This window comes from Pteronotus mesoamericanus, unplaced genomic scaffold (assembly GCF_021234165.1).
Source record: "Pteronotus mesoamericanus isolate MK-2021 breed Mesoamerican mustached bat unplaced genomic scaffold, CSHL_Meso_final contig_27, whole genome shotgun sequence".
In the NCBI taxonomy this organism is placed as follows: domain Eukaryota; kingdom Metazoa; phylum Chordata; class Mammalia; order Chiroptera; family Mormoopidae; genus Pteronotus; species Pteronotus mesoamericanus.
Genome location: NW_026555115.1, coordinates 4,531,192 through 4,675,370, shown reverse-complemented (window position 1 = coordinate 4,675,370; position 144,179 = coordinate 4,531,192).

Genomic DNA, 144,179 nt, shown 5'->3' with positions numbered 1-144,179 from the left:
GAATTAAACAAGAGGTATAACCTATATAATACCCATACAGGATTCTAGAATTTAATATACACAAATAACAGAAATTAAGAACTCAAGATCCAGGTTTACAACATATAAGAAACAATTAAAGAGAAGATTTAAAAGTAGAAAATGTTTAGTAAAAACTATCCTGGCTAAAATTCAATGTGAATAAAAATTTTAAAAGAAGAAGGAGAAGCACAAAATTTAGAAGGAGGAGAAGAAAGAAGATTAAGAAGAAAGCATTAAAGACATATGGGAAATGGTAGGACAATTCCACAGATGTCTAATAAGAATCCTGAAAGAAAAGCTCAAGAAAATAGTGCAGAAACATTATTTAAAGGAATAATTTGAGAATTTAAAAAAATAAACAATAAAAATAAAGACATCATACATTTTAAGTGTTCTACATGCAACACAAAAGTAAAACACAACACCTAAGTATATCATAGTTAAATTATTAAATCCAAGCAAAGTAGGTTAGGAATCCATAATGTAAGGAAGTGTAAGGATAAAGGATAATATATCAGGATACTTACCAAGTAATTAAAATCATAACATATAGAGTTTGATTTATAAAAATAGATATTTTACAGTGGTAAAAATCTTTCCACTAGGAAAACATAACTATTCTAAATTTTAATGCATCTAATAGATGATCTCAAAATAAGTAACACAATATGGATTACTATAAAGAAGAAAAAAAGTGATATATAATGAAAGGATGGGTAATAATGGAAATTAAATAAATCCATTTTATTGCATAAGTTAAAATTAAAAACTAAAATCCTCAGAGGCAAAAACAAAATACAATTTGATATTCATCACATTGACAAGATATTAATAGAAAATAACTTCCTTATTCTAATAAAGATTATACCAAAAAAAAACTTAATGCAAATATTATTCTTTTTTAAAAATTTATTTATTTTTTCAAATGTATTTGAGTCTGCCTTCCCCCACCACTTTCCCTTGCCCCCTCCTCCCCTCCCTCCTTCAATCCTTCCCCTTTGGATTTGTCCATGATCCTTGCTATATGTTCCTTGACTTTCCACTTCCCTTCCTTTTCCCCACCCACCCCTCCTTCCTTCCCTCTTGTCTCTGTTGGTTTCTTTTCCTTTCAGTTGTGCTGGTCTTATTTCCCTTGCATCTTTGTATTGTTGGTTAGGTTCCACTTATAGGTGAGATCATATGGTATTTGTCTTTCTCCCCCTGGCTTATTTCGCTTAGCATAATGCTCTCTAGTTCAATCCATGCCGTCGCGAAATGTAGTAATTCTTTTTTTCTTTCTGTTGCATAGTATTCCACTGTGTAAATGTAGCATAATTTTTTGATCCAGTCATCTACAGATGAGCATTTAGGTTGCTTCCAACACTTAGCTATTGTAAATTGTGCTGCTATGAACATGGGGTGCATAGGTTCTTTTGAATTGGCGTTTTGGGATTCTTAGGGTATAGTCCCAGCAGGGGAAATCACTGGATACAAAAGACAGTTCCATTTTCAGCTTTTTGAGGAAATTCCACACTGCTTTCCACAGTGGCTGCACCAGTCTGCATTCCCACCAACAGTGGACTAGTGTTTCCTTTTCTCCACAGCCTCACCAGCACCTGTTGTCTGTTGATCTGTTTATGATGGCCATTCTGACCGGTGTGAGGTGGTACCTCATGGTGGTTTTGATCTGCATTTCTCTGATGGCTAGTGATGCCGAGTATCCTTTCAAATGTCTCTGGGTCCTCGATATCCCTTGGAAAAGCACCTGCCCAGGTCCTTTGCCCATTTTTGGATTGGATCGTTTGTCTTCTTGGAGTGGAGTCGAGTGGGTTCTTTATATATCTTGGGGATCAAACCTCTATCTGATGTATCATTAGCGAATATATTTTCCCATAGGGTTGGCTCCCTTTTCATTTTGCTGATGTTTTCTTTAGCCGTGCAGAAGCTTCTTATTTTGATGAGGTCTTACTTGTTTATTCTTTCCTTTATGTCCCTTGCTTTAAGAGACATATTGGTGAAAAAATTGCTGCATGGGATATCTGAGAGTTTCCTGCCAATGTTCTCCTCTAGGACTTTTATGGTGTTGCAACTTATATTTAAGTGTTTTATCCATCTTGAGTTTATTTTTGTGTATGGTGTCAGGTGATGATCAAATTTCAACTTCTGGCATGTAGCCATCCAACTCTCCCAACACCATTTGTTGAAGAGACTATTAATACTCCACTTTATGCTTCTGGTTCCATTGTCAAATATTAGTTGCTGATATAGACCTGGGCTTATTTCTGGGCTTTCTATTCTGTTCCACTGGTCTACGGGTCTGTTCTACGGGTCTGTTCTCGTGCCAGTACCAGATTGTTTTGAGTATAGTGGCTTTGTAATAGAGTTTGATGTCTGGTATTGGGATCCCTCTTACTTTGTGTTTCTCAAAATTGCTGCAGCTATTCGGGGTCATTTATGGTTCCATATAAATGTTTGAAATGTCTGTTCTATTTCTGTGAAATACATCATTAGTATCTTAATAGGGATTGCGTGATATCTATAAATTGCTTTCAGTTCTTTGGAAATTTTGATGATATTAATTCTTCCAATCCATGAGCACGGTATATACTTCCATTTATTTGTGTCTTCTTTCATTTCTTTCTTCAATGTTGTATAGTTTTCTGCACACAGGTCTTTTACCTCCTTAGTTAAATTTATTCCTAGGTACTTTATTTTTCTTCTTGCTATAATGAATAGTATTTTTTTTCTGATTTCTTCTTCTTCTATTTCATTAATGGTATACAAAAATGCCTTTGATTTCTGAATATTGACTTTGTATCCTGCTGTTTTGCCAAATTCATTTATTAGGTTGAGGAGGTTTTTGGTAGAGTCTACAGGGTTTTCTATGTACACTATCATGTCATCTGCATACAATGATAGCTTTACTTCTGCCTTTCCTGTTTGGACACCTTTTATTTCTTTTTCTTGTCTGACCACTATGACTAGGACTTCCAATACAATGTTGAAAAGAAGTGGTGAAAGAGGACATTCTTGTCTTGTTCCCAATCTTACTTGGAAAGCATGTAGTTTTTGCCCATTAAGTATGATGTTGGTTGTAGGTTTTTCATATATGGCCTTTATTACTTTGAGGAATGCCCCATTTATTCCCATTTTGCTGAGTGTTTTGATCATAAATGGGTGCTGTACCTTAGTGAATGCTTTTTCTGCATCTATCGAGATGATCATGTGGTTTTTGTCTTTTATTTATGTGACGTATTACATTTATTGACTTGGTATATTGAACCATCCCGGCATCCCTGGGATGAATCCCACTTAATCATGGTGGATAATCTTTTGAATGTATTGCTGGATGAAGTGTGCGAATATTTTGTTGAGGATTTTAGAACCTGTATTCATCAGCAAAATTGGCCTGTAGTTTTCTTTCTTTATAGGATCTTTATCTGGTTTTGGAATTAGGGTGATGCTGGCCTCATAAAAAGAGTCTGGGAGTCTTCCCTCCTCTTGGATTTTTTGGAATAGTCTGAGAAGGACAGGGGTTAGCTCTTCCTTAAATGTTTTGTAAAATTCTGTGAAACCATCCGGGCCAGGGCTTTTGTGTGGGGGGAGTTTCTTGATTACTGCTTCAATTTCCCCAGCTGTTACCGGTGTGTTCAAGCTTTCTGTTTCTTCCTCCTTCAGTGTTGGAAGATTATACTTTTCTAGAAATTTGTCCATTTCATCAAGATTTTCAAATTTCTTGGCATATAATTGTTCCTAGTAGTTTCTGAGGATCCTTTGTATTTCTGTGGTATCAGTTGTTATTTCTCCTCTTTCATTTCTGATATTATTACGTTGGGTCCTCTCCCTTTCTTTCTTGAGGAGTCTGCTTAAAGGCTTGTCGATTTTGTTTATGTTTTCAAAGAATCAGCTCCTGAATTTGTTGATCTTTTGAGTTGTTCTTTTTGTTTCTATGTCATTCAGTTCTGCTTTAATATGGACTATTTCCTTCCTTCTACTTGCTCTGGGATTTATTTGCTATTATTTCTCCAGTTTTTGTTGTTGTAGTGTTAGGTTTTTTATTTGAAATGTTTCTATCTTTTTTAGGTAAGCCTGTATTAGTATGAACTTCCCTCTCAGGACTGCCTTTGCTGTGTCCCATAGGATTTGGACTGTTCCTTGTTCATTGACATTTGTTTCCAGAAACTTTTTGATTTCTTCCCTTATCTGATTATTGACCCATTCATTGTTTAATAGTCTACCGTTTAGTCTCCATGAGTTTGCAAGTTTTTGAGGTTTTTCTTTGAGGTTGATTTCCAGTTTCAAGCCCTTGTGGTCCGAGAAAAATTTTGATATTATTTCAATTTTCCTGAATTTGCTGAGGTTTGCTTTGTGTCCTATCATGTGACATATCTTTGAAAAACTTCCATGAACATTTGAAAAGACTGTGCAATTTGCTTCTTTGGGATGTAAGGTTCTATATATGTCAGTTAAGTCCATTTGATTCAGTGTGGCATTCAGCTCCACAATATCCTTTTTGATGTTTTGTATGGAAGATCTCTCCATTTTTGACAGTGGGGTGTTGAAATCCCTTACTATCACTGTGTTGCTGTCTATATCTTTTTGGAAGTCGTCCAAGTTTTTCCTTATATATTTGGGTGCTCCTATGTTGGGTGCATATAAGTTTACAATGTTTATGTCTTCTTGATAGAATCTCCCTTTAAGTATTATAAAGTGCCTCTCTGGGTCTCTTTTTATGGCCTTTGTTTTGCAATCTATTTTGTCTAAAAAAGTATTGCTACCCCTGCTTTCTTTTCTTGCCCATTTGCTTGAAATATTTTTTTCCATCCCTTTACTTTCAAACTGTGTAGGTTTTTTGTTCTGAGGTGGGTCTCTTGTAGGCAGCATATGTGTGGGTTATGTTTTCTTATTCATTCTTTTTTTGATTGGGGCATTTAGTCCATTTACCTTGAGAGTTATTACTGAGAGAAACCTATTCATTTTTTCTCTTTGTATCTGTGTTTCTTTTTCTCACTCTTTCCATTTATCTTCTTAAATTTGTCCCTTTAGCATATCTTGGAGTGCTGGTTTGGTAGAGATGTATTCTTTTAGCCTTCTTTTGTCTGGGAAACTCCTTATTTCTCCTTCCACTTTAATTGAAAGCCTTGCTGGATAGAGCAGCCTTGGTTGTAGGCCCTTGCTTTTCATGACTTGGAATACTTGTTACCATTACCTTGTGGCTAGTAGTGTTTTTGTTGAGAAGTCAGCTCCTAGCCATATCAGGGCTCCCTTGTATGTTACTTTCTCCTTCTCCCTTGCTGCCTTTAGGATTCTCTCTTTGTCTTTGACATTTGCCATTTTAATGATGATGTGTCTTGGAGTGGACCTCCTTGGGTCCCTCTTGAGTGGGGCCCTCTATGCCTCCTGGATCCATGAGACCTTTTCTCTCCTCAAATTGGGAAAATTTTCCATCATTACTTTCTCAAAGAGTTTCTCTATCCCTTGCTCCTCCTCTTTTCCTTCTGGTATCCCTATTATGCAGATATTATTGTGTTTCAGGTTACCCAGCATTTCCCTAAATGTCTTTTCATTCTTTTTGAGTCTTTTTTCCATTTCTTGTTCTTTCTGGGAGCTTTTTTCTACCTTATCCTCCATCTCACTGATTCAATCCTCAGCTTCATCTAGCCTGCTTTTGATTCCTTCTACTCTGTTCCTCAATTCAGAAATGGTATTCTTCATATTTTCTTGTGTCTTTTTGATAGTTTCTATGTCCTTTTCCAGGTTGATATAGTTTGCTGTAAGATCCTGATAGTTTCTCTGCAGTTTCTCATAGTTCTTTTTAAGCTGGCTGAGCTCATTGAGCTTCCTTAGAGCCATTGTTTTGAATTCAATATCTGATAGTTCCCTTGCCTCTATTTCATTTAGCTCTCTCTGTGTGGATTCTTCTTTTCCACTCATTTGGGGGGAACTTCCTTTTCTTCCCATTTTTGTGAGAGTCTCTTATTTATTTATCTCTCTCTCTCTCTCTCTCCCCCTTTATTTATTTTTGCTTCTGCTTCATTTGATCTGTCTAGATTTCCTGACTTTTGGATTAAACTTCTATGGTAGTAGGCAGGTCTTTTATTTATTTATTTATTTATTTATTTATTTATTTATTTTTTCTTTACTTTTCTTTCTGGACCTGCCTCTAATGATGTCAGTTGTCGACTCTCTATGACCTTGGGTCATTTGTTACAGCGTTCTAGGAGTCTACTGTCTGTGTCTGACTCTTGCTTTGGGCAGCTCTGTGACCCCTTCCACCAGGGATCCTCTATTTCTGTGGATTGCTCTGCACTATCACGCTCGCTACTTGAGCGTGCTCCCCGGCCCAGCAAAATCCCCCACCAGCCTTGCCATGGTGCTTGCCCCCACCCCCAGAGGCTTATTCGCTGGCCTTGGCGCACTCACCTGCTGCCCGCGCCTAGTGGGCGCCCTGGCACTGGTCAGTTTAGGGTCTTCAATTGTGTGCTTTCCCCGCCTTTGGCTCTTTGGGGGCATGGCCTGCCCACACGAAATGGAGACTAGGGAAATGGGAAAAAGTCAGCTCTGGGACTTTCCGGTTAATCCTGTCTCCAGTTTCTCCTTCATGGTCTCTGGGCAGCTCTGTGACCCCTTTGGCTAGGGATCCACTATTTCTGCGGACCGTAATTCTGAGCCTTCTGGCTCCCATACCCGCTTCTGCCTCTTTGAGGGTGTGGCTTGACTGCGCAAATGGGGACTATGGAATGGGGAAGGACTCTGCTCCGGGAATCTCAGATAATCCTCCAGTTCTTTCCCTAACACCTCCATCTCCAGTCTCTCCTCAAGGCTCTCTATGCAGCTGTGTGTCCCCTTTGGCCAGGGATCTTCTATTTCTTCCAGCCAGTCTGAAGTCAGCCCCTAGGCTCACATGCCCACCAGCTGTGTGCAGAGCACGCAAAAGGCAAGTTAATTGATTCTATTATGCCTGGACAAGGTGGTAGCTGCAGACTTGGAGGTGAGTTATGACCGGAGCTCCGCTGGCCACCGTCTCAGTTCTCTTCACAAAGTTTTTCTCACCAATCTTTCTTCAGGCACCAGCCCAGTTTGTTGCCACCTCTACCCAGAGATCAAGGAAGGCAGCTGCCACTGCCAATTTTTGCGTTGGCCCTTTAAATGTCTCTTTGCATCTCCAGCCACCTGTCTCTGGCAGAGAGTGCCCCTAAGCTTTTTGGGGTTGTGTTTTGTCTGTGCGTTTTCCTAATTTCAGCTGCTGTAATCTAGGGAACCCTGTTTATGATTCAGACCCTGTTCTTCTCTGGGGGACCCAACTGGCCGTTTCAATGTCCCTCTGGTGCTAGTGCCCGTGGGCACCCAGCCCACCCTCTGGAGCCTCAACCGCACTTCTCACCCATTGGCATGTGTGAGAGTTGAATCCACTGTCCGCGGCTCCAAGGCTCCTCTCCCTCTATCGTTCCATTGTTTTCCAGGTGATTTCTCCACTATTTAGTCACAATTCCAGTTTGGTCTTGGGAGGAGGTCAGCGTTACTCCCATTCACGCCTCCACCATCTTAAAAACTTGCAAATATTATTCTTAATGGTTATGTTCAGAGTGTTTGCTCTGTAATCAAAAGCTACACCAAGAGGCACATTATCATCGTTCTTATTTTACATTACTAAAATTAATAAGAAAGCTTGGCAAAGTAGTTGGAAACAAGGTAAATGTAATTAAAATATATATTTATGTATATATTGGTATGAAACAAATACAAAGTAAAATCTGTAATTAAATATAATATTTAGTATTATATTTAAAATGTGAAATATCCAAGAATAAATATCTATATTAGAAAATAAAAACCAAAAATAATTAAAAATTAAAGAATACTTAAGTGAATATAAAGTTATATCATATTTACTGATCAGAAGACACAATATTATAAAGCTGTCAATGATTCAGTGTTGTCCTAGTCAACCCCATTTGGCAGGGGATATGGATTGGTAATAGCAAGTATTGGTAAGGATGTAGAGTAATTTGGACTCTTCTACATTGCTGGTGGGATGTTAAGCTGGCTTAACTATTTGGGAAAATTGCGTATCATTATCTACTAAAGTAACATATAAACAAACCCCATTACCTAGCATTTCCTCCCAGGTAAAATATGGAAATATATGCAGTGAAATTCATATACAGATTTATTCATAGAAGCACAATTGATATTAAAAACCAGAAATAACCCAAATGTTCATCTATAGTAAAATACACAAACAAATTTTAGTATATTCAATGCAATGTTATATAAAAATAAGGAAGTATAAACTATTGTTAACATAAAAGCATAGGTTAATACTCCATCATACTGAACTAGTGAAGTCTCATATAAAGTTATATACTGTATAATTATATTTATAAATTGTTTAATTTATACATCATGTTTATTCTATTACATTTGTCTCAATTTTCCCCAATTTACTCCCCTCCACCCATCCCATCCCTACACCCCACTCCCACAGTCAATTCCCACTCTGTCGTCCATGTCCATGAGTCATTCATACATGTTCTTTGTCTAGTCCCTTCCCCTTCTTTCCACCATTGTCCTCTTTCCCCAATCCCTCTCATCACTTTCAGTCTGCCTCATGTTTCCATGTCTGTGTTTTAGTTTGTTCGTTAGTTTATTTTGTTGAATAGAATCTGCTTATAGGTGAGATCATATAGTATTTGTCTTTCATCAGCTGGCATATTTCACTTAGCTTAATATTCTCCAGTTCCATCCATGTTATCGTAAAAGATAGGAGATCCATCTCTCTCCCTCTCTTTTTTTCTTTCTAAATGCAAATTGATTTTATTTATTTTTTTAAATGTCAAAGTTAATAATAAAATATTAAAAAATTTAAAACCATTATAAAGTCTCAGCAATTAAACAAACATGACACCAGCACAGAAATAATCAAGTAAATCAATGAAATATAGTGAGAATTCTAAAGACAAACATATATATCTGTCTAATAATGTAATATATGATTAAGCTGATATTTAAAATTAGTGGGGAAAATAAGGTTTATTCAACAAATAAGGTGCATGGACCACTATTACTTGAAATAGAACAAATATAGAACTTTATTTCACACAGTATATAAGAAATACTCAGGTGAGTTAAAAATCAATATGTAAACTCTAAAAAGTTTTAGGAGAAAATGAAAACAAATATTTTTCTTATCCTGAAGTAAAATATTCAAACCCAGAAGCTATAAAGTAAAATATTGACAATATGACTATATTAAGCATTAAAGACTGTACAGTAATATACATATAAAAAAGGTAATAGACAAGTAATAGACTAGAAATGTTTGCAACACATCTAAAAAAGGGTTAATGGTTTTTTGTTGTTTTTTTTTTAGGGCAAAAATTCTACAAACATGTAATCAAAAACTGGATAAAGGATTCCAAAAAGTCATTTAAAGCTTTTTTAAAATAATAGAAACAGGTAAGAAATATTCAAAAACAGGTTTAGTTTCAATAAATAATGAACAATTCAAATAACACATCATTGTCACAATCAGATTAATATGTATTAAAAAATATTGGTAATATCAAGAATTGGCAACTGTGAAAGGAACTGGGTATTCATAGACTTTTTTTCTTCATCTTCTTAAAGCAGTCCCTTTAGCATATTATGTGGCACTGGTTTGGTGGAGATGTATTCTTTTAGCCTTCTTTTGTCTGGGAAACTCCTTATTTTGCCTTCCATTTTAATTGAGAGCCTTGCAGAATAGAGTAGTCTTGGATGCAGGCCTTTGCTGTTCATTACTTGGAACATTTCTTGCCATTCCCTTCTGGGTTGCAGTGTTTCTGTTGAGAAGTCAGTTGCTAGCCATATTGGGCCTCCCTTATATGTTACTACCTGTTTCTCCCTTGATGCCTTTAGGATTCTTTCTTTGTTTTTGATATTTGCCATTTTAATGATTATGTGTCTTGGAGTGGGCCTCATTGGGTTCCTCTTGAATGGGACCCTCTGTGCTTCCTGGACTTGCGTGACTTTTTCTCTCCTCCTATTAGGGAAGTTTTCCATCATTACTTTTTCAAACAAGTTCTCTATCCTTTCCTCATTCTCTTCTCATCCTGGTATCCCTATTATATGGATATTATTATGTTTCCGGTTGTCCTGCATTTCCCTCAATGCCTCTTCATTCTTTTTGAGTGTTTTTTCATTATCTTGCTCTTTCTGGGAGCTTTTTTCTACCTTGTTCTCCAGTTCACTGATTCACTCCTCAAATTCATCTAGCCTGCTTTGGATTCCTTCTATTGTGTTCTTCAATTCAGAAATTATAATCTTCACATACTCTTGGCTCTTATTGATAGTTTCTATGTCCTTTTTCATGGTTATATAGTTTGCAGTAAGTTCCTCATAGTTTCTCTATAATTTTGGTAATGCTCACTGAGCTCACTGAGCTTCCTTAGAACCATTGTTTGGAATTCAGTATTTGATAGTTTACTTGCCTCTATTTCAGTTAGTTTTCTTTCTCAGGATTCCTTCTTTCCCTTCAAGTGGGGGGTATTTTTTTTTGTCTTCCCATTATTGGTGAGACTCTTCTTTTTGCTTCTGCTTCTTAGGTTGATCTGTCTTGATTCCCTGACTTTGTGGTGTGAACTTTTATGGTAGGAGACCACTGTTTTTACGCTCTGGATCTGCCTCTAATGATGTCAGATGCTATCCCTGTCCAACCTTAGGCAGTCTGCTTGAGACTTCCAGGAATCTACTGTCTGTGACTATCTCCTTCAGCTGTTAATCTAGTCAGTCTGCAGTAAGCATGCCAATTTAGACAGGTCAGGGCAGGGCGGAGTTTCTCCTGGGGGCTAGGGTTATTTGGTCCTCTCATGCTGCTGCCATGTGGGGGAGGAGTCAGCACTGGGATGCCACCGGCTACTCTTATGTTCTCTCCCCAAAGCCTTCATCCCCAATCTCTCCTCAAGTGTCTCCAGACCTCTCTGCTCCCCCTTTAGCCAGGGATCTACCATCTGTGGCTGCTACTCTGTGCTCAGCAGGCAGCTTAGACAGCACAGGGCAGGGTGGAATCCCTCCTGGGGGTGGGGCTGTTGGGTTCTCTGTCACTGCTGCTGCTCAGGGGGTGTGGTCTCTGCCTGAGCAAGACGGAAGATGGCTGCTGCCACATGGGAGATGAGTCAGCACTGAGATCCCACTGGCTACTCTCTCACTTCTCTCCCCAAAGCCTCCTTCCCTAGTCTTTCCTCAGGTGTCTCTATCCCACTCTGCCCCCTCCTTGCTGGAGACCAGGGTAAGTGGCTTCAAATAAAAATGTTTGTGTTGGCCCTTTAAAAAGTTCCTTGCGTCTCCAGCTGTGGCAGAGAGCAACCCTGCTGCTTTTCACAGCTTGCTGTTTTCTGTGTACTTTTTAGGCTCTGGTGCTGTAGGCTGGAGATCCCGCTTTTGGTTTAGACCCTGCTCTTCTCAGGAGGATCCAACTGGCCATTTCACTATCCTTCTGGTGCTGCTGGCCATCAGTGCCCTGCCCACCTTCTTGAGTCTGTACCGCACTCCTTATGAGTTGGATTGGCTAAAGCTGATTCTTCTGTCTCCAAGCTTATAAGGCTCCTCTCTCACTATTGTTCAGTTGTTTGTTCCAGGTGATTTCTCCACAATTTAGTTGTAATTCCAAGTTGGTCCTGGGAGGTGGTCAGTGTGACTTCCATTCAGTCCTCCACCATCTTGATTCTCCTATTTATAAAAAAAAATAACAAAGAAACAAAACTAAACCAAAGCTATAAAAGTCAGAAGAGTGTTAAGTTTTGGTGTGGGAGTGAAGTGGGTAAACTAAAGGTTAGTAGAAAAAATGAGGAAGAATTTTGGGAATACTGATAATCTGTATTTGTTCTCAGTGATGGAAATTATATCAATGTGTTTACTTGCAAAATTTCATTGAGATGTATACTTTTTAAATGTGTGTACCTCAAATAAAATATTTACTATAATATAAACAATAAAATTCAATTATATAATTCCTATTAATCTATAATGTTAGTATAATATGGAATTTAGTCTAGAATACTCCAGACCATATAATCAGGTTTTCATTATACATAAGCATTATGTGTTTTTTTAATCATCTTGAAAATAATAATTCCAGATGGATTTCTCTACATTATTAATGCCACTCTTCTTTGCCGCTACATTATTCTGATTTTTTTCATTTGAATTTTGTAACTAACAAACTCAGAAAATAATTTGGAAGCCATAGCATTTTCAGAAAATACTCAGCATATGTCAAAGCATATGTAAAAATTTCAGATTATCAGCCTGTTGGGGTTTTCTATGCTTTCCTCTTACGTTTAGTAACAAAACCAAAATTTGACAATCTCAGAGTATTGTTTCTTTGAGAAATACTATTTCTGAAGGCTTAACTGAAGTATCTACATTCAATCTATTCCTTTAGGTCTTCACAGTCAGATGCCTACAGAGACCAGCTGGAAACAGATACAAGGTAAATGGGCTGCATAAAATGGCAGAAACATCACTAAATACCAAATAAATAGAACCACTGCAAGAATGATAATAACTGACATCTGACACAAGGAATTGATGGGGACCATTTTAAAATAAAGAACACATTCTCTCTAAGGGACAGCCACTCAGCTTCATGCAGGCACAAAGGCATGATATGTCCAAATGTTTTGATTTGTGAAGAGCAATTTAGAGCCCAGAATTTGGTATGTAAGTATCTTGATACTTAAATATCGATAGTTTATTAGAAAGTTTTTAAACTGTGCAACACAAAGCCAATGATATCTGTGTGTGAGACCTAGCTTCTTTCCATTCATTGCTCTAATAGAGAAACAATTCCAAATCTCAACCCTTCAATAACTATATTAATGAACAATATGTGGTTATTTTATGTTATAGATACTGAATAGTGTTATGATAGTTTTCCACTTTGCTCTGGTTGCTAGAATCTAGATATGAATTCATGGTTTGTCTTTACATGGTACACTGGAACTTAACATATGTTCAACTTGTTAAATTTAACCTACAGTTTTATATAGTAATTTGTGCTTGTTTTGACTTTAATTTCTTTGCCTACTTGGCTTTATATTTTAAAGCTTCTTTAAATATTTTTGAAATAAAGATTCTGCATATTTCAATTCAATGAATCATGACTTAATAACACAATATTTAAATATCCAATAAATACAGGAGAAGGTGTTTAATTCACTAATCATCAGGGAAAATCAAAGTATATCATAATAAGGAACCACAATACCATTAGAGTACCACACCTAGAAAAAAAGATTCAATTATATAAACAAATACTTTATAAAGACACAGGAGTAGTTGTAGGAAAATAATATTTGAGATTATCTCTTAGAAAAGTTAATCCAATAAGAAATATCTGAAATATGGCTAGAAAAGGAAAGTCACACAATCCATTTACATACACTTTAGGAAAGAGAACACCCTGGCCCAGGGGTTCAGTGTGAAACCTTGTTTTGAGGAACCCCATCTCAGGTATCACAGGTACTTCATTTGTGTAGAGATGCCTACAACAGATAGTAGAGAATAATATTAAAATATTCAAATCATAGATTTCTGTCCAGTTGCACTTATAAAATCATAACCAAATAATCCACATAAGTACATATCATGGTCTCACACAGAATTTTAGTGGGGAAGACAGTATTGGACAGAAAATCTTTTGTTAGTGTCTGTGCTCTGAAATGACATGCCCCATCCCTGAGTACTTAAGAAGCCCTTGCCTCTGGTCTCTCAAGTTCAGAGGTGGACTCATAAATTTGTGAATGTCTTGTCTTTCTGAAAACCAGATGGCTGGTTTTCATTGTGAAATTATAAATCTTTTATTTCAAATGCTTACCAAAAGTATATCTATACACATACAAATTTATTAAAGAAACAAGAAAAATATCAAATAATAAACATACTGTATGACAATCTATACACAATTTTTATTTCATGTTTTCACTGATAATAAATATGAATATATACATAATTTCCATTTTGTTCATGAAAAAAATGAAAGGAGAAAATAAGTTGCCTAAGACTGTATAATTTGCATGTAGCAGAGACTGAATTTCAATCTAGATATGTTTCACTTTAAAACTTTTATAATTTTAATGTTTATTGAATTTATTTGGATAACATTTGTCAATGAAATTATATAGGTTCAGGTGTATAGCTTTATAATACATCACTTCTATATTATATTGTGTGTTCACCACCCAAAGCCAAGTCTCTTTCCATCTCTATTTATCCCTGATTTATCCTTTTCTACCTCTTCCCCACCTTTCCCTCTTGTAATCATCATAATGTTGTCTGTCTGTGAGTTTTTTCTTTTTCTTTTTTTTTTTTTTAGTTTAATCCTTTCAACTTTTTCACTCAGCCCACCAAATTCCCTGCCCTCTGACAGCTGGCAGTCTGTTCTCTGTATATGTGTGCCTGTTTGTTTTGTTTTGTTTTGTTTGGTTTGGTTTTTTTTTGGTTTGCTGGTTTCTTTTGCTCATTAGCTTGCACATCTTAGTGAAATCATATGGTATTTGTCTTTCCCCGAATAATATATTTCACTAAGCATGATAATCTCCAGGTTCATCCATGCTGTCACAAAAGTTAAGATTTCCTTCTTTTTTTTACAGCCCTATAGTATTCTATATACTGGCAGACATTTGTGATGCTTCCAAATCATGGCTATTGTAAATAAAGCTGCAGTAAACATAAGAGTGCATATAAGCTTTCAAATTAGTGTTTCAGGTTTCTTCAAATAAATTCCCAAAAATGTAATCACTGGATCATAAAGCTGTTTCATTTTTAATTTTTTGAGGAATCTCCATATTGTTTTACACAATGGCTTCATCAATCTGCATTCCCACCAACAGTGCATGAGGATATCCTTTTCTCAATGTCCATGCCAATACTTGTCGTTTGTCAATTTATTGATGGTAGCTATTCTGATAGGTGTACATTGTTATCTCATTGTGGTTTTAATTTGTATTTCTCTGATCATTAATGATATTATGCATCTTTTCATGTCTATTGCCTATCTGTATGTTCTCTTTGGAGTGTGCCTGTTCAGGCCCTTTGCTCATTTTTTTAAGTGGATTGTTTTGTTTTGTTTTTAATTTCTATCTCTTTGTTAGACCTCTTATTTTGCCCATATATTATTTTCCTGATTTCACTGAATTATCTCTCTATGTTATTTTGTAGGTCATTGAGCTTCCTTAAAATAACTCTTTTGAATTTCTTCATTAAGTGTATTTAAAACTTCCATGTCTTTGGGATTGGTTACTGGAAAAATATTTTGATTTTATACTGTTATCAGTTTTCCTTGGTTTCTCATGTTTCTTGAAGTCCTGTGTTGCTGTCTTCACATTTGAAGTACCGGTCACCTCTCACTTTTTGCTAACTGAATTCAGGAGAGAAATACTTTCTTTTAGCCCACTAGGAATTCTGAGGTTTTATCAGACTTTCTAAGGATATGTTTCCTCCATACTTCCTTCCTCCTTTTGTAGCAGAATTCTTAGGCTTATGTCACCTTTCAATCCTGAACACTCAGGCTATGCACTGACAGCCTCTTTTTTTCTTTCACAGGGGAAAGTCTATATATGACCTCTGTCCTCTGCATCTCTGTCTTCTCCTTTTCTTATAAATACACCAGTCATATTGGATTATAGGCCCAGTCTACGTCAATATTACTTCATCTTTACTAATTCCATTTATGATGTAATTAGTAAGGTGCCAAGTAAGGTGCCATTCTGTGGTACCAGGGTTAAGAATTTTAAGATATATATTTTTGAAGAGAAATAATTCAGTTCATAACATGAATGAAAGTTAAAAACAAACAGGGAAAAAAGAGGAAAATAGAAAGAGAGAGAGGTGGGGAGAAGGAAGTAAAGAAAATATAAGTCAGGCAAGCAGACAATAAGAAACAGAAATGGGACAAAGAAAAGAAGAAAGAAATTATCAAAAGAGATGGAAAGATTTGTTCTTCCCCATATGAGGTTGTAGTATTATAGGAGGAAAGATTTCAGACACAGGAGGAAAGAAAAGACACATTTGATATTTACTTAGTTAAGAGATTAAAAAGTGACTCTGGCATGTGGTGTAGGAAGGTGGTCTAGTTTCATTTTTCTTCGTGTATCTGTCCAATTTTTCCAACACCATTTAGTCAACAAACTAATGTTAGCCCATCGTATGTGCATGCTTCCTTTGTCGAATGCTAATTGACTATAAAGGTGTGGGTTTATTTCTGGACTCTCTAGCCTCTTCCATTGATCTATGTGTCTGTTTTTATGCCAGTACCAGCCTGTTTTGATTACTATGGCCTTGTAGTATAGTATGACACTAAGTAGTATGATTCTTCCCACTCTGTTCTTTTTCAGGATCGCTGTCGCTATGTAGTGCTTTTCTTTTCTTTCTTTCTTTTTTTTTTTTGTGGTCCCATGTAAATTTTTGAAGTGTTTGTTTTAACTTGGTCAAACACATCATTGAAATCTTGATAGAAATTGTGTTAAATCTATATATTGCTTTGGGTAGTATGGGCATTTTTCAAAATAGATCAAAGACTTAAATGTTAGAGCCAAAACCATAAAAATCTTAGAAGAAAACACAGGCAGCAAAATCTCTGACATGGCCTATAGAAAATTTTTATCAGATATATCTCCTCAGGCAAGGGAAACAAAAGAAAATATAAACAAATGGGACTTCATCAAATTAAAAAGGTTTTGCACAGCAAAGGAAATCGAAATAAAAAGATAATCCATAAAGTAGGAGAATATATTCACCAATATATTCTGATAAGGGGCTAATATCCAAAATTTATAAAGTACTTACAAAACACCAAAAACAAAGAAACCAAACAACACAATTAAAAAATGGACAAAGTACCTGAATAGACACTTCTCCAAGGATGACATACAGATGGTCAATGGACATATGAAAAGATGCTCAAGATCACCAATAGCCAGAGAAATGTAAATTAAAACCACAATAAGATACCATCTCCCACTGTCAGAATGGCTATCATCAATAAATCAGCAAACAAGTGCTTCTGAAGATGTGGAAAAAGGGGAACCCTTTTGCACTGTTTGTGGGAATGAGGATTGGTGCAGCCACTGTGGAAAATGGTATGGAGATATCTCAAAAAATTAAAAATGGATCTGCCTTTTGACCCAGTGATCCCACTTATGCAATTTATCTGAAAAAACCCAAAACACGAATTCGAAAGAACATAAGCACCCCTATGTTCATTGCAGCATTATTTATAATCGTCAAGATATAGAAGCAGCCCCAGTGTCCATCAATAGATGACTGGATAAAACAACTTTGGGACTTTCACACAATGGAAGAATACTATTCAGCCATAAAAAAGAAGAAAATTTTACCCTTTGCAACAGTATGAATGAACCTGGAGAATATTATGCAAATTTAAATAAGCAAGTCAGAGAAAGACAAATACCATATGATTTCACTCATTTGTGGGATCTAATGAACAAACTGAACTAACAAGCAGAACAGAGACAGTCTCATAGATGGAGAGGATATGATGGTTATTAGGGGAGAAGGAGGTTAGAGGGTGGAAGGATTGAACAAAAAAGAAAAAGGACTCATGAACATAGACAACAATGTGGTGATTGCTGGAGGGAGGGGGGTATAATGGGACTAAATGGCATTGGAAAAGTGCAATTTAAAAATTAAATTAAAAAATAAAAAATAACATATAAAAAAGTGACCCAGAATAGTTCAAAACATGTTAAGTATATAATAGATTTCACACAATTAATACATTTGTATTTACTCATTGTCTTAATGATTATATGGTTGGAATACAAATCCCAGATGGTATAAAAATATGTTTAAGAAATCTTCATAGGGCAAATAGAACTTTAAAATAATATGTAGATTTATAGTAAGTAATCAATCCCAGAAACTTTCTCACGTTTATTTCCTTTGCCTTCCTACTTTCTTTCTCCTTCCTCTTCTTATCTTTCTCCTAATCTTTTTACCCCTTAACCTAGGAACAAAAAATAACATGTGACTCCACTCTGTAAGATAAACTTGTGGATGCATATCCTGTAAAGTTATATAATCCCTATCTCCTTTAAATGTATAGCCCAGTTGTCTGGTTTTCAATAAAAGACAGAACTTCTCCATCTAAACAGCACAGTAAGGCAAGTATAAAGAAGTAACATGTGAAAAATATAGATAATATGGTTTGGGGGGAGTTCAAAAGAGAAAGAGATCACTTTTGAAGTTTTGGATTGAGATTAATAGGCTCAAAAATTTATAATAACATATGGGAAATGTCATGGAAGCTTGATCCAGAAAAACTTCATGATGGAGGTTGAATTTTAAGTGTGTAATATTTGTATAAGTAGATCTGTAGGGTGTCTCAATGGAGTCCCCAAAGGGCCTCAGGTTTGCCTACAACTCCATACACATTAATGAATTTCCAGGCTTGATGTATAATATCTTAGTTTTAAGGGTAAATATTTATGAGTAACCATATATAAATGATGATAGGAGAAGCCCTTACAAACTCTGATGGGATTTTAAGAAGTACATTCCCCAAGTATAAAGTCTGCCAATAAGCATTCTCTCCAGGATGATAAGAAAAAGCACCTTTCATACAATATCTAAAGTTCTGTGGTCTTCGATAAAACAGTCTAGATGCACCATGTGGTGGCCCAGATGCATTATCATGGTACTAAAAGACTGATTGGTTATTGGTCCAACACCACTTGGCTCCAAGTCTGGTTGTGTGAGTTAGGAATCTCTGAAATTGCTCTCTGTCCCTGCTGTCAGGACTCATCTCTTTTTCTGGCATCTACTAAAACCAAGGACACTACAACTCTTCTGCATTTGGTCTCTAGATCCAGCAGCATGTTCATCTAGCATGTTTTTTAGATCCTTGTCATTTGGAAAAATTCCTTATGTATGAACCCTTAGCCTTCATAAGTTCATGAGCCCAAAATGTTTCAGCTATTTGAAAAGCTGTCTGGTCTCTGTGTACTTTCTTTCTAGTCTCCTATTCATTGGATCAGTACAATTTGCAGTTATAAATAAAAAGCTGATTGTTCTTAGTTTTAATTTTGAACTGATTTTTTTTTTGCTTGGTTAGAGTATAAATAACATACTAAATTGCATTTATTTAACATACACATTTCAATGGTTTTGACATACATAGATTTCATAAAACCATCATTGCAATAAAGATATTAAACACATATATTTACTCTTAAAATGTCCTGATGTTCTTTTGGAATCTCTCCCTCCAGTGCATCGCCATCAATCTCTTTTCCATTCTCCAGGCAAAACAGGTGTGTTTTCTCTCACTAGAGATTAGCTTAATTTTCTAGTAATTTATATAAATAGAATCCTATAAGTATGCAGTTTTATGGTAGAATTTATCTTCTTCCACATGATATAATTATTTTAAAATTCATCTCATTGCTATGTGTATCAATACTTGATCCCTTTATATTGTTTAGTATTTTGCAGGCCACCTTCCGTATACCAACATTTGTTGATCCATTTATCTGTTGATGGATATTTGGGTCATTTCTAGTTTTTGGCTACTACAATTAAAGCTGTCAGGAACATTCATGAAGAGTCTTTGCATAGGCATATGTTTTTGTTTTTCTTGGGTAAATACCAGAATGTGAAATAGCTAGGTTTTAAGTAAAATGTATGTTTAATTCTTAAATAAACTTCTTAGCTGTTTTTCCAAAGTGGTTGTACTATTTCACATCTACTAACTATGTATAGGAGTTCAACATGCACTGAAACAATAAGTTCAATTTCTTTAATTTTAGCACTCCACTGGTAATGTTCTGATAAATCATTGTGGTTTTAATTTTGTCTTCATTTTTAACAGATTTTTTTTTTCTTAATGGAAACAGAATTGAAACAATTCTGGGAGAGACTAAACTAAGAGGAGAGAAAGAAAGGTAAGGTATAAATCAACTATGTAAAATAATTAGTAAACTATATATTCAACTTAAAATAATTCTATTAAGTTTAAGTGGCAGTTGGGAAGGTAGAAAATTTAAAATTGAGTATAGACACTTTTCCTACAAAACAGAAAATGATTTTAAGAGTATACATGGGAGAGCAGCATAGTAACAGTAGTGTTTGGATGGACCATCCACAGGTTTTCAGGGCCAAAGAATTGGAGAAAAATAAATTAAAAAGTAATTGCAACATTCTTGGCACCGGTTAATGGAAGAAAGGTTGGTGTGGTAATAATATAAAAAAAAAGTTTTATAATGAAGACTTCCAGTGTTTGGTTATCTGATAAGAAAGACAGTGAGTTATGCTTTTTGGTTTATTTCTTTGCACTTGATGTTTTTGCACATTTCATAGTAAACAAGTATCATTTTTTCCCCAAGTTATGAAACAAAAAAAAAAACATTTACCTTTAAATACCCAATATCAATCTGCAACTGTTTAGGCAATATAGTGCAGTGATGGGCTGGTGGCTATGAAAAAATCATGGGGTTTATGTCTTTCTGCCTTGTTTGAAGCTGAGATGACTCTCTTGGTTCATGTCTCTGAGCCTCCATTTTAGTGTTTCCGTACCCCCTTCTCCTCAGATGTCCTGCCTTTGTGCTTCCTGAGAATTAACAGCCTTGTTCTTGGCATTTAAAAAAAAAATGAATTGTGAATTCTCAATGACTTCATGCCTTCCAGTCTAGCCGCACTTCCCCAGGGTGTAAGTGCTGAGATTTTTAACAGTTTTGCATGTCAAAGATTGGTAACCATATATATCTGAAGTGTTTTGAAAGCCTGTGGCTTCCTGTCTGTCAGCACTGCAGCAAAAAGTTGGAACTGAGCAGAAATTAAACAGAGGCAGGGTTCTCTGTGGGTTTGATGTACAGAAAGAATTTAGCTGAAAATACAATAAAGTTTTGACAATAAAGTTGCTAGCAGTGGCATCTTAATGTTGGCAAGGGCAGACAACAAGACGATGTTAATAGCACAACCCCCAAGGCAGTGTTCCAAGAGCAGCTAATGAATCCCGAAGCCGTCATTTACTCAAGCTGAAGAGCTAAAGTGTAAGAGCCTGTTTTTAATACTGTAGGAGAGGCAGCGTTCGGCATTCACCACTTTTCATGTCAGCAAGAGAGAGAGGAGTGCTGGGGGAAGTTTTTGAACTAGAGGCTCTGTCATACTGCTGCAGGAGATGAAAACACAGCTAGCAGAGAGGCATGTCTACAGGCCTGCTCCTAAAGAATGAACGTATCCAGACACCTGGGCAATTTTCTACAGAAAACTCCAGTAGGGTAATGGCACAAGAAACACTTTGGAAGTATACTGAGGCAATTATTAAGCAATGTGATGTATTTGTGAAATTCTGGTTATCATCTGCATCCAAAAAACTAGCTACAAAGAATAGACAAGTGATTTCAAAGAAGAGTGTGAATGTAACAAGTACATTTTGGGCACCTATTTTTGATGTTTGCATTAAGAGTGGTGACTGTCAGGCGTGAACTGGTGAATATTCAAGCTCATACCTACTGTCTAAAGAAAGTACATGTGGTTTCTGTTGGTTCATAAAGACTTTCTTTCCCAATGTGAAAAATCTTAGAGGAAGTGTCACAGTCTGATATGATGTTAACATACACAAACACCGTAGGTACCAACACTTGATTTAGCCTTTTTAGCCAAATCTGTGAATAAATTTCAACCATTAATAGTGGCATGCTTGCTAAAACTAGTTCATATCATATAAAGTATTTCCATTTCACCATTACAAACATGTCTGCCTCCGCTGATTTTAATTGGGGTCAAGGGACACATATTCAGGTAAAAGAACCAGACTTGGTTGCTTTATGACTGAAGGTGGATCTCATTTTTTTTTTACTTGAGAAGATTATACCATGCGAATTCATACATGAAGCTGTTTTCATTGGTTGAATCTCCATTTTCTAAACTGAAAATAGAGAAATAAAACATTTTAGAGCAATGTCAAATCAGATAATGTAAAATATTTAGCATGTTTGATAAATTTTGGTAATATGGAATAGACCCATTTCAATATAATAAGCATTTTGCTTGAAATGGCTCTTAGCCTTGTTCTGCTTTGAAGAGATATAAAATGGGAGACTTTAGCCAAAGAAGGAGCTTTCCATTCTATATCTCAAGGGAGGGATATAAATGGAGTTAGAGAAATCAAATCTAATTTTACCAACTGCTTGCAGACTGTTGTTTCCAGCTTTCTTAGATGTTTTCTAGATCCTTTTTGTAGATACGCTTCCACAACCATGATTAATTACCTGCATCTTCCTGGATTTTGTGGGTAAGGCAATTTGCTCATAGTGTATGCTTGTGTTCCTCTACCTATGTACCATAAAATACCTTTTTTTAATAGAGTAAATTTTTTATAATTACACTTTTGTTCTGTGTAAGAAAGTACTGATTTCTGCCCCTGTCACAGTGTAGTTACTTCAGTTACACATAAACACAGATCATATAAAGGAGCACATCCCTTAAGACAGTGCAGTTAGGCAAATTTCCTAACCTCTCATAGAGATGGCATGGCTGAGCTATCTTGTAGGGTCTTTATGAGATTCCCACAGGATAAAGTCTATGATAGTGACTTAAAAGATATCAAGTGACAGAAGGATGGAGAGCACTAGTAAAGGACTTTTCTTCATTAGATGTTCAGGCTATGTTTGCTTTTTCTTTACCCGGTAATTAACTGTCCAGGAATATTTTCCTTGGCTCTATAGATTTTATCTTTCTACATCTGTTTATATGGCATAGTTACCCAAAAGCCTTTGTATTTGTGAAAAAGACCCTGAGGACTCTAATGGGGGTGGTCGTGTGCTTTGCACCTCCATGGTGAAGGAACTAGAAATGGGGTACAATCATAAATTATTTAGAGTAAATTGTTTTGGAAACTGATAGATTTCTAATTATCATCACATTTGCACTTGTTGTGGATATGAAATACAAAGGGGAGCCAATTCTCTTTGCAGATTAATGAAGGTGGCAGAGAGATTCTAATTTCTGAAGTGAAATACTTTTTGCACAGTGGTAGCTTTGAAAGACAGGTCTGAACCTCATTAAACTTCCTGTGTTTTATACATAGAAAACCTAATTCAATTCCTGAAAAAACAGGCAAATATGCCATCAATATAAATTAAACCCAAAGGCAAACAAATGTCACTATGGCACTATGTTACATGGGCATTTATCTCATGAATGAAAAAGTGAATTAAACTGTTAATTTCAGTATCAATTTTACAAAAACAAGTCCCACATAGTAGGAGTCAAAAAATAATGTTTTTTCTCACATGAGTTACAATATTCCCCAACCTGCCTCCTTATGAGGTTTACAATCTGATTCCCTGTATTTTCCATTTTGTCTTCATTTAAAATTTTCTAATTTACCTTTGCACCCCCAGGGTATTCTTTTCTGAACCATTCTGTTCACCATGACTAATGATGTGCAAATATGCCAATTATGTCAAAATATGTCAGCCATCTTTCAGTATCCTTCATGATTATTTAAAACCTTCATAATAGTATTATAAATACCTAGGGCATACAAAAACTAGCATGACTGTTAATCAGCTGGATTCTCCTTTTTCCCCTTCTCATGTCTCTTTCTACTCTGTCCCTCCTCATCAAACATTCTGAATTTAAGTCACATTGATATTCAAAATTCTTTGATTTATAATATTGTGTCTTTTTGCCACTGGTAACTATTGTCTGGGATTTTGTTCTTGTTTATATTCTAAAACTAAATTACAATGTTACATCTTTTACGATTTAAATAGTGTATGTTGCCTTGATCATAAACCTTCCTGCTATGGTGAAAGAACACATGAGTGCATGGGACAAGCATGTTACCAGGTGGGCAAGAGAGAGACAGCTTAGTCCTTTTGTGTGTGTTCTTTCACCATAGCCATGTGGCCAGAGCAGTTGCATGGTTGGCAGCGATGTGGACTTTGCCACCAGAGCAGTTGGGAACAAGCTACCTGGATGGGGACTGAGACCACATAGCAGCCACCCATGGGCCACAAAGGACTAAGCTTTAATATGGAGCAGAAAGTCTGGACACTGGTTCTTGTCTTGGCTTTGCTGAGGACACATTTGGACTTTTTCCACAGCAGGGCAGAGGGTGATGGGTCATTGGAAACCCAGGGGGCAGCTTCTATTTCCACATGAATAAACTATCTTGCCACCCCCCAAAAAAATAAATAAATAAACCTTCCTCCTATGGAGTAATTAACTTGCATTGGGGGCCCTCTGTTTCCAATACACTATTTTGTCACAGCATTATTAGAATTTTTTTGAGACCATCTTTCTCATCAATCTTCTTTCTTTATGATAAAAATGTAACACATTGGATGAAGCAAGATGACGGAGGAGTGAATAGAAGTAACAATGACTTCCTCCCAGGACCAATCTGGAGTTACAAGTACATTGTGCAGAAATCACCCAGAACAAACAACTGAACAGCAGCAAGAAAGAAGCCTCATAACCTTGGACAGACAGCAGAATCAGCTTTAGCACAACTTGACTGGTAAAGAGTATGGTAGAGATGCGAGAAGGTTGTCTGGGCGCCCATAGCCAGTAGCAACACAATGATATTTAAGCAGCCAGTTGGATCCCACCGAGGAGAAGGGTATAAACCATTAAGAGGGATCTCCAGCTTATAGTTCCAGAGCCCAAAAAGTACACAGGTAACAGCCAGCTGCAAAAAGTGGCAAGGTTGCTCTCTGCCAGAGATGCAAAGAGCTTTTTAAAGGGCCAATGCATACATTTTTATTTGCAGCCACTTACCCTGGGCTCTGGCAAAGGTACAGGCAGAGTGGGTTAGAGACATCTGAGGAGAGACTGGGGAGAAAGGCTTTGGGGAGAGAACTAAGGGAATAGCTGGCAAGATCCTGGTGCTGAGTTATCCCCAGTATAGCAGCAACCATTTTGCTCAAGTAGACCACTCACTTGAGTGGCAGCAGAGTGAGAGGTAACAATAGCCCCACCCCCAGGAGTGACTCTGCCCTGGCCCTTTGGTGCTTAAGCCTGAATGCTGAGTACAGAGTGGCAGCCACAGATAGTAGATCTCTGGCAAAGGAGTGGGGTGCAGAGTAGACTAGAGACATTTGAAGAAAGATTGGGTACAGAGGCTTTGGGGAGAGAACTGAGGAAGCAGCTGGCAGGATCCTGGTGCTGAGTCATCCCCCATATGCCAGCAGCCACCCCTGCTCAGAAAGACCTCTCTCCTCTGAGCAGCCTGAGGGGAAACAATAGCCCTTACCCAAGAAGGGATTCTGCCCCCCGCCCTTTGGTGCCTAAGCCTGACCGCTGATTGCAGAGTGACTAGATTCACAACTGAAGGAGACAGCCACAGACAGTGGATTCCTGGAAGTCTCAAACAAAATGCCTAATGTCAGACAGGGTCAACATCTGAAATTACCAGAGGCAAATTCAGAAAGAAAAAACAGTGGTAAATATTAGAGACTACCTAAACAAAATCCACTGTGGTCTCCTCAATAATTTGTGATATTCTTTACTACAAAGCTTTTAAAAGATCATTTCATGTCCATCAAGTGTGTGCATATTAAGTCAGTAGATTTTATACTAATAGTTTATTTTTCACCTTTCTTATAACAATCCTAATCAATTTACAGCCTTATTAAAACTGGTTCATTTGCTGTTGATAGTGGGATTGCAGGGGGGTAGTTACTTTTGCGGATGTGGGTTTATATCCTGGGGTTTGCGGTTTTGATCCAGCAGCACCTGCACAATAGCATAAAGATGTGGTGGGCAGAGTGACACTCAGTCAACCAGTTGGAGGGAAGGACCCATCAAAAACTGACCAAACAAAAATCAAAACCCAATTACTTCCAGAGAGCAAACATAAACAGAATAAAAGACATCCAAAGGGCATCAAGTTCAGGAGGTCAGGGAAACTGAACCCTTGAATCTCACAGGTCTCCTACCATAGAAATTCACACAATGAAGTCAGAAAGTCAAAACAGATCAATTTAAGAAGCAGAAGCAAAAGATGAAGAGTCTCACAAATAATGAGAAGACAAAAAAAAAAAAAAACAACAACAACAACTCCTAATCAAAAATAAAAGAGAAATTCCCAAAAAGAGTACTAAATGAAATAGAGGCAAGTAAACTATTAGATATTGAATTCAAAAAAATAGTTCTAAGGAAGCTCAATGAGCTCAGTGAGCTCAGGGAGAATTATACAAAACTACAGGGAAACTACAAGGAACTTACTGAAAACTACATCAGCATGAAAAAGGACATAGAAACTATCAAGAGGCAAGAGGAAATGAAGAATAAAATTTTTGAATTGAAGAACACAGTAGAAGGAATCAAAAGCAGGCTAGATGAAGCAGAGGATTGATCCTTGAGCTGGAAAACAAGGTAGAAAAAAGCTCCCAGAAAGGACAAGAAAATGAAAAAGACTCAAAAAGAATGAAGATGGATTTAAAGAAATACAGGACAACCTGAGATGTAATAATATCCATATAATAGGGATACCAGGAGAAGAGGATGAGGAAGGGATAGAGAAACTCTTTGAAAAAGTAATGATGGAAAACTTCCCTAATTGGAGGGCAGAAAAAGTCACACACTCCAGGAAGTACAGAGGGTCCCGTTCAAGAGGAACTCAATGAGGTCCACTCCAAGACACATCATCATTAAAATGGCAAATATCAAAGACAAACAGAGAATCCTAAAGGCAGAAAGGGAGAAACAGGAAGTAACATACAGAGGAGCCCTCATACAGCTAGCAGCTGACTTCTCAACAGAAATACTACAAGCCAGAAGGGAGTGGCAAGAAATATTCCAAGTCATGAAAAGTAAAGGCCTGCAACCAAGACTACTCTACTCAGCAAGGCTCTCAATTAAAATGGAAGGTGAAATGAGGACTTTCCCAGGCAAAAGGAGGCTAAAAGAATACACCTAAAAAAGATAGAAACATTTCAAGTAAATGACCTAACCCTCAGCTTCAAGAACTAGAGAAACAATAATGAACAAAGTCCAGAGCTAGTAATAGGAAGGAAATAATCAAGATCAGACCAGAACTGAATGACACAGAGACTAAAAGAACAATTCAAAAGATCAATAAATCCAGGAACTGGTTCTTTGAAAAGATAAACAAAATTGACAAGCCTTTAAGTAGACTCATCAAGAGAAAAAAGTAGAGGACCCAAATAAATAATATCAGAAATGAAAGAGGAGAAATTACAGCTGATACTTCAGCAATACAAAGGATTGTAAGAAATTAATATGAACAATTATATGCCAAGAAATTTGAAAACCTGGGTGAAATGGACAAATTTCTAGAAAAGTATAACCTTCCAATACTGAATGAATAAGAAACAGAAAGACTGAAAAGACTGATAACAACTGGTGAAATTGAAGCAGTAATCCAAAAACTCCTGGCACACAAAATCCCTGGACCACAGGGTTTTACAGGATAGTTTTTGAAAACATTTAAAGAAGAAATAACCCCTGTCGTTCTCAGACTATTCCAAAAAATTTTAGAATAGGGAAGAGTCCCAAATTGTTGTGATGAGACTAGCACCATCCTAATCCCAAAACCAGATAAAGACCCTACAAAGAAAAAAAACTACAGACCAATGTTGCTGATGAACATAGACGCTAAAATCCTCAACAAATATTGGCAAATCACATCCAGCAATACATTAAAAAGATCATCCACGGTAATCAAGTAGGATTCATCCCAGGAATGCAAGGATGGTTCAATATTCACAGATGAGAAAACATAATAAATCACATAAACAAAGAGAAAGACAAAAATCACATGATCTTATCAATAGATGCAGAAAAAGCATTGGATAAGGTATAGCACCCATACATGATAAACACTCAGCAAAGAGGGATTACAGGGGGCATACCTCAATATAATAAAGGCCATATGTGAAAAACCCACAGCCAACATCATAATCAAACAGAAAATACTAAAAGCTTTCCCACTAAGATTGGAAACAAGACAAGGATGTCTACTTTCACCAGTTCTATTCAACATAGTATTGAAAGTCCTAGACATAGCAATCAGAAAAGAAAAAGAAATAAAAGGTATCTGAACTAGAAAGGAGGAAGTAAAACTGTCACTGTTTTCAGATGACATGATAGTGTACATGGAAAACCATATAGACTCTGCCAAGAAAGTACTCTACTTCATAAGTGAATTTGACAATACAGCAGTATGAAAGTCAATATTCAGAAAACAAAGGCATTTTTGTGCACCAACAATGAAATTTTAGAATCAGAAATCCAGGCAAAAAAAATCCCATTTGTCACAGCAACAAGAAAAATAAAGTACTGAGGAATAAACTTAACCAAGGAGGTAAAAGACTTTTACTAAGAAAACTACACAACACTGAAGAAAGAAATTAAGGAAGACAAAAATAAATGGAGCATGTACTGTGCTCATGGAAGAATTAAGATCATCAAAATGTCCATACTCCCTAAAGCAATTTATAGATTCAGTGCAATTCTTATTAAAATATCAATGACATATTTCACATATATAGAACTAACATTTCAAAAATTTATATGGAACCATAAATGACTGTGAATAACTTCAGAAATTTTGAGACAGAAGGACAACATAGGAGGGATCACAATACCTGACATCAAACTATATTACAAGGCCACTGTAATAAAAACAGTCCAGTACTGGCATAAAACAGACATATAGATCAATGGCACAGAATAAAGAGCCCAGAAATGAAACCATGTCTCTATGGTCAATTAATATTTGACAAAGGGGGCAGGAGCATAAAATTGAGTAAAATAGCCTCTTCAACAGCTGGTGTTGGGAGAGGTGGACAGCTACATGGAAAAATTAAATTTCAGCCACCAACTTATGCCATACACAAAAATAAACTCAAGATGGATAAAGGACTTAAATATGTCATGGAGGAGAACATAGGCAGAAAACTCTCAGATATTCCATGCAGCAGTATTTTCACCATTATGTCCCCTAGAGCAAGGGACATAAAGGAAAGTATAAGCAAATGGGACTTCATCAAAATAAGAAGCTTCTGCACGGCTAAAGGAAACATCAGCAAAATGAAAAGGGAACCCACCTTATGGGAAAATATATTTACCAATGAAAGCTTGGACAGAGGTTTGATCTCCAAAATGTATGAAGAACTCACATGACTCCACTCCAGGAAGACAAACAATCCAATTAAAAAATGGGTAAAGGACCTGAACATACACTTCTCCAAGAAAGAGATACACAAGGCTCAGGGACATATGAAAGGGTGCTCAGCATCACTAGTCATCAGAGAAATGCAAATTAAAACTACAATGAGATACCACTTCACACCAGTCAGAATGGCCATCATAAACAAATCAACAAATAACCACTGGTGAGGTTGTGGAGAAAAGGGAACCCTAGTCCACTGTTGGTGGGAATGCAGACTGGTGCAGCCACTGTGGAAAACAGTATGGGATTTCCTCAAAAAGCTAAAATGGAAGTGCATTTTGACCCAGTGATTCCACTGCTGGGTTTATACCCTAAGAATCCCAAAACACCAATTCAAAAGAACCTATATACCCCAATATCATAGTAGCACAATTTACAACAGCCAAATGCTGGAAGCAACCTAATTGCCTCTCAATAAATGAGTAGATGAGAAAACTATGGTATATTTACACAATGGAATTCTACACAGCAGAAAGAAAGAAGTAATTCCTACCCTTCGTGATATATGGGTGGAACTGGAAAGTATTATGCTAAGCGAGATAAACCAGGGAGTGAAAAGACAAATACCATGTGATCTCACCTATAAGTGGAACCTCATGAAGAAAACAAACAAGGAAGAAATATATAACCAGCAACACTGAATTAAAAAACAAACCGACAGTAATGAGAGGGAAGGAGGGAGGATGGTAATGGGGAAAAGAAAGGAAGGGTCAAGGAACATGTATAAAGTAGCCATGGGCAAAGCCAAAGTGGGAAGAATTGAGGATGGGAGGTGGGTGTGCATGTGGCAGAGTAACATGGTGGCATGGTGGGAAAATGGAAACAACTATACTTGAACAATAAAAAAATAAATTAAAAGAAATAATCACAAGTGCAATGTAGAGGGAATTTTTTTAAAAAGATGCATACCAATTAATTGAGAACAATATAAATCCTGAGTTATATGCTAAAGGTTACTTGATGGTGTATTCACATATTATTATGTCTGACTATGTGTGAAATACTTCAAATATTTTTGAAAGACATGGGAAATACTTAAAATAACATGTTAAACATGAGCATATAGAACCTGTAACAGAACACAGAAAGAGTAGCAAATAACACACATTTACCTGTAATCCAAATGTTGTAGAAATATTGAATATGCATTTATATGTATGTTTAGTATATATGTGTATATATTTTTGGTACAGTGTTTTATTAATTTTGAATATAAAAGTAGTCAATGATCATGGGGAAAATGTGAGAAGTGCAAGAGAAATACCTATTGAATCTTTGCTTCATATAAAGATCAGCAAGTTTTCCTTAAACAAAGAAAAAGTAGCACATCTTGCTTATCTTTGTTTTTTCAATATCAAGTGTATGTCTGGCTCAGTATATGTTCAATAAATTATTCAATAATTTTGCATTGAATGATTAAAAGATGATTAATATGAAGAAGGTAAGAGAGGTTTACTTTCAGTCTCAATAAGTAAAGTAAGCTATATCACAAACCTGATTTTTGCATGGGAAAAACTGGCCCTCAATGGCCTACTTTGCATGTGCCCTGTAGACAAAGCCTTGAATCACAGCTTTTCTGAGCCTAAGTAGAACACTGTGAGACCCTGTGGATAAGAGAGGATGGTAAGCTGTAAGAAGCTGCCAAGAGGCCATTTCCCACTTACCATCCTAACTTCTCTTGGAGGCTGTTATAAGATTGTTTCTCATTATCTCTGGACTTTTTCCTCCTTCATTCCCCATAAAATGGAGTTACAAAATTAAATGACATTTAGCTACTGTCTAGATTTGATTCCAGTTAATGGATGTATCCCATAACTTGTGTGGTAGTAAACTTTTGTTTCTTGTGGTCTTTTCCAGAGTGTGGGACAAGGACCACAAAACACGTATTTGGCTTCTTCTTCTTTTTGCTAAGTTATACATTGTCCATTGTCTTTCCACATCTGAAAGGAGCTCTTACCTTTACAGGTCAAACAGGGCAGTCTTGTGAACTTGAGAAATATTTCTCAATTGTTTTCTCTTAATTATATTCTTTTAAATTTTTTTTCTCTTTCCCTCTTTTTTTTCTTTACCTTTCCTTTCCTCCCTTCTTACCTTCCCTCTGTTCTTCCTGTTTCTTTTCTCTCTCTGTCTCTTTATCTTCACACCAGTGCTATTTAATTTTGACTATGTATGTTTAGTGCTTCAGAACCATACTTCCCTAGTTTTTTGAAAAAGTCATCATATAAAACCCTTATCCTTATGTGTATAATAGCAATGTTAGAGAAACAAGTCTCAAGAAGCAGGAGTCAAAAAAAGGTGTTTTTTTGTTTTTGTTTTTGTTTTTTTGTGAATAACATAACAAGGAAAAGATTCCAGATAATTTGCTGTTCATAGGAAAACTTTAGATATCTGTTTTACATTTAATATAACTCTTGTTTCTTTACCTTGGCTAAAAGAACCTCGATTCAAGAAAAGGGAAATAAATGTATTATATAATAGTTGTGGAGGCCTAGAAGTAATTCACTGTCCATTGTCACTAACCATTGTCCTAAAAAAGAAGTTTGAGGGGCAGTAGTCACACACAAAAAACAAAGAGCACAGGAAGTCACCAAAGTACCCCATATTCTTTAATAGGCATTTTGATTTTCTTGATCATTAAAGACAGAAACTAGAGCAGAAATGGTAATTGTCACTTGGAAGCCAATTCTTTCTCTAAGCATCAGAAATGTTTCTTAATACCTAGGCTACAGTTTTTCCTTTTATAAAATGAGGATAACAAGATCATATTTACTATTTCTGAAGAAGAGTAATTAAGTCACAATTATAACCAAAAATTAAGTCATTCATGTTTTATGTAATGACATTATTTTCAGTATTTCTTCAATTGGTAGTAAAAAGGAAAGTTAAAGTTCACTGAGAATTCACAGCACTGCTTTTCCCATCTCCCTCTCTGGGATAACTGTCTTAATAGGCTCATGGAAACACCCAAAAGACTATAGAAATTTGTTTGTTTGTTTGTTTTTATGCAGGTGACCACTAGCATCCTGGTGCATCAAATTAAGCTTTATAAGAACTAAAATAACCTGAACAAATATTTAGCACCTGTCCCAGGAAGCCTAGAATATCTTTATTTTAGAGAGTTAATTTGTCTTTGCTATGTAGATGCAATAAAGGTATGTTGATTTTTTTTTGCCTTAGAAGTATGTTTCTAAACTTCTTTTTTGTTTTGTTCTGCTATTGTTTTTAAAAATTGAATATTGTAAAGAAAATGAGAAAAGTCTTTCATAAAACATGTAAACATTCATCTTTATAAAAGTTTGATTAAGGTAGACACATCTTCAGTATAAAGATCATCTTATATTTATTTATTTATTTTTAATTAAATTTATTTTTAATTAAACTTACTGAGGTGACATTCATTAATAAGATCATATAGATTTCAAGTGTATATTTCTAGTGTATGGTTTTAGAGCTGCATATTGTATGGTTTTCCCACCACCATCTTCTGGCACCATGTATTAGGCCTCAATCTGCCCGACACCCTGGACTCCCTTTTCTCTGGCAACCACCACATTGCTGTCTGTGTCCATGAGTTTCAGTTTTATATCCAACATATGAGCGTAATCATATGATTCTTAACTTTTTATAACTGACTTATTTCACTTAGCATAATATCCTCAAGGTCCATCCATAATGTTGTAAGTAACAGTATTTTATCTTTCATATGACTGAGTAGTATTCCATTATGTATGTGTAACACATCTTTATCCAATCTTCTGTGAAGGACAATTTGTTTGTCTCCATGTCTTGGTTACTGTGAATAATGCTGCAATGAACATAGTGGTGCACATACCTTTGCAAAAACATGTTTTTGAACATTTCTGTAGATACCTAGGAGAGGGATTGCTGGGTGATACGGTAACTCTATTCTTAATTTTTTTTAGGAACTTCCAGGCTGTTTTCCATAGTGGCTGTGCAAGTCTACATTCCCTCCAGTGGTGAAGGAGAGTTTCCTTTTCTTGACAACCTCTTCAACATTTGTTACTGCTTGTCTTGTTGATAGTAGCCATTCTAACAGGTGTGAGGTGGTATCTCATGGTATTTTGATTTTCATCTCCCTAATAGCTAGTGAGGTTAAACATCTTTTCATATATCTGCTTGCCATTTGTAGGTCTTATTGGAAGAGATGTCTGTTCAGGTCTCCTGCTGGTTTTTCAGTTGGATTGTTTGTGTGGTGTTGAGTTTTATGTGTTCTTTATATATTTTGGATATTGTTGTTTGCAAATATCATCTCCCATTCAGTCAGCTGCCTCTCTGTTTTGTTGTCATTTTCTTTTGCAGCACAGAAGCATTTTAGTTTAATATAATCCCATTCATTTATTTTTGCCTTTACCTCCCTTGCCTTTGGGTTCAAATTCATAAAATGTTCTTTTTGACCGAGGTCCACATGTTTAGTACTTATGTTTTCTTCTATATAATTTATTGTTTCAGATCTCATATTTAGGTCTTTGATCCATTTTGAACTAATTTTTGTACATGAGGACAAAAAGTAATCTAGTTTCATTCTTTTGCATGTGGTTTTCCAAGTGTCACAGCAGCATTTATTAAAGAGGCTTCCTTTTCTCCACCATGTGTTTTTGGCTCCTTTCTCAAAAATTATTTGCCCGTATACATGTGGTTTTATTTCTAGGCTCTCAATTCTGTTCCATTGGTCTGTGTGTCTGTTTCTCCACCAATACCATGCTTCTTTGATTATCATAGCTTTGTAATAAAATTTAAAGTCAGGCAGTGTGATACTTAGGGCTTTGTTTATCTTTCTCAGGATTGCTTTGGCTATTTGGGTTCTTTTGTGGTTCCACACAAATATGATGATTTTTTACTCAATCTCTAACAAATGAGATTGTGATTTTGATGGAGATTGCATTATATCTGTATATTGCTTTGGGTAAAGTGTACATTTAAACTATGTTGATTCTTCCAATCCAGAACACAAAATATATTTCCATTTCATTGTGTCTTTTTCAATCACTTTTAATAATGCTTTGTAGTTTTCAGTATATAGGCCCTTCACATTCTTTTAAGTTTCTTCCTAGGTATTTATTCTTTTGGTTTCAATTACAAAAAGATTTTTTTTTTCATTTCTTTTTCTAGAGGCTCATTTTTAGTATACAGGAAAGCAGTGGGTTTTGGTACATTGATTTTGTACCCTGCAATTTTACTGTCATTTGTTTATAGTTTCTAATAGTTTTTTAGTGGAGTCTTTAGGGTTTTCTATGTACAGAATTATATCATCTGCAAGAAGTGACACTTTTACTTCCTTCTTCCCAAATTGGATGCCTTTTATTTCTTTACCTGATCTTTTTGCTCCAGCTAGGACTTCCAGATATGTTGAATAAGAGTGGTAAGAGTGGGCATCCTCATCTTGTTCCTGATTTTAGAGGAAAAGCTTCCAGGTTTTTGCCATTGAGTGTGATATAAGCTGAGGGCTTGTCATATATGGTCTTTATTATGTCGAGGTACTTTCCTTCTAAGTGTTTTAATCACAAATGTATCTAGTTTCTTATCAAATGTTTTTTCTGCATCTGTTGATAAGATCATATGATATTTATGCTTTCTTCTATTAGTGTGGTACATTACACTGGTTAATTTGTGTATGTTGAATCATCTTTGTACTCCTAGAATAAGTGTCACCTGATTGTGATGCATTTTTTTAATGTATTGTTGTATTTGGTTTGCTAGTATTTTAAGGATTTTTGTATCTGTACTCATCAGAGATATTGGTCTGTAGTTTTCTTTTTTGTGTGCTATGTTGCTACATTTTGGTATCAGGGTCATGTTGTCCTCATAAAATACGTTAGGAAGTATTGCCTATCTTTAATTTTTTGGAAGAGTTTGAGAAGGATAGGTTTTAAATCATGTTTGAATGTTTGGTAGAATTTACTGGTAAAGTTGTCTGGTCTTGGACTTTTTTTCTTTTTCTGGAAGGGTTTTGATGGGCTGTTTTAATTTTCTCACTTTTGATCAGTCTATTTACATTTTCCAGTTTTTCATGATTTAGACTAGGAAGGTTATATATTTCTGTGAACTTATCCATTTCTTCTAGGTCATGGAATTTGGTGGCATACAATCTTTTATAATATTCTAGTATGACTGTATTTCTATGGTGTCTGTGGTAACTTCTCTTTAATTTTTGATTTCGTTTATATGTTTTTTTTATCTTTTTTCCTTAGTTAGTCAAACCAGGGTTTGTCAATTTTGTTGATCTTTTCAAAGAATCAGCTCTTGGTCGTATTAATTTTTTGTGTAGTCTTTCTGTTCTCTACTTTATTCAATTCTGTTCTAAATTTTATTTCCTTTTTTCTGCTGACTTCAGGTTGCTTTTGTACTTCATTTTATAGTTCTTTAAAGTGTAATGTTAGGTTGTTTACTTGGGGTTTCTTTTGTTTCTTGAGACAAGCCTGTAATGATATAAACTTTCCTCTTACTACTGCTTTTGCCGCATCTTAGTTTTGACACATTGTACTGTCATTATCATTTGTGTCTATACATCTTTTGATCATTCCTTTTATTTCTTCTTTGGACTAGTCACTTTTAGTAGTACATTGTTTAATCTCCATATACTTGTAGGTATCTTTATTTCCTTTATGCAGTTGATTTCTAATTTCAAGGCATTGTGGTCAGAGAATATGGCTTGGTATAATTTCAATCTTCTTAAATTTGTAATGGCTAGTTTTGTGACTCAACATATGGTCTATTCTTGAGATTTTTCCATGTGCACTAGAGAAGAATGTATAATTTGATATTCTGGGATGAAAAACTGTATATGTCAATTATGTCCATTTGGTCTAATGTGTCATTTAAGGCTGATTTTTTAAAATTGATTTTCTGTTTGAATAATTTATCGGAGTATGTCAATAGAATATTAAGGTCCCTGACAATGATTGTGTTTTGCTGTGTATCTCCCTTTAATGCAGTGAGTAATTGCTTTATATATTTTGATGCTCGTTGATTGGGTGAAAATATATTAAGAAGTGCTCTGTCTTCTTGTTGTAGTGCCCTTTTTATTGTTATAAAATGTCCATCTTTGTCTCTTGTTACCTTTGTTATCTTGAAATCTATTTTTTCAGATGTAAGTGTAGCTACATCTGTTTTTCTGAGGGTGTTATTTGCTTGGAGAATTATTTTCCACCCTTTCACTTTCAATCTACTTTTCTCTTTGTAGCTTAGATATGTCTCTTGAAGGCAACATATGGTTGGGTTTTGTTTCAGATCCAGTCTGCTATTCTGTGCCTCTTTATTGATGAACTCAGTCCATTTACATTGAGGGTAATTATTGATGTATGAGGATTTCCTACAGCCATTTTATCTTTTGTTTTCTAGTAGCTCTGTGCTTCCATTTGTTCTTTTCCTTTGTGTTTCTGTCAATTTTTTGGGTGATATTCCATGATTCTTTCTTCTCTTTCCTCTTTTTTTAAGTAGTCTGTCTCAGTTTGCGGGGGAGGGGGCATGGTTTGTGTGTGGTGGTTGTTAGGTTTATGAAAAAGAAAGTTGCATATATGTAATAGTTATTTTTCTTTTGAGTGTATCAGCTCTCAATCTTCCTTTGCTAATTCAAATCTTTGTCTCCTTTCCCTTTATGATTTTTTTGTTATAAATTATCCCTGCTTATTCTATGTTTTTCCTGGTGATCTTACTCATAGTTGTGTGACGTTTTGCTCTTTGTTTTAGGTAGAATAATCACCTTGAGTATCTTCTGCAATTGAGGGCTTCTGGTGATAAATTTCCTCAGCTTCTCTATGTCTGCAAAAGTTTTTTTTTATTTGTCCTTCATATTTAACAGATAACTTTGCTGGTAATATTAATCTTGGCTGATAATTTCTCTTTCATTAGATTGGATAATTGTTTCTATTCTCTTTTGGCTTGCGAGTTTCTGCTAAGAAGTCTGATGATAACCTGATGGGCTTTCCTTTGTAGGTCACTATCTTTTTTTCTCTAGTTGCTTTGATCCTATTTTTATTTATCATTGATTTTTGAAAGTTTTAATATAATGTGCTTTGGAGAGGGCCCCTTTGGAGTTAGGTAATGAGGTTTTCTGTTTGCTTCTTGGATTCCTTAGATCTTTCCATAAGTTTGGGAAGTCCTCACCCATTATTTGTTTGAATAGGTTCTCCATCCCCTTCTCCTTCTCTTCTTCTGGAATACCTGTAATTCTTATATTTTTTTTCTGATGAAGTCAGATAGTTCTTGTAGAACTGTTTCATCAAGTGCTCAGGTCTCTCTTCTTCCTTGTGCATCATTTCTAGACTTCTACTTTGGTTATCACTGATTCTTTCCTCCATCTGGTTAGCTTTGCTTCCTATGCTCAATAATTATTCTTTATCTCCTTTATTGAATGCTTCATTTCCAGGATTTCTGTTTGATTCTTTTTTAAAATTTCAATCTTTTTGGTAAAACACTCATTTTTTTCATTAATTTGTTTTATGAGTACATTGAATTGTTTGTATTTTCTCAAGTCTTGAGTATTTTCAGGATTGCAAGTTTGAATCCTTTGTCATTTATATCACATATTTCCATGTGCTCCAGTTTGCTTCCTGGAGATTTTAAATTTTTCTTTCTGAGCTGCTTCCTACATTGGTTATTCAAGGTATTTGTCGGGCTTCTTTTCTAGGCATCTATTGTATTAATTTGCACTTTACTGGTCAATTTCTATGAAGAGGTCTTTCTAATATACTCCAGCAGATGGCGCTAAATTGCAAGATTTTAAATTCCGTCAAATCCTAACGCTGACCTCTGTGGCTTTTGTCAATAACAGGGGTGTCCAACCTTTTGACGTTTCTGAGCCACACTGGAAGAAGAGTTGTCTTGGGCCATATGTTAAATACATTGCAGCATGTAATCACAAAAACATCTCATAATGTTTTAAGTCAATTTATGACTTTGTGTTGGGCTACATTCACAGCCATCTTGGATTGCATGCATCCTGTGGCCACAGGTTGGACACCGGTGGTAGTAGGTATAGGCCCCATGTTTGGGGGTGGGGTTTTGTTTTGCCCTTTCGGTAATGACGACCACAGACCTCTTCAGGGTCCCGCAGCCACAGGCCACAACTGGGTATCAGTCACAGAGGGAAATAACTATTCTGATGTAAAATTTCTTGGGTTTGGAGATAAAGTGCTCTGAAACTCGATACCAAGGGCCACAGGAGGAAGTTTTGGGAGTCTAAAAGATGTCAGTGCCCTGTGGCTCAGTTTCTTTGTTTGGAATACTGACCACCTGTCAGCCAACAGTAGGGGCAGAAACCCTTCGTTGTGTCCCCGCCCAGGCCTCTAGGCTGACTCAGCCTTGGTTTGCCTCTCTCACTCCTGCAGGAGTGCCCACTGAGACTCTGCTCCTCCCAGCTGGCAAAGGAAGCACTGCTATAGCTCAGCTTCCTCCTCTTTACTTTCCTAGACCACTGCCATCTCTTGGATGCAGGGCTGTAATGGCTGCCTTCTGAGCTGTCCTCCCTCTCTCCTCTGCTGGCTGTTCCCTTTTGCCCACCTTTAGATGCTTCAGTGTGTGGATCTCTCACACATTGTACCTCTATGTTGAACAGGGAATCATTTGTTGACTTATAGTTGATCAACTTATTGAAATTTCAAGGGAAGAGACAAGAAAATCTCACCATTCCTCTAATGTCACTTCCCTTATGTTTAATTTGATCCCTCATCATTAGCTAGGCAACTGAGATCATCCCAGTAGTTCTAACTGCTGTTTCCCATTATGTCAACTCATAAATTATAAAAATTTATATGCAATGCCTCTTTCACCTTATAAACTTCTATAGATTGTATGCCAATTTTATGTTAGTGCTGTTTCCAAGTAGATCATTAACTGAGGGAAATAATTCTGTCCCACAAATTGCTGGCTTTGTATGTGGATCACATAATTGCTACTCAATAAATGCCACTGGGTTTGAGTCCTTTTTGATATTCATGTTATTTAGTTAACACATTCATGCCCACATATGGCAAAAATATGGCATAATAAGATATGACCAAGCGAACTATCTGTCCCTTAAAGAACAATATGCATGGTGATCATTTTAGGCTTTAAGACAATATCGCTGGGAGAGGGCAAATGAGAATTTGGATAAGTAAGCTAACCAGTGCCACTCAAATGATACAATGCAGACAGGCACCTCTTCTGCCTAAGCAGGAGCCAGCTATCAGAACTTTTTTTAAATCATCATACGTGATCATTTATATCCTCATCTGTTTATCCAAAAATAAACTATCTTGTTAACAAGCATATCCAAATAGCACTGTGTTTCCTGATTGGTGGCATGTTTGTGGCAAAAAGTTAATCCCCTCTGCTGATGTCTTGAAATCAGATCTTCTGCCAGCATAGGGATGGGGTCACATAGAAGATATCTCTAAAACTGGTCAAATGACTTAATAAAATGTGAAGTGAGTTTAACAGAAATCCTTGCATTCATGTTGGGGTAAGTAAGTACTGTATTTTGCCATGTATAATGTGCATTTTTTTGCCCAAATTTTTGAGGGAAAAATAAGTGTGTACATTATACATGGGTAGTACCAATTTCATATCCATATAAATGTTTTTAATTCTTTTGTTTATGCTTATGCATTGAAAGTAAAGCTGTAGAGAGCAGGAACAACATCTGTATGCAAAATAATACCCTGGAATACAATAATTGGTTTGTTTCTAAATATTAAATAAAAAATTTAATTAAAAAGTTAAAATGATTTCACTCATATGTAGAGTCCAACAAACAAATTAAACTAACAAGCAAAATAGAGACAGACTCATAGATGGAGAACAGATGACAGCTAATTGGGGGGAGGTTAGGGGGATAGAGGGACTGAGCAAAAAAGAAAAAGAGCTCATGGCCATGGACAACAGGGTGATGATTGCTGGGGGGGATGGAGCATAAGGGAATAAATGATAATGGAAAAAAATATAATAAAGATTATATATTTAAAAAAAGAAGGGAGGGAGGGATGAATAAATAGAGCAGAGACACTTTAGAGAAGGGGAACTATTCTGTACTATACAAAAATGGTAGATGCTTGTTGTTATACATTTGTAAAATCCATAGACTATGCAACACAAAGAGTGAACTCTGCTGTAAACTATGAACTTTGGGTGACAATAATGTGTCAATGTACGTTCATCAGAAATGTACCATTCTGGTGGAGCATGTTGATAGCAAGGAAAGCTATGCATGTGTGGGCATTAGGGAATATATGGGGTAAATGGGAAATCACTGTACTTTTCACTAATTTTGTTAAGAACATAAAATGGCTCTTAAATATAAATTTTTTTTCTAATTTTCTTCTTTGATAAGGACTTTAATGTAGACATTACAAATGTATGTGGAGGGCAAGCTCAACTTAGCTAATGATTTTCTGATTTGTGACTAAATTTTTTGTCATTTTAAGATCTTACATTTTTTTGGCAACTCCCCCCGACAAAATTAAATATATTTTTTCACCTCAGTTAGTCAACCAAACACAGAATGGAGAAAGAGAAGAAGGGAACTCAAACATGGGAAGAAAGAAAAATTGAGTTTATTATAACATCTTTTCTTTCCCACCTGTAATTTTTTCTCATAAAGTATTTATGAGTGAATTTAATACAATAAAATAGTACAGTGGTCCTATTAAAACTAAATAAAAAGAAAATAAAGATTTTTTTTCCTGAAAATGTGAGCCCAAAACGTGGATGCATATTATACATGGCAAAATATGGTAAGTTAATGACTCTAAGATTAACTTCAAGTGCTGGTTTCAATTTGTCGTGCTGCACCTGCCCTGTTGGAAAGACTTGGCATCTTTACACTGGGAGCTGGCTTTGTGCAACCTGCCTGCTGCTTCTACGGTCCATAGTCTGTCTGGTGGAGTGATACATGCTGGGCCTCAAGGGAATCGCACCAGGCAATTTACAGAGAACAATGAAAGAGAGAAATGATTACTGTCTTTTTGGATTTGTCATAGTAAGGGGCACACATTTCAATACACATTATTTTCTGTTCCTTCCCTCCTCTTCTTCATTGGGCCATCTCCCATCAGCCTTTGGCTGCCACCATTCCACAGAATTATCTCATTAAGATCATCAATAACCTGCACATTGCTAAATCCAAAGTTCAATACTAAATCCTCCTCTTAACTTATCAAGTTGTCTATATGTGATAGCTGTTCTTTTCTGCTGCTTTAATCCAGTTTCCAATTAACTTCAAGAATACCATACTCTTTTAGCATCTGTCTAGAATTTCTCTCTTAGCCTCCTTCACATGTACCTCACCATTAAATTCTGGACTGCCCTAGGGCCTCAGATCCTTTTATTGCAGCTGCTTCCTTGAAGATTTCCCCTCATTTAAAATCTGTACCAATCATCTATATTCTGATGACTTCTAAATTTATGTATTTACCTACATGTTTCCCATGAATTACAGTCTTATCTTATCAGCAACTTTACATCCCTACTCAATATCAAATGGGCACTTAAAGTTAACATGTTAAGAACTGAGCTCTGATTACCCATTGCCAAAAATCTGCTGTTCTTGTAGTCTTGTTCATCTCAGAAATTTTGGTAAATGATATCTCTCATCATCCACTTGTGCAGGTCAAAAGTTTTAGTGCAACTCCTCTATGTCCCTCACACCCATCTCTCAACATCTAATCCATTAGCAAATAATTAAGATTCTACCTTCAAAGTATATCTAGAATCCAATCCCTTATTATTATCTTCACTTGTTATCAATCTATTGCTAACCACTATCAATCTCTTACCTGGTGTATTGTAATAATATACAGTCTCTGCGTTTCTTCCTTTGCCCTCTTTCAATCAATTCTGATTACCACACAGTAGCAGCCATTGTCATATTTGTAAAACTTAGTCACTTCATGATACACATTAATTTAAAACCTCTCAATACTTTTCAATCTTAGCATAAAAACCAAATAAAGACCCTAAGAATTTACCCAATTACCCTCTTGCCTCATTACTCTTCTGTACTTATTTAATTCTAAGGTTTTAACTCACTCTTACTCAGTCAGACTGCCATCTTGCAGTTCTGCAAAGGTGTCAGTTGCCCCCATTCTAAGATCTCACTCTTGTTTTTCTCCCTTCCTGAAACACTCTTCCCTAGATAAATCCAGTGACTTTTCTCTTGTCCCCCCCATTAAAGTCTTTATTCAAATGCCACCTTCTAAGTGAGACGTTACTTGTTCACTATATCTAATATTGTAAGACCCTTGCCAGCCCAGATTTTCTATTCCCTCTCCTTTTTTGGTTTCTCTCCATTGAATCTATCTCCATCCATGTATATACTTAAGACCATGTATTATACTTAGTTGCTTTGTTTACATTTTGCCCATTTTTTTTACTGGGATGTGCTCCACCAGGCACAACTTTTCTTTTGTTTGTTTATTGCTGTGTAGGCAGCATCCAGAACTACCTTGGCAGATAGAAGCTGCTCAATGAAAAAACCATAAAATATGAAGCAATGAATACAATAGTTGCCCAGTAAACACTTGTTTGATTAAATTTAAAGGTGCTGCCCAGTAATTAATTACACAGAAGATTAATGGAGGGTTGGTTCCTCCTGAAAATCATTTCAATATGTAAAAGACAGCTGAGTATATGCTATGAATTTTGAGAGATGTAGGCTCTAAGTCCTAGAACCACCATTCATTATCTATTAGCTGTGGGAAACTTATCTTCTCTATGCCTCATACCATCTATAAAGTGTATTTAATGATACCTAAATTGTATTATTGTAGAAAATTAAAAAAAAATACATAAAATATCTGCTTCTGTTTCCAGCACATAGTAAGCTACTCTTTTTAAGTATGGCAATTTTTTTGGACATAAGTGAAGCCAATTTATTAAACAGTAAGATGCCATACATGTGAAAATATAAAACTAAGTCTGTGGAAAATATACACAAAATAAATTAAGATGTTTTTATAATTTATCACCAGAATCCAACTTTTCTGAGCACTCTTTTCCATTTGAGTGGTGATGTTTATTTTTCCCAGAGCATCCTCCTGTGTTTGTTCCATCAAGAACGCTTGAGGAGCAGCCCTTGCCCATAGCATGCGCTCAAATTCCCCCAGGATTTTCTCCACGTTTCTAATGTGTACCTTGCAAATTTCATTGTGCAACACTTGTGCAAGAAAAAATGACAATGGTATCATGACCCCATTTGGATAAAAAAAGATTGTAAACTGCATGCTAATATCAGAGCTGCAAAGATGTGAAATATAAAACTATGAAAAACACAATTTAAAATTAATGAACTATGGTACTAAAGGAATTTGTTTGGGAGTGGTAGAATAAAAACAGAGATAAATTTCACTAGTCTGATATCAAAATAACAACTAAAATTGATTTTTTATTTTTAAAATATTTATTTCCAAAAAATAATTAGGACCTTAGGACTCAAATGTTTTCAAGAAGATGTTCTCTTAGACCTTTATGATCTTAATCTAAATACGTTTTAACAACCATTTTTTAAGGCATTTAGGGTATTTTTTAAGATTTTTTTTATTATTCAAGTACAGTTGTCTCCATTTTCCTGCCACCATTTCCCCCCACCCAGTAATTTCCCCCTGCTCCCCCTGACCACCTGCACATGTAATTACAAGTCTGATAAATAAATAGAAGACAGTCCTGACTATAAAAGCTTTTGGAATTCATTGATAGAAATGATTATCTTTAATTGACCTATCAGCTCTAAGATTAGTCCAATTTCTGGTGATGAAGATTCCCTTCTTAATCAAAATTTATTCAGGCTTCCTTAAACTCTTTCAACTGTGCTCGATTTTTGGAGTTTAGTATTTACTTCTGCATTTTCTAGTTTTAGCAAGAATCCTGTTAAATATTTTTAACTATAATTTCCATCCTCTGTGTATGTTCACTTGATATCTGATCAGGTTCCCTCTCTCCACCGTGCCCACTCCATGCCCTTGGTGATGTCTGATTACCCTGGCCGGCCTTCAGCGAAAATACTGTTACATTGGTCTGGCAAGAATCTCCCTTCACTCTTGATGCTTTCTATCTATAATTTCCATCCCTTGATGCCCACTTTGCTCCTTGGTTCTAAATTGCCATTTGTCCATATTGCTGCATTTGGAATTGAGCCCAGTTCTATACTGAGGTTTCTTTTCTCTATTGCAATAGTTATGAGCAAAATTTGTTTTCACTTCCTTAGCTACTTCTGTTCAGCTATGATTATTCTTTAATACTGGTGAAGACAGAGGTTGGACTTATAAGGATCTTCACAGAAGAACAAAAAGCTGGACATAAGAATCTATTATATGGAAGTTCAAAGGAGGTGGTGAGTTTTCTGAATTTCCACTTTCTTTCCAGTTTGATTTAGGCAATTGTTAAACCCCATAATTGTTGACATGAAGAGGCATATTGCCTCTGTGTTATTATTGGTGTCCACATCATTCATAATTTTTTGAAACTGAAAATGAACTTTAAAAAAAGGTATAACCCCTGCTCTTTACCTGATTAAGGAGAATGAGTAATAGAAGATGTGCTACACTTAGATAAAGGCCAGTTATAAAGAGAATATTCATTGCTCAGAGGCTGCCTTTTTAAATATGTTGTTTCTGTTGTAATTGTGAAGCAGAGTTTGGAAATAATTTCATAAAGTCAATGTCTTCTTACTTTCACTTTGCCTTCACTCATTCCATCAATTAAGAAATAATTATTAAATGATGACTACTACTGCTGTTTTAGGTGCTGAAAAAATGTAAAAACAATTTATAAAACTTTTACTATGTAAAATTTTAATCATCAACACTTCAAAAGCAATACCTTGTCCATTAAATATAAATTATCAAAAATCCCAGGTTGCTTTAATCCATTCAGGCTGCTCTAACAAAAAATACTATAAAATGGGTGGCTTATAAACAACAAATATTTCTTACAATTCTGGAGGCAGGAAAGTTCAAGATCCTGATGCCAGCAGATTCAATGTCTGCTGACAGTTGGCTTCCCCAGAGACAGCTGTCTTTTCATTGTTACCTTATATGGCAGATGGGGACAAGCTAACTCTCTGGGGTTTCTTTTATAAGGGCATTAATCCCAATTATGAAGCTCCACCCTCAAGATCTAAGCATTTCCCAATGATCCCCACCTTTTAATACCATTACCTGGAGGATTGGGGTTTCATCCTATGAATTTGGGCAGGGCACAAATATCCATACAATACCACAGGTCAATAATATCCTAATCAGTAGGTCAATGCACCACTTCTTAGGTCTCCTTAGTGTAACTAAGTTACACTTAATGTAACTTAGGAGTGTTTACTCCTAAGAAAAATAAAGTATTGATGAAAAGTATATTTAAATATAATGTACTTGTTGTTCAGTGGGACCAGTTTTCTTGTTTTCTTTAAGGAAACAAGGCATGCCTCAGGAATCCACTTACAGGTCTTGTTAAGGTAAACTGATATTGACATTTGTTTAAGATATATCAATGATATTCTTTTGTCAGAAAATCCTCTTTCTAAATATAGCCCAAGGCATTACTCCCTCAACTGTAAATGTATTCTCTTCCAAAGCATCTCAGTCTCAAGTTGCATAATCCATATTTGGTGCATAGCAGAAATGTGGCAAAAAACATGCTGTTGCTGTGCAAGAACACATATACAAGTAAGCAAAATTAATTGCAGCCTGTAGATAAAATAAATACACAATACCTAAATTATTTCTAATATTTCCAGCCATGTCAATTATTGAAGATTTGTCTATTGGTACAGGTAGTAGAAAAACATCCCTGCATAGGATAGAGTTTATAATGTTCCCATTACACACTGGGGGTTTTCCAATTAATTTTTACACCTTTAAAAATTTTCACTGACATATGCTATACAATCTTTAAATAATGATGGGGAGAGGGGAATTCTTCCCTTCTTAAATCTTTATGGTTGGAGTAATAATAAAATGGACATAAGACTAGATTAACAGGAAAACAGCCAATGTGACACATGCTCACAGGACATGATAAGTTATGCTCCCCCAAACGAGGAATGAGCCAACTTTTTATACTTTTTAACATAAAATGTAACATAACCAGCCAGCTTTTTATACTCTTAACATAAAACATGTCATAACATTTTTTCTTTAATGAAAATAACTATGTTAAGAAAAAGAAGAAAGAAGACACTTAGGCTTGGGTACTCATTAGGAAGGAATCTAAAGTTTGGACTTGGGTAGTACATTAGTCAAAGAGCAACAAGGTTTTTTGTTTGTTTGTTTTGTTTTTTAATCTAAGCTTTTTGGCCCTGGATTCCTTAACTCTAGTGGTAAAAGTGTCTCTTTCAGGCCTTTTGCAGAAAGGAGGGCACATTTCACCAAGGGAGATTTATTTCTTGTATTCAAGGGGACAAGGGAGAGTCCATATGCCCTTCTTGCACCAGCTGCTTCTTAAAAAACTTTAATTCAAAGTAATTAATATGCTGTTGTAGGCTATTTTGGAAAAGTCTGCCATGGGTCCCAACAGTAAATAGCCATAGTTAGAATAGTAAAACTAAATTTATGTAACATAACTTTAGGATCCAAAATAAATCTGTCAGCCTATACCAAATTCTGAAGTTACTGCTGATGAATTTGGGTCCAAACACCTCATGAAAAATTATTAAAATAGGTTATACAGTAAGGAGAAATTTCATGGGTAATAGCTATTTCTATGGCTAGTGAATGAATTTTAAAAGACATGTATTCTCTCTATTAGAAAATTTCTCTCTTGTATCTAAACACTTTCAACTAACCCCTAGAATAGAGCAATTCTGGGGTTGCATCTAAGCTATGGTTCATGGACAAGGTTGCTATTCCCAATGCAAACAGTTCATGCTCAAGTAATTCTAAGAACTATTTGACATCTGACACTGCATGAAAAGATGGCTTAGAGAGAGGCCAAGGCTGGCCTCTTTGGGAATAAATAATGACTCTGTGGAAGTCAGGGGGTTTTTAGTGATTCTTAGAGAGAACATCTGAACTAAGTCAGAACTGATGTTGGCTAACAGACAGTCACCATATATAGTTGAATCTGATGGCCACACTGGTCCGCGTGTAAATGAGTAGTAAGTAGAGGAAGATTTGAGTAGGTGCTTAAAAAGAAGCAGACAAGGGAGAAATGAAGAGCATGACACAGGTTTCTGACAGTCCAGTTCACATGTGTTTGATTGTAGTTTATTTCTGGCTCTTTGCTATTGTGAGCCAGAAATAATCCTAATCCTAAGAAAAATAAAGTATTTATGCCAACAATTAACTTTTCACTTGCTATTTTAGTTAGTTTGAGTGGGCTGATGTTCAAAACATGAAGAAAAAAAGAATCCTGACTAGAAAAAGATCTGAGATTTGGATAAGTAAAAAAATTGGAGGAAGATTCTGATGTGGAGAGATAAAAATAAAAGAGATACAGAGAGATAGAAATTTGTAAAGCATGTTTACAAATATGAAGGGTATATATCTATAATAGAAATATTTCTATGGGGCAGTTTTTGACAATAAACTTACAAATAGAGTTTAGAGACAGATTGATATCTTTGTACTCAAATTAGTTGTTTATATTGGATTCCCACAAAGTAGAGATGTCTACTGAGGGTTTTGAAGGAGGTGAATAGCATGATTAAATTAGTTGACACTTGAAAAGAAGGGGACAGAATTTTCAGTTGAGCTGCCATATTAATGTTATCCAAAAAGAAGTGCCAAGAAAAAAAATAGCAATAATTTGAAGAAATGAAGCGAGGATACCATATTTTGCCATGTATAATGCACACCCAAGTTTTTGGCCCAAACTTTCAGGAAAAAAAATCTTTTGTTTCTATTTTTTAACTCAGTGGTTTACTTATTTATATTTACAGGCAAAGATGATTATCATATTCCAGGGTATTATTTTGCATATGGATATTGTTACCACTTTCTAGAGTTACTTGTTAATGCATAACATAAATAAAATAATTTAAAACATTTATATAGATATGGAATTAGTACTTCTCATGTATAATGCACATCCTTATTTTTCCCTCAAAAAATATGGGAAAAGTAGTGTTCATTATATACAGCAAAATACATAAATTGCAGTAGGAGACAAGTAGGAGAAAAGAAACAGAGCATGAGAACAGGTGATTTTAATCAACATGCACTCAAAGAATTTAGTTCATATGATTTCTAAAATGTAAAGGATCAAAGAGATGGTCAAATCTTAAGAGACCTTTCAGAACGTGGTAAGTTCTATGTAGGAAGAGAAATGAGAGGACAGGTAAACTCTGAGTCCAGTTTCCTGGATTCAAATAAAGCAATTCTTATTTAATTTTTGTTTATATGTTAGATTGCATGAAGTATTTTTAATAGTTCTATTAATTGAAAAACTTTAAACAGTACAAATTTGTCCATGTTATAGAAAGAAAATGAGGAAAACCAATTTACTCACAATAGAACAGTCTCTTTATAAACTCTCAAGAGTCCTTTGCAAACTCCCCTTCCAGAGCCCTCATTCCTGACTTTAGTTCCTGCTTCCCTAGCATGTCTAGTTACAGGTGGCATCAAAACGACAGTAAATGAATTGAATATTTGGTATTTGTAATTAAAGTAGGGATTTTATGTTTTTTCTCTTTGTCTTAGATATATAAAATACGTTTATTTATAACATTTCATTTGGCTAATTTAAAAAAAAAACTATTGGTGCAGGTAATATTATTTGCTTTTTCTTTGCACATGAGGAAAATAAGTTGGTAATGAAATTTATATAGGGTATTATTGGCCACAGCACATAAGCTTTGTCATCTTTTTAGTGAGGTATAAAGGAGTAGTTCATTTTCAGTTCTCAAAATCTAAGGTTCTTGGAGGTGACAATGAAATAATGATGGAAGATGCCATTTATTAAGGTTTCATAGAAACATATATATGGGAAAATAAGAAAAATCCTTTTTGTAAATGAAATAGCAAAGGATTTTAAATGCTAATTAAAAGGCTCATTTTCTATGTTTCAGTTATGTTGTCATGCATTATGGTCACAGAGTATTTCCATTTGTTTTAAGAAATGAAATGTTGAAGAAAGTGAGGAAGGGCAACAGAGTAAATTGCCTAATTTATTTTTGAAGAGATGAAACATAATAGAGGAACAATAGATGGAAATTCTAGTGTATGTAAAATTATGTTTGTGAGGATTGGTAGTGATTATAATTTCTGTTTGCCGTCCACATGCTCAGAATTGTTATCTCATTCAAGTCTAGCGTTTTTTTTAAACATCTGGAGGTTTACTAACCACTTTTGATTCAATTTTGAAAAATATTTTTTAGCAATTTTGGGTCAAACTGTTTTCATTGCCTTTACCTTTTTTGGTGATTCGAGTTTACAAATTACAACCTTGGACAGCTTGACAAATACTCTCCATCTACAACCTGAATACAACTCTCCTGCATACATCAATCTACAGATTCACACATTCACTCCCAACCCTACTCACAGGGGGTGTGTTCCCACTGAAGAACAAGAAAAAAAAAGTATTGCCACTATGATACCAGCTGTCTAAGGGTTCAGTTTAAGTTCTTAAACTATTCTATATAACAATAAAACAAAAACATTACCATGAATATTGTTTCTCCATCTTTTACTGCATATTCATGACCTCTGCTACTAATTCTGAGAAATTATATAGAGCATTGTATTGTTACTTATTTTTTTGTGTAAAATTTATTCTTAGATGAGGAATCATTCCTCACTGCACATCTTATATTTTTCTCTTATAAAACTTCAGTAGGTAACAATGTGCTTAACTGTAAAAGATGGTCATTGCTTCATGCTGGGTAAATCACGTAGTTCATTGACGCTTATGGCATACTTTTCCTCACACTACTGTTTTATCATCTTTTTTCTTACTTAAATTCTTTTCTTAATCTTTTTATTTAACTTCCAGAATGAGAATATCAACACTATATCTCAAATATAATGAATATGTAATGGGTCATGTGCAATACTTCTAAAGACTAATTATTTGATAATTTACTGGTATTCTTGAGAATGATAAGTGCTTTGTCATAGTTAAAATATAATTAGATGAAGTTAATAATAAATATGGCTATTTATTTTGTATATTATTAGTAAAAACACTCAGCCTCCAAATTCTTGTGATTTACTCAACTTATGTTTTCCCCAAATGTTGTTTGTTGAGTTATAATTTATATAGGGTGAAATTTATAGACCTTAAGTGCTTAATGGTCATTTCTGTTTGTTTTTTTTTGCATAATGTCCACTTAAGCTTTTTATAACCATTTTTGTTGTTTATTTTTGCCTTATTAACTTGTAGAAATTTTTATGTATTCATAGTAAAAGTATTTTGTCAGATATATGTGATACAGATATTAGTTCCTAGTCTGTGTTCTATTTTCTTAATGATATCATTTGATGGGAAGATTTTTTTTAAATCTTGCACAAGTCAACTTACTATTTTTTTATGGTTATAGTAATTTCTGTGTCTACTTTAAAAAATTATGTTCTCCTTTGAGGTCTTGAAAATATTCTCTAGTGTTTTCTTTCAGAAGCTTCATAGTTCTAGTATTTACTGTATGTTTATCATTCATTTCAAATTAAATTTTGTGGATGGTATGAAGCTCAGTTTTTATAACAGATTTCTAGTCATTCTAGCATCATTATTTAAAGAAAGTTTACTTTCCCCATTAAATTGACTTGGTCCCATAATAAAAAAGCGATTTCATTGGTTATCTGTGTATTTTTTCTGGACACTAAGTTCTGTTACCTAGGCAGCTAGGAGTTAACTAAAGAGACGGAAGCTAGAGGAGCTGGAGCTGACTAAGTCTGGAAGTTACAACTTCAGACACCACAGGAGATAGCCAAATCTCCACCATGGGGGATTAATATCTCTACATCCCTCTATGTAGGGAGGAAGGACTGGCTTTTCAATTTCCCCATGTGAGGGCCAGTCCATTTGCCCGAACTGTGGGTGTGGGGAAGTAAGCACAGGTGCAGTAGAAAGCAGATGACCTCAGCAGAACTGTGGGGCATGTGTATTAGAAACGAAGATGATGACATAAAAAGGAGGATGAGGGCATGAAATCCCAGAAGATCTAGGAAAGAAGTTGGATGGGGGAGGATCCAGCACAAGCCTATGAAGAGCCAGGTAAGAGATGGGTTAGTTTGAAAGAAAGCCTACTCTTTCCCTGACCCAGGGCCCCTCTGTGTAGCACGTTTACCGGTTCATTTGCATGTCCTCCCTCCTTTGCAGCAGTGCAAACCTGGCAGCAACACAACTCTAAGCGGGGCTCCTAGTGTGGGCCTGCGTGCGGCAGCACAGCACCAGCTGGAGCACAGCTGGCAACAGAGACTAAGCTAGCTAGAGGTGAACAGAGACTAAATTGACCTACAGAAGCTTTGGATGCCTGCCGATGCTGGGCTAATGGGAAATGATACACAGCTAATTTCTGCATCTCTGCACACTGGCATTCCAGGGGCTGGAGAAGACAAGTGCATTTCCAAGACCTTAGAGGCTGTACTTCCACAGTGGAAAAGAGCTGAACTATCAGGTCATTCATGAGACACCAGGCACTTGAAGACAATCCTCTGTTTTTGCGCAAATAAATCTTACCGCTACTCCTCATCCCCCTATGTGTGGGTCCCAAAATGCTTTCCCTGTGACTCCATGGAAGAGCCCTATTTCCACCAGTGAAAGTTCCAGAATGACATGTAAACCTCAACTTCATGGTGTCTCTTTGGATCTCATTCTTATGACATCCTGAATGTGCATTCATATAATAAATTTTGATATTTTCTCCTGTTAACTGTTTTTGTTCAATTTGATTATTAGCTCTGCTAAAATAGTTTTGAAGTTGGGAGGAAAGAATTTTTTTTATGCCCTATGGTCCTTAGAATGATCTATTATAAAAATTTTGTTATTTTCTCAATAAAGAAACTCAGGGTCAGTAGGAATTTTAAATACCAAAATAATCTTTAAAGAAAGAATCATCATTTTGAACATATGAATTTGTTTTTACTGCTTTGACCCACTTAAACTACATAGGAAAATTTTTTTCTAAAAGCTCACTGACAAAACAAAAAAAAAAAAAGAAGGAAAGAATGAAAAGGAGACAGAATTACCAAAACATAAATTAATACAAAGAACTTATAAGATATAAGTAGCAACTAAATTAGGTCACCTAAGAAAATGGAATCAAGATTGAAATGTTGTAGGATTCTACAAGGCTGTAGAATTGTTGGTCACAAGAGTCTTTGGAAGTGATGTCAAGTGTACGTGTAAAATTAAGAGTGAACAGAACATAGGCCTGTGCTCAGGATAAGAGCTCATAGGGATTGCCACATAATTGAAATTAGTGACGACCTTCAACTCTAGTCCCCCCACATCCATGTACTAAAATGCTAACTCTTATCCCTCAGAATGTTATCGTAGGTGGAGATAAAGTCTTTAAAGAGTGAATAAGTTAAAATGAGGCCCTTAGGCAGGCCTTAATTCAGTCTGAGTAGTGAGGTCTTCAGAAATCCAGACAAGTAACAGTTTTGTCAGAACCCCTGCACTGAGAGTCACCAAACTCCAACATGGTTTCTAGCAGCATAAGTCTACACCCCTTGGATGACACCAGCCCCCCATTTAAAAGCCTGCCTGAGAAACTTAAACTTGCCAGAAGAATTTATTTACTGTTTGTTCTAGCCAACACCTGAACCTAGACCTCTCTTTCTTAGAGCATTTACTCTGTCTCTTTGAGACTTGCATGTATCTCCTACACCTCAGAAGTGTCTTTCTCAGGAACCTGAAAGCCATTCCTTTGAAATGGGATCCCCAGAAAGTCAAGGTCTCAGTCACCCAGCTCCTGTGGGAGGATAGAATCCTAAACTTCCATAATTGCTATAGTGGATACAGCCATCTTAATTTTGTTTACATTGACCAGCCCCTCATAATTTTTTACTTGAGTCCCTGCTCTCTCCCCCTACATCGTTATTCTCCTTTTAAAAAATCCAGTAACCTCTGCACAGACTAGAATGTATCTAAGCTCTTTCTCTTACTATCAGTAGTTACTGAATAAAATCTGTTTTCACTGCTTTAACTAATGTCTGGCTTTATTTATCTGTGACACTTGTGTCCTATTAAGAAGAAGAAATTTGGACACACAAAGAGACACCGAGGATGATGTACATATCTGCCAGCCAAGGAGAGAGTCTTCAGGAGGAACCAAATCTTCTGACACTATGAATTTTGGAGTTTTAGCTTCCAAAACTGTGAGAAATAAATGTCTATTGTTTAAATCACCCAGTCTATGGTATTTTATGTGAATAAACTAAAACAGGTCATGAATCATATTGTAAATATTAAATCAAACAAAAAGACATAAATAATATTTGTTTTCCTTCCTACTTGACACATATGCTTTCATAACAAACTAGAAGACTGGATTTTTAAAAATTTAATCTTTATTTTACTTTTTTCCCCATTACCATTTAGTGCCCTTATACTCCCCTCTCCCCAGTAATCATCACACTGATGGCTGGATTTGAATTTAGCATTATTGGATTCCACAGAATTCTGCCTGGAATGTGGCTATAAGGGAAGATCAAGCCTTTGTCCTAGACCATACTCAGACTGTCTCTTTCTCTTCCCTCATCAATCTTCATCTCACACTTTATATGCAAGCTTTGAGTACAAGATACACAAATAGCCACTGCTTAGTCTACCCTGAGACCTAGGAGCATATCCACTGGCGGCATTGTCTGCCCTCATGGATGGAAATGGGGCTAAAGCTCAATGTGAGGCCTAGATAGACACTACGGCCATTGAAGCAGGGAATTTGGGGTCCTAAGTATCCAAACTGCAATCTAGAAGAGGAGTCATGAACTCCAGACAGACACATCCACTTCACCTTGCTAACTCCTTACTCTGCGCGAAATGGTGCTATCAGAAAAGAACAAGAGCAGAGCCTCTCCAAATGAAGCCCTACAGCAAGAACTTCGCTGGGCAGCACTGCATGAAAGAGTCACAGATTCCTCTTTTTAATTCTTATAAAATGCTTCTCAGAATATTAAAAATTCATTGCAGTATGTGTGATTTCTGGACATGGATACACTAGGAGCATTTTATTGGGGTGATACAATTTTTAAAAATTCAATGATCAAATTAATATTTATATCTGTAGCTCCCTTTTCCTATTCTATTTTCAGGATTCTAGAAGATGGTGGACGAATCTTTTTATGAGAAATTTGATCAGACAAAGAGAAGAAACTAAAGACACAGATATTAGGGTTTTTCTCAAAAACTATTCAAAACTAGATCTCCACACCCCCCCGCCCACCGCAACTCCAGAGTAAGATTCCATGGTAAAAAGCAAGGTTTATAGGTTTAGAGCTTCCAATTAGTTGTTAGTGCCAATTTTAAATATGAGCAGACAATCAAAGGTTACCATCCACCCAAAAAAGCCCTAAAAAATATGGAGGTAAAAATAAAAAGAAAGTCAATAAAAAACATCAAAACTTGGAAGAAACAAGAGACATTAAAAGAGCTAGGAAACAAACAAAAGTAAAAAGTCTATTAATGTTCTTAGATAACATAATTTATTACATTCATGTAACATGCTTAAGAATATATATGTTTTTGTTTTTTTCAAGGTATAGAGTACAAAAGGGAGCTCTGGTAATATAAAAATATAAAAGCAGAAATAAAAGTCTTAATAGGAAAACTGAAGAAATGCTCCAGAAAGTAGATTAAAAGAACAAAACCACAGAAAAAGAAAATATAAGAAAACTATAAGAAAATTCTAAGAGATTCAAAAAGTAAGTAAGAGTTCCAGAAAGATGATAGGAATGAGAGAGAAAGATAGAGAAATTATCAACAACAATGAATGATGAATCTTTCAAAATATGCATATATCTCACTGATCATTTTATTCTGCTTTATTTTACTTAGTGATAATTTAAAATGTTCAATTTTGTGCTTATGTACATATTTATGTATACACAATTGATGTTTTCAATCTCAAATAGAATTTTGTTAGCATAGATACATATAAATGATTTCTGCATATTGATTTTTTTATCATTCTTTTTAAAAATTCACTTATTCGTTTGAATCATTGGCTTAGTTTGATTTTGGAGTGTGTAGTTAATAAATTATGTCATCTGCAAAAAAATAGTTTCACTTCTTTCTTATCTATTTTTTTTACCTTATATCTATTTTGCTTCCTCTATTACATAACACAGCGTATAAGACAAAAAAGTGTTCATAGAAATATACTCATTTTAAGTACAGCTTTAAACATTTTAACATTAAGAAAAATGTTATAGTTTTTCTTGATTTTAGATACCCTTTATAAAATTCAGCAAAGAGTTTAATCACGTATGGCTGTTAAGTGTTGTACACTTTTTCTGTATTTATGTAAAGAGATAGATAGATAATAGATGATAGATGGGTGGTAGACAAACAGTTGGAATAAACCTCATTTGGTCAGATGCATTATCCTTCTCAAAAATCAATGGATTCAATTTTATTTTATTTTGTTTATGAATTTTGTATTTATGTTCATGAGAGATAGGAATTTGTAATTTGCTTTTCTTGTGATACTCTGCAGGCTTTAGCGGCAGGATTATGTTTGCTTCATAAAATAAGTTGAGAAGTGTTTTCTTTCTCTATTTTCTGAAAATTTTGTTGGAAATATGTGTTATTTCTAACTTAAATGTTTGAAAGTATTCAACTGTGCAGCTATCTATGCCTAAAATTTTCTTTGTGAGGACATTTTAAATTATTGATTACATTCATTAAATATATGTATTATTCACTTATTTTTGTTTCTGTTTAGGTCAGTTTGATAGACAAAGTGTATTTAGAAGAAATTTATTCACTTTAGGTTGTTAAACTTATTGGTATTGCTATTCATAATGTCATCTTATTTTTTTAGTCTGCAGGTATTTTGGTGGTACTTGCCTTTATATTTTTCATATTTTGATATTAATAATTAATGTGCTATCTCTCTCTATGTCTCCTCTTGATCAAATTTACTATGGGTATATCTCTTTTATTAATGTGATGTTTTCAGTATCTCAGTCCAGATATCTTACTACATTTTTAAATAGTCTCTCATTGTTAAGATATAAGAATGTGTGAATGTGGAATATTATAATAACCATATTAGGTTACTCAAAATTCCTTCTATGCAGGCATCTAACATGGAAGTATAACATTTAAATTTATCTATATTGAACCAAACACTAAAATTCTCAAGAAGAGCATTGAATGGAACTAAATGTAGTATAGTAATCCCTCCTCCTTATTTGCAGTTTCACTTTTTATGATTTTAGTTACCTGTGGTCAACCATGGTCAGAAAATATTAAATTAAAAATTCCAGAAATAAACAACTGAAAAGTTTTCAATTGAACTCTGCCTTAAGCAGTATAATAAAATCTTTCAGGTGTCCCTTTCATCCTTCCCAGAATGTGAATCATCCCTTTCGTTCAGAATATCCACACTGTAGATGGTACCTACCTATTAGTTTCTTAGTAGCCATCTCTGTTATTATATGCACCGTCATTCATTACAGTGCTTGTGTATAGGCAACCATTATTTTACTTAATAATGGCCCCAAAGCACAAGAGTAGTAATGCTGGCAATTTAGACATGTCAAAGTCATGGCTCAATAATTTAGAATCGCCCAAAGTGAATGACCCTTTTTCTTATATATGGTCAAAGGTCAATAATGGCCAAACACTATATCACATATTTGTATCATTCACCTCACTTCATTTCATCCTATAGGCATTTTATCACCTCATATCGTCACAGGAAAATCAGTGAGTAGAGTAAAATAAGATATTTTGAGAGAGAGACTATATTCACATAACTTTTATTACAGTATATTGTTCTATTGTTCTCTTGTCCAGTTTTATCACTGCCTGTTGTTGTTAATCCTTACTGTGCCCAATGTACAAATTAAACTTCATCATAGGTATGTACAAGAAACAACATAGTGTATGTAGAGCTCACTACTACTTATGGTATTGGGCATCCACTAGTGGTCTTGGAATGTATCCCTGATAGATAAGAAGGGGACCACTGTAAAAGAAAGCCATTTTGACCAATTTCTATAGCCAGGCCAACTACATTCTTAAATTTGAGAGAAAAGAGGAGTGGGCAATAAGTTGATATTGATACACATAGTTGCAAAGTAGAAGTCTTCAGAGCTTTGAAATAATTCCCAACATATTTCTAATCTATAAATTATGTAGTTAAAAGAAAAAAACAAACAAAAAAGCTGTGTTCTTAATATCTGCAGATTACTCATTTGTTTCTTTTTTTTTAAAGATTTTATTTATATATTTTTAGAGAGAGGGGAAGGTAGGGGCAAAGAGGGAAAGAAACATCAATGTGTGGTTGTCTGTCATGTGCCCCCAACTGGGGACGTGGTATACAACCCAAGCTGGTGCCTTGACTGGGAATCAAACCAGTGACCCTTTGGTCCACTGGCTGGCACCCAATCCACTGAGCCACATCAGCCAGGGCTTGTATGTTTCTTTTTGTATCTTTGTTTAATCCACACATTTATTCTACACATTCATTTAATTCCAGAAATGAGGACGAAGAGGGTTAAAGATACATTTTTTTCTCTAGGTCATTAATTGGAATAATAGATCTCAAGTCCTTTAGAACTTTGATTTATTATATGTAAATGAACATTTTTATTTGTCAGGTTTGAATTTCTAAAACTTATGAAGAACTATAAATAACAGATACTCATATTTTTCTAAATTTGGACAAAAACACAAGTAATAAGTATAAGGTAGAGTAAGAAAAAAAGCTGTTGTTGAATTAATAGAAAGTTTTTAGGAATAACAATGCATTGCAAAATTATATTGTACTCAGCAGCAATTGTTATAACCATTTGTTAGAATACTCATTTAAAATGTTCTCACAATGATTTTTGAATAGAAACATACCCCAGTGATTCTTTTCTTTGTTGATCTAGACCTCTCTGCATAGGACATGACTATTTATTCTTCTATTTAGAGAGTCTCTTAATTAGTCAGACCTCAATTCAGTAAGTGAAAGTGCATATTTAGAAGCTCTTATAAACAATGTTTTATTTCTATTTTTATAATTATGAATTCATGATCTATCACTTACAATACATTCCCAAAATCCCGTAACACTGAGAAAGAGGGAAGTAAAGGGAGAGAGAGAGTTAGAGAAACATAGAATAAATGTGAGAGAAGGGGACAGGTGAAATAAGAAAAGAAAGGAAGACAAAGGAAAAGCAAAAACAATAGAGAATAATCCAATGAGGGTGGAGTCAGGCTAATCCAATATTGACAATAATCTGATTCTTTTTAAAAACTCAAACTGCACTTCCAGTTTTAATTTAATGTTTCATCTTCATTCACATGCATTTTAAGAGTTCTATTACCATGCATTGCAAATTTTGGCCCATAATCCTATAAAAATCAAGTTTAAAATCATACTAACTATTCAATACTTGCCAAAATTTTTTTGAGTAAATCAATTTATTTTTGGATCTATCTTAATTGTATTTATATTTTATAGTCTATATTTGCCTCTTATATCACAATTTACCAATTCAATTCAAGATACTATGCTTAAAAATCTATTTCCATTACTATGGCAGTATCTTACTCTTGTTATTCCTCTAGTTACTAATAATGAAGATTTCATTGTATTACAAAAAGAAGTACTCCAATTTCTTTCTGATGCTAGAAATGAAAGAAAATCTAGAGAAAAAGTTGTTTCCTCAAAATAGGCATCTTCATAAGTCTAATGAGTAGACAGGATTGTGATGGGTATATTACAAGTGTATTAACGTAATACTTTCAGGTCTTCATAATGTAGTTATCTGCTGAAAATGTTTTTAAATGGTTAGAAAATATATGAATGCAGGATATTATGTAAGTTCAGCCCATAAATTCTACAAGTTTCTACTTTTGCAAATGGGAAGGTAGATAAGCTTTTAAATGGCTTCTGACAATATTGGAAACTCAAAGTAAACACTTTGGCACAAAATATGAAAAAAAGTTAATTAGAAATTGATGTTAATTAAATGTCCGCAAAAGATATCAGTGTTCCACTTAAAAATGTTTGGCTCATTTACTAGCTAGATTTATGACATTATTATTTTTTGACACACAAAGAAATAAGCAAGATTGATTTTATTAATACCCAAATAAAATAATGACATAAGAAAATTTAGCCAAAATTTTATTTAATAATGGATTATTCAATGTGATCTCTAGAATTCATTATGTCACTGGTTCCTTCCACCTACATATTGTGCCAACTCTTATTAGGAGATTAAAATTTTGTTTGTTTTAAGCAAGGAAAATATAACCAACAACACTGATAGAAAAAACAAACCAACAGTATGAGAAGGAAGGAGGAAGGGGGTAATGGGGAAAAGAAAGGGAAGGGTCAAATCAAGGAACATGTATAAAGGATCCATACACAAAACCAAAATGCGAAAGGATTGAGGGTGGGAGGTGTGGGTGGGTGGGGCAGGGGAAAGTGGTGGCAGGAAAATGGAGATGAATGTATTTGAACAATAAAAAAAATGTTTTTAAAGAAAAAAATATTTTTTTGTTTTTACTTTTGTTAAAAGTAGAAATAGTAAAATATCAATATTTCTTGGTGCTTGACAAGCACTACCCCAAGTAAAAACTTAAAAAATAGGAAATGCAAACTAATCTCCAGTGGTGAGAAGTGGAGATTGATTAAAAGGAAGCATATAGGAAGTTTGGAAGTAATGATGATATTCTATATCTTGATTTTTGTGTGAGTACATAATGTATACATCTGGTAAAACTCAATAACTGTACCCATAAAGTGGCTCATTTTACTGATATCAGACTCTCCTATGTGTTTTCCAGTTGGTAGTCATTCACTCATCTATTGATTGATGACCTACATGTTATAAGCAGCTTTACACTGCATGGGAAAAAAAAGGTGTCAAAGTTCCAAAGTAGGTACAGTTAATTTTATGTAAATAACATTTCAATAATGTTGGTAATATTAGAAAGGGAACTTTAAAAACGTAAGTGAGGTTACAGAAGACATTCTTCAAACATTTGTGTCAAGTCAGTTACCTTTTCAAAAAGCCATCAATGTCTCCAGCCTCACAAAACTCTCTGCACCTGGACTCAAGCCAAATTTATACAACCCCATCTCTTATTATTTACCTACGCAAATCCTGTATTCTACAGCATGAACACTTTCACTCTCTCTAAAATATGCCTTCTTCATTTCTACCTTTCTGTTCTTTATGTCATTCCCTCTGCTTAAAATCATCTGTACTTAGCCAGTAAATACCTATTCATCAAGTTCTCATATCTGAAATTCCTTTTATCTCATGAAACCCCCTTGGAACCTCAAAGATGAATCTTTATTAAAACCTCATATTTAAATTTCATCTCCATTGGTCTTTTAGATTTATATTTATTTTTATTGGCTTTTAATGCATGCCTCATAATTCCACCTGGACTCTAACCTCCCTGCTCTCAGGTAGCTCATTTTACATCCCTCAAATTCTCCATTATGTTTTGCATTTGGTAGGTGTTCACTCATTATCTGCTGATTGATGACCTACATGTTATAAACAGCTTTATAGTGCATGGAAATAAAAGGTGTCAAAGAGCCAAAGACATATTGTTTCTACTTTTGCTGATGTGAAAGGTGGATAATTATAATTAGGGATGAAAGAGAAATGTAATGAATCAATTTTCTAGCAAATAACAACACAAGATTAGTGGGCTTCACTTTTCTAATATAGTTCAATGGAATAATGTAGATGAAGAAGTATGGAAGAAGAGATAAAAATATTGTAATTACAGTTGCCTCCAATTTCATCATATTAATTTAGAAACCCTGGCAACTACGCTCTATAGGAGACAGAAAATGATGGATGTGGCAAATTACTGCTTCCTATAGCAATCTGGAGATATTTCTTAAACTGATTTTTATCCATGGACAAAGCAAGACCAGCAAATTAGTGTCACTGAAGTGAAACATTTCCAATTTAATTATATCAGGTAAAATTATAAAATCGAAGTCAACTATTTATAAAACACAATTTATAACTTTCAAGAGCTTGGACTGAAACATAATTTAAGCAAACAAGCCAGCTCTACACATTGGAAGATGAACATCATGAGAGATAATGTATGTAGAAGAGGTACATTATTTGGAATGATCAGTACTTTCCATATATACATTTTTATTTTGAAGTAAATTTGCAATATGTAATTGTCAGTGAATATTTGATGAATATTGTTTGTTAGACACTGTGTGAGGTCCTGCGGTTAAGTTAAACACATGACACAGCTCCTTTCTTCAAATAAAGTTAGTGGGTAACTGAAAAGAATGAAAGAGAAATGTTAATAAAAGGTGATAAGAGTCCAACAGTCCAAGTAAGTACATTGATATGGAAGCAGAGAGAAGAACCTGGAGTCTAAGTGGAGTGTCATCGTAAAGTAACTAACATATAAGTTGTGTTCCCAATGGCAAATGAGAGACCTGGCAGAGGGAACAGTAGTTCACAAAGCACAGACATGTGACGTCATATTTGCTTAAATCTTATTTGTAAGCTTTTATTGTGTTGCAAATTGAGAAACTCAAAATCATGAAGCTTTGGTTATTCAAAATCATGAAGTTCTTTTAGAAGATTATTGATAGTTTCCAATTTAGGGAGAAATGGGGGCTATGTGGTTCATCCTACCTACCTTACTTCCAGGTAGTGTGTTAAAATGAACCTAATGCTTGGTCCATGTTTTGCTACATATAAAATCATTTATTATCATCATGCACAAAACTGGTTCTTTTGGGAAGCTAAGCTTGGTGCAATTCCTGGTTATTTTTCTTTTTGTTCAATCGCAAGTACTTACATGAAAAAATTAATGCCAATTCAAAAGCGACAATTTTCTGATGGCAGAGTCAGTCAGCTTTCTAGATGAATTGGGTTCAGAATTTTCCATTAAATGAAAGAGTACATTATCAAATGAAGTTCTTGATTTAGCATGTTGCTCCAAATGTGTTAAGTATCTAAGCTAACTAGATCCTGTATCCCATTCATACTGACACAGAGAAGTTAATTCATATCATTAGCCAATCTTGTCTATTAAACACTTGTAATTTTACCAAAGAAATTTTAAACTATAGTATGCAAAGTATATACCTGCTTGTGCAAATTTAGATAATGATATTTGAAGCATTTTCTGTAACTGTGTCAGGAAGGTAAATTGTTAAATAGAATACTTTAAATATTAAGTAACTGCCTGAGTTTAGAATAAAATATTGAGTTGGCCAAAAAGTTTTTTTTCCCATAAGATGGTTCTTGTAGTGCTTAGTTGTATTTAACTTCATTTAAAACAATTTTGTTTGATTAATTGTGGCAGCTGCTATATCAGTGTGTATTTAATAAAAATCAAAATTGGTGAATTTTTGTGTAGCCATTTTTAATATTGAAGATATAGAAGAAAATACATGATATTTTTGACATATTATGCTTTATTATCTCAAGAAATATAAAGATGCAACTTAAAAGCAAAGAAAAAGATTTGCACAGAGTATGCAGAAGGTGCTGTGACTGATCAAATGTGTCAAAAGTGGTTTGTGAAATTTTGTGCTGGAGATTTCTCACTGGATGAAGCTCCATGGGTAGAACTGTTGAAGTTGATAGCGAGCAAACTGAGACATTAATTGAGAGCAATCAACTTTATACCATGCAGAGATAGACATAATATTCAAATTATCCAAATCAGTAAAATTATTAGTGAAAATGAAGAATGTCTCTTATGTAGGAAACTAAATGGACTTTTTGGCCAACTCAATAAAATTAACTCATACGTACATATATTCTACTGTTTATACAGAGTGCATTAAATTAGATAGTAGATAATTTGTCAATAACAAAAAGTTCCTGGCTTCAAGGTAATTCACAAGTTAAATAAAAATGCATACCAGTAATTATAACATGTGATAATAGATAAATTTTGCTGATTTGACTACAGTTTAACTATAACACTGAGAAATAAAATATTAAAAATTGCCTTAAAAGAAACTGAAAATAGGAAAGATTTCTTGAAGGGAGGTGATATTTTAGTTGATTTTGCTTGATAAGTGGTATATAAATAAGGAGAAAAGAATATTTTAGACTGGGGAATAAGATTAATGAATCAAAAGATGCTAATCTTTCAAACTACAACAGTATCAGCATGAATAAGAAAAAAATTATAATACATTTTAAAGTTTCTCCCAATTTATTGACATATAATTAATAAATAAAATAAGTGTACAAATAAAATAGCTTGAATTTATAATGTAATGATTTGATATAGATATAAATTGTGCATACTTAACAAAATCAAGTTAGTTAACATATCCATCACTTCATATAGTTACTCTTTGTGTGTGGTTAGAAAGTTTAAGATCTACCCTCTTAGCTAATTACAACTATACAATAGAGCACTACTAAGTATTATCACCATGCTGCATATTCGATAATCAGAATTTACTCATAACTGAAATTTTGTACCCTTTGACAAACATATCCCCATTTTTCCCACCCATCCCCCTCCGTGGCAACCACGACTTTACTCTTTACTTTTATGAGTTTGATTGCTTTTTAGATTACACTTATAAATAATACCATACAGTATTAATCTTTCTCTAATTTATTTCACTTATAAATAACATAGGCATAAAGAACAAATTATAAAAAAAATTATATCTGATTTATTGAAAATATATGTTAAAAATTAATATAGAGAGTTGCTACTACATAATACTTTTTTCATCTGACACAGCAATTCCTCACATTAAAACATATAGGTAGATTTTGAACAAGTATATTGTGTACATTTGAGAAATTAGAATATTTATTAAAATTTTTATATTTATTTTTTAATAAATAAAAATTTTTTAAAATTTTTATCTTGCTTGTTAACATACCTCATTTAGCATGAATTCAACCTAATCACAAGTGTAATTTGTATATAAACAGCCAATATATTTTTGTCTTAAAAACATTGATAATAGAGAAACAGCAGTTGTTTATAATAATAGAATTAAAAAAATGAAAGCAATTTTAACTAATGAAAAATATTTATATTTAGCTTTTAGCTAAAATTCAGAAAACAATGCTCTGTTTTTAAAGTTTATTTTGAATCCTTTATCAATAGCTAATTCTGACAATTTAAGCAATAAACTTTTAGTCGCATTTAGATGATCTTTTCATTAAAAAAAAAAAGAATCTTTGAAGAACAAGGTCAGGGGATCCAATTCTGCCATGGCAATGTCAAGAATTCCATGATAATTCTCCCCAGTGAAACTGGAAAAATTATTTAAAAAAAACAAGCATTCATTTAAAGACTAGGGAAACAGTTTTAAGGGTGGCGTGAACTTCCCCCACCCCGGTAAAGGGGAGGGGTGGATAAGCGCCAAAGACGGCACTAGAGTGCATCACCCTGGCACCTTGAGACAATGCGCATGTAACACACAAAAAAATGCAGGCAAGGATGGCCCCAAAAACCAGTAAGGTGATTGGATGGGAGGGATGTCCACTTCTGCTGCTCATGGATTATGTGTGGAGGGGGCCTTTAAAAGGTGGAGCACATACAAATACGCCTTAGCTCCCGATGCCCTGGTTGGTGAGTATGCAGCTGGGAGCTGAGCTCCTGATCTGTGGACCTAGTGGGAGGAGGGAATTCTCAGTGGCCCCTGCCACAGTGCCCCCTGCCAGAGTGCTCCAGGACCTGCCTGTCCGGGAGCACAGCACGTTTCAGGTAGGATGGCAGGGGGTAGACTTGGGAGGTGGGCTCAGGGAGGCTCCGGCAGGTGGGCTGCGGGAGGCATGGGCCCTAGCAAGCTCTAGGCCCCTCCCCCAGGCTGGAAGTCTTGGCAGCTGCCGCTGGTCTCGGCCCCACCTCCAGTGCTCCTGACAAGCCCTGCGCCCCTACCTGAGCACTTCCAAAGAACTGTGGGTACTAGAGCATGGCAGGTAAGAAGGGGGAGGAGGGAGGAGATTAGAGCCTGCATGGCAGGGGTGGGGCAGGTCCTGGGAAGTGGTGGGGAGACAAGCCCCATTCCCCTGCCCTCACCAAGAGCTATGGGAAACGTCTGTGGCGGCCACCCACCAGCAGTTTCCTCTCTCCTCCAGTGGCGGGTGCCGGATTAGGCATCAAGTAATCTATCTATATCTATATCTATCTATATCTATATCTATATCTATATCTATATCTATATCTATATCTATATCTATATCTATATCATCATCTATCGAGAGAGATACTTTCCACTGGCCTCTCTTTAGAGTTATTGATTATGTGCCGCATTTCGTGAGACCCTGATGGTTATTCAGTTACAGATATATAGCAAATGAAACATTTAATCTTTTAGAAAAAATCTACTTCAAAAAATAACAGCCAAAACCTTCCAAAACTCAGTATAAAAATAGGTACAGAGGGAAGACCAGGGTAAAACACCGAAAGAATAAGGTTATCTACAAGATGAGAATAGCTGCAGAAAATACCAACCCTACTAATGCTGATTTAAGACATCTAGCCTCCACAATTATGAGAAAATATATTTGTGTTGTGTAAGCCACTCAGTTTGTTGAACCTGAGCAAACTTAAACAGAGTTTTGTCTGTGGCATCTGAACCACAGTCCTCTTCCTCCCTCTTCTTACCCTACCCTCAGGGAAATTCTACTCCCGATCACTACAGCCAAGAACATAGGGCTCTTTCTCCCCTTAGCTCCTAGTCAGAGGGCTGGGACATCTTACCAGGAGAGGGAGGATGTCAGCATTTCTCATCTTTCCCCTAACTACCACATGCTGAGGCTAACTTCTGAAAGAGTACAAACAAGATGTAGAGGCTCCCTTCTCTGCTCAACACCACTGATGGAATGAAGGCTCTATCTTGGGAGCAGTATGGTAAGACTACTGGGGCTTGATCATCATCATCTCAGAATGTTTGGAAAGCAGAAAGTCCTTGTCAGTTAAAGCAAGCCAAGAAGATCGACTTTAATCATCTCCCACTGTACTGAGCACCCAGTTTCTAAAGCAGGAGTCTCAGAGGGAAACACATCACTGTCTCTCACCTCAGTTCCAGATAAGTGACTCAGGAGAGAAAGGACATGAATCAGAGAGCTCCAGAGTGCTCCCAAAATAAGTTGACTTTGTTTGCAACAGAGTGGCAAGAAGTCAAAGCCTAAGGCACCCTCAAAAACAATGGGAGTTGTGGTGAAAAATCAGTTGAGACTGGCAGATTTCTTAAATTAAATCCAAAGGCCAGCAGGCTTATCCGAAAGCATTAGGAAAAGAGGCAGCTAAGAAGAGTCCTCTTAAAGTAAGAAAAAATCTTAGACACTGACCTCAAAAACTGTTATTGTAATGAAGCTAAAATTTAGTTGGATCAGTCCATAAAGAATCTATGCCCAAGGAATTGTTAAATATAATAGACAAATTAACCAGCAATTAGTGGTCAAGGAAAAAGAGAGTCAAAGAGGGCCCTGCCAAAACCACTGTTATCACAGAAATCGTGCTTCACATTGTTTTGGGAGAGGGACTAGACTGCACTAAAAATATTCATTCAGTCAGTAAACAAATAAACAAGCAAATAAAGTTCGTCCTACATATATACACATAAGGGGGCAATAACCATTGTTGCTACAATATTATTTAAAATGTCTAGATTCTAATCAAACAACAATAAAAATGAAACGTGCAAAGAAAGAAGAAATTTTGACCCACACATTGGGGTAAAAAGCAGGCAGCAGAAACTGCTTACATGAGTGGTTTGATATCTGATTTGACAAAGACTTCAAAATAGCCATTATAAATATGTTCAGAGGATGGAAAAAAAAGCTATACTTAAGGAAGTAAAGGAAGATATGATACTGTCTTATCGAACAGAGAACAGCCATACATTGATACAAATATTATTTTAAAGAAGATCAAATGAAATTTACACAAGTAAAAGTATAATAGCTGAAATACACAACTCACTAGAGAGGCTAAACAGCAAAACTGAACTTTCAGAAGAAATAATTAGTACACTTGAAGAGTAAAAGATACAGATTTTGTAATCCAAAGATCAGAGAGTACAGTGAATGAAGAAAAGTGAATAGATTCTCAGAGAAATGTGGGACACCATTAGGTGTACCAACATATGTATGTAATGGGAGTACCAGAAGGAGAGGAGAGAGAAAAACAAATAAGAAAAAGTATTCAACTAAATAATGACTGAAAACATTCCAAATTTATTTTAAAATTTTAATTATATTTTTAGAAATTTAATTATACATTTTTACACATTCAAGAAGTTTAACAAACTTTAAATAGGATAAACCCAAAATGATGTTTTAATAGACATCATAGAAAGTGTTGAAAACCAATAGAAAAATGAATTTTTATTATTAAACAACACCAATAAAATTAGCAGCTGATTTCTAATTAGAAACAATGGAGCCAAAAAAGGAAGTGGGATAACATATTCAAAGCCCTTACAGAACTGTCAACCAAGAATCTAATGCCCAGACAAGCTGTTTTCGAAAAGTAAAGAAAAAAAGACAACCCACATTAAAAGAAATTAAAGGAAGTTTGTAAGGTGAAAAGTGATCCAAGACACCAATTTAAATTAACATTAAAAAAATACTGATAAAGAAACGTGGGCAATAATAATGAACAGAAGAGATGCATATGCCAGTGTGTACTGATATAAGGAGAGGCACATAGATAATAGGAGAGTATTTGAGGAGTCTAGAGTTAAACCCATGTATTTATGGTCAACTGATCTTAGACAAGTTTGCCAAAGGCATTCAGTGCAGGATCAATTAGTCTTTTCAACAACTAGTTTTAGGGCAACCAGATACAGTTAAGTCCTCCCTTTACATTGATGAGAGGTTCTTGGAAACTGATTTTTAAGTGAAAGAACATAAAACAAATTTTACCATAGGTTAGTTGATATAAATAAGACAATTTCCTATGGCATACTTCTGGTCACAAAAACATCATCAAACTTCTAAATAAAGAACTAAAATGCTTATTAAATATTGAAATAAGTGGGAGTTATACATCCATTTAATACAGATTAATAAAAAGCAAGCTAATTATTTTTCTACCAGCTTATTTCAGTTCAGGGTTGTAGTGGCTGGAGCCTCTCTATGCAGCTCAGGGCACAAGGAAGGAACCAACCTGAACAGGACAACCTTCCATCACAGGGCATGCTCACATACATATTCATACTTGCTCAGATGGGGACAATGTAGAAATGCTAATTCATCTCATGTGCACATCTTTGGGATGTGGAAGCAAACCAGAGAATCTGGAGGAAGCCCATGCAGACATGGAAAGAACATATAAGCTCCTCAGGGATGGTACTCAACAGGGAACCAATATTTTCTCTTATAAATGTTATAACTTGGAACAAAAATGACTTTATTCAAGGACCTGCTGTATTTCAATGTAACAGAATGAGTTTAGGATTTTATCTTATATGCAAAAATAATTTAAAATAGATCAAAGACCTAAAATTATAAGACTAAGTTATAAATTATTAAAAGATAAAAATGTAGTAAATCTTGGATTTGGTAATGAGTTCTTAGAAATAACAAGTACAAGCAAAAAATAAAATAAATAAATCAGCAAAATTAAAAAATTCAAAGAACATCAAGAAAATGAAAAGTCAACATATGGAATGAGAGGAATATTTGCAATCATATATCTGATAACAGAAGTATGTCTAGAATATATAAATAATTCTTACAAGATAACAATGAAAGACAACCCAATTTAGAAATAAGCTAAGTACCTGAATAAACATTTCTCTACAGAAAATATAAAAATGGTTAATGTACACATGAAGAAATGTTCAATAACATTTATTAGGGACATGCAAATCAAAATTACCATGAAGTAATACTTATACCCACTAAGAATGCTAGAACCAAAAATGCATATAATAACAAATTTAGATAAGATTGTGAGAAAATTGGATTCCATATACTCTGCTGTTGGGAATGTAAAAATAGTACACCCACTCGTTTTGTTTGGGAGCTCTTCAATGGTAAATAGAGTCACCATTTGATCCAGCAGTTCCATGCCTGTGGATAGATTCAAGAGAAAAGAAAACATAAGTCCACACAAAAACTTTATATGAATATTTATAGCAACATTATTCATAATAATTAAAATATTGAAATAGCCATTGATGAATGTGTAAATAAAATCTGGTATATCCATACAGTGAATACAATGGGATATTATTCATCAGTGTAAAAGAATGAAGCACTGATACATGCTACAATGTAGATCAAGTTTGAAAATATGCTGACAAAAATCAGTCATGAAGACTTTGAGTTACATGATTCCATTTATGTGAAATGTTCAGCATGTCAAAAATGTAGAGATAAAAAATAAATTAGTGGTTACTGAGGGATTGGGGGATGAGCTGATCTGGGATAATAGCTCAAGTGCATGATTTCTTTTTGAGGTAAAGAAAATGTTTTTAAATTGATTGTGGTGGTGGTCATACAACTTTGTGAATATACTAGATATTTACATTTTAAGTGGGTCCATTGCATGGCATGTGCATTATATCTTGGTAAAGCAGTTACATACACAACCAAAGAACTACTGCAATAATAGCTGCTTACAGGCCCATAGGATGATCAAGAAACAAGGCATTTTGTTAGAAAACTAATACAAAACAGGAGGTCTTAGTTTGTAACCCATAGAATGGTTGAATTGTCTCCTTTTCAAAGTAAGACTTCCTCTTGTGTGCCTGTATTGAAGAAGATTACTTGTTCCATTCTGTACTTCCCAGGCTATCCGGATTGAATTATTCTCTTTATTGATTAAAAAAAATTGATTCTAGTTTCTTGTGACTAAAACAATGACAAGTTTATTACTTTTGACTAACATGACAAAATAACACACCCACGTACTTATAGGGCAGAGATAGACTCGTCCTGCTGGGGCTGCATGGTCTCTTGGGCTTTCCCTGAGCAGTCTCAGTTTTTAGCCAACGTTGTCCAGATTGCAGTGTTCTTGTAACCAAGAGAAATTAAAAGCTGATGTACATTTGGAAAAATACAAATTCCAACCATGAAAACAAAGTTCAATTTATTTATTTGTGTTTATCTTATAGTTTCTGTTGAATTAAAAAGGTATCACTCAAAATGACCTTTGACTGCTTAATCCCCTGTAACCAAAACTGATTTCCCAATTACATATGTGATCCATTTGATTCTCAGTTACAACCATGAGTGGAGAGGCCACATATTGGCTGCACTTTAGTTTGCAGAGAAGGTCTGGGATTGTTTGGCATTCTTACAGTCAGAACTGACATCATTCCAGAGACCAAAGGACAGGAGAGTTGAAACCCAAACATTACTATTCTTTACCTTTCTCTAAATTATGCCCCTCTGTTAGCGGATAGGTGACACCATAATGTTCCTGGTGATTGGACCTCTGTTCAGCAACCTCAGTACTTGAGTTCTTCTGGTTAAGAAAGATTTTAGGGTGAAGACTCAAATACATGCAAATATTTATTTAGAAAGTTACAGGGTAGAAGAAGTGAGTTGTGGAGCAAGCAAACCAACTGGTCTTCATGGGCTCAGGAAACAAGTTACAGAGGCAAAAGAAAAGCTCTTGGAGCTTAGATGAAAGAAAGCAAAGAGACAGCCCTTGAAGTCAGCTCTAGAGAGAGACAGCAAGAAAGAGAGACGGACACACATATTAGACAGACAGAGAATGAATTGGGTTCTTCATCTGGAAGGTTTTTATCCACTTTACAAAGGCAGTATTTAAGGGGATGCCCCAGAGGAGGATATCAATTCCAGGTGTGTCCCCTCTGAATCATTCCAGGTCTCCACTTATTGGCCGTCACCAGGACAGAGAGTCATTAGTCATTGCAGCTGGTAGTGATATCGGCCATGGTCTTGCCCCACCTGGTGTCTCTGCCTTTCTGGGCTAGGAGTTGAAACAGGACTGAGGCTTAGGTGTTATCTCTAGTTTGTTCAGAACTCTGTCTCTGAGGTCAACAGACCTGAGGCTCTAATTCTACGATTATTTGATGCAGATAGACCTCATTGTCCTTAAAGTTTAATGCTAAAGGGAGTGGCCATGCAAGTATTTGTATGGGAGTCATATGAGGCTATTTTTTGGTCCCCTTGTTCTTCCTCTAAGAGGGTCTACCGCATGACTAGCAATATAGACGTTTAGGGAGCCTAAACTGAATGATCAGATATATACTAGGGGAGGAAAGGTCATGCTGGGAGTGAGGTCCCACCCTATAATTGTCCATTGTTAGGCACCTGAGGCTTTCCACCCTGGTGACCTTCCACCCTGGGAGTGAGGCCCACCATCCTTATTCCTCAGTAGGCTGTCTAACTGCCTAATACACCTTTGCCATGGGCTTAGCTAAACTACTCCATAATATTGCTGCCTTGGCATCCATTTTGTTTGCCAAGTGACATTAACCTCTGCAATGAGCACAAGCCTTAGCTAATAGCCTCTAGGATTACAAGTAAATATAGGTTCCTAATACAACTCCCCCATTAGTCCTTGTGATAAAAAGTACTTCTTACCTCTCAGTGCCTTCCTCTTATGCTATCCTTAGATAAGAATCCTGCTCTCCTTAGATAAGAGTCCTGAAGAAAATCCTGCTCTTTTTGGCTCAAATTGACCAATCTAGTCTTAGACTGGGAACCTCCAAAGCACTACATCCTCAGACACTAATAAAAGCATGTTCCCCAGGTCCTATGTTTCACTTTGCCTGAACTCTGCCTTGACCTCTTCATGTGTTCCCTTTTAGGCATGGTATGTACTTTCTCTAGGACCTGTGAATAATAAATGTCTCAATTTCAATTCCCTTGTGGACTTTTTAAAAAAAAAATCCTCATCCAAAGATATATTTTATTGATTTTAGAGAGAGAGAAAGGGGAAGGATGAGGAGAAAGAGAGAGAGATTTGTGTGAGAAAGAAACATTGATCAGTTGCCTCCTGCATGTGTCCTGACTGGGGATAGAACTTGCAACATAGGTATGTGCCCTGACCAGGAATCACACCTGCAACTTTTTGATGTATGCAACTATGCTCCAAGAAACTGAGTCACACAGCTAGGACCCTTGCGGTCTTTTGTTGAACCATCTGACCTGTAGAGATCTGTTTAGCAAATACTAATTTAACAAAGTCACAACACCCTCAGTATTTCACTGTGGGCTATTATTTTTATTAAAATATTCACATATGAAGATAAATGACAGGTGGATGTGCTTTCCCCACATACAAAATTTATGTATATATATGTATTTGCAAAGTGTGTTAAAATTGTTCTTCAGGTTCTAATAGGCAAGTGGACTGTTAATAGATTAACCCTCAAATTTCAATAGTCTAACTTAACAAAGTTTATTTCACACATTAAAAGTGTAATGTAGGCTGGAGGTTATTCCACATAGAGTTATTGTGGAGTTCACCATCTTGTAGCTACACCATCTAGAATGTATGGCTACTACAGTTCAGGAAAGAAAGAGCATAAGGTGTCATATCAGCTCTTAAAGGCTTATACTCACTTTTGACCAGAACTTTTATATGTTATCCTCCTAACTGTAATAGAGGCTGAGAAATGTGGAGTAATATAAACAATATTTTCTGGGAAATACTATTTTGTACTGAGTTTTATGGCTAAATCAGGAACCACTAAGAGTAAGAGAACTAACAAAATTGTAGAGTATACACTAAGCATGGGATTAATTGTTCAAATTATACAGTTCAATGGAGCATCACATACAAAAGAAATGGTTACTGGAGTATCAATATAATGGCACAGTACTTTTTCAGATATAGCAAAATTTTGCTCCAGAGAGGATTGACTACATACACTTGGAAGAGAGTGAAATGCTCGGTTTCTCTGACTCCATTTTGTTCAAGCCTGCATTGTTCCCATGGCCTTCAAATTAATAGATCCTGCTTTAGACATGCTAATCATTAGAGGAATTCTCCTTGGGGCCTGAATTTTTTTACAAATACAGCCCTGCTCATTTTCCCTTCCCTTGACATAAAAGAAGCCTGAACTCTGTACTTTCCTAAGATGGACTTCTCAGTTGTTGCCTTCTTGATCAATAAAACTTTTCTTACTCCAAACTCTAATATTTTGAGTTTTGGCCTTTTGAAGTGTCAGGCACACAGACTTTGGACCAAAAACAACACAATCTGCAACTAAAGCTGAGAATTCATTGGGAGAATCAGCTCTTAGAAGAAAAGGATGGATGAGAGTAAGGTAACTTCAGAGTTAGGGATAGGTAGTGCTCAGGACAATCAGGCTTTGGCTGACTTATTTCTATTCTTAAATAGCATGCCTTGTAACCAACCTCATATTTAAGGTGAAGTAAGCCATGTGGTAAGAAAACTATAAACTTTTAATCCCTTGCAAGGAATTAAACCTTATATTTGGCATCATTAACTTCTATGTTCCTGTTAACTAATTTAGATAAACAATTATCCAGGTGCATCTTCTTGTTTAATATTTGTTTAATTTTATTTTTGTTGTAACTCAGTATATCAAAAATACATTTTAGGTTTTTGAAGTTTCAATTATTTTTCCATAGGTTTTTTGCAACTCAGTTTGAGATAAATATGAAAGAAAATGCCCTGAAAGAAAAAAAAATACTCCTATAATTGCTTCTGTGAATAAAAAATTAAAAATAATACTCTTCAAAAAGGATTTTATTTTTTTGTTTTCATGTGTGTACATGCATGTTGATATCCATACCTCCAAACTGTCCTTTTTAATCTAAAAATCCTTGAGCTTTCCACTTTGTTTAAGCTTAATACAGCTGTGAATGACCCTGCATGGAGGTATAGGGCCACGGCCTTGAGGATTTTTCATTTTATACATCATTTACAACTGTTCTAAGTGATCCCAAGTATTCTGGACCTATATTCTTTCATCACAGAAAGTTAAAAAATATGTTTAGCTATTAAAAAAACCCAGACCAATCATGCACTGCACCTTCTTTTCTATTATACCTCATCAAATTGTTAGATAACTGGAAAAAGAAAGCCTAAGACTTTCCCAAGTTAAAAATCAAATTTAAGTTTTCAGTACTGCCACTTGTTTATATGAAGAAATTTATCTTTCTCCTGCATTCTTATTTTCTGCCTCGAAACTATCACTGGGAGAAAAAAATTGGGAGAGAAATATCAGGACATTTTCCAGTCAAACACTTCTGTGTTTACAGTCCCAGAGTTGAAGATAAGTTCTTTTCCAATCTAACAACTTAGAACCCATTCTGACTAAAAGATCTACGTTTCCTTGCATGACTGAAAAGACTTTTGTCCAAAAAGAAGTTTGAGAAATGATTTGGAGTTGATGTTCACTAACAATGAGAAGCTTGGAACTTGGCTCACTTAGACCCTTTAGTCAACCTATCGGTGATTTATGTGTACAATGAAAAATATAAAAGTTTGGCTCCTGACATGATATGGATGATTTGGTTAAGAAAAGGTGCCATGATTATACAGACTGTTCAAAGGTGAGAGAGGCTGGCAGAGTTTATTTAAAATGGTACAATTTATGGAACATTATTTTTCATCTTCTTACACTCAAGGACCACAAACTTTTCCTTTTGACCAAAGATTTGAATGCACCCTGGAAGTATCTGCCTCACCTCCAACACTGAGAATCATTGTTTCTTCTGGACACCCTCACCAACTGACAAGATTTTAAGCTTTACTTTACTACTGCTTATATTATGAAATGTGAATTGATCTGTTTTTCATGTTTTCTATACTTCCATATTTTATATGTAAATAGTAATAATGGTTAACATTTTATAAAACTATTAGCAGGCATTGTTATATGTTACATATGTTAATCTAATCCTTAGAAAAACTCTATGAAGTGGGTATTTATAGGCCCTCTATTTATCAAAAATGGAGACTGAGATTCAAAGAGGTTATGTGATTGGCTCAAATTCAATGACTTAAAAGAAGCAAAGCCAGGATTAGAGCCCAAAGAGTTTGTCCCAGATATGCTGCTTATTGTATGTATGGCATATATATGTGTGTATAATTTATATATACATATTTCCTTCCAACAGAGTCAGGTAGTTGTAATTTCCTTTCTAGAACATCCTCTACCCTTCACAGTTACACACACACACACACATACACACACAAGTTTAATAACATCATTATAACATCCTACCCCACATGATTCTTCCTTTTCACTCTACGAGTGTTCCTCCTGCTGTCTTTGTTAATGATCATGTTGGAATTCAGTTGCTTATATGCTTGCCTATCTCCACCCAAAATTGTGAGTTCTTTTAGGTCAAGGAAAATATTTCATTTTCAGTATAGTACCAGTATCTAGGAGACAGACTCAAATTAAATAGGCCCTCAGTCATTACTTGTGGAATGGATTAAGCCCAATTTCCAAACAACATTAGACATTTCTTACATACAGGCACATACTAAGAGCAGAAACTACTATGAATCAAACCTTGACTGTGGGCAGTCAACAACAAAAATAGCAGAGTAAAAACTTCTGAAAATTCTCTTATAAAAACAATGAGAAAACTGACAAAAATTGTCGAAGCCCAGTTTTCAAAATTCTGTTAACCAGAGGCTTCAATAGAATATTTCAGAGTAAAGCAATAAAGCAGTATTTATTCAAGAAAATTGTTGAATAGTGTTAAAAAGTGTTCTCTATATTTTTTAACTTTTCTTTTCTCTCCTGTACCTACCTTTCATCTCCATGATAACTCTGAATAACAAGAGCTCATAATAATAGTGAAAACCAGGAGCCTGGAAGCCACTCAGTAGGGTAGGGAAGAGCAGGGTTGCAGTTCTCTCAAAGCCTCATTACCAGAGAACTTCCATTATTAGACCCCTCTGGTACTTCCCTGGAAGATGCTATTTGCAAAGTTCTTTTTATTTGACCTGTGTTTGAGCTCACTAAGTGTGAAAATCTTTTCTCTGGGAGTGATTTTCAAAAAACCTTCACAGTAATTGTTTAACTGTGCAATAGTCTGAGACAATGGATAATAGAGTAAGCCATAAGATAACCAAAATAGCTTAAGGAGAAAAGCTGAACAATGAGATATTCATGAACACTTTGAAAACTCCAAGGTAGTCCCAAAAATCTAGAAGGCCAAAAGCATGTATAAAGCTCTGTTCAAACCCAGGGCTATGTACACAATCAAGAAAGACCTGAGAACATCCTAAAATCTTGACTCCTGCTGTCAGTGAGTCTCTGTGAAAGCAGAAAGTTAAGGCTAAGCAGAATTGTAAACTGCTGGTTTGAGTGTTGAAGATGTGTCTCAACGTACAAAAATAGTGTCTTTGAAAAGGTGAGAAAATTATATTGATTCCAGGAAATAAAGAAAATCTCTCTCCCATCATTAGCTGGCTAATATGCTGAGTAGAAACTTCAATGGCCACATACAACAAAGAATAAAAAGACTTTATATTGTACAATTAATTCACTAGAGTCACTAACAAACAACAACAAAAAACAGCAACGACAGATGCTGGGAAAAATGAAGAACGTGATTTCCAGAGTTTCTACTTTGTTACTTAAATGTGTATTTTTCAATAAAAAAATATAATAGAGGCAAAGAAACAAGAAAGTATGACTTATATGCAAGAAAAAAATAACAACCAGTAGAAACTGGACCTAAAGAATCTCAGATGGTAGACTTATCAGACAAAGACTTTCAATCAGCTATTTTAAATATTTTCAAAGAACTTAGAAATTTATGTCTAAATAAGTAAAATAAAGAGGAGAAATTAAAAATTTGCTAGGGAGAATAAATTACAGATTGGTGCTGGCAGAAGAAGGCATCACTAAACTTGAAAATAGATCAAGAAAATATGATTGTCCAGTCTGAGGAACGGAAAGGAAAAAGGATGAAGAAAAATGAAGAGAGATACAGATACAAGTTGGACAATATCAAGCATACCAACATATGCATAATGATGAAGAAAATGAGAAAATGTGGCACAAGAAATATTTTTAAAATTAATGGATGAAACCTTACCACACTGATAGAAAACATTAATATGCACATGCAAGGATATAATGAAATCTGAGGAATATAATCAAGATGTTGAAAACCAAAGATTTTTAAAGCAGCAAGAGAGAATTATATATAAGAGATGCTCAGTGAATTGATTTCTCATCAGAAATTTTGGAGGAAAGGAAGTGTGATGGCATATTCAAAGTTCTGAAAGAAAAACATTGCCAACTAATAATCTATCTTTCAAGTACCTTATAGTTGTAAGCATCCATATTAAAAAAGATTTATTCCAATCAATAGCTAATCTTCTACCTTAAGAAACTAGACAGATTAAATTTAGAGCAAATAGGATGAATGACATAGTAAAGAATGAGTGAAAATAAATGAAATAAAGAATTAAAAAATAATACCAAAAAACAATAAAAGCAAAAGCTGTTTTCTTTAAAAGACCAACAAAGTTAACAAACTTTTAGCCATACCAAGAAAAAAGAGAGTACTCTACTAAATTCAAGAGTAAAAGAGATGTCATCACTACCAACCTTACAGAAATAAAAGAGATTTTGTATGAATACAATAATCTATCTTATGTCAACAAATTAGATAACAGATGGAATAGATAAATCACCAGAATGATACAAACTACCAAAAGTGACTCTAGAAGAAATAGACCATCTGAGCAGACCTCTAAACAAAAAGTTATTGAATTAGTAATCAAAACTTCCTACAGTGAATCCCAGGTCCATAGGACTTGCTGGTGAGTTTGATCAAATGTTTGGGAAGAACACCAATCCTACACGAAGTCTTCTAAAACAATGAAGTGGGAGAAACACTTCGAAACTCATTCTTTGAGGTCAGTTTTATCCTGTTACCAAAGTCAGACAAAAACATCAGAAAAAAGTATGAAACATAAATTTAGATGCAAAAGTTCTCTACTAAGTCCTAGCAAGTCAAATCCAGAAAAACTTAAGAACAAATATACCCCATGTTCATGTGTGCAAAATTGATTCAAAACAAAAAAGCTATCAATAAAATGCACTTTGATACTACATTATGGAATAAAAAGTACATGATTATCTCAATACATGAAGATAAAATATTTAAAAAGACTGAACACCTCATAACTAAAAATATTTCACTAATTAGAAATAGCAGGAAACTTCCTCAACCTAATAAAGGGAATGTATGAAAAACCTACAGCAAGTGTCATACTTAATACTAAAAGCCTGAAAGCCTCCTGTTAATTCAGAAACAAGACAAAGATGTCTGCTCTCATAAATTTTATTCAACACTTAACTCAAGGTTCCAGTTGAGGCAATTAGTCAAGGAAAATAATTAAATAGCATCAAAACTGAAAAGGAATAAATAAAGCTATTTTCATTTGCACATGATGTGATTATGTAGAAAGTTCTGAGGTATATACAGACATACAATTAAAGGTAACAAATGAGTTTATCAAGATGACATTATTCACAATCAGATAGTAAAATCAAATATATTTCTATACTCTTTCAATGAACTATCCAAACATTAAATTCCAAAAATATTCCCATTTGTAGTAATATAAAAAGAAGTTAAGTACTTAAGAGGAGACTTAACAAAAAAAGTATATAGCACATACTAAAGACTGGAAAACACCATTAAAAATTTTAAAAACTAAAAAGAAAGACATCCTATATTCATGGGTTGTAAGACAATATTGTTAGAATTGCAGTACTCTGAAAATTGAGGTTCAGCTTCAATGCAATCTCCTTTGCAATTCCTATTAAAATTCCAACTAGCTTTATTTAAAAACTGACCAGCTGATTCCAAAACTCATGTGGAAGGCAAGGAATCCAGAATCTCTAAAACAATCTTTGTTGCTGTTCTTGTTCAAATACATATGTCTCCATTTTCCTGCCACCACTTTCCTGTCCCCCTTGCCCCCCTACCCACCAAGCCTTCCCAACTTTGGTTTTGTCCATGGGTCCTTTGTACATGTTCTATGATTTGACCTATCCCTTCCCCCCTCTCAATTCTGTTGGGGTTTTTTTTTCTTTCAGTGTTGCTGGTTATATTTTCCTTACTTTTCTGTCTTGTTGATTAGGTTTCACATATAAGTGAGATCATATGGTATTTGTCTTTTGCCCCCCTGGCTTATGTCACTTAGCATAATGCTCTCCAGTTCCATCCATGCTGTCACAAAGGGTACTAGCTCTTTCTTTCTTTCTGCTGTGTAGTATTACACTGCGTAAATGTACCATAGTTTTTTGATCCATTCATTTACTGATGGGCAGTTAGGTTGCTTCCAGTACTTGGCTATTGTAAATTGTGCTGCAATGAACATTGGAGTGCATAGGTTCCTTTGAATTGTTTTTTTGGGATTCTTAGGGTATAATCCCAGCAGTGAAATCACTGGGTCAAAAGGCAGTTCCATTTTCAGCTTTTTGAGGAAATTCCACACTTTTCCAGAGTGGCTGCACCAGTCTGCATTCCCACCAACAGTGTGCTAGGGTTCCCTTTTCTCCACAACCTCACTAGCACCTGTTTGTTGATCTGCTCATGATGCCATTCTGACAGGTGTGAAGTGGTATCTCACTGTGGTTTTAGTTTTCATTTCTCTGATGGCTAGTGATGCTGAGCATCATTTTATATATCTCTGGGTCCTCTATATCTCATCTTTGGAGAAGTGTCCATTCAGGTCCTTTGCCCATTTTTTAATTATATTGTTAGTCTTCTTGGAGTGGAGTCATATGAGTTCTTTATATATATTTTGGAGATCAAACCTCTATGTGATGTGTCATTGGCAAATATATTTTCCATATGGTTGGTTCCCTTCTCATTTTGCTGATGTTTTCTTTAGCCATGCAGAAGCTTCTTATTTTGATGAAGTCCCAATTGTTTATTCTTTCCTTTATGTCCCTTGCTCTAGGGGAAATATCAATGAAAATACTGCTGTGCCAGATATCTGAGAGTTTCCTGCCTATGTTCTCCTCTAGGACTTTTATGGTGTTGTGAGTTATATTTAAGTCTCTTATCCATCTTGAGTTTATTTTTTTGTATGGTGTCAATTGGTGGTCGAATTTCAATTTTTTTGCATGTAGCTGTCCAGCTCTCCCAACACCATTTGTTGAAGAGGATATTTTTACTCCAATGTATGCTTCTGCCCCCTTCATCAAATATTGATTGACCATAGAGACATGGGTTTATTTCTGGGCTATCTATTCTGTTCCACTGATCTACGTGTTCTTGTGCCAGTACCAGACTATTTTGATTACAGTGGCCTTGTAATATAGTTTTATGTCCAGTATTGTGATTCCCTCCTACTTTGTTTTTCTTTCTCAAAATCGCTGCAGTTCTTTGGAGTCGTTGATGGCTCCATATAAATTTTTGAAATGTCTGTTGTATGTCTGTGAAATACATCATTGGTATTTTAATAGGGATTGTGTTGAATCTATAAATTGTTTTGGGTAGTATGAACATTTTAATGATGTTAATTCTTCCAATCCATGAACACGGTATATGCTTCTATTTATTTGTGTCTTCCTTAATTTCTTTCTTCAGTGTTGTATAGTTTTCTGAGTCCAGGTCTTTTACCTCCTTGGTTAAATTTATTTGTAGGTACTTTATTTTTCTTGTTGTTCTAGCAAATGGTATTTTTTTTTTTTTTTTTTTTTTTTTACTGATTTCTGATTCTGATATTTCATTGTTGGGGTAGAAAAATGGCTTTGGTTTCTGAATATTGACTTTGTATCCTGCTGTTTTACAATTTTCACATAGTAGGTCAAGTAGTTTTTTGGTGGAGTCTATAGGGTTTCTGTATACACAATCATCTCATCTGCAAAAAAATGATTGTTTTACCTCCTCCTTTCCAATTTGGATGCCTTTGATTTCTTTTTGTTGTCTGACCACTGTGGCTAGGACTTCCGATACTATATTGAATAGAAGTGGTGAAAGCAGATATCCTTGTCTTGTTCCTGATCTTAGTGGGGAAATTTTATTTTTTGCTTTTTGAATATGATGTTGACTGTAGGTTTTTCACATGTGGCCTTTATTATGTTGAGGTTTCCCCCCTTTATTCCCACTTTGCTGAGTGTTTTTATCATAAATGGGTGCTGTACCTTATCAGGTGTTTTTTCCACATCTATTGAGAGATGATCATGTGGTTTTTGTCTTTCCTTTTGTTTATGTGATGTATTACATTTATTGATTTGGGATTATTGAACCATCCTTGCATCTCTGGGATGAATCCCATTTGATCATGGTGGATGATCTTTTTAATGTATTGCTAGATGTGGTTTGCCAATATTTTGTTGAGGATTTTAGCGTCTATGTTCATCAGCGATATTGGCCTGTAGTTTTCTTTTTTTGTTGTATCTTTATCTAGTTTTGGGATTAGGATGATGCTGGCCTCATAAAAAGAGTTTGGGAGTCTTCCATCTTGGATTTTTTGGAGGGGTTAGTTCTTCCTTAAATGTTTTATAAAATTCTCCAGTGAAATTCTCTGGTCCAGGGCTTTTATGTACCAGGAGTTTTTTTTATTACTTCTTCAATTTCACCAGCTGTTACCAGTCTGTTCATGCTTCCTGCTTCTTCTTCATTCAGTGTTGGAAGGTTATACTTTTCTAGACATTTGTCTATTTCATCACGGTTTTCAAATTCCTTGGCATATAATTGCTCATAGTGATTTCTTACAATCCTTTGTATTTCTGTGGTATCAGTTGTTATTTCTCCTCTTTCATTTCTGATATTATTAATTTGGGTCCTCTCCCTTTCTTTCTTGAGGAGTCTGCTTAAAGGCTCGTCGATTTTGTTTATCTTTTCAAAGAACCAGCTCCTGAATTGGTTGATCCTTTGAATTGTTCTTTCAGAGTCTTATGTCATTCGTTTCTGCTCTGATCTTGATTATTTCCTTTCTTCTGCTTGCTCTGGGATTTTTTTTGTTGTTGTTTCTCCAGTTCTTGAAGCTTGGAGGCTTAGGCTGTTTATTTGAAAAAATCTCTCTTTTAGGTAGGCCTCTATTGCTATGAACTTCCCTCTCAGGACTGCCTTTGCTGTGTCCCATAGGTTTTGGACTGTTGTGTGTTCATTTTCATTTGTTTCCAGAAACTTTTTGATTTCTTCTCTTGTCTCATTATAACCCATTCATTGTTTAATAGTGTGCTATTCAGTCTCCATGAGTTTGAATGTTTTTGAGTTTTTTCCTTGAGGTTGGTTTCCAGTTTCAAGTCCTTGTGGTCTCAGAAAATGCTTGTTATTTTTTCAATTTTCCAGAATTTGTTGAGGCTTGTTTTGTGTCTTATCATGTTGTCTATGTTTGAAAATGTTCCATGTGCATTTGAAAAGAATGTGTATTTTGCCTCTTTGGGATGAAAGGTTCTATATGTCAATTAAGTCCATTAGATCTAATGTATGGTTCAGTTCCACAATATCCTTGTTGATGTTTTGTTTGGAATTTCTATCCATTATTGACAGTATGATGTTAAAATCCGCTACTATCAGTGTGTTGCTGTCTATATCTTTCTTGAAGTCCTGCAAGGCTTTCCTTATATATTTGGGTGCTCCTATGTTGGGTGCATATATATTTATAATGTTTATATCTTGATGGATTTTCCTTTGAGTATTATAAAGTATCCTTCTTGGTCTCTTTTTATGGCCTTTGTTTTGAAATCTACTTTGTGTGATACAAGTATTGCTACCCCTGCTTTTTTTTTCCTTTCCATTTTCTTGGAATCTTTTTCCGTCCCTTTACTTTCAGTCTTTGTAGTTCCTTTATTTTGATGTTGGTCTCTTGTATGCAGCACATGTGTGAGTCCTGTTTTCTAATCCATTTAACTATTCTGAGTCTTTTGATTGGGGTATTTAGTCCCTTTAAATTTAAAGTAATTATTGATGGATACTTATTCATTTTTTCTCTTTGTACCTGTGTTCTTCTCTTTCTCACTCTTTTTCTTCATCTTTTTAAAGCAGTCCCTTTAGCATATCTTGTAGGGCTTGTTTGGTGGAGATGTATTCTTTTAGCCTTCTTTTTATCTGGGAAACTCCTTATTTTGCCTTCCATCATAATTGAGTGCCTTGCTGGGTAGAGCAGTCTTGGTTGTAGGCTTTTGCTTTTCACAACTTGGAATATTTCCTGTCATTCCCTTCTGGCTTGTAGTGTTTCTGTTGAGAAGTTAGATGCTAGCTGTATCAGGGCTCTCTTGTATGTTACTACCTGTTTCTCCCTTGCTGCTTTTCGGATTCTCTGTTTGTCTTTGATATGTGCCATTTTAATGATGATATATCTTGAAGTGGGCCTCATTGGTTTCCTCTTGATTGGGACCCTCTGTGTCCTGGGCTTCTGTGACTTTTTTCTCAAAGTTTTCCATCATTACTTTTTCAGACAGGTTCTCTATCCTTTGCTCCTCTTCTCCTCTTTCTAGTATCCCTATTATATGGATATTATTACATTTTAGGTTATCCTTCATTTCCCTAAATTCCTCTTCATTCTTTTTGAGTGTCTTTTTCAACTTCTTGTTCTTTCTGGGAGCTTTTTTCTACCTTGTTCTCCAGTTCACTGATTCAATCTTCTGCTTCATGTAGCCTGCTTTTGATTCCTTCTACTGTGTTCCTCAGTTCAGAAATTGTAGTCTTCTTTTCCTCTTGCCTCTTATTGATAACTTCTATGTCCTTTTTCATGTTGATATAGTTTGTATTAAGTTCCTCACAGTTTCTCTGTAGTTTTTCATAATTCTCTTTGAGCTCACTGAGCTCATTGAGCTTCCTCAGAACCATTGTTTCGAATTCAATATCTGATAGTTTACTTCCCTCTATTTTATTTAGTTATTTTTTGGGGGATTCCTTCTTTCCCTTCAAATGAGGGGGGGTGTTTCTTTTTCTCCCATTATTTGTGAGACTCTTCTTTTTTGCTTCTGCTTCTGAAATTGATCTTTCTTGATTTCCTGACTTTGAGGTATGAACTTCTATGGTAGTAGACGTCCCTTTTTTTTTTTTTTCTTGGTGGGTTTGCCTCTGATGATGTCAAATGTTGACCCCATCTGACCTTAGGCAGTCTATTCGAGACTTCGAGGAATCTGCTGTCTGTGTCTGTCTCCTGCAATTGTTAATCTAGTATACTCTGCCCTCAGCCTTCAGGCTTAGGTACCATAGTGCGGGGCAGTGCCTCCTGAGGGCGGGCTATTGTGTACTTTCAGGCTGCTGACACTCATGGGAGTGGTCTGCCTGAGCAACACGGACACTGAGCATTGGGGGAGGAGTCAGCATTCGGATCCCCCTCGACCACTTCCTCACTTCTGTCCCCAACACCTCTGTCTCCAGTCTCTCCTCAAGCATCTCTAGACCACTCTGCATCCCCTTTAGGTAGGGATCTTCTATCTGTGACTTTTGCTTGGTACTCAGCACTCAGGTCCACGCTCAGCCTCTGACCAGGGCATAGCTTCCTGAGTGCGGGGCTATTGTGTCCTTTCACGTTGCTGCTACTTCAGGGGAGTGGCCTGCTTGAACAAGAAGGAAACTGAAGCATGGGGGAGGAGTCAACACCAGGATCCCCCCTGGCTACTCCCTCAGTTCTCTCCCCAATGCCTCCGTCTCCAGTCTCTCTTCAAGAGTCTCTAGACCACTCTGCGATACCTTTAGCCAAGGATCTACTATATGTGTCTGCTGCTTGGTGCCCAGCACCCAGGCCTGCACATTATACCTGGCCAGGGCAGAGTGTCCAGAGAGCAGAGCTATTGTGTCCTTTATGCCTGAGCAAGATGGAAGCTGCAGAATGGGAGGTGAGTCAGCCCAAGGGTCCCGCTGGCCACTTTCTCAGTTCTCTCCCGAAAGCTTTCCTCCTCAATCTCTCCTCTGCCCTCGCCTTTGCCCAGAGACCAGGGTAAGTGGCTTCCACTGCAAATATTTGCACTGGCTCTTTAAACGTCTCTTTGTGTCTCCATTCGCTTGTCTCTGGCAGGGAGCATCCTGCCGCTTTTCGCAGATGTCTGTTGTCTCTGTGCTTTTTAGGCTCTGGTGCTGTAGGCTGGAGATCCCCACTTATGGTTCGACCCTGCTCTTCTCAGGGGGGTACAACTGGCCGTTTCAATATCCCTCTGGTGCTGCTGCCCTTGAGCGCCCAGCCCACCTTCTCTAGCCTCCACCACACTTCTTACCAGTTAGGTTGTGCAAAAGCCAATTCCTCTGTCTGTCCAAGGTTTTAAGGCTCCTCTCTCACTATCATTCCATTATTTTCCAGGTGATTTCTCCACAATTTAGTTGCAATTCCAATTTGGTCCTGGTAGGAGGTCAGTGTGACTTCTACTCACTCCTCCACCATATTGAAGCTCCTCTAAAACAATCTTACATAAGAAGGCTAAAGCTGTAGGACTCATGCTTCTTAAATTCAAAATCAGTAAAAAGTTACAATAATCAAGACTGCATGACAATGGCATAAGAAAAGATATTTAAATCAATATAGAAGTTGGTCCAGAAATAAATCCACAGATTATGGTCAACTGATTTTGAACAAAAGTGCCAAGATAACTTAATGGGGAAAAATACAGTCTTTTCAACAAATGGTGCTAGGACAGCTAGATATCCTGATGGAAGAGATTAAAATTGAGTCCCCTATTTCACATGATATAAAAAGTGAACTCAAAGTGGATCAAATTATTAAATGTAAGAGTTTGAACTGTAAAATTCTTTAAAAAGAAACAATATAAACTTATGAGATACTGGATTAACCAGTCAGTGATTTTTTTTAAATAAAATACCTAAAGCACGAGTAATCAAAGAAAAATAAATAAATTGAGCTTTATTAAAATTAAACACTTTGCACTTCAAAGAATACTATAAAAATATGAGAAGAAGGTAACCCATAGAATGGAAGAAAATGTTTGTAAATCATAATCATAATTGTCTAGTATCCAGAATATTTAGAGAACTCTTAAAGCTCAACAATAAATGGACAAAAATCTAATTGAAGGTTATGAGCAAAAAGAAGATCCATAAGGATTATTTTAAATCTGTCTCTCCTAATGGTATTTGTATCTAGGCTGTGGTGTATATCTGGTGAATTGTCCTAAAACATCCTTCTCCTCACATATTGAACACATTTACTCAAAATTAGAACAATCCAAACACATCTTCAGTTTCCTCAATGAAACTTTTTATTGTTTTGAATTCAAGAAGTGAGCCTCAGGTATAGCTTCTTTTTAGAACCATAATAACTGATTTCATTCACAATGAAGTTAATTGTCTCTTCATTCAGAAACAATCTTAACAGTCTCTTTGGACTCAGATACTAATTCTGAAGTTTTTAAATTTGAAAATCTGGTATGGAACACTTTGAAAAATTTGGTCTTATGTTTCTTTTGGCCCTTTACTACAAAGAAATTTTTGACTCTTTTTGATTGTTTCTTGAAGCTTTCTTGGCCAGAAGAGGTGCTGAGTCTCTCAGGTGATAGGTTCCCTGAAATATAGGTTATTGGATATCAGGAAAAGAGAAGTGAGCCAAAAGTATGTAAAGTAGACTTTTTCTTAGAGGATACAGAATCAAGACAGAAGGCTAAGCTTCTAAAGGCACCTCAGTTGCCTGTAAAGTTTTCATTCAGAGTCATTCCCTCAGCTGTTTCTGAGTTGAAATCACCAGCACAGCCGCAGCTTATCAAGATGGGGCAGTTCATTTATTCAAAACTTTAATTACAGTGTCTTATACATATCCTTACAACAAATAGTATATGAGTTTAAGTAAAAGAAATCAAATGTTTTGAAGGAGCAAGACACAATATAACTGTATATAATAGTCTCTCCCCTTATCCACAGCTTCACTTTCTGCACTTTCAGTTATACATGGTCAATTGGTGTCTGAAAATAGTAAATGGAAAATCATAAAAATAATTATTTTTGAGTTTTGTATGTCATTCTGAGCAGTGTGATAAAATTTCACTTTATCCAGTGTTCCATCCAACACTGGAAGTGAATCATCCTTTTGTCCAGCATATCTAGGCTATATACACTACCCACCCACTAGTAACTTGGTAGATGTCTTGGTTATTGGATTGACTGCTGTGTGGTCAAATAACCCTTAAAATAGTCTAATGTTATATCACAATGCCTACGTCATTCACCTCACTTAATTACATCACGTTGGCATTTTATATTCTCACATCATCACAAGAAGGGTGAGTACAGTATAATAAGACATTATGAGGGAGATAGAGCATTATCACATAATTTTTATTTCAGTATATTATAATTCTATTTTATTAGTAGTCATTGTTAATCTCTTATTGTTCCTAATTTATAAATTAAACTTTATTAGGTATGTATGCATAGGAAGAAAACATAGTATATGTAGGGCTCTGTACCACCTGTTGTTGAAGCAACTGCTGGAAGTCTTACAAACTGTTCCCTGTGGATGGGGGGCTACTATATACACTCATAAAGGTCAGAAGACAATGAAAATTTAGTGTAGACATAGCTTTGAGTTCATGAGTTTGTATGGAGCACTGATTTCAGGTGAAATGGGGTATTTTCAGTTCCTGAAAACATGAGACCATGTTTTATTGAGAAAAAAAATCTTACTGATTATTTCTCAAGTGATTGCATCCTTCTTCAAAACCTGGCCTAAAGCTACTAAAACGAACATCTATCCATCAAACACAGCAAGCATACAAAGAAATACAAAATTAACTTTCTAAGAGCAAGCACATGGCTGTTGGTCAAAGAAACCTGCTTTGTGAACATGATGATCTAGGCTAACTGTTTACATAATTGCTTCTCACTTCTTCTTTCTATTCTGTTTCTATTTCTGTCTTCCTGATTTGTCCCAATAAACTGTGTGATTCTATGATTATGGGCAACTCTCTCAACCTTTTTGCATTTCTCTATTTGTGGAAATGGTGGAATTTAACTATAAGCCTTTTTTGTTTTTGTTCTGAAGACATTATTCATTGCTTTGAGGGAGAGAAATTGGTTGTCAGCTGGGAATCGAACCCACAAACTAGGTGTGTGCCCTGGCCAGAAGTTGAACTTACAACCTTTTGGTATACAAGACGATGCTTTAAGCAACCAAGCCACACCAGCCAGGGCTAACTATAGGACTTTTAAAAGCTCTTTGCAGTTCTAAAATACTATACTTACATAAAATAATTAGGCATTGGTCCATTTTTTCAATAACCCAAATTTGAATAGAGAAAAACTAAAGAATTGAAATAGCAGACTGATAACAGCCTGATTGTACTCTTTAATTCCAGAAGGTCTCATACTAAACATTATAAGATGTCAGTTATTTTCATAAAAATAAAGGAGAAAGATGAAGGAATCCATCTCTATGTTATGCAGTATGTTTTATTTGAAATAATTTTCAATGACTTCTTGTATTTTTCCACACTAAAGGATATGCCCCAAACAAAACCAAACATTGAAAAAAGTATTTCACCGCCCTCCAATAAAGAAACTTACTTTTTCTCACACATTCCCTCTGGAAGCAGATTTCATGGCAAATTTACTATGCATCTTGACTTTAGCAAAAAATTACATCATTTATTATTGTCATACACTTATAAATCACAGCAAAGGGAAATGTGAGGAATACCTAGGGTATCAATGATGAACTTGCCTTGAAAGTGCTGAAGATCCATTTGGAGAAAGAGAACATGTGCTCACAGAACAGCAAAGCATACATCGTCTGAGGAGAGATAATAGCCCCATATAAGCACATAGAAACAAGATGCATGAAAATGGGGAATGGGACACCCTGGATTCTGTTTCCCTGTTCCAGAGCTTTCAACAATTTTGTGACAGGAATTATGGTGAGGAAAATATTCGGGCACCAGTGTGAAAAATCCCCAAGAAGAAATCTCTAACCTCCCTTCTACATCACCTTCAATGACAGTGCTGAAACAAATTGCATCTCTCCAGAGCTTCAAATGTCTAGTGGTATAAAGTGATGGAAGTGGCAGAGTATTTTCCATGAGGCAGATGCTGTGACCAACTGAGCCCAGGGATTAGGGCTAAAGCTGCCCTCCTAGTCCCAGAATCTGCTTTAAGTAAGGTGGAGGAGGGGTATGACAAAAGCACCTGACCTGCCCCCAGCCCACAAACTCTTGTCTCCAGAAGATTCAAATAAAAAGAAAGACAAAGAGCTAGGTTCCCAAATCAAAAATGTTTGATTGCTGTTAGCCTAGAGGAAACAAAAAGAAGGTGTGCAGATGGAAAGTTTTTCTTTCTTCCTTATTTTCTTCCCTTCTTTCTCTTCTCTTCCCTTCCCTCCGTTTTTTCCTTCCTTCCCTCCCTTCCTTCCTTCTTTCCTCCTCTCCTCTTTTTTTTCTTTCTCCCTCTCTACTATTTTTTCCTTTCTCTCCTTTCCTTCCTTTTTTAACTTAATTTAAAAATCTCTCAGTAATCCATGAGTAGAGAATAAAAGGCAGTGGTTTTAGGCATTTTATCATTTCGGAAAAACCAGCCTCTTAGGGTCCAAGGACCTCCCTCAGCTTCTGAAAAAGCCAGCCAAAAACAAAGGTAAAGAAAATTGCGTATGTTGGGAGGTCAGCAAGGCTGATCAGGGAGGCACTAAGATATCAGGCACATTTTAAATGCATTCCTGAAAGCCAGGAGCTCCTTCCCTCACAAAGACCATAAAGCTCTTTGAATTCAATGGGAAAAGAAACCCCTATTTCAAAAATAAACTTTGAAGTTTTTTTGAAGATGAAAGAGGAAACTTGCCTCTGAGCCTTTGCTGAAGCAGTGGGAAGGGACTGCCAGTATTTTGAAATATGCTTGGGAGAAACTTATTAGAATTTGAAAGGACTGTGCAAACAGGTACCCTATGGCTCTGTCCCACCATAAGTATGTGACAGGGGTTTAAGAGCATAACCAAGGCTAAGATTAATTCTGACAGCTAGCAAAGTCTTGTTATTTGATCATTCAAAATGATTTTTCCTTCAATGAAGAAGACAAAAATTGATTATTTTAGGAATTTATCTATGAATTTACTCACTCAATCTAACTTAAAGGAAGAGAGCGGCATCTAGCATGACCATGGGACACCTGACACATTGTAATTTTCCCTTTGACAGTTGTTTGCTCTGACTGTTGGTACCAAATGGAACCATCTGACTTACAAAATAACAAATAGAAAACTACACTTTTTCTACCAATTACTTTACGATTTGAAAAAAAAATTCATATAAGCTCCCATTAGTGGGCACTTACTTTAATATGCATGTGTATGTGTGTGTGTGTATCAGTATAGACATATGTGCATATATAGGTAAAAACACATACATATGAACATATATACATATATTCTTCCTCATACCAATCTTGAAAAGTGGACAAAGAAAATGAGACTCAGGGAGATCAAGCTATGTCCTCCAGTACATTCAGTTCTAAGAATGGACCTAAAATTTTAATCCAGCATAAAAAGTGTAGATTATTTCCATTCACTCTTCCCTTAACTTTTACAATAAAACTAGCAGATTAAAGATTTGGAACTGTCATTGTACGCCTTTATAGTTTATCAGTGTTATGAACTGTCAAAATGTTGAGCGAGTCCAAGTTTTAAGGATTATCTTGTACAGAACTGAAATTTCAGCATGTCCCATCACATTAGATACCATGATACCAATAAGACTAATGAGAGCTATCAGGTAGAAAAATGGAGGTTTCTGTGAGTTGGGTCACAGAAATGAGAGATTTAAGATCAACTGAGTATTTAATACATTGTTAGGAAACCATTTGGATGAATGATTTTTCCTTTTTTCTTTTTGTTTTAGGAAGAGTTTAGTATTATCTAAGTATATCTATCTGTATAATGTGCCTACATTTTTGAAATATTTTCCAACATATATTCCCTTTTCTGTAATTTGGATTTTAGCCCTGTAACCTCTATGATATTAAGACAGGGCGATGATGCCCTGGCTGGTGTGGCTCAGTGGATTGAGTGCCGGCCTGCAAATCAAAGGGTCGCTGGTTCAATTCCCAGTCAGGGCATATGCCTGAGTTGCGGGCCAGGTCCCCAGTGGTGGGCTCTCAAGAGGCAACCATACATTGATGTTTCTCTCCCTCTCTTTCTCCCTCCCTTCCCCTCTCTCTAAAAAGAAAATAAATAAAATCTTTAAAAAAAGAATCAACCAATGCATGAATTGATGTCTCTCTCTCTCTCAAAATCAATTAAAAAAAACGTCAGCGTCATGAGATCAGAATAGGAAAAAAAAAAGATGTATCCTAGGTTATGGATAAGTAGAGGAAGAGTCTAAGTTAGGAAGTTAGTTGTCAAGGAATTAGATCTAACTGATCTAGCTTCCAAGCCTTGAAGATTAAAACTCCAGAAAGGAGTTAGAAACAACAGGAATCCTAGTGAAAGTCTTCTGTTTCTCAGTATCTATCTTAGAGATTGTCCAAGCACCTAAGGAGAGCATCCTGTTGAGCATGGTGCAGGGATTAACCACAACCTGCTGACCAAAAGGTGGATGTGAAATGAGGGATGTGGAGGAGAGTGAGCCACAGGAAGACCCCCAGAGAACTGTAACCCAGAATCCAGCCCAGAATATAGAAAGTAGCAGAGTTCTAGGACTCTGAGCATTGGTCTTGGCATCATTTCAATGTCAAAGGGGCCTCTGGCTGGAAAAAGATGGTTTCAGGGGACAAGGACCTAAGGACTAGAGGATATGGCAGAGAAAATGGACTTCAGCAGTGTATGCAGCATAACTTGAAAATTCATCAGAAGTCTGAAAACACACAATTCAGAAAACTTCACTTCAGGTGACACAGGTGACCAAATAGGTCAAAGAACATATTCTAGGAGGTGAGCAAGGATGGAAAGAACAACATGCAGACCAAAAGCATATTGAAACTCACTCCCTCTGATATCAGGACTGATTATATTAATCTTCCTCTTACTCACTACCCCACATTTTACTCATAATTCACTTTTTTTACTTATATGTCCATTCACTCATTTTACTTTTTGTCACATATATGTCCATGCATATGTGCAAATGGAAGTGAATATTAACATTTATGTAATAATATGCTGTTTGTAAACTGATGCTATATATATAAATGAAGTGTGGGACTTAACTTTTCTTGTGGTGAAACTTATAGCCTAAGTCCAGTAGTTAATCAAACTCCCATGCTTGAGTCTTCACATGCTTTGATTGCTAAAGACTCATCCTACCTTCTTGAATTCAATATGCTTAAGAATCTCTGTGCACCCATTAATGTCCAGGATGTCCACAGGCTACTACTGCTCACTCCTACTTCATAAATTTAAAAGCAAGCTCAGGGTCTGCTTCATGGACTGAGGGACTGGCTTTAATAGGAAAGCACTCTTGAAAATAATGTTGTTTCTAGAATCCATGTCTTTTGTGCTGTATAAGGGCATTACCTATAACTCATTCCTTTGAAGACCAGGGATCACTTTATCTCCTTGTCTGTTCAGTACAAAAGCGCACTCTTTGGCATGATGCACCAGAGACAGATCTACACAGTGGTTAACAAGATAGGCTCTGGATTCGATTTGTCTGGGTTCAAATGTTGACTATGCCAGTTATGAGCTGTTAAGAGTCACCTAACTTTCAGTTTGCCTCAATATTCTCATCAATGAAATGAATATAAACAGAATGCATACCAGAGGACTTTATAAAGTTTAAAGCTAGTACATATTTAAAAGAATTTATCATGTGATCCTTTTAATGGGATGCAGAGCAGGAGTCCCCAAGAATATTCCCCACAGCCTGTGATTGGGGGAATGGCACGATATGGAGGTTAAGATCTTTTATTAACAATGGCAAGTTAAAAGCTGTGCTACTACCCTGGGCAAAAGGCATGTGAGGCTTTCAGAATGCATAGTGACTTGTGGCATAGCCGGGGGAAATTATACCACACCTGCGCAAGAGGCAGGGAAGCAGAGGCTCCTGTGTCATGGGGTACTATTACCCTGACTAAAGATAGCAGCTGAGAGAAGGTAAGAAGACATGAGGGAACTGGAAAATATAGCTCATTGTAGGAGGGGCCGGATGTGAGGTCATGTAGGAAGCTGTGGGTAAAACAAAACAAAAAAAACTTTAGAACCATATCTGGCACACAGTATTTTTTAACAAATAGTAACTAATAATGCCAATATAACATTTTTATTTTTTTTACTCATGGTAATTTCACCATTCCTGATCATATTGGTCAAGGGTTATTCTAGTCCACTTTGCCTGGTTTCCCTGAATTTGACATGTCTGAAGAAGGTTTTAGTGTCTACATCCTTTCCTTCCAATAGGTTGCTGGGGTCCTTACGGAATTTGTTTCACCTTCTTGCCAAATCTCTGCTTCCCAGCCTGTGTGAAGATAAGAACCTTTTAAAGTTCTCATCCATGTAAATTTCCAAACCCTCATAACAAAAGTTCTTATTTATATACCTATTCTTAAAGAAAACATGTGCCTATTTTTCTTGCAGTAACATTGCTGAGAAGTCACACAAATGATTTATGTTTCAAAATTGAAAACATCATTTTGTATTTACTTCTATAAAAAACATTTGGAAAGATTTTTTGTGTGTGTTTGTCCTACAAGGAATATTACTCTACATATCTCATCACACTTATACCACTTTGTGAATTGTGTTTTAATTTTTCCACTTATCAGTAAGAAAATTAGAGTTCATATTTATGAAAGGGTAAGTTAACATGTGTAGGTACAAGTAGTATACTGGTCACTTTACCCATATAATGGCACTGACATTTGAAAGGAAGATATTGTTGTCTCCATGTTCAATATATGGAAACAGATTGATAACTCATGGTCCCAGAAGAATTTAAAGAGCAAAAGTTGTGAACCTAGGTCTTTTGGACATGATAAATGCCAGCTTTCATGATACCAAAGTACAGTGGTTTCGCGTTGTCTGTCACAGTTTCTCAAACTTGAATATTGAATGGGCAATTAAAAATAATTATTATAGATATCCTACTTAGATTTAAATGATTTAATTATAGTGTTACTTAAATATGTATTAAAATGAAGTATAAACTATTGATGTTTGTTTTATCAAATTGTTACAAACACATAATAATGTGGTTAATACAAGCAACTAAAAAATAATAAGATTCAATTAAGTACTTTAATTTAAATTAGTATCATTTTTGATGTCATATATTATAAACCAAAGGGAGGCTATAATGTAAAACTTGGTGCTAAGAGACAGGTTCTTGTGATCTACCACATCTCCTCTGGCCATCTGATGACCTCTTTTCCCACCAGGACCTCCAGACCGACTGCAGAATGCCTGCAGTATTCAGATAGCCATCAGAACTTGTCATCTTTGCCGCCACTTGCCCTTTGCATGGTATAAGGAGTGATCATGTCAGGGGTCATTCAGCCTCTGATTTTGTTTGTCACAAAACTGCAGCAGATAAAGGTTAGTATTCCAAAACATATAGTTTCAAGATGCCAAAAGAAAAATCTCAATTTATTAAGTTTAGAAACTGAAGTCATACATATGTGAAAAGATCAGTTGCACACTGTTAGTGGAAAAAAGAAAATATCCTTATGACTGCTAAGGTAACTAAGAATGTGTATGAGGGTGAATGGAATAGCTTTTCCCATTAGATATATTAAACTAATAATAGTTAAATATCCTGACAATAGATTAAATTAACAGTCCCATATTGCTAAATGAGTAATGTCTTTACATAATAGTAGTTATTTATATTTTCCTCATGCAGATGATTCAATATTTGCATGTGTGAACACACATACATGATCATGGTTTGTATATGAAAAAGAGTAAAGTATTCATATCATTTTCTAAATTATTACTTATAAAAATTATTGTTTATAAAAAGTACAAACACATAACATGATAACATGTTAGCTAGATGAATTCTTATCTATATAAAAGTTTAAACTTCTTAGAATTACATATGAAGACTCCAAACTGGACTCTGTGACTTTCCATTTTATCTTCTGGAATTCTCCAACTGACCTTTCATCCTTTACTAACACCAAACTGCTTGCATTTCTCTGCACATGTGAATTACTGCAAGACTCCACATCTTCGCACATGGTGCTTCTTCACCTGCAAAACTCTCTTTCTTCACATGCTTTGCTAACTCCATCAAGACCAACTAAGATATGGGCTTTATAAAAAAAACTTTCCTCATCCTCATCCAAACCAAAGAAATAGTTAAGAGCTTCCTGCTTTGTGATACTCCAATCTATTGTACTTACCTACTTTGACCATCTCTCTCATCAGGCAGCTTGTTCCTTGAAAATAGAGAATATCGTATTTATTAGTGCTTATGTCACAATGCCATATATGACATATAGTAGGTGCTCATTAAATGGTCATGGCATGAATAGATGCACTTGATTCTGCCAAGACAAATCAAAGAAGACATGGACTTTACCAATAAGAAACTCAAATCTAAATTACTGACTGATTATGCCCTCCCTATATTAACAGAGGGCAGATGTCTCAATTGAGTAAGGTTCAGAGCAAAATTTTGATGGGAAACTTGGAGAAAGAAGCTCTGGATCATGAAATGCTTTACGTTGGAAAGAAACTGTAAAGCAAAACAACGTACACAGAAAAATAAACTTTTCTATCCTCACAGCTTCTATTTTTTGGCTAACAATGCAAAATAGAGGTAATGACAATGAGTAAGAGACAGGAAGAAAAAAAGACAAAGAATTGTGTGGATGCACATATTTGAATAATATGCAGAACTTTTGAGAGGTTTGCAGTGCATAAAATACCTATTACAACTCAACGGTTCTCTCATTTAGCATGAAAAACACAATCTCTCTCTGTTATGCTGCCAATATGGTAGCACTCAAGTGGGAACACACAGATTGTCAACACTGTTGGTTATTCATGTCTGCAAACCAGCCGAAGATAAAACATGTGCAGAGCGGGGAAAGAATTGAGTTTGGGGACTCTAGAAAACTATTTTTGTTCACTTACTGAACAAAATTGGTGTGTAAAAACACATAAGCCACATAAGTCACGTCAGGAAAGCAACTCGGAGCAGATTTACAGAAGTTAAACAAGGGACTTTTGGAGGGAGAATATTTCAAAGCAATCTGCTTAGCTAATTTTACAGCCTGGGGGCCTGACATCTGCAGACAGCCAATCGCCTGTAGGAAATTATTGCAGAGAACATACAAATTAACAGCACAGAATCTACATCTATAACATTTCTTGAGACAGGTAAAAACATAATCAAAAGGCAAATGAAATAAAGTAGATAATTCCAGCATTTGTGATATTATTATTATTTGCATTTATTGTACCTGGATACAAGTTCTTCCATTAGAGAAGGTGATAACTTTTTTCTTCTTCTATAATACAGATGATGTAATAAAGAAAAGGCTCTAGGATTAGATAGGCCTAAACTCAATCCCTGGTCCTAAGACAGGATAGCAAGAAGCTAAGAAAATTCCTTGGCAAGTGAAATAGGGAAACTGAGACAGAGAGCTGAATGAACTTGCAGAGCAATTTACAGCCAGGTACAGGAAGAAGGTCACCTCCCTAGAGGTAACATCTAGGCCTCAGTTGTGTTTCAACTTCAGGCCCAGAATATCCTCAAAACCAGGTGGACAATTCCAGGACCAGCTGCAGTGACTAACAACCCTGACCTGTTATAGACCATGACCTTGAAAGAGGACACCTGGAAAACTGATGATGGTTCTGCTGAAACCTTCCCGAGACCTTCCCTAAAATTCCCACCTGCAAGAGAGAGAGAAAATCCTCAGGATTAAGGACCCAGTGCTTGCTCATTCTCTGGAGAGCAGTCCATGCCATTCCCTTCCCTCTCTTCGTCCCTCACTTCTTTCCCCACACACATGTGTTGCCTAGACACTAAGGCAGCAGTCCCCAAACTTTTTGGCACCAAGGACCAGTTTCATGGAAGACAATTTTTTCATAAATGGGGTAGAGAATGGTTTGGGGATGATTCTAGTGCATTACATTCAAGCTTACCTCCTGCTATTCAGCCCAGTTCCAAAGAGGCCCAGACCAGTTCAGCTCGGCAGCCTAGAGGTTGGAGACCCCTGCCTTAAGGGACCCTGAGACTTACAGTCAGGGGAGCAATGGGCAGTAGCAGCTTGACCCTGAGCTAATCCCCTGAACGTGTCCTAAGGCCCCCTTTTCTCTGACTTCTGAGTCAGCCAAGGCAGCCCAGCCTAGGCTTTCCTGTTGCTTCTTTCTTGTTTTACTCTCTCCAGCTTTAATAGATGGACCCTCAATTTTCACCTGGACTTGTACTGTGAAATATTTCCTACAGGAAGCCAAGAACCCACACACTACTAGCTGGCCCTATGCAGACTTGCTCAGGGCCAGGCCCCTGTCAGGTAACAGTCCTTCTCCGGTAAATAGTATCTTCCTTGAGCCACTGATTCTCATACGCAAAATGAACAAAATGACCATTACTTTTCAGAACTATTGTAAAGACTAGAGATAAAATTTACAGAATTTCCAGAACAGTAAGTAGAACTTAGATGGCACTCAAAAAAATAGTACCTAACAATGTAATCATCTTATTCTAAGAGTTTAAGACTTATTTAACATTGAATGAAGAATTGCAAATCCCTAACCTAATGCACCCATTTTTCTTGCTAAACTGGAAATGACCAAGTACAACATTTTTTTCTTTTTTTGGACTTACTTATCTTATGCCACCTACTTCTGAACTGATCAGGGGAAATTTGACTTATCCTTCAATTATATTCTATTTTTTTTTCTCTTAGCCAACAAACATCTAAATCTTTTCTCTTTGTTGTGTTATGTTGGTGGTCTTTTTTTCAAGGACTCTAGACATTATCATTACTCTACAACCTTTCATAATAAATAGCCACAAGACAGCAGCTTTTCAAAGCAATTTACAGATAAATAGGAGAGATTATAATTATATTTGTGTTAGTGATGAGTTCTAATTTGTTGAAGGGAATCCAGAGACTGTTAGGGTGCCTCATCTATTTCCACATGTAAAATGTGATTCAAGATGGCCATTCCCATTTCATTTCTTTACCTGAGCAATGTTCACATTAAAAGCAACACATAATTAACCAGGCTTCAGTGGCAGGGATCCCTAGCTTCTATAGTGAAGCCAGCTTGCCTCCTTGGAAGGTTTAAGCTTTCCTTTCCTCTTGGAGGTCTTTCTAACCATTTGAGAAGTATGTTCACAATAAAATTTTCTTTGAAAAATTTTTACCACAGAACCAACTGGGAATATTTTCTAATATTTTCTCCAATTCATGTCTGTACCTCTTGCACAACATTTACTGTGTGTGACAAGGTATCTTTCATTGTGTGTATTCAGGTTTGCTCTCATGTGCTGCTTATTTCTCTAGGGCAGGTGTGTCATTTCCCAGAGGTCTTAGGAATCTATTTTGTATTAGTATTTTATATGTAAATACATGATTAAGCTTTTGTGTATGCCTCTAATTTATTGTTTAAATTTTATTTAAAATTAATTAATGATAATAAACTATTTGGAATATCAAGAAATATAAAGAGTCATAAAAATAATGCATAACATCCATAGATGACCATTCCTAACATCTACATGTGTACATGCAATATAAAAGAGTACATTTTATATATGTGTACATATATTTTTAAATGAAATGGTGATTTTTCTACTGTGTAACTAAATTGCAGTTGCTTTAAAAATACTGACAGTGATAGAATCTTAGCACTTCCTGTATATTGATACAAATGAATATTGAAAACCAATTTTGGAACTTAATGTCATAGTTCAAAATGCTTTATGGTGATATTATTTGCACACAGAAAATGCACAGTCTTAAGAGTACAGCTCAATGTATCCATCTGAATAACTCCCACCACAATCACCTTCGAAAATTTTTTTCTCATAACCCTTTCCAATGAACATCCTGCTCACAAATAGAAGCCACTACTCTCTTTTATATTATTATAGTTGGTTTCACTTTTTCTTGAAAGTCATATAAATGGAATCAATGCATACTATTTCATGTGCCTTCTTTCACTCATCATATTACTGAGATGCTTCCATCTTGCTGTACATATAAGGAGATTATTCCTTTATTCCATTCAATATGTGAAAATTTATCCATTCTTCTGTTGATACTCATTTGCATTATTTCCAGAACATGTAAAAGTGTTTTAATGGACACATTTTTTTCCCACTTTGCTTGAATAAACACTTAGACCTGGAATTGCTAATCCTAAGATAGTTATAGTTTTAACTTTTCAGAAACTGTTTCACAAAATGGTTGTACCGTTTACATTGCTGCCAGTAAGGTATGAGATTTCTGTTTGCTTCAGATCCTCATGAATATTTGTCAGTAATTTTAATTTTAACCATTCTGGTGTGTATGAAGTATATTTCATCAATTTCATTGTGGTTTTAATATGCATCTCTATAAAGATTAATAATGTATGATGGAAAGAATCTAATAAAAATTATGTATTAACAGAAGTCATTGAGACAGAGGTTAAAGAAGTTAATAACTAATTATATATAAAACACAGGAGAGACTACAGATGATGATATTAGTATAAAACCCTTTAAATGGAGTAGCAACTAGAGGTGAAATGACATTATCGGCCACCCTTTGAAGAGATAAATTACAAAACCAGATATATGAGTTATTCTTTAAGAATATATCAATATTATGTCAAGGGGAATTTAGAGACAATATTTTGGAAATAAACATATCTTACATGTGTAAACCCTAGTTTTAAATCCAGACTCAATGTTATAGGACTGATGGCCTGAAATAAAATTTTACCAAATACCAAATACAAATATTTCTGTCAGTTTCTAATGCAAAAATTCAAGGGAAGCTTTGTTTCTTTTTTTTTTAATTAAAAAAGAAATTGTTGTTCAATTACAGTTGTCCCCATTTCCCCCATTACTCTCCCTTGTCCTACTCACCGCCACCTTCCACCTCCAATCATCCCCACCCCCCTTGTCTTTGTCCCTGGGTCCTTTATACCCTGTTCCTTGACTTGACCCTTCCCCTTCTTTCCCCCATAATCCCCTCCACCCACCGCTCTGGCTACTGTCATTTTGATCTTTATCTCCATTTCTCTGGTTCTATTTTGCTCACTTGTTTGTTTTCTTGATTAGGTTCCACTTATAAGGGAGATCATATGGTACTTGTTTTTCACTGCCTGGAGGGTAGGAGTTCCTTCTTTCTTTCTGCTGTGTAGTATTCCATTGTGTAAATGTACCATAGTTTCTTGATCTACTCATTTACAGATGGACACTTAGTTTTTTCCAACACTTAGCTATTGTAAATTGTGCTGCTATGAATGTTAGGGTACTTAGGTTCCTTTGAATTGGTGTTTCAAGATTCTTAGGATATAATCCCAGAAGTGGAATTGTTGGGTCAAGAGGCAGTTTCATTTTTAATATTTTGAGAAAATTCCATACTGTTTTCCACAATGGCTGTACCTTTCTCCACAACCTCTCCAGGACTTTTGTTGTTTGTTGATTTATTTATGATAGCTATTCTGACTGGTGTGAAGTGCTATTTTATTGTGATTTTAATTTGTATTTCTCTGATGGCCAGGGATGCTGAGCATCTTTAATATGTGTCTGGGCCCTCTGTATGTCCTTCCTGGAGAAGTGTCTGTTCAAGTCCTTTGCCCAGTTTTTAATTGGATTGTTTGTCTTTTTGGTGTGGAGTTGTATGAGTTCTTTATATATTTTGGAGATCAAATCCTTCTCCAAGGTATCATTGGCAAATATGTTTTCCCATACAGTTGGTTCCCTTTTCATTTTGCTGATGTTTCCTTTAGCCATGCAGAAGCTTTTTAATTTGATGAAGTCCTAATTGTTTATTCTTTCTTTTATGTCCTTTGCTCTACGGCACATATCCGTGAAAATATTGCTGCGTGGGATATCTGAAATTTTCTTGCCTATGTTCTCCTCTAGGACTTTTATGGTGTCATGGCTTATGTTTATGTCTTTTATCCATCTTGAGTTTATTTTTGTGTATGGCGTAAGTTGGTGGTAATGTTTCATTTTTTTCAAACAGCTGTCCAGATCTCCCAACACCATTTGTTTAACAGGCTATTTTTACGCAATTTTATGCTTCTGCCCCTTTGTCAAATATTAATTGACAATGGAGACATGGGTTTATTTCTGGGCTATCTATTCTGTTCCATTGATCTATATGCCTGTTCTTATGCCTGTACCAGACTGTGTTGATTACAGTGGCCTTGTAGTATAATTTCATATCAGGTACTATGATCCCTCCTCTTTGGTTCTTCTTTTTCAAAATTGCTGTGGCTCTTTGGGGTCATTTATGAAGCTCTGTTTCTTATACAACACAGTATCCATATTGCATTCAGTTATGAAGTAATTGTGTAGAAAAAACATTGACACAAAGAGGCTCATTTTATAATATTTTTCCAAATGAATTTTGAAGGCAAGTATGAAGATTAGAGTGCAAAATTTTGTATATTTCAAAATATCCGCTAGGTGGCGCGTGTGCACCCTGCTCTCCCACACAGTCTCAAGATGGAAGAGTCTATATCTAGGCAGGTGTATCGAATAAATGAACATTAATGGTTGATTAGCATTCAGTGAAATGTCAAGGGATACTCTGGGGTTCTTCATTTTTGAAAGGACAGGTATGATTGAGATATCTACTGGAATTGGAAGAACCATGGAATTATTTTTGTTTTATTTTATTTTTGTTTTGTTTTGTATGATAGTGTTCATTTCAGAATGGGAGGGGTAAGCTATTTTAAATGTAAACAGAAAGGGTACATTATAATGCTGAGAAGACATCATTCAGGAATGAAGAGGCTGGAGGAGAAAAGATGAATGGATTTGAAGCATATATAGAAGTAACTTGGGAAGGTATTTTGGGAATTGAGTGTATAGGCTATTTTGATTATGTTTCTCTAATATATAAATTATTATAATATGATTTTTTATTGATGTGGCTATCAAAAATATGATTTCCTGGTAAATCAGCCAGAAATGAGTTTATAAAATAAGAACTCAGTGTTTTATTTTATAAAATATGTAAGTATATATGTATGTATTTTTACCAATAATATTATATATAGAATTCTTAAAAATTTAGCATGCGCACACACACATATACTTTCTCCTGGATATTCTTATCTGGAACTGAGAGCTAGTCTGTCTCAGGCAATTATCTACCTAAGCAGTTAAAAGTAATTTAGAAGATGGGTTTGATTTTTGTCTGTTTAGCTTAACACATTTTTTGTCATCTTTAGTCATTATTGTCAGAAATATTGAAAAAATTGATTTTGTTAAAGAATAAGTACAGATGCATAATTGCTAATTTGTATTGAAGTGATTAACTTTACTCAATTTGTGACATATCATGTTACTTTGTTGCATTTGAGCCAGCCTCCTGGGCAGAGATAATGTAGAAAGTCATGTAAAAGGTATTCTTTAGAAAACTTTTTGTTTTTCTAGAGCTAGTGTTTTTAAAATACTTTAATTATAGACTACCAGGATAAAAATACAGATAATGGCTTGGCTAAGGAAAGATAGATGTGGTCTAGAATAAAATTAATTCAAAGTCACAATAGCACTGCCTTTTTAGGGAGCTTAGACAACTCAACTCAGATATTTGGAACTTCTGGCTATGTAAATTCTTGTGAAGTAAAATATATACTAACTAGTTGCAAAATACTCTGCAAAGCATTAAATAATATTTTCAATGCATTATTTAGATACCAGATTATCTCAATCTGCAAAGTAGAATAGGAGCTCTCAGAGTACCTTCCCCCAAAGTCACAGAGTCTATATCTAAAATCTCATTCATTTTCTTATAAATTTGGAAATTTCAACTCTTTCAAAGCCTATATACTTTTGTTGTACATGAAACACTGAGAGTCCTATTTCTTGTTAATCTTGACAAAACCACATTAAAATTACAAGATATAAAGCTATAGATACATTAGAGAAAGAGACAGTAATATCAAATATCTGTTTAAAGTGCATGTGAATCTATAATTATTCCAAAATGAAGAGTTAATTAAAAGTTATTTAATTAAGGAAGTAATAAATGAGAAAACAAAACAATCAAAATAAAACCAAAATTATTATAAAGATCACGATTCAAAAACATGAGATAAAAGCACAATAAAATGCCACTGCATAGTCATCAAAATGTCTAAAATTTTTATAAAAGAACTAAAGATTGGCAATGCAAAGTTATTAGCAAGGATATGGGACTACTGGAAGTCTCATATATTGCAATTGGAAATAAAAATCATTACAGTTAATTTGTAATAATACTTGGCAGAATGTATTAAATGCTACCCATTCCTAGGGAATGTGCTCAAGAAAATAGAGTGCCAAAATACAGGTGCATAGTAGTTTTACTCACAGTATCCAAAAATGGAATCAATAAAAATATATATCAATAAAAAATGGATAAAGAATTGGATATTTCATACAATGGACTGATACACATCAATAAAAATATAATAAATTACTGATTCATGTGGCAACATGGGTTAACCTCAGACATTATTATTATACAAAATAAAAATGTCATTGCAAAAAATACATACCATATCCTCCAATTTATATGATTTTCAAGAAGAGGTAACATCAATTGATAGTGAAAATTAGAATAATGATTACCTCTTGGCATATTAGTGATGATGATAAATAAGCTCAAGGGAACAGTCTAGTGCAGTCGTGAAGTTTCTGGATCTAGTTTGTGGTTATTTTGCTAGACGATGTGCTTATATGGCTTAAGTCTACAGCCTTAAGATTTATAAACTTTACAAACTATATTGTATGTGTTTTATACATTTTTAAAAACATTTTTAAAAGAATAAATACATGATACCTAGAAACCATATACTTACAGATACAGAGAAAAAACCTGCCATGTTCATTAAAATACCTTATAAAGTTTTCATTGTAGCAATTTTTCATACCTTAATTCAAATTTTTAATAATTGTGAAAAATTATATTTAAACCATAGAAAAATACAAATTTCTATATGCAAAAAACCCTCACAATGTGGAGATATAATATGGGAGGGGGAAATTCTACACTTCTCCAAATCCTGAGAGCAGCACTCTATTATTGCACATTGCAGTAAATATGCCCATAATGGCATCACTCTCTCAAGGATATTCAATTTTTAAATGATCATCTTCAAAAAGAAAAAATGTAATATGTTTCAGAAATCTTTTTCAGTCACCATATATTTGACCCAGTTTATCATTTCAGAAATATTTTCATGAAAAAGAAGAATCATTCAAGGGGTACGCTTTAGTGTCTCAAAATGTTTACTTACTTGCATTCTTTCTTTGCTGGGTTATCTATGAAGATTATCTTCAACTCAAAAAACTTGTTGTTTGGAGAAATAGATGTTATTGATAAACTTCCTGGAAGTTCTGAATACCATTTTGTGACATGAGATTGATTACCCTCTGGGTTTTCACCTTTGTCATTTGGAGGGTTCCAGCTGAACTTTATAAACCCTTGTTCACTGTATTTGATCTACTCTACTAGGGAGAGTGAGAGGGAGATTTCAAATAAATTAAACTTAAAAGGAAGGGTCAAATCAACCTCTTCCATCTGCAAAAAAATTTCAAAAGCAAGAATTTGTTGCTTTGACATAGGTTTTTAAAACTTAAAATCTTCAGAAGATTCAGAGGTTGATGGTATTTATAAAAACATCCTTTCCTTGCCCTTCTTCCCCGACTAGGGGTGGGAAGAGGTAAAGAATTGTTGATAAAAACAGGATGAAAGATAAGATGATTGAAAATCACACAGGGCAAAATACAGGAAGGAGTCTGAATTCTGCTGTTCTTCCATGGGAGACCAGAGGGCTGATATCACACACCTGCCACAGACAGTCTCAACAATTGATTTCAGAACTTGTGGAAACACCAACCCATAGCCTAGGAGCTATAGCAGGCACAGAATTATGTATACTATTTAGGGCTGTTCTGTCTTCCTAGTGGAGTATCATCGATGGAGGCTGTTTGAACCTGGCAACTCAGACTCAGGAACAGTGAAGGTTAAACATTGAGAATGAAAATGTCTTTCCCTCAGTTTACCACCATGCACTCTCCAGATGCTCCTTGATTTATAATATGGTTACATCTCAAAAAACTCGTAAGTTGAAAATATCGTAAGTCAGCATGGATTTAATACACCTAACCAAATATTATAGATTAGTCTAACCTAATTTAAACGTGCTCATTACATTAGCCTAAGGTTGGAAATTATCTTGAGTTTTAGCTTAAGAGTAACTGCCTTCCTGTTCCTCTCACCAAAAGCAAGAGACATAGATAGGCATTTTGTAGACATAATGAGATGCAAAACACAAACCCCTATATCCAAAAAAAAAAAAAATGCTGGCAACACAATACATTGTAGAGTAACAGTCTTTCTACCCTCATGATCACATGGCTGACTGGTAGCTGTGGCTGCCTTCTGCTGCCCAGTTTCTCAGGGAGTGTCACACTGCATAGCATATCCCTAACCTAGGAAAAGACTAAAATTCAAAATCTATTGTATGGTTTCTACCAAATGCGAATCACTTTTGCACCATCATAAAGTCAAAAAATTGTTAGTTGAAACGCAAATCTAGGACTGTCTCTATTCAGAAGCAGCAAGAGCCCTCTATCAGTGTTCTTAGCCAAAACAAAAGCAGCACCACAGCAGCCCCCAGGGTGAATATGCCCAGTTCAAAACAAAAGCAATAGAACTATAGAGATGGGTGAGGGCACTTTTTTTTCTCCAATCACTCTTGGTTAATTGGATATAAGTATGAGAGTTAACTTTTCATGACCAAAAACTTAATGGCTTAGATCATGTCCCCTATATTTTCCAGGCCTTAATACAATTGTCAACTTGCTGGACACATGGAAAGACAACAGACATTGATATTACCTTATCTTTACATTCTCCTTTTTTATAGTTATCTTAACTCATTATTTTATGTACTTCTAAGAGCCTTATAAATGGAGGAAACTCCAAGGACTCCATACTGAAGATTTTTATCTTATGGGATTACCCAAGGTGTTGTAGGTAAAGGAAGGTATAAATTGACTAAGAAAAATGAAAATATAAGTCATCGCTTCCTCTTTAACTGGGCTGACGTTTTCTTCTGTGTACCCACTGCAGCCTGTGATTATCTGGGTCATCCGCTGTGTGGGACTGGAGACAATCACTCTTCAGTTCATGGCACACAGAATCACTAGTCCCTCCAAAGCTCCTCTCTATTATATGTTATATATGTTTTATTTCTCCTTCATAATCCTTGATTTTTCCCCTTAATTTTTTTTTAGTTTTCATGATATATTTTTATCTCAATATAGTATACTATTTAGTTTTGTACATTTTTGAAAGTGTACGAAGTGCGGCAATAGTTTTCTATACTATTTCTTTACTCAATATTATGTCCCTGAAAATCATCCTTATTATCAAGTATCAGTTTAATTCATTCGTTTTCACTTATGTGTTGTTCTTCATGATATGAATATATGCAATTTATCTACTGTGTTATTTGTGAACATTTGAAGTGTTTCAATATTTTACTATTACACATAGTACTGCAATGGAAATTCTGGGATACACAAAAGTATGTCAACGATATGAAACTGAAAGGGAAATTCTTAGGTTCTATGGTATAAATATTTGAATTTTTCCAACAAAATGTCATTTTTTCCTGAAGTGTTTTTTTGTTTGTTTTCTGTTTGTTCTCACATTAACTATATGTGGGTATTCTTAATCCTTACCTACACTATATATTGTCAGACTTACATTTTCTCAATCTGTTGAGTATACAATGCTTTTTCATTGTGGTTTTAATTTGAAAAATCCCTGACTATTCTGAGGCTTTTTTATACATGTATTGGCTATTTGTGAATGCTCTGTAAATTACCCTTTTAATCTTTTGATTATTTTAAAATGTTTTCCTTATTAATATGCAGAAGTTTATATAATGTCCTGAACACTATTTCATTGTCAGTTATACATGTTCAAATGCCTTTCCTCATTGTGAATTATTTTTTCTTACTCTTTGGTGTGATTTGATAAGCTAGAAGTAATAATTTTATATAATTAAGTCTATCATTCTTTTTTTTAGTTGGTGCTATACTGTCCTTTTCAAGAAATACTCCTCTACAAAATGTCTAGATATTCTCTTATGATGATTTCTAAAATTTTAGTTTTATTTTGACATTTATGTCTTTTAATACAACTGGAATTTATATTTGCATATGGTACAGAATGGGGACTAATTTTATTTTTTTAATCTGCATAATAATTATTTCAATGATTTTGTTGTAAAATCTATCCTTTAATTACTGATTCTAATTATTAACTCTGCCATTCTATGTTCACATTATCTGTTGTCTTACATTCTTCTATTTGTATATCCACATTGAATGTCACACTTTATGTATTACTATTGATTTATGATAAATCCTTGTGACAAACTTACATTCCTGGTTCTTTTTCAGGATTTCTCTTATTTATTGTTAGATCTTTGCTAATCTATAGCTATTTTAGACTCTAAATTAAATTTCCATTACATTTCATTTAGAATTACATTGAATTTTAGAACAATTTCAGGAGAGCTTAAACATTAAGATTCTGTTTTTCAGTCAGTGAACACAATCTGTCTCTTTATTTACAAGACCTTCAATAATAACTTAATTATTAGAAATAATTTTTTCTAATAATAATTATTAGAAAAAATTTGTGTAAAATTCTGCACATCTCTTTTTTTTAAGATTTATTTCCAATTAATTTATATGTTTGGTACAATTGTAAAGGGTATTTTAAATCACATTTCATTGTTATTATATTGGGGTTATTAGAAAAACCCAAGAAGCCCTGGCTGGTATGAGTCAGTTGGTTGGAGAGTCATCCCATAAATGAAAAGTTTACAGGTTCAATTCCCAGTCAGGTCATATGCCTGGCTTGTGTTCAGTCCAGGTCAGGGAACATATGAGAGGCAACCAATTGATATTTCTCACATTGATATTTCTCTTCCTCTCTTTCTCCCATTCTTCCCATCTCTCTGAAATCAATAAGCATGTGCTCAGATGAGGATTAAAAAAAAAAAATAAAATTTCAGACAATCTTTTAATGAAGAATTCTAGAAATTAATATAATAAATTTTAATTACTTATGGCAGATGCTTTGAGTTTATTTCTTTTTACAGATAATCATTAATCTATAATTAAAGTTTTATTTATTTTCCCACCTTAATATTTCCATTTTTATTACCTTAATATCTAATTTGGTACTTGTAATTCATTGATGAATAGAAATGTTGATAGGCAACATTGTCTTATTTCTGTTCTTAAAGGGAAATTTTCAGTTTAGTTATGAAATATTTACTGTAGACTTTTTGATGGCCTACTTCATAAAAGTAAACATCTCTCTTTTATTTTTAGTTCATTGAGAGATTTGCCAAGAGAGTGTTGAATTATACCAAATGTTTTATTGACATCTATTGAGATGGATATAGGACTTTTGTTTTCTATTAAAGTAGTGAGCCACTTTAATAGAGTTGTTTTTGTCTTTGAACTATGACAAAAAAAAAGTGGTATAATTATTTTGGTGAACATGTGGTTATACACTTAGAAGTAAAATTTCAAGGTATGCTTAGGGTATTATATGTCCAGTATTACAAATTCTTACCAAAGCTTAACAATATCCATTTTTTAATTTAACTCTTCTTGTGGATATGTAATAGTAGGTTCTTATATTTGTAATTTTAATTTCTTTGATCACTAAGTAGTATATATAAGAAGGGCAGACATAGGTCATGTTCATGGATAGAAAAGTCTATGTATTGTAAAGACAAAAATTCTCTCCTTATTCATCTATGAATGCAATGGATTCCCAAAGAAAATTAATTATTACCCCTTGGTATAGACAATGTTTGTTTCCACATGTATTAAAGAATTTAACGAGTAGAGTAAATAATAAAGATAATAATAGAACATATATAGGGAAGAATTTAGTAAAGAGATTTTAAAATATAAAGCTTGAAGAAAATATTTGATGAATTTTAAAGCAAACTTATAAAACATTTCTGTTCAACAAAGAACAAGAAAGGTAAAGTCAACAGAAGAGTATAGAGTGGAGGAAATAGTTACATCAATGAGAAATGAATAAATTTTTAAGCTTACTAGAAACTGCTGTAAGTCAGCAAGCAAGACAGAAAATAAAGTAGAAGTGAGAAAACACTATTAAAAAGCAGTTCACATAAAAAACAAATAAAATAATCATTGTCAGTCATTTTTTATAGAGGCTATGTGATTAGGTGCATCTATGGTATGACTGTCAAATGTTCTTGACTGCTGAATGTTCTAGTTTGTTCTATTAAGCTAAAGCTTATATTTTTCACATACTATCTTTTCAAACTTAAACTCTTTTTTTAATATTAAAACACCCCCTTTCTCCTTTAGTTTCCTTTGGTTCATATTTGATAACATATCATTTTCACATCTTTATCTTATTTGTAAATTCTTACATTCTTTAGATGTTTCAATTTTTTTTGAAAGCTTCATTTTGTAAGGACCACTGTAACTTTGACCAGTGTGTAGGATAGACGCAAAAGGAAGGCACTAGTCTCTGCTCTTCCTGATGGGATCTGTGTCAGGAAAAACGTCTCCTGGGAGAGAATTTCTAGAGTGACAATCTGTATCAAACTACTCGTGTGCTCCTCTGATCCCAGTGTATCCTGTCCCTTCAGCAAATTTAAAGTACTGCTGCCTCATCATTGTTGTTTCCTATAGATTGTCACCATATGCTGATGCTGCCCAGTTGTGGGCATAGGGAAAATTGGGAAGAAGGAACACTCAATGGCAGACCTTTCTATCTGCTCCTATTTTCAGTGTTCTGTCATAGCCCAGGCCTAGCACAAGCCTGAAGTGACCCACCTGCCCCTGGCTGGCATTGGCTATCATTGCTACATTCCTACTTCATGTGAGTGATGAGGACCATGGTTCTCCCAGGACTACAATAAGACCTGCTCTTTTCCAACATATAGCACATCTGTGGCATTTGGCCATTTCCTACTCTAAGTTGTACTTTCCCTTATACATAAAAATGCTTCTGATGTCTACCTATACAAGAGTTTTTAGTGATAAAATCTGGGGTGTCTCTCAATTTTATGGCCTCTCCAGGCTTTGTTTTAAGATGGATTCTAGCAACCCATTTCTATCTTTCTTCATGTTCTTTATCATGACCCTTGCCACATTGTTGTGTTATAGGGAGTGTGATTATGTCTCCTTCATTGGACTGTTATCTGCATCAGGTTAAGCCTTCCATGCATCTATTTCTAACTTATAGATTAGGTTTCAGACACAAGGCAGGATTTGACATGTTTGTTCAGTGAATGAGAAAAATGAAGTTCAAACAAATGAAGTAACTCATGCAAGTATACTTATAAACTGAACCAGAGCTAGAACACTAGTTTCTCAAGTGCTAACTCAATGCCCTTTATACTCTATGTTACTGCTTCTGATTCAGCTCATTTCAATTCAACTAAATACAATTCAATATATTCAGTAATGTAAGGCAATTTGTTAGATAAATAATATGCCACCTTCTTGATTCCCCTAAGGTAGAATGTTTCAATAACATGTATCTACACATTAATAAATTATATATGTATTTATAACAACAATCAGATTAGATATAAGTAGCCTAAATAAGTACACTTACAAATTTCACCTTTAGCTAACATGCATTTTTTTAAAAAACCTAAAATGGAGCATGCATATCATGTTCCTGATCTTGCTTTTGCCTCCAAGCAGTCAGTAGTTGAAATAACTATATGTATTAGATCAAGTTTATTGAATATACACTTTGTACTTTTATTCCATTTTCCACTAATTCTTTTAAGTGTGAAATTATTTAATGTTATAATTTTTCTATTTGTAAGTAAAAGTTGATATATGCAACTTTGGGAAAGAAAAGCCTAAATTTTGTATAAGTTTTCCTTTAATAACATTTATAAAATAAGTGTTATTAAAGTATAATTTGCACATAATAATGTGACCCAGTTTAAATATTCAGGTTAATGAGTTTCATAGGCCAATATTTGTACTCATGTAACTTCTCCTTAGCAATCAACCACTACTACCCTCCATCCAAGGCAACCAACCACTAATGTGATTTCTTTCACTATAGATTACTTTTGATGTTCCCTAATTTCATATAAGTGCAGCTATATAAGATGGATTCGGAGATTTGTTCAAGATGCTGCCTTTCCTGAATAGTTTATTTCTTTTTTCTGCTGAATACTATGCCATTGTAAGATATACCACAATTTGATAATCTATTTACTAGTTAATGGCCATTACTTTTGTCTAATTTTTTTTTACTTTCTTTTAGAATTTTTTAAAAGCTGTGGATGTTTTAATTTTGTTTATAACCTTTTTTTCAAATTTATAAATCATGTTTATTCTATTACAGTTGTCTCAGTTTTTACCCCTTTAGCCCCCTCCACCCATCCCACCCCCACGCCCCACTCCCACAGTCAATTTCCACTCTGTTGTCCATGTCCATGGGTCATTCATACATGTTCTTTGTCTAGTCCCTTCCCCTTTTTTCCACCATTGTCCTCTTTCCCTATCCCCTCTGGTCACTTTCAGTTTGCTCCATGTCTCTGTGCCTGTGGTTTATTTTGTTCATTAGTTTGTTTGGTGAATAGAGTCCCCTTATAGGTTAGGTCATATGGTATTTGTCTGTTATCAACTGTCTTATTTCACTTGGCTTAATATTCTCCATTTCTATCCATGTTCTTGCAAAAGGTAGGAGTTCCATCTCTCTCTTCTCCTTCTTTCTTTCTTGAATGCAGATTGATTTTATTTTTTAAATGTCAAAGTTAATTATAAGATATTTAAAAAAATTAAAACCATTATACAACCTCAGCAATTAAACCAACATGACACCTGCACAGAAATAATCAATTAGATCAGTGAAATATAATGAGCATTCTAGAGACAAACGTATAGATCTGTCTAACAATGTAATATATGATTAAGTTAAGATTTCAAATTAATGGGTAAAATAAGGCTTATTCAGCAAATAAGGTGCATGGACTACTATTACTTGAAATAAAACAAATACAGAACCCTATTTCACACATTATACAAGAAATATTCAGATGAGTTGAAAACCAATATGTTGAATCTAAGGCGTTTTAGAAGAAAATAGAACTAATATTTTTCATGGCCTGAAGTAAAATATTCAAACCCAGAAGCTATAAAGTAATTATTGACAATATGACTATATTAAACATTTAAGACTGTACAGTAATATACATATAAAAAAGTTAAAAGACAAGTAATAGAATAGAAAAGTATTTGCAACACATCTAAAATGTGGTTAATAGGTTGTTTTTTGTTTGTTTGTTTTTAGGGAAAAAGTTCTACTAATCTTTAATCAATAAATGGATAAAGAATACCAAAAAGTCATTTAAAGCTTTAAAAAAATAATAGAAATAGGCAAGAAATATACTAAAACAGGTTTAGTTTCAACCAATAGTGAAGGAACAATTAAAATAACATCGTTGTCACAATCTGATTAATGAGTATTAAAATATTCGTAATATCAAATATTGGTGACTGTGAAAGGAACTGGGTATTCCTAGACTCTTTTTCCTCATCTTCTTAAAGCAGTCCCTTTAGCATATTTGGCAGTGCTGGTTTGGTGGAGGTGTAGGCTTTTAGCCTTCTTCTATCTGGGAAACTCCTTATTTCACCTTTCATCTTAACTGAGAGCCTTGCTGGGTAGAGCAGTTTTGGTTGCAGGACTTTGCTTTTCATTACTTGGAATATTTCTTGTCATTCCCTTCTGGGTTGTAGTGTTTCTGTTGAGAAGTCAGATGCTAGCCATATTGGGGCTCCCTTATATGTTACTATCTCTTTCTCCCTTGCTGCCTTTAGGATTCTCTGTTTGCCTTTGATATTTGCCATTTTAATGATGATATGTCTTGGAGTGGGCCTCATTGGCTTCCTCTTGAATGGGAACCCTCTGTGCTTCCTGGACTTGTGTGACTTTTTCTGTCCTCCAATTAGGGAAGTTTTCCATCATGACTTTTTCAAACAGGTTCTCTATCCCTTGCTCCTCTTTTTCTCCTTCTGGTATCCCTATTATACGGATATTACTACATTTCAGGTTGTCTTGCATTTCCCTTAATGCTCTTCATCCTTTTTGAGTCTTTTTTCATTTTCTTGCTCATTCTGGGAGCTTTTTTCTTCCTTGTCCTCTGGCTCACTGATTCAGTCCTCAGCTTCATCTAGCCTGCTTTGGATTCCTTCTCCTGTGTTCTTCCATTCAGAAAGTGTATTCTTCATTTCCTCTTGTCTCTTATTGATGGTTTCTATGTCCTTTTTCATGCTGATATGGTTTGCAGTAAGTTCCTCATAGTTTACCTGTAGTTTTTTATAATTCTCTCTGAGCTCACTGAGCTCATTGAGCTTCCTTAGAACTGTTGAACTCAGTATCTGATAGTTTACTTGCCTCTATTTCATTTGTTTCTCTTTCTGGGGAGCCCTCCTTTCCCTTCAAGTGGGGCATATTTCTTTGTCTCCCCATTGTGAGACTCTTCTCTTTTGCTTCTGATTCTTAAGTTGATCTGTCTTGATTTCCTGACTTTATGGTGTGAACTCCTATGGCTGGAGACCACCGTTTTTACTTTCTGGATCTTCCTCTGATGATGTCAGATGTCATCCCTGTCTGACCTTAGGCAGTCTGTTCAAGACTTCCAGTAATCTACTGTTTGTGGTGGTCTCCTTTAGCTGTTAATCTATTCACTCTGCACTCAGCAGGGCACATTAGACAGCTCAGGGCTGGGTAGAGTCCCTCCTGGAGGCAGGGTTATTGGGTCCTCACACGCTGCTGCTGTATAGGGAAGGAGTCAGCACTGGGATCCTGCCAGCTACTCTCTCCATTCTCCCCCCAAATCCTCCATCCCCAGTCTCTCCTCAAATGTCACCAGATCCCTCTGTACCCCTTTTAGCCTGGGATCTACTGTCTGTGGCTGCTACTCTGCACTCAGCAGGCTGCTTAGATGGCATAGGGTGGGGTGGAATCCTACCTGGAGGTGGGGCTATTGTGTCCTTTGATACTGGTGCCGCTCAGGGGGAGTGGTCTCTGCCTGAGCAAGATGGCTGCTGCCAAATGCAGGATGTGTCAGCACCAAGATCCCGCTGGGTACTCTCTCAGTTCTCTCCCCAAAGCCACCCTCCCCAGTGTCTGCTCAGGTATCTCTAGCCCACTCTGCCCTACTTTTGCTGGAGACCAGGGTAAGTGGCTGCAAATACAAATTTATAAGTTGGCCCTTTAAACAATTCTTTGCATATCCAGCCACCTGTCTCTAGCAGAGAGCAGCCCTGCCACTTTTCGCAGCTGGCTGTTTTCTGTGTACTTTTTGGACTCTGGTGCTGTGGGCTGGAGATCCCCGCTTTTAGTGTAGACCCTGTTCTTCTCAAGGGGATCCAACTGGCTGTTTCAGTATCCTTCTGGTGCTGCCACCCCTGGGTGCCCCTCCCACCTTCTCAGGCCTGTAACCACACTCCTTACCGGTTATATTGTGCTAAAGCCAATTCTTCTGTCTCCAAAGTTACAAGTCTCCGCTCTCACTTTTGTTCAATTTTTTGTTCCAGGTGATTTCTCCACAATTTAGTTGTAATTCCAGGTTGTTCCTGGGAGGAGGTCAGTGTTACTTCCACTCACTCCTCTGCCATCTTGATTCTCCCTATTTTTGTCTAGTATGATCTTGAATAAAATTGCTATGGATATTTGAATACAAGGTTTTGTTTTTTTTTAATTTTATTCCTCTTGGGTAAACAAATACGTAGGAATGCATTATTTAGTCACATGGTACATATTTGTCTATAAGATACTGCCAAACAATTCCAACAAATAGTACCATTTTACATTTCTATGAGTGGTGTATGAGAGTTGTAGTTGTGTATCCTTGCCTACATTTGGCACTCTAGATACTAGTCTAAGTTGTTCTTAGATACAGACAATATTTTACTGACAATATTAGCTAGATGTCTTTCAGGAGAGGGACACAAATGATGTAAGTGGTGATAAAGGAGCAGGCTTTCTGATTTAGGAACATAATAGCTTCTCCCCCAAATTTCAATACAGTAGGAGAAATACAAAAGAATTGACCAAAGGTCACAAACACTCTGAGAAGTAGTTTTTAGTTAAATTTTCTCTCGGCCCTCTAGTGTCATAACAAGAAACAGAAGGCCAATGTTGTAAGTTTTTCCTAAATTTATTTTAAAAGCTATTTGCTTTATTTTGATATTTTGTTTTTATTTCTTGATAGTCATGTTTCCTCATTTTTTTACAAGGAGATTAGATGGTATATGAGTTTTTATTTATTTTTATTCTACTGTTCTCATAAATCTCCTAAGGTGAAAAATTAAAATATGGCCACATTAATTAATTAAGCAAAAGAGTAGTTATCAAAATATACTCTTCAATGAAATACAAATTTTGGGAAACCTTAACATGAGCGTTAAATGAGGTATCTACAACACTGTTCAATCAACTTGTTCAGGCTCAGAATGAATTTCTGACTTCTACCAAGTTTCAAAAACATAGAATCATGAAACTAAAACTGGAAAGCATCCTTAGAAATTATCAAATTCAAATAACTTCATTTTTATATGAGGAAATTGAGGCCCAAAGTGGAAAAAGTATCTTGTCATTCAGTTTCTTTTGGCTGCTTGAGGAGTAGAAATCACATAGTACTTTATGTTTGTGTTTTGTTTTGTTCTATTTTTACCTAGTTTTCCATATGTTGGAACATAGAACAGTAAGGTACATGTTACCATTTCCTTTACTACACAATAATGTTAAACTTTTATTAGTGCAATCCTAATAACCTCTGAAATTTTGATAGTATTAGAGCATATATAAAACAAAAAATGTTCTCTAGGGAAGAACTAATTATAAAAGTAACAACAGTCAAGATGAAAAGTCTCTCTCTTTTTGTCAGAGTCTTTAGACATGATTTAGGTTAGATATTAGGAAAGAGGGTTTTTTGATCAATAATTCTTTGGCTCTATCCAGGCCAAACACACTTTTTTTTTTTTTTTTTTTTTTTTTACAGCTGATCTCCCCATTTAAGTCTTTGTTGTTGTTGTTGGGTATGGGAAACATTTTGACACATATAAATGTGTGTGTATATGTCACATTCTTCCCTCATAAGATCAATTAGTAATGATCAGCCTCCAGTCAATAGCTACTAATCCTTTCCATATCTTAAATAAGATAGATTGTGGTATGATCTTTATTTATGATTAAGAGTACAAACTCCAAATCTAAGCTATCTGGATTTGGATATTAGCTGTGCACTCTATTAGTTAGGTAGCCTTGGGAATTTCATTTAACATCTATAGATCTTAATTTTTTCAACTGTAAAAAGGAACTATAACAGTACATATTCGAAAAAGGTGGTTGTTAGAATTACATTAGTTAATATATTTTAAAAGCTTAGAATTGTTTCTAGCACATAGTAAATACTCAATAAATTTGAGCTATTTTGATTTTCTTAATAGAAAGTTAGAAAGAGATACAAAGGAAATAATTAAAAAGTAGTAGATCTGATGTCAGGATAACTTGAGATCCTGGCTGGAATAACCCAGCCAAACAAATTTTGAAAATACATGTAGAGAGAGATTTAATATTAAGATTCTATTAACAATGTCTGATGAAACCTTATTTTTTTTAGATGGCTTTTCTGTTTCAGTGTTAGTGGTAGTTGGAAGAGATAGAGGGGTTGGTATTATTCCCAGCATAAGTTTATAAATACAGCAGATATTAATAGTTATTTCATCAGTCAAGATAGGTTAGATTTCATCAGTCAAGATAGGATAGATCAAGATAGGTAAGATAGTCAAGATAGGTGGTGATGACAAATAATTACTAAATAAATGAAAACCAAAAAAAAACCTGTCAGTTTATTCTGTTCATTAGATTCCACATATAAGTGTTTGTATTTCTCTGGCTTATTTCACTTAGCATAATAGTCTCCAGGTCCATCCATGCTATCGCAAAAGCTAAGCATTCTCTTTTTTGCCAGCTGAGTAGTATTCCATTGTGTAAATGTACCACAGCTTTTTTATCTTCTCATCTACTGATAGACACTTGGGCTGTTTCCAGATCTTGGCTATTGTAAATAACACTGCAATGAAAATAAGGGTGTGTATATTCTTTCGAATCAGTGTTTCAGGTTTCTTCACATATATTCCCAGAGGTGAGATCCCTGGGTCAAATGACAGTTCATTTTTTCTTAACTTTTTTTGGTGGTGTGAGGAATTCCATACTGTTTTCCATTGTGGCTGCATCAATCTGCATTTCCACCTACAGTGCACTAGGGTCTTCAGACCTTCACCAAAACTTGTTGTTTGTTGATTTTTTGAGGATAGCCATTCTAACAGGTATGAGGTGATATCTCATTGTGGTTTTAATTTGCAACTTTCTGATTATTAGTGATGCTGAGCATTTTTTCCTGTCTTTTGACCATCTGTATACTATTCAGGTACTTTGCCTGTTTTTTTTGTTGTTGTTGTTGTTTTTTTAATTAACCCAAGGACATGTTTTTATTGTTTCAGAGAGGGAGGAATGGAGTGAGAGAGAAACATCAATGTGAGAAGGAAACATTGATAGTTTACCTCCCATACACATCTTGACCCGGGATCGAACTTGCAATCTAGGTATGTGATGTTACCAGAATCAAACCCACAACCTTTGGGTGTATCGGACGATGCTACAACCAGCTGAGCTACCTGGCCATGGCCCTTTGCCCATTTTCAAAATGGGTTGTTTGTCTTCTTGGTGTTAAGTTCTTTATACATTTTAGAAATTAACCCCTTATCAGATTTATCACTGACAAATATGTTGTTCCATTTAATGGGTTCCCTTTACATTCTGTTGATGATTTCTTTTGTTATACAAACCATTTTAGTTTGATATAGTCCAGTTTATTTTGTCCTTTGTTCCCCTTGCTCAAGGAGATATATTGGCAAAAACATTGCTATGAGAAATGTCTGCAATTTTACTGCCTGTTTTCTTCTGGGATTTTTATGACTTCATGACTTACATTTAAGTCTTTTAACCACTTTTGAGTTTATTCTTGTGTATGGTGTAAATTGGTGGTCTAGTTTCATTTTTCTCCATGTATCTGTCTAATTTTCCCAACACCATTTATTGAAGAGATTTTCTTAACCCCATTGTGTGTTCTTTTGTCAAATATTAATTTATCATAAAGGCATGAGTTTCCTTCTGTGTTTTCCATCAACAAATGTTTGTTTATTGTCATGGTACTTCTTTCTTATTGATGGGCTCGGGCTCTACTGTAAATCATTATTATCTCTACTCTGGAACCTAAGCTGACAGAGGAACTCCTGTCTAGAACACTGGCTGAGGGAAAGGAAAAGTGCTGAAACATCTCACAATTGTCAACTAGTTCTGTTGCCAGGAAGTAATACTTGTTAATTATGCATCTAACTCATTGGCCTGAACTCACATGGTCCTGTCTCCCCACAGGAGGACAAGCAGTGCAATTTTCATCATAAGCCTAGATGGTAAATAACAGGAAACATTCCTGAGAATCATTAATGACTACTGCAATTATCAAAATATTAACAGGTGGCATATTATATATTTACTTTAGAACATAATAAAAATAACATTCTTCTAACATACAAGGCAATGCATCTAATGGCTGAACTTTAAAAAGCATAAAATTGGTGATGCTTATCAGAGAAATAGAAGATTTTATTTAAATCTATTGCTGCAAGATATTAGACATATAATTATCCTAAGCATTTTTTTACTATATTATTTTCCAAATATTTCTTTTATAAAATAATGATAAATAATACATGCTGAAAAATACTAATATTGTTTTTGGATGATATTAGTATTGTGTTTGAATTATAAATATATTAATACTCAGAAAACTCATTCAATTCTCTTAAGCATTCATATGAATTATAGGAAAAATTTATGATTCAGAAAGTATAAAATAATGAGTATGATTTTTCCATGACCATTTGAAGTTTGATGTATTTGGGCAGAAATGATCATGTGAAAATCATTTTCAGTTAAATCTTGGGGAATAATAATTAAAGTTGTGATCAGATGAGCATCATCAAAACTGTCTTAAAGATCTCCCAATAATTGGGAAATCCAATTAAAAAATCTGAAAATGAAAAAAAGTTTGAGTGAAGTGAAAGGGTCAATATGTGGGTCATGTAAAATGACAAAATCAGGGAACATTAAACCTAAAAGAAACTTAGGTCACATCTATTTTGATGCCTCCCTTTACACATTAGGAAATAGATTTTATGGGTTTAAATGAGATTTAGTTATCTGGTTGTAGAGATAAGGTAGTACAGAGTTCTTGTTACTAACAACTGAGTGCTATTTTCATTGAGCAAAGTTTGCATTAGGAAGTAATAAGTAAATAAGAATAAAATTCATTTTCAGTATTTTCTCCTGAAATAGACAACCCAGTAAATTTACATTGTGTTGTTCAACCTCTGCTACACTCACCAAAGCATATTTTTTAAAAATGTAAAATAACACTAAACTTCAAGAACCAAAATTAGTCACACAATGATTTCTGATTTTGAAAATGTGTGCTTGGAAGACATGTTTTATATTGTTTTCTTTTAGCACACTTTTTCTATTGAGTAAATTGGAAAAATAGTAGTGTCAGAACTGAGTTTAAGATTTTCAACAGTTCACTCTCCTTTGTCTTGATTGTTTGAATGTCTATTTATTAAAATATTATTTGATGACCTGTGTAATGCAGATTGAATAATTTTTGGAAGTAACCAAATAAAGTTAGAAGAATCTCCATAATGTTATTTATCTAAAATATGAACTAAAGCAAATATAGTTATTGGTAAGCATGGGAACTGAAAAATAGGTTTTATGATTTGCGATGAGGTACAGTCCACAGTCAATAATCTACAGCATGTTGAAGTGGGAGGAAATAGTAACATATAAAATAAAATGTGCAGAGAAAAATTACACTCATTGGATTTTGAGAAGCTGAACATTTATCAGAATATATGCAAGACTTAATCCCAAATGCTCCTTCCTATCTCTCTTGACAAAATATGTCATTCAGCCATTGGCAGCTAGGTGTGATCTCAGGGTTTCTGTGCTTTCATTCTGTCCTGTGTTAATACAACCCACGTGTTCCCATTCCTTCTATGAATTTGAAGAGCCAACACTTCACATACAAAAATTAAAATTTTAATTTTTTTTCTTACTCTTTTCAGCACTACAATATTTAGGCTTCTTGGTTCTCTTTAAAAACACATCTTAAAGATGTTATTCTGGTTGAAATATTTTAATTAAGACAAACAAATAGCTGTTCTCTCACACCATCAAAGATACCTATCATCCTGGCTGGATTGCTCAGTTAGTTGGAACGTCATCCTATAAATTGAAAGATTGCAGATTTGATTCCCAGTCAAAGCATATACCTGGTTTGTGGGTTTAATCCCCAGTCAGGTGCATAGAGAGGCAACTGATTGATGTTTTCTCTTACATTAATGTCTCTTTCTCTCTATCCTTTTTGCTTCCTCCAAAATCAATAAATATATTCCTGGGTGAGAAAAAAACCCATTTATTTTCTGTGTTACATTTTGAGCACTCTGATATGCAAATCTTGTGTAACATGGCATTTAAGACACAGACTCTGTACCCTCTGACTAGATTTGAATGCTGATTTCACTAGTCACCATTGGCGCAACGTTGGTACACTTATCTCAATTATTTGAACTATGCTTTCCATTTCACATCTACAAAATGAGGACAATTGATATATTTACCATATAAGATTGTAGTAAAAATTAAATAATGGGTCACTTCTCAGGCGTAGAGTAGAGTATAGTAGACAGGTATGATAGAACGTCACTTACAATATTAAGTTGCAAAAGACTATGGCTTCAGTGTTAGATGTTTTCTCCCTCAGGGCTCTCTCATACTAAGCAGAAGCCAACTGTCATATCGTTAGGCACCTCTGTGAAAAGATCCAGGCAGTGGAAAAGTTAACCTGGCCAACAATCATGTGAGTGAGCTTAGAAGCTACTTCTCCCACAAATTCAGTTGAGCTTTCAAATTCCCATGACTATGACCTAATGAGAAATCTTGAGCCAAAAGAATCCAACTAAGCCATGCCCAGGTTCCTGATCCATAGAAACTACGAGATAATAAATATTTGTTCTTTTATGGCACTAAATTTCTGGATAATTTGCAACACAGTGATACAAAAGTAATACAGAGAGTGTGCGAAAAATTCTAAATAATTTTATCCTCATATGTTTTGTTACGGCAACAATAATGCATAATCACTTTTAATTTTTTCATATGTAGCAAATCTTATCAAATCATATATCTTTATTTTATTGGTTTTTACTCTTCCTCAATGTTATCAATCTAAGTATGTTAAAATTCCAGCAGTTACTACTTATTCTATCATACCTCCTCTAAGTGGGTGCAAACCCTCCATTGTAAAAATAAGGACAAAAAAGCATTCAAAGACAAGTTTCAATAGATCTAAGCTGAAGCCAGTTATACAAGCCTCTCAGAGAAAGAGCTTCCTCCACTTTGTAGTCCTGGAGTTTCTTCCTGAATGGTGCTATAAAAAAAGAAAATGGGTGGGCTAATATGAATTATTTATCACATAAATTTGAAAAATTGGTTAGGAGGTGAAACAAAAAATTCTGGTACCGGAAGTTGTCTGAGGCATACAAAATTAAGTTAATCCTTTTTTTAAACATAAAATCCCCCTTATTCATGGCTTCATTTTGTGTGTGTGTGTGTGTGTGTGTGTGTGTGTGTGGTGCTACCCTTCTTAAATTACTTCCCAAATCTTTCCCCAAGAAAAAGCTACCTACACAATTTGCATGTCTGCCTCTTTTCTTATTTTACTGATACAGAATTTTATTTATATAATGTTATTGCTACTATTTAGATTGTCAATTGGCTATACAATTAAGAATACAGTACAATTTTAGCAGAGATAGTAACTCTATTTGGTTCAATTGCCACTGTGCATTTTGGTCATCTCAATTTATAGTAATAAGCAAGTGGACATTCTTGCTTCCTTTCTTTTTCTCCCTGTGTGTGTGTGTGTGTGTGTGTGTGAGCATGTGTGTGCGTGTTTTAAAAATATTTAAAATTTCTTATTTATTACTTTTGTTTTAGTTTACTATTATCATTTCTACTAAATTTACTAAAGCAACTCTATTAATTTCTGCTAACTAAACCTAGTATCTTTAATTTTACTAAATAGTAGCTAATAGGTTCCCCTTCTGAGTAACTTTTCTGATGAACAGTCAACATTCCCTATATTCCTAAAATGTTATCTCCTTATAAAATGGTGCTAATTAATGCCTTTTTCCTACTGATTTTCTAATGTTTTCTCATATTGTATCTAATATTACATTAATAAAAATATTACTCATTTTAATTATTACAATTCCTCATGCTAAATCACAAAAAAATTTACTAGATATCTTAAAATAGCTCAATCTTTTCTTTCAAAGGACATCATCTTACACATAGGCCAAATTATTGCATTCAAAACAATGTATTTTGGCCTCCAATTGTTTAAAGGCTTTCTCTATTTTTACTTAGCTCTCAATTTTATTTTTGTCTACTCAAATAATAATGCTATAAAAAATTTCCCATATATTTACTGCTCAATGTTCTCCTTTCTTTCACCACTAATCACTCTGATCTTTTCTCCAGGAGAAGCTCAGATATGGGATGTATTCAGTTGAAACGAACCTGCTTTACATATCCTTTCTGACCAAGAGGGTTGCATGTTGCAGTTTTTAGATGTTTGTGTTATGCCTCTCCCCAAGTGCCAGACACTTTGTGTTTAGGCTCACTACTTTAGTACTCTTAGTCAAGTAACAGGGCTTTTGTTTCTACCACGGGGTCCTAAATTCCACATATCTCAATCATTGGATTCAAAATTATAGTTCCTCTTGCTCCACTACCATTTTGGATTTGATTTCAAGAAAGTTTATGTCCATGAGAGTGAGTCATGTGATATTTCCTAGTACTGTCAATATTTGTCCTAAATGGGGTTCCACCTAGAGTCAACCAATGAAAAATTAACAAGACTACCATAATTTATCACATGAAACATAGTTATAAGCAATCAGTATGTAACAACCATCTAAAATATACAGCTGCTTTCATTTACTATGCTTAAATTGTGCCACAGACTTAAGCTGAAATTAACTTAAAATTATTCATTAATTTTTAAAAATGGACAGTATGCTAACTCCAATAAAGCTGTGAGCCAGATAGGAAACAAATTTAGAGGGAGATGGAGAATATCTCTACTTAAAATAAACAGTAATTAGGAAGGTTTTACATAGAAGAGTATAACATAATTCTGAATTATTGTTTTAGAATTCTCATGACTGATTTTATTTTTTTAGTCAAAACAACATTAATGAAAAAACAATGTAGTTAGATGTAAAACTACTGAATTTGGAGTCATGAGACCATGGTTCTGGTTCTTCAGCTCATCAGCAATCACGGGTACTTGGGTAAATCAAATTCACTACATGGATTCTCCCTTCTTCATTTGTGAAATTTGAAGGCTAGACCAGCTCATTACTTATGTACTTTCCAGCTTTGAAATGTATGAATCCATTTTACACTTAGCATTATGCCTTTTTAAACTATGCTCATAAACAAGCCAATAAAATAAATATTTACAAGTTAAATTCAGTGACTTCTCAGTAACTGCCATATATTAAATGTTTGTGCCTTCACAAAATTAGTATGAGGGATTAGTGCCCTTAGAAAAGAGGCGCGAGAGAGCTCCCTCCCAAAAGGGTTAACAGCAATAATTGTCCATTTATTACCAGGAAGTAGAACACCACCAGGCAGAACCTTACCAAATGGACACTCTGACTTTGAACTTCCAGACTTCAGACTGTGAGAAATAAATATATGGTGTTTATTAGCCACCCAGTTTGTGGTATTTTGCTATAACAATCCTAATAGATGGAGACAGGAACCAATGTCTTGGATCATCTTTTCTGTTACTTTCATCAGCCTCGACAAATAAAAATTACCTCTTTCTAGTATATGTATTCATAACCTACTCTTTCTAAGAAAAAAATCTCTTCCCATTTTAGTTTTAATGGCAGGATACTGGCAAAACAAATCATATTGGAGCATTGTCCACATGGCCATTTTAACATTTTATGGGACAACCTGAAGCTTTATCTTCCTTGAGTATGTTCATTGCTTCTAAATGTTTTGAAAATATTAAAACTGCTTTAGCAAGTGAGTTTCTTATTGCAAGATTTCTTCCTAAAGCACAATAGGTAATGCCTTACATAAAACATAAATGCCACTATTACATCAATTATGGATGGTTATTACTTTTGACTAATATTAAATGAAACAGAACTTGAGAAATAAGGAGAGATTGAATTATGCTGTAAAAATTGTCAGCCTTTTCATTTTAAACACCTGTTAGACATGCATGCCAGTAGCAACGGTCTGGAGTATTTGCCAGACACCTAGTCAACACATCCAATGAGAGCCGAGGCAATATGATTTCAAATAATATACTTTCCAAATATGATAACTGAATCCAAATTAAATTCATGTAAGGACTTCCTGATTCTATTTTTTTCTTCATTTTATGAGGGAAAAAAGTGATTCCAGGTTTCTTTTTTTCTGTTCATTCTGATGCATTTAATGTGGCATGCACAGGGCTGGAATTCTGCAAAGAAGAGAACCTGGTTTCCCTGAAAGGTGGCAAATGTGAAGTATTTTGTTACTCCTGAGTGATAGTCTATAAAAGTTATTTTTAACTTTGATATTTAAAAGTCAAAATCACTGGAACTCAGCTTTGGAAAATGTTTTTGATCTAAACAGTTTTGAATTAACGCTAGCTATTTGGCATATAGGCAAGGAAGAACCCAGGCAGTGGCTGGTGTTGCATTTCTGATAAGTAGACTCTCCTTTCAGTTACTTTTTTTGGTCATCGATATATGGATCAGTGAACTAGAATACGACTTAATAAAAGTAACAACCCCCCTGAGCCTCTGTTTCTTTGTATGTAAAAAATGGATTTGGAGTAGATAAGCATTGCTAATTTTATAATTCAATAATATTTAAGAGTCTTTATCTCAAGATGGTAGAGTTTATGACTTTTATTTTTTTCTTCTTAATTTTTTTCTTAATTTAAGACCCTTTCTTTTTTTTTGTAACAAAGAAGCCTATGTTGCTTTAAAAATAACAAAAAGTATTATTTCTCATTTGTAAAAAATAATAAACTTTTAACTTATGAATTGTTACCTTTTTCTGTTTTGTTTTCAGGTATACCTAAAAGACATCTGGGGTCAAATTCCTCCGTGGCCTCCATCCTATAACTGAAGATGAGTAACCCAGGGCCTTTGGCAATTATGAGTTACCAAAAGGTCCTTCCTCTGACTGTCCTGCAGTACATACTATTTACCTGCAGGTACTTGTGCCTTAGGGGTGACTTGTGCTTTCTTGTGCTCCTAGACATCCCTGGGCAATCGTGGCAGTTATAAGGGGCACAGATTCAGTGATATCTATCATAGCTGTATTTGAATCTCACCTCTTACTTTTGTTCTCAGGACTTCTGGGCATAAAATCGTAAGTATTTAGGACATTTATTACTATTTCATTTAGTAAATATTTACTGAGCATCTTCTGTGTGCTAAGCAGTCTTCTAAAATCTGGGTGTAGAGTATGATTCACGTCCTCATGGAGCTACTATTCTAATTGTGAAGTCACTTTGTTATGCCATTGTCATGTCCCGTGTGCTCTCCTTTGATAAAAGCTGAGATCAACTAAAAGCCATGGGCCCCTATAAGTTTTTGAGAACCAGCAATACCAATGTCTAAATAGTAATGGAGCCTGTCATTATTGAGTTGTTTGAATATGTAGAAATAAACCACAAATTTTTCTAATCCTCAAAATTATGTGGTCAGATTTTTATTATTACAGTTAACAATTTATCACCTTTTTACAGGTCAGGAAACTGAAACTAATAAAACAATAACATTTGTCCAAAGTTGCACAACTTAGAAGCAATCCAATCACAACTGAACCTAGGTCTCTCTAACTTCAAAGCCTTGTTTTTAACTTCATACCATATTGCAGCTGAAATAAACAGCTGGCTGAATCATATAAATTGGGGGAAATTTCTGCCATAAAATATTTTTCTCATTCATTTGATTAATCCTGCAGTTGCCCATGGGTTGTTTATTGTTTGGATTAAGGCATTTTCCCTTATTAAAAATTACAAAGCATGAAGGGATAATGGATTAAACTATTACCATTCACTAATACTTCGCTGAGAATTTATCATAACATTTCCTACTATGCATAATAAAAGAGAATACTACCTTTGGGTTTCAGTGATCTGTGTTCTTTTTTCCCCCTTTTCTTAATAATGGATGACAGATAAACATACTTCCTCAGACAAACAACTCTACTTCAGGGTTTGCTGTAAATATGTTTTGGAAGACCTCATTGTTAAAACTCTGAAAGCTTTAAGGGTTTTTTTTTCCTACTTGCATCTTAACAAGCAAGCCTGAGAAGTTTCATGGATACTTGGAGTTGGCACAAGACTCCTGGGTCAGAGAAAAATGACTTTACTCTTTGCAGGACAGAAAACACACAGGCATAAGCATGTTTGGCACTGGTTTCTTAGCCTCAGTCTCTTCAGGGCCCTGTCAAGAGGACCAGATGATTTCTGCATACACTGTCGGTTGTGTCACATAAAAGGAAACCTGAGTTCAAGGAATCTGAATATTTTATACTCATTGTAAGCATGTTTTCCTTTGCTTATCTAAAAGGATATTGTTTCTGTCTTCCAAAGCTCTTCACTATATAAACATCCTTGAAAAGATAGCCCAGAACAAAGGCAATACCCTTTCTTGTAAAACATGAAGAAACATGAGAGCCCCTTGGAGAACTGTCTTCCAGCATTCATGAGGTAACAGTGTCCCTTCTTCATGGAATGATAGCTCTCAGGTCTGTCTGACTTCTCTTAAGTGTCTTATATGCTTCTTTTTAGGCTGCTGTAAACCATATGCCCAGATATTAGTCTTTATTTTTTTCTACCTACACACATCCTTCTTTTTACTGCCATTATCATGTTCTTCATCTTGATATTCTAAGTTATTTTCTTTGCGTTCTAAAACTTGTATATTTTTGTAGGCTACCTGAAATGTCCTTATTTGGGGAAATCAATTAACTGCTATGAAACATACCAACACCAAATATAGTAACTTAAAAAAATGGTGATCTATTAATTCTCACAATTCCAAAGGTTAATTGATAATTACTTTGTTTCTTCACCTGGGTTCATTCCATGCTGCTTCATTCAACTTGAGGGTCTGGTTGTAGACTGGTCTGAAATGTCCAGGATGGCTCCTCAGATATGCTGGGTAGATGTTGCTGGTCTCGATCCTTCTTCATGTGGTCTCTCATCCTTCAGGAGGCTAAACTGCCTTTTTCACTTTGTGTACTCAGAACAACATTAAATGAGGGAAAAGACAGAAACTGAAAGGCTTGTGAAGCCTAGTTTCTGAAACTTACACAACTTCTATTATATTCTATTGGTAAGATCATGTGAAAGGACCAGGCAAAATTCAAGGGGATAAAGAAGCGGAGGTTTTGTTTTTTGTTTTGTTTTGGTTTTGTTTTTTTTTTGTTTTTAATGAGAGGAGCTGTAGAAAAGGAAAAAAAGGTATGGCCATAAATATTCTATCCAAAGAGAAATTCTAATGAATAAGCTTACTTCCCAATGACTTTCAGTAAATCACTTCACTTCTTTGGAATTTAGTTTCACCATCAATAAACCCAATATAAATTTAAATGACATGCAAAGTTCATTTTAGATCTCAGTATGTATACTTCTAAAGTGCAATTTTCTGATACTATTTAGGCTGAAGAGAAAGTAGAGTCTATAAGCATTGAATTGTGGGGTATGTTTAAGCTTCTATGTAAATGAAAGCATATACCTGGATTATAGAAAAAATATAGATGGACACTGAAAACGGAGTCAGGAATAAAGATTATACAAACTGCACTTAATAATTGTGTTCACAGTGAGTAATGTAAGTTAAATCATGCCTAGATAGTTCTTAGTACAACTGCAAGACCAGAGAATTTAGATCCTGCATTTTCCTTGCTCTCTGATCCACAGTGGGAAAAATTACACTTAAAATAATTAGCTCTGGCTGGTGTGGCTCAGTAAATTGAGTGCCAGCCTGTGAACCAAAGGGTTGCTGGTTTGATTCCCAGTCAGGGCACATACCTGGGTTGCAGCCCAGGTTCCCAGTTGGGGGTGTGTGAGAGGCAACCACATTAATATTTCTCTCCCTCTCTTCCTCCTTTCCCCTCTCTCTAAAAATAAATAAATAACATCTTTCTAAAAATAAAATAAAATAGACATCCAAATTATTTGACAATAGGTCTTTAAAAAATGGCTGAAATTTTATTTCAAGATCTTAATGACTAAATTTGTTATTATTCATAGTCTCTGTGTTCCAAGGTCTTCAGGTACAAAGCATATAAAGATAATAAGAGTAAATACAAGTAAAGCCAATGCACTGAAAAATCAATTTGCTGTTGATTAAAATAGCAAATAGCAAATGAGTAGATTACCAAATTGATTAGGATTTATTTTCAAAGTTTAATTATTCATTGCCACTCAGCATTTTACTTACATAGTTCTTAGTCTCATTTAGTTTAATGTCATGATCACATGTGTTGCATATTCCAACCAGCATATTTTATATTCAAATGGGTTTTTCCACATGTGCTAGTGCCTATCTTTTTCATATTTTTAAGCTTTCCTTTCCTGCCCCTGAATTTGCCTGTCTCTGAAGGCACAATGGCTGCAGAAATTGTCATATTTTCTCTTTAAGGTATGTGATATGTTTTGTAAGCAAGGTCCCTTGGAAATTAATCATATGAAACTTCTATTTTTGCAACCTATCTCCTGGAATATTGGATTTTACCAATTTTTTCATCTTGTGAATTGGTTATTTGACATATTTATTACTTAACAAGTTGGTCATTTGCTGATATTATTTATACTGAATTGGTCTTTCCAATAATTGGCTGCCATTTTATTGACCTAGAGCCAGTATGAGCCAGTCCATGAAACCCTACTGTGCATGTCCAGCAAATTTCAGATTCAATAACATGAAAATGTCCATTATGGTGGGAGTGTTTAGACCACAGAAATATGAAAAAACTACAATTAAGGGCTTTTTCTTTCTGGAGAACCAGTTTACTAGCCTACCATTGCCTAGAATCTATCAGTTAATAGTAAACCAGTTAAAAATATAACTTCCTACAAAACTTTCTAAACATAATCAAAACATTCATGACATTTAGAAAATTACAAAAAAAAAAAAAGTAAATTTGGTATATTTCCACCAGAAGTGGTAATGACTATAAGTTAGTGGTAAAAGTATTAGCTCCCAATATTAGCCTCTTCTCTGTGTCAACTAGAAGAGGGGTCACTTTATATGTGTTCTTCCATTCAATCCTAAAATGCAAATAAAGAATGGGTAATAGTTTCATTTTGTGGATGAGAAAACTGCAGCTCAAAAAGAATCAAGATCTAACTTCAGAATTATTTCCCATTGTGCTTCATAGCATCCTGTGGCTGAAATTCAATTTTTACCTCTAAAAGGAAACTATCTCATTGTTAGGGTAAGGAGATTAGGAAACGGAGAGGAAATTAAATGTCATCATGACTGTATTGATTAAACTCATAATATTAATGATATAACCTGTATAAATTCACATATAGACTGAGAGTACTGTGCTTCACAAAATATGTACAGAGAGACTGACTTTTGGCATCTTTGCTGCAGTCTATTAAAATGCATGTTGATTTGGGTCATTAGTTACAATTTTCTAAGCATGTGACAACCCTTCACACCTCCCCTATGATATTTCTGCATCAGGAAGAATATTCTGAAAATGAATTCTGCTCAAAAACGCACATTTAGAAAACAATGAACAAACCGAACTAACAAGCAAAATAGAGACATACTCATAGATAGAGTGCAGGCTGACAGTCCTGGGTGGGGCTGGGGGCTGGGGGTTGGGAGGTGGAGAGATGGAGCAAAAGAGAAAGGACTCATGGACATGGACAACAAGTGTGGTAATTGTGGAGGTGAGAGAGGGTATAAGAGGATAAATGGTGATGGAAAAAAACACCATAAAAAATAAAATAAAATAAAATAAAATAAAACAAAATATAATGCAAAAAAAAGGACACATTTGAGAGTTAAAAGGTACTTTTGTATTTGGAGATATGTTTGGTAATGGAACAAACCCCTCCCCTATGATTTATAAATACATACCTCCAAGCACTTCAATAAACCACTAGTCATTTCCTGCAAAGAAAGATCACTTAAAGTTACCTATATCTCATAACAAATGACATTTGCAGTGAACTTTGGAATAGGACCACCAATTGTCTAACAATTGTACAGGGTGCCTGAAAGTAAGGAAATTCTGGTACCCAGCATCACCAAATGTCACTCCACATACAATCATAATGAGCTAGAGCTTTTGCTAGTAACCCATGTGCTTCAAGTTATATATAATATTTTAATAAAGAAATATGTAAATAAATAAAATTGGATGGCCTAAGTTATAGCTTATATAAGCAAATGTGTAATAGTAACTCCAGTATTAGTGTCTCTGAAGTTAAAACACCTTTTAGTCTTAATTTGTAAATAACTAATTTAGCTATGTGATATTTATCAAGCTATTTACTGTCTCAATCTTTATTTCAACAAGGAGATGGATATATGACAAACACATTAAATTATGTGTCTCTTTGTGTGTGTGTTACATGAAGTGTAAATTCCAGTGTCCATAAATAAAGATTTCCTGGAACACAGCCACACCTTTTCATTTACATAAAGTCTATGACTCAATGTCAGAGTTCAGTAGTTACAATAAAGTCCTTAAGCTGTCAGCCTGCTCTCTAAGAGTTTGTATCTATTTTTCTAGTTAGTTCTGTTTGTTCCTTAGATTCCACATATGAGTGAAATCATATGATATTTGTCTTTCTCTGACTGACTTATTTCACTTAGCATAATGTTACCCAGGGGGTGGGGGGATTGAGGAGTGGAGAGATCAATAAAAAAAAAATGTTAACTCATGGACACAGACAAGAGTGTGGTGATTGTTGGGACAGAGGAGGGTGGGTGAAGGCAGAAGAGGGTGTAAGGGGAATAAATGGTAATGGAGAAAATACAATAAAATTAACTATTAAAAATAAAGTTCATAAGGTGTGAGAAGTCTAAAATAGTTACAATTTAGTCCTTTGAAGAAGAATTGTGCCCATTTGTGCTCTAGGCAGTCTGACTCTAGATCCAATTGACTAAGTTCTTTATTCCAAACTGACCACTAAGTCCTTACACAAATTACCCTTTTGAAGTTTATTTATCAATTGAAAGATTGAACAAGGAGGAAGAGTTTACGCAACTTAAGTGTTAAGTTAAAATTGTATGGATGCCCCTCCCCCCACATTACTAGTTCTTGTGGCCAGGCTGTGTAAGGCTTGTATTTGTAGTACAGAATGGAGCAAAAGTAGGTTTACAGTTGTCCATATGGAAAATAATACAACAATTAATAAATAATAGTATAAGAAAAAACTTTGTGTTTTGCATTATCATAATTGTAAGCTTACTTTTGCTCCACCCTGTATATTCTCTTATACAGAGGAGTAAAGGCCCTGATTCAATTGTCTATCTACCATCTGTAATATCAGAGTTATACCATTTTGCAGTGGGATAGTGACTATGCTGTTTCAAAAAATTCTCCTTCTTGTTTCTGTAACTTTTATTTTTAATTCAGGAACTTTATATAATTATACATATATAATTATATATATTTTTATATATATATAATTTGTGTGTTTATGTGTTTCCAACCAAGTGGGAAGTGAGAAATTTACATGACTAATTAGATTTACCTTGAGGACAAGAACATTATAGGTAGCTAGATTGCTTCATGTGCAACCTGTCACATTACTTTTCTTTTGTTTTTTGTGTTGCAAAAGCAATTACTACAGTGAAATGTGATTTTCATTTGAGTGTCCTGAGGCAAAGCCTATAAAAACATTTTCCTTCTGTTCACTCACATAAGCCTTATGGAATAGATGCTACCCCTTGGGCAAATCAAAGATCCTTTGAATTTGTCTCTGTTGATTAGCTACCTCTGGAATGTTAAAGAGCCTTTGATCTGGTGACATCTGCCTACATAGGAAAGTGGGGGAAAAAAGCAAACAAACAACAAAAGCAACTTTATTGGCTTTCAAATTAAACTTATTGGTGGTTTAGATTCTTTACCATGGCTCAAATATTACTGTTAAGAACTCCGCTTCTACTTAGTGACTGTTGTGAGTTTCAGATGAATGACTTAGAGTTTTGACTCATGCTTTTAAGATGTTATGCTTGCTTTATTTACATTGCTATTTTGACTTGGTCATTTTGCAAATTATTTGGGGACTCCCTTCTATTAAATGTGTAGTAAGTCTGGTGAGTAAGGTCAGGTAATTTTCATGTTCTTTAAAGGCTAATGAATGCACCTCTCTCAGTTCTGCTCCAGTGCCCAAGTGTAAAAACAATTTTCTGATGGCTTGTCTCTAAAAATGAGAGGCGAAAGCTGTCTGGTACTCGGGTAAAAAGGCTTTGTTCTCATTTTCTAATTTTGCTGGTATATTCCTGCTTTGGGGGATTCTTTTTGCATACTTTACAGGCTGACTTGGCTGGTGTTTTTCACCTCATTCATACCTGGAACATTCAAATGATTTTTACAATGCACTGTTTATTCCTAAATCAGAAATGGAAAAATTGTTTCATTGTGTATGTCCTGCTTTGACCAGTTGAAAATGGCTTTTTAGTTTATTGTATTATGAAAGATTATGAAATCACAACTGAACTCAGTACAAATGTATCATAATTAATTACTGATGACTGCCATCAAGTGAGTTTTTTGAAATAGCAGAAGTCTGCCTAGGTATTTGTCAGTCATATCCAATAGAACATTTTGAATTTTTAAGTTCTAGTTATATTCATTATTTTGTTTTCAGAGGGAAAGAGAAAACCCCTTGTACCTTTTAGTTTAGAACCCTTATGATTATTTTTTTCTATTTCTTTCATGTCTTTCTCTTGCTTATTTTTCATTCTTAGCATTTAAGACATACACAGCTCTGAAAGGCACAGAAACTTAATGAAAACTGAATGAATGGGAACACTCCTTTCTGAGGCAATAAGTGTGCAGCTCAAAAAGGAAATATTAATAACTTAAGGACTTCTGGGGATATTTATTCATTACTTTTCATGTTTTCATATAAAATGTATTATTCATGGTCTTGCAAGGAAACAGATAACATACTCACAAATGGGGTTTGAGGCATAACAACTAAATCCAATACATTATTCTTCATTGGAGCCTGTGTTAGAGTAAAGAACTACTATAAAGACATTATTGGAACAATTGAAAAATAAAATTAATATGAACTATATATCAATGTTTCAATACTAAATTTCTTGAAATTAATAACTTTACTATGGTTATATAAGAGATTATGTTTATTACAAAGAAGACCCATTGAAGCACTATGGGGAAGTGGTTTGTATAATTTTGGGAATTTATCCAAAGAAATCTGAAACACTGATTTGAAAGAATATAAGCACTCCTATGTTTATTGCAGTGTCATTTACAATAAATAGCCAAGGTTTGGAAGCTGCCCAAGTGTCCATCAGTAGCTGAGTGGGTAAAACAACTATGGGACATTTACACAATGGAATACTACTCAGTTGTAAAAATAAAAAAAAGAAAAGAAAACACAATTTTACGCTTTGCAACAGCATGGATGGACCTGCTAGAGATATGCTAAGTGAAATGAGCCAGTCAGAGAAAAACAAATACCATATAAATTCATTCATATATGGAATATAATGAACAAATTGAACTAACAAGCCAAATAGAAACAGACTTATAGATAGAGAGCAGGCTGACAGCTATGGGAGATGGTTGGGAGGTAAGGGATTGAACAAAAAACCCCCCAAAACTCCTGGGCACAGACAACAGTGTGGTGATTGCAGAGGTGGGAAGAGGGTGAGTAGAGGTGGAAGAGGATATAAAGGGGGTAAATGGTTAAATAATAATGGAAAGGTAAATAAATAATTTAAAAAAAATTTTATAAGTATATAATCACATATAGTATAAAGTGAGGATATGATAAAAGATATATTGTAAAGACAATAAATTGGTGAATTTAAATAAAAGAACATAAGATTTTTTTGTATCAAGTTTTAAAATTATCTGTTAAGGGAGATCCAAGATGGCAGAAGAGTGAGTAGAAGCTCCACTAACCTCCTCCCAGGACAAATCTGGAATTAGAACTAAATTGTGGCAAAATCATGTGGAATAAACAACTAAACGATAGCAGGAGAGAAGCCTTGTAACCATACGCAGATAGAAGAAACAGCTTTACCACAATGCAACTGGTACAGAGTGTAAAGGAGAAGTGAGAGTGCTGAAGGGGTTCCCATGGGTGGCAACCGAAGTGCTGGAGGAATATTTTAGCAGCTAGAAGCACCCCTCTGAGAAGTGAGGGGTCTAAACCCCAAACTGGGATCCCCAGCCTATAGTGCCAGAGCACCAAAAGTACCCAGATAACGTCCAGCTGCAAAAAATAGCAGGATTTCTCTCTGCCAAGGACAGAAGCTAGAGATGCAAAGAGCCTTTTAAAGGCTCCATGCACAAATTTTAATTTGAAACCACTTACCCTGGGCTCCTGCAAAGGGAGCTCAGAGAGGACTAGAGATGCTTCAGGAGGGACTGGGGACAGAGGCTTTGGGGAGAGATCTGAGAGAGCAGCCCACAAGGATCCTGGTGCTGAGTCATCCCCCATACTACAGAAGTCATCTTGCTCAGGCAGAAAACACCCATTCATGTGGCATCAGCCTTAGAGGAAGCAAGAGCCTCACCCACAGGAATTACTATGCCACACCCTGTGGTGCTTAAGTCTGACTGCTGATTACAGAACGACTGGTTTGACAAATGAAGGAAGCAACTACAGATGGAGGTTCCCTGGTAGTTTCAAATAGGCTGCCTAAGGCCAGACTGGGCCACTGCCTGACATAATCAGAAGCAGAGCAAGAAAGAAAAAAACAGTATACCTGCATAATAGCATGCAAGACTTGGTGGGTGGAGTGACTCTCAGTCAGCCAGCCAGGGGGAATGACCCTCCAAAGAATGACCCAACAAGAATCAAAACTCAATTATAACCAGAGAACCAGCATAAATGGCATAAAGAACATCCAAAAAACATCAAGTTCAGGAGATCAAGGAGACTAGCCATCAGAGATACACAAATTAAAACCACAATGAGATACCACTTCACACTGGTCAGAATGGCATTATAACCAAATAAAAAAAAAAAGTGCTGGAGAGGTGGTGGAGAAAAGGGAACCGTAGTACACTGTTGGTAGGAATGCAGACTGGTGTAGCCACTGTGGAAAACAGTATGGAATTTCCTCAAAAAGCTAAAAATGGAACTGCCTTTTGATCCTGTGATTCCATGGCTAGGAATATACCCTACAAATCCTGAAGCAGCAACTCAAGAGAACCTATGCATCCCAATGTTCATAGCAGCACAATTTACAATAGCCAAGAGCTAAAGCTACCTAAGTGCTCATCAGGAAGTGAGTGGGTAAAAAACTATTGTACATTTACGCAATGGAATACTATGTAGCAGAAAGGAAGAAGGAGCTCCTACCCTTCGGGACAGCATGGATGGAACTGGAAAGCATTGAGGTAAGTGAAATAAGCCAGGCGGTAAAAGATAAATACCAAAAAATCTCACCTATAAGTGAAACATAATCAACAAAACAAGCAAGCAAGCAAAATATAACCAGAGACATTGAAATAAAGAACAAACTGACAGTAACCAGAGGGGAGGGGAGAGAGGGATAATGGGGGAAAATAGGGGAAAGGTCATGAAGGAACATGTATAAAGGACACATCGACAAAGCCAAAGTGGGTAGGATTGAGGGTGGGAGGCAAGGATGGATGGGATGGGGAGAATGGTAGGGGGAAAATGGAAACACCTCTACTTGAACAACAATAAAAAAAAATTCTGAAGACAAAACTAAGAACAGACACATAGATCAATGGAACAGAATAGAAGGTCAGAAATAAATTCATATCTCTTTGGTCAATTAATATTTGGCAAAGGGGGCAGAAGCATATCATGGAGTAAAAATGGCCTCTTCAACAAATGGTACTGGGAGATCTAGAATAGTACATGCAAAAAAAAAAAAATGAAACTAGACCCATCATCTTACACCATACACCAGAATAACCTCAAAATGGATAAAAGAATTAAACATAAGCTGTGATGCCATAAAAATCTTACAGGAAAACATAGGCAGTAAAATTTAAGATATCCCATGCAGAAATATTTTCCCTGATACATCCTCAGGGCAAGGGAAATAAAGAAAAATATATAAAACGGGACTACATCAAATTAAAAAGCTTCTGCCTGGCTAATGAAAACATCAGCAAAATGAAAAGGAAACCAACCATAAGTGAATAATATTTGCCAACCATACCTTGGACAAAGGCTTGATCTCCAAAATATGTAAAGAATTTATACAACTCAATGCTAGGAGGACAAAGAATCCAATTAAAAAATGGACAAAGGACCTGAACAGACACTACTCCAAGAAGGACATACAGGCCCAGAGACATATGAAAAGATGCTCAACATCACTAGCCATCAGAGACATGCAAATTAAAACCACAATGAGATACAACCTCACAGTGCTCAGGATGGCCATCATAAACAAATCAAGAAGCAAGTGCTGGTGAAGATGTGGAGAAAAAGAAACACTAGTACACTGTTAGTGGGAATGCAGATTGATTCAGCTACTGTGGAAAACAGTATGGAATTTCCTCAAAAAACTAAAAATGGAATTGCCTTTTGATCCAGTAATTCCACTGCTAGGATTATACCCTAAGAATCCTGAAATAATTCAAAAGAATCTATGCACCCCTATAATCATAGTAGCGTTATTTACAATAGTCAAGTGCTGGAAACAGCCTAAGTGCCCGTCAGTAAATAAGTGGATCAAAAAACTGGTACATTTACCCAATGTAATACTATACAGGAGAAGGAAAGGAGGAACTCCTACCCTTTACAATGGCATGGATAAAACTGGAGAGTATTATTCGAAGTGAAATAAGTCAGTCAGTGAAAGACAAATACCATGTGGTCTCATCTGTAAGTGGAACCTAATGATCTAATCAAACAAAGAAAATAGAACCGGAGGCATGGAAACAAGGAATAGACTGACAAGGATCAGAGGGGAGGGGAGAGGAGGAAGGGCCTAGTTAAGGAACATGTTTAAAGGACCCATGGACATGGACAACAGGGAGGGGATAGACTGTGGGAAAGGGTGTGGGAAGGACAGGAGAGAACAACTGGAGAAAATTGGGATAACTGTAATAGAACAACATAAAAATAAATTTAAAAAATAAAATTATCTATTGCAGAGAGCAGTACCTGAAAGCATATTTACAACATGCACACTAGAGCAATGTCTCGTAGGGATGATGCAGCCCCTCAGTGAGAGACAACTTCTGCTTATCTGAAGGGTAACACCACCCTCTCAGAGCACATGCGGTAGATTGACATAAACTACATGTGCCTATCCAGGTTGTTCAAAACAACATATGTCTATCAGAACTGATGTAATTATGTGCCCATCAAAGCTGATGCATACAACATGTACCTATTGTGACTGAGAAAATCATCATGTGCTTATCCAAATTAAGAAAACCATGTTTATGAGAAATTGTGCAAAATCAACATGACTTTGCAACCAGAGAAGCATAAAAGCAGAGGATTTTAGATCATGGACTGTGTGTCAGAGAATGAGCCACTTTGAGATGTCCTGCATGTTCCACATCTAGGGTGAAAGAGCTACAAAGATACAAAGGTACAAGAGATATTGTCAAGAAGGTATGTCCTATTGGCTATGTAATCATCTGCGGGTACTCAGAGCAGGGCAAGTTGGCCCTTAGGGATGGAGGCCTGTGCTGCCAGGACTGCTTGTATCAGGATAAACTTGCTTAATCTGGGAGTCGAAGAGTAGCAAATCCACTTTCCTGCTGATGGAAGATGCAGGATCCTTCCATTTGATACGTTTTTTGCTCTCTTAACTGCTTCAGAATTTCGGTATAGGGAAGTTCTTAATTATTATCAACTAAATTGTTTTTACTAAATCCTCTATACTAGTAGTTGTCAACTGGAGTAACTTTGCTCCCCAGGACACATTTGGCAACATCTGCAAGCATTTTTGGTGGTCACTACTGGAGAGTGGTTGCTATTGGCATCTGGTGGGTACAGGCCAGGGGTGCTGCTACACATCCTGCAAGTGCAGAAGAGCCCTTCACAAAAGAAACATCCAGCCCCAAATGTCGATAGTTCTGAAGCTGAGAAACCCTCCCCTAGTGTTTAAGAAAAAATAGTTGTTTTCATTGACATTGTCAGAGCTTAGTATGTCATACATTTGTGCTGGGAAAATAAAGATGAGAATTAGTAAAATCCAAATCTAGAAAAAGCCATTGCCCGTGAAACATATATTTTAGTAAAAAGCAGCTAGAAAACCAAAAATAAACCTATTGTATGGATATATGATAAAATTAAAAAGTGCTATGGAAAGAAATATGGACTCTACCAGGTGAGTGATGGGAGGGAGAAATAGAGACTTAATATTTTGTGTAGTTTGGTTAAGACAACCTCACTGAAAATGTGAGATTTTAATTTTCTATTTTTACTAGACTTAGTTTTCAAGTGAGGAATCTTATATTCAAGTGCTTTCTGCTCCTCTACTGAGAAAAATAAAGACTACAGATACATGCAAAGGAATAACAATGATTCTGGCCCAGCTTACTTCATAATTCTAAGGCATTTGGTGTTCTTTCATTGACCACCCACTCACAGCTTGGTTTATTTCACTTTTAGATGTTATAAGATATTGTTTGTTTTCACTTTTTCTTGATTTTAAACATTAGAATCTCTAAAATTATATCCCCATATCTTTTGATTTTCTTTCCTGTAAGTTTCTAGAGATTACACAAGTCTCCAATGTTAAATTAATTTAGTGTCCAGGGTGTATTTTACAACTATGTTGTAAATATCCAATTTTGTTAAGATGAGACTGGGTGTTAACTAGACTATGACCAAAAATGTATAGACATTGTTTTGGATAATTAATGATACAAAGTGATGTTATTTCAGAAATTTTAATACATGTAACTTTTTTCTAAAGGACTGAAAATATTTCACATGATCATTTGATGGCATTGCCAGATGGCTTAGTTTTCATTATGCAGAGTGAGAATGCAAAGAACAGAAAGGATAAGAATATTATAACAGGAAGATTTGCAAAAAATGATATAAAGCAAATATTCTACAGTCAATTACAGATTTTCCTTCCATAAATATAAAATTTATAACATCTACTTAAAAGACTTTTTAAAACTATCAATAAGTGTACATATGAATAAATAAAGCAGGACCTGCAGCACGTTGAAATTCTAATTATTATAAATAAAAAGAGTGGTTGAAGTTATGTTTCAACTTTTAAATAAAATTTAGCAAGTCAAAATGTTTCACTTTCTAAATTACATTTATCCTGTATTTTATTGCCTCAAGTTCTTTTTTGTTGATCTTAGTAAGGAAAGGTTTGCTGTATACTTTGTTGTGGATGCTGTGCTATGCTGCTCAGGTCTTCCTTCAGAATAAGAAAGTGACTCCCCAGCTGTTGGTAAGGCAGCTCTCAGCTAAAAAAATCAACCTTGACCTTTATTTCATATCAGATAACAAATGTTAATTTGGAATTATGTTTATTATTATTCAAACTTGAAACACTTCTAATAGCTACCAGGCTAATTAATATGACAGTTAACCAAAGGATTGACTCTCAAAAATGAAAAAAAGTTCTTAAAAATTTTTTAATATGCACATTTATATTCTGGAATGCAACACCTGTTGTATAGTAGATACACAATAAATTGTATTTTTTTAAAGTGAAATCTAATCATACTACTGTGTTCCCTTCACTCATCACATTGGTGCCTAAGAAACCCTTTTCTCACTCTGATTTAGTTCAACACAAATAAAGACATAAAAAAGTGTTAATTGGAATGAAGCATAAACCTAAATATAAAAAGTTTAAAAAAATACCTTATGGTAGAAAACATTGAAGAAGTATCTCAAAGAGTATAGAAGGAGCAAAAATTCCATTGACATGGCAGAAAAGCATACACATTGAAAATAATAAAAATTATTTTGATTAATTTTATTAAAATTAAGAATTCTTACTCATAAAAATATACCATTAAACTATTGTAAACACGAGCCTCACACTAATATTTTATGATCTATATATATAAATATTTTTCCAGAATATATAAAGAATTGCTATAAATCACTAAGAGAAAGAAAATTAACACCTCGTCAAATGCCTTGAACAAGCATTTTGTTAAAGTGAATATTCATCTCAACAATAAAAGTTTGAAAAAATTATCAATATTATTGCACTTCTAAGAAATGCAAATTACTACAATGACATATTATTACATACCCACCAAATTGGCTACAGTTAATAAGACTGCCAATATCAAGTGTTAGCAAATTTATGGAAAAACTGTAATACCTCTAAAACAGTTGATGAAGCAGTAAATTGATCCAACCATTTTCAAAAACTGTTTGATAATATTTACCAAAGCTGAATATTTACCTTACGCATCACCTAACAATTCCCTCTTAAAATGATTTTTATAAGAGAAATTAGTGCATATATCACCAAACTACATAAACAAGTATGTTCATAGCAGCTTTATTAAGAATAATCCAAATGTGAAAACAACCCAGTGGAACACAGATACATTTATTGTGGTTTATTTTTATAATGGGACATCACTACAAAGCAACAAAAATAATGTATTACTTATACATGCATTCACATAGATGAATTTCACAGTCATTGTATTAGTCAAATAGCACGAGTGTGTTTAATAAGATTCCATTATACAAAGTTAAAGAGTAGATCAAACTAATTGATAATGATAAAAGAAGGACAGTTACTTTTCAAGTACTTATGGACTGGGAAGTTGCTTTAGGAAACTTTGGGATAATGTATATGTTATATATCTGAATCTTGGATGTGGTTAAGTGAATATATACCTGTGAGAAAATTTATTAGCCTGTACACCTAAGTTTTGTTGACATGATGCATTGTGCTAAAAACATTTTTAAGCCACAATTTTAACAATTAAAAATTCAATACGCAATTTAGAATAAACACAGAAATAACACATACTTGTCTAATAATTACAATTAAAATGCTATAACTAAAAGATACTTCAGGGCTTATCTACTTTAGTGTCTCACAATTACTTTTCTGATGTAGCCTAGGATTTGGTACAAGTGCCTCAAGTGATGTGGGGCCTGGAGTTTCAAGTACATAGGCCTCTACTTCCCTTTCTGTCTTTCATTATTTCACTTCTATCTACTTTATATGTTGGGATTCTTTATTAGATTTGATTTGAAAAACTGTTAAAAGAAGACTGAAAATCACAGACTTATTTAAATATCCTGGAGGTCTTTGGATCCATATTTAAATAAGTTTAAATAAACTTACCTTCAACATGGCAGTGTTCTATAACTGTTGATGTGTCCACTGCCTCCTGTAGCAAGAAATCTATATGGGAAGGATCCGATGCAACCAAATAATGTGGAGTTGGAATGGAATTGAGGGTGTTTTAATAAATTATAAATACATGTAGAAGGGGGAGAATTATCAAAACTATCTCTGAGAGAATGCTTTCTATTCATCCAGGAAATGGAACCAGAGGGATCAGCAAAGTCAAAGAGATTTGATATGAATGTAAACATCTAAGTAGAGCTTAAACATTTAGTATAAAAAGAACAATGAATTGTTATTAAAATAAGGTGTCTATATGACTTTAATTGATCCGTTGCATTCATAGGACTTATGCTTCCATATCTTTGTGAATATCTTTGTGGACAAAATTCCATTTCCACAAAGATATTCAAATTTGTTTAAGTATAGAATGAATTATATAAAACTAATACATGAAAACTAATTATTTAGCTCTTGAATAAATCAACCTATCTTTTACCAGCATTGATTTTAAGTAAGACTTCTATTCCTCACTAAATGTGTGGTCTTATTTAAACTTACAAAAAACTACTTTATTATCCCAGATAATTTGAAAATTGTACATCATAGTGCTTCTTTTGAAAATTCTTGAAAGTCTTCAAACACATTCACTGAAAATTTTGAAGAGATCCTAATATGAAAACAACATATTAATGTCAAAAAATTGAGCCATTTTGAATTAAGGTGTGTTTTTGTGTAAGCATTTTGGTAATGGGGATTGAACAAAGCATAAGATGGACTTCTGATGATCAAGGCTTTCAACTTGCTATTTTACAGTGATAGCAACAAGGAATAGATATAGCTCACAGACAATTCCAAAGCTGTTAGCTGGAACTATCTAGAGATTATTTTCTTTATAACCATAAGATTAGATCATCAGCTCTTTGAATTCCTATAAGTGGTTGCCTTGCCAATCAACAGCCATGTATTTCTGAAGTAGACATGACAAATGAAAAGAAATATTTTAACAATATGGTAGCATAACAAAGTGGATTTAAATAGGACAAAATATCATAAATTGCTTTATCAAATTTTGTAATCACAATACTGCATCAAATTTGAAGAATTATTAAAACAACTTCATGGTTTTATATCCTGTCCTTCATAGACAGATAATAATAATTTCTCTAATCAAGTAGAAAACTGCAAAGACAAGACTTACATACATGTGACCAGTATTAGATTAAAAGATTCTTGCTACAGGATTTTATCTACAGGTTCAATACTCATCTTTACTGATAGACCCTGGCTCAGACACAACATTTAAAGGTATCTCTTTGTGTTGCTTGTCCTTCAGTGTGCTGATTCAACATATCTGGAGATGCTGTTTTGGGAATACATATTTCTGGAAAGATATTTGGCATGGTACAGAAGGCTGATTCAGCAATCTGATGATAAGCTGTGTGTGGAAATGTGAGAATTTATTGCAGCTTTTAAGATGAGGGCCAAATCTTTGGGATGAGGTAAGATTGATAGTTTGTTGGCTCTTAGTCCATTTGCACAGTGTACTGAAGTTGCAGGGTATGATAATTTAGATAAATGTTACAAGTTCTAAAAGAAGCTGCCTGGGAAACAGTTTTCTTATTTTAACTACTAAATACATTTTATGGCTTAGCTCTTTGTTTTTTGCAATTTCATTTTTATATAAATTAGAAATCATACTTTTTTGAAATGTGCACTTTTTTATATTTGACAACCATGTACATTACTAAGTAACCAAAATATATATTTTATATTTCTGATAAAACACAGAATGCTAATTTTTCTAGTGCTAGATTTCCATAGCATAATTGCAGGTATAATTTTGAACCATAAAACACAGAAAATATCTCAGAAAATATAATTTTATGTGAAGATAATCAGTGGCAACTAAGATAAGAAAAAGGCCAGTGTGTTTGAAGAGACTGAAAAAAATAATAAAGGATTTGGTTGGTTTTTATGCTGTATCTTCTACACAATGTGCAATATTAAGAATTTTTAAATTAATTTCAAAAACAGCAAAAATAATCCCATGTTGCAAAATAACAACCCATATTTTTAACATTATTTAAAACAGTTTAAATTACATTGATATTAGCACTACAAACAAATATTTAAATATTCAAAAGATAAAAAATATAGCATAAGACATAACTTAGA